General features: G+C 37.8%; 3 protein-coding genes and 1 long non-coding RNA gene across 4 annotated transcripts; 2 read left to right on the top strand and 2 right to left on the bottom strand.

The window, feature by feature from the left end:
- Positions 1-21,348: 21,348 nt before the first annotated feature.
- Positions 21,349-42,927, top strand: LOC121234264 (regulator of nonsense transcripts 1 homolog). The gene is given in 30 exon segments (XM_041130135.1): positions 21,349-21,739; positions 21,742-22,173; positions 27,695-27,946; positions 28,039-28,209; positions 28,312-28,362; positions 28,576-28,668; positions 28,825-28,920; positions 29,037-29,087; positions 29,176-29,294; positions 29,836-29,944; positions 30,513-30,635; positions 30,743-30,814; positions 32,485-32,556; positions 32,643-32,709; positions 35,400-35,542; positions 35,620-35,691; positions 35,946-36,074; positions 37,208-37,363; positions 37,628-37,741; positions 37,825-37,923; positions 38,003-38,080; positions 39,289-39,423; positions 39,766-39,840; positions 40,051-40,165; positions 40,361-40,734; positions 40,835-40,897; positions 40,980-41,051; positions 41,560-41,691; positions 41,807-41,926; positions 42,158-42,927. Coding segments are annotated over 30 exon segments (3,864 nt in total). The 5' UTR covers positions 21,349-21,601; the 3' UTR covers positions 42,299-42,927.
- A 1,625-nt stretch (positions 42,928-44,552) lies between these two features.
- Positions 44,553-45,708, bottom strand: LOC121234002 (protein N-lysine methyltransferase METTL21A-like). The gene has a single exon (XM_041129795.1). It carries the CDS (start codon positions 45,305-45,307, stop codon positions 44,600-44,602), a length of 708 nt encoding a protein of 235 aa, XP_040985729.1. The 5' UTR covers positions 45,308-45,708; the 3' UTR covers positions 44,553-44,599.
- Positions 45,709-53,103: 7,395 nt separating this feature from the next.
- LOC121233941 lies at positions 53,104-107,204 on the top strand. The gene is given in 25 exon segments (XM_041129717.1): positions 53,104-53,254; positions 55,257-56,282; positions 63,097-63,212; positions 65,351-65,559; positions 68,338-68,457; positions 73,377-73,505; positions 73,612-73,737; positions 74,266-74,321; positions 74,418-74,517; positions 86,355-86,472; positions 86,673-86,882; positions 87,095-87,419; positions 89,169-89,262; positions 99,235-99,343; positions 99,434-99,699; positions 99,812-99,936; positions 100,295-100,529; positions 100,950-100,992; positions 100,995-101,137; positions 101,240-101,526; positions 102,624-102,825; positions 102,918-103,038; positions 103,041-103,156; positions 106,135-106,220; positions 106,700-107,204. Coding segments are annotated over 24 exon segments (4,347 nt in total). The 5' UTR covers positions 53,104-53,254; positions 55,257-55,431; the 3' UTR covers positions 106,860-107,204.
- Positions 84,456-110,092, bottom strand: LOC121233942. Its single transcript, XR_005934269.1, has 4 exons — positions 110,082-110,092; positions 96,524-96,531; positions 95,753-95,755; positions 84,456-84,662 (listed from the first exon to the last, which is right to left on the bottom strand). It is a non-coding gene; the product is annotated as an uncharacterized LOC121233942 (long non-coding RNA).
- Positions 110,093-115,788: the final 5,696 nt, after the last annotated feature.

Raw genomic sequence — 115,788 nt, 5'->3', positions numbered from 1 at the left:
TTTCAGTGACATGTTTCGGTCCTCTTTCCCATTACTTAGAAAAAGTAACCCACAGGTTAAGGCACAAGATACTATCATTATCACTTGGACAATTAGACATCCAACTCATAATTGCAATGACTCAATTGCAAGAGCGGAGCTCTACCAATTGAACTATATCCCACGAGCCTAGCAGTAGTGGAGATATGTTGAAGAGAAATGTCCTAACTTTTTTCCCAACAAAGTGATAGTCCACTTCTATGTGTTTAGTCCGAGTATGAAAAACTGGGTTAGAGGCTAATGACAATGCACTGAGGTTATTATACCATAAAGCTGGAGCAGTAGACAATGGAACACGAAGATCATTGAGTACTACTCGAAGCCAATAAAGTTCGGTCGTGGCAAAAGCCATGACCATATACTAGACTATGATGAAGTGAGCCTTTAAGATAACACAACACCATGTTGGCAGTAGATCAATGAGTTGTAGTTGGCTAGTGCATAAACTGACACAATTGACTCATAGGAAAGGAAATATTAGGTCAAGTTAGTATACAATACTGCAAAGCACCCACCACTTGTCTATACTCCGTGGCAACTTGCAAAGGATCTCCTTCAAGCTCAAATAACTTAGCTCCTGTTGGTAAGGGTGTAGCACATGGTTTGGCATCAACCATGTGAGTTTGATGAAGCAAATCCACAATGTACTTGGACTGTGACAAGTGAAGATCAGAAGAAGTGCGAACAACTTTGATGCCCAGAAGATAGTGAAGAGGTCCTAGTTCTTTTAGAGCAAAATCAACCTGTAAAGACGTGATCAAATGCATAATAACAGACAGCTTGGAACTTGTTATGATAATATCATCCACATAAATCAAGTAGAAAATGTGAATATCATGATAATGAAATGTAAAAAGTGAATAATCAACTTGAGAAACCACAAATCCAAGATTAAGCAAAGCTTGGGAGAGTTTATGGAACTATGCACAAGGGGTCTGCTTAAGTCCATAAAGTGCCTTTTGGAGCTTGCAAACTAAGTAAGGTTGAGAAAAATTCCTGAAACCAATAGGTTGTTCCATAAACACCTGATCTTCCAAGTCTCCATGTAAAAAGGAATTGGATACATTCAATTGCCTTAATGGCCAATCAAAATGCATTGCCAAAGCAAGAATAAGTCAGACAGTAGATGCTTTGACAACAGGACTATTTCAGCATAATCTAAACCTTCTTTTTGTTAAAATCCTTTAGCCACATGGCATGCTTTGAACCTCTCAATGGTTCCATCAGCTCAACCTCTCAATGGTTCCATTAGCTCTTTTTTAACCTTAAATACCCACTTATTTTTAATAACATATTTTTGAGCTGGTCGTGGACACAAAACCGAAGTATTATTATTCAATAGAGCCTAAAATTCAACATTCGTAGCTTGTCTCCATTCTACAAGCTTAGATGCTTGAGTGTATGATGAAGGCTCTGTTGGAATGGCTGAGAAATGTAATGCACACAAGGGATATTTTTAGAGTAGAAAGAATAAAAGTCAAGATGAGTTTTAGGCTTGGAATGACCAGTCTTACTCCGGGTCAGCACTAGATGACTTGGGGAGCTGCAGATGTTAGCATAGAACTAGCTACATCGGAACTAGAAGATGGCAAATGAGAAAAAATAGGTGAGGTCAAAGGAGGATTAGCAGGTGAGACTAAAGGAGAAGTAGATGGTATAGAGGCATTAGATGAAGGAGAAGGATCCATATGAACAGCATGAATAAAAGACGAAGGCATATCATGTAAAATGGGAGAATTAGAAATAGGTACCTGAATTGCAGATGGGAAAGGGGAACTTGTAGAAGAAACATCATTGGCAGCAGACTCAAATACACGAGGCTTCAATAGAGTTGAAGTGTAGACCTTAGAGATGAAGTACAGACCTTGGCACGGAACAATGTTCCATTGAAAACCACATGACGACTTAGATACACGCTTTGAGATAGGATCATAACATCTATATCCCTAAGAATTAGAACTATAGCCGAGAAAATGCACTGTTTGGACCTAAACATAAGTTTATGATTGTTATAAGGTCTTAACAGTGGATAACATGCACATCCAAAAGATCTAAGGAATGTATAATCTGGATTCTTTTGTAATAGAACTTGATAAGGTGACTTGAATGCCAAAGTAGATGAAGGCATGCGATTTATAAGAAACACAGTTGTGCAAAATGCATCAACCCAAAAAGGAAATGGCAGATGAAAGTGAGCCAAAAGACTTAAACTAGTCTCCACAATGTGTACATGCCTCCTTGCAGCAATACCATTTTGTTGAGAGGTGTAGGGACATGACACACGATGAAAAATACCATGTTGTTCTAGGAATTCTTCAAACTGATTAGAGAGGAATTCACCACCTCCATCAGTTTTGAGAGCTTTAATTTTAGTAGACGAGGAGAGCTTTAATTTTAGTAGACGAGATTTTCAGCATAGCATTTAAACTTAACAAAAAAAAAAATACTTCAGATTTGCATGTAAGAGGGAAAATCCAAGAAAATTAAGAATCGAGAGTAGTCATCAATAAAACTTACGTACAACAACTCAAAGAAACAATTGGAGAACACCATACATCAGAATGAACTAGTTCCAAGGGACTAGAAGGTTGCCTAACAGAAGTAGGAAAAGGTAGGCACTTGCTTTTTAGCAAGCTAACAAGGTTCACAAACTAAAGACTTAAGAGAAGATCCTCTGACGGAGAGCTGAAACTAAGATTTAAGGAGTTGGAAAATCTTTGGAGCTAGATGGCCAAAACGTGCATGCCAAATGGAGTACTCACCGAACACACCAAGGAAAGTTGTATTTCTTTGCCTTATTTATTGGAAGAAAGAAATTGGATAGGATATAATGCATCCCTACTTGGCCTGTGTAAAAGAGTCTGGCCCGAGTGATTTTCCTTCAGAAGATAAAAATTAAAAGTTAACATAAACTAACAATTATTATCAAAACAAAATTTTTGTATAGATAATAAATTATTAATGGCATGATGACAATGTAAAACATTGGTATTTTAAGATTAGAGTGAGGTGTGGAAAAGGAAGAGTGGTCATTGTGTGTAATGAGCAAACCAGAGCCATTGCCAACAACTACTTCATCACCACCTTGATAAGGAGAGCTGAGTTGAAGTTGACTGAGATCACCAGTGATATGGTGATTAGCACCACTATCAACAATCCAAGTGTTATCAAAGAACTTAGTAGCCATAGCAGGCAATTGGGAGGGAGGGTGACGACCCTGATAAGCAAAGTCCATCCTATGATAACGGTCGAGGGTTGAGTGTTCATTTTTTCCACAAATCTGACATGGGGCATGATGACCAGGTTTGAGAGAAGTGTCTAAAGACTTCTTAGATACAGAAGAAGTAAAGGAAGAAGCATTGGGCTTCTTAGAATTATTATACTTTAGCTTAGCACCATTCTTCTGAGTATAGATAGCAAAGCCACCTGCTATAGAGTCCAATTGTTGAGTATATGCAATCATCATTCGATGGTTGAGTAGTTCTGACTGGAAATCATCAAAGCAGAGAGGAGTGGCATGAGTAGCCATATTATAAGATGTAACAAATGGATGAAAACTAGGATTCAATCCACTCGTGATACAAGAGATTATATCATCCTCATCGACTGGTTTGCCAACGGCAGCCAACTGATCAGACCATATTTTGGCCTAATTCAAGTACTCAAAATAGGATTTAGATCATTGTTGAAGTATTTGCAACTGGTGCTTCAAATGAACAATTCGAGACCTGGATTGAGAAGCAAACCATGAGGACAAATAAGTCCAGAATTGACGTGAAGAGTCCAAGCCATAAACTGCAGAAAGGAGGTCACCAGACAAGGTGGTCATAAACCAACTTAATAAATACTGGTCTTTTCTTTGTCCAAAGGACAAAGGCTAAATTGAGAGTGGTAGTAGGAAGGCCACGATCATCCAAGCAGTAATTCGAAAGGCAAGGTTCGGATCCATCCACAAGTCCAAGAAGATCGTTACTTTTAATAATAGGAAGGAACTGAGACACCCAGTGAACGTAGTTAGTATTGTCAAGCTTGATTGCAAGTAAGTGAGAAAAAATTGGAGCAACAAGCAGAGTTACTAGAAGAGTTGGTATTAGTAGAGTGTGAATGTAGGTCCATAGTAGGATCAAGAAGTGGCAATTAGCCTTGAAGAAATTGATACCATGTAAGATTATTCACAAAATAGTAATTGGCAACCTACTCTGTAGCTGACCATGCACGTATTAATATAGATAAGTTTGTTACAATTTGTTGTTACAGTATGAGATCTATCAAGATCTTTAGAAAAACTGAGGTTGGTGAAGATTTGAATTTTCTAATCGCAGAGCATTATCTTTAAGTATTTGTGATGACGACTTGGAGATTTTCAATTGATCATATAATACCATAACACTATTATTTTGATTGAATAGGGTGCATGTATTTTTTCTCCCCATTTTTGGTTCCACCTCCTATTGGTTATAAGATTTGGTAAGCCAAGCCAAGAGTACCTTGTTTGGATAATGAGTTGATCTCCACTCATCTCATCTCATCTCATCTCATCTCATCTAATCATTACAAATTTTTCAAGCTTTCAAACTAAATATAATAAACAATTCAACTTTTTCAAATTTCAAAACAAAGATAATATTAAAAATGATATTCTAGCAATATTTTATTCAACTTCAACTCTCATCTCATCTGAACTCAACTTATTATCCAAACCTCCACTTAAGATAACTCAAGTTAGCAACTCTGACCTGCCGATTCGCTGATTTAATGTGTAACCTTTGCCAAAGCTCATGGAAGAGATTACCAAAATGGAATGTTTTAGTTAATTAGAGTGCACTTAAATGTGTAACCTTTGCCAAACCTTTGCCAAAGCTTTCAAAAAACCTTGATTTTTCTTCAACAAGTAGAAGTTTGGTTCATCGCTAATTGATCTCTCATACAATGAAAGTTGAGTCAACAAAAAAAATAAGTTGTATCAAAGTAAAATTCTATACACTACACTAACATCTCACTATGTAAAATGTGGCAAATTTGTTATCATTGGATGATCTTTTATTAGATGATTCTTTATCATTCAACAATGATAAATGTCGTACATCTTACATAGTGGGATGAAACTAAGAAGAGAGTGTGGTGTATAATATTACTAAAAAAATAAATTGTATCAAAACATTCAGCTGTGGATGGGCAAAAGTTTTGGCGAAATGTTGACCGCAAATGATTTCAGGGTTTCTAGAGTTCATGTTATAAGTCTACTCGGACCAGAAGTAAACTATTTTGACTTTAAGCAACATTCGCATGGTGGCCCCAAGTCTCCAAGTGGACCGCCTTGGCCACCCATGACCTTGGCTTTTAGAGAATCTCGCTCCTATGTCGTGGAACTTATAGCTCGGTGGTATTCCATTAGATGAGGTTTGTTTATCTTTCCAATTTTGAGTGTTTTCTAGGTAGTTATAGTGGCCCTTAGGCCTAAGATGTACATTGTGGGATCAGGGTAGTGGTCCCTTGAACATAATCCTCCTTTCAGGCACTAGTCCAGGGTCTATATATAGAGGGTCAGTGCAAGGCCAAAGAATGGAACACATTGATTATGTTGGTTCCCATCTTTTGCTTTAGGGCCTATCCTTTGGTGTTGTCAATACTTCATATTGTTGGGCAACGAAACTTACACTTATTTACTGATCATGATGGTTTACTAGGGTCTCTTTTTTCTTTTTTTGCTCATTCATAGGATCTGAACCCCCACAAAAGGGGAAGGAGTTAACTAAACATCTCAACCAATTCTCAATTCTTTCTTCACCCTAGATGATCGTGTTGACTGAATAAGAGTAGCTTTGTCATAGTACGTAGTTATGGGAAGGACATATGCATAAATAAAGTAAAATATATATATATATATATGTTTAATACACAAAATTAAAATTCAGAATAACCCCACAACTTTGATAATAGAGAATTACTTCCTCTAGTACTCATATCAAACCACTTCCTCTAGTAATCATATCAAACCACTTCCTCTAGTACTCATATCAGCTATCAGCACCTTGCCCAATTACTTGAATGACACCAAGTCCTAACCCACATGTGCATATCACCCCTCACACCCACCAACGTTGGACTCGTCTTCATCGCCATCAACACCTGTCCCACTGTCATCACCACTCATTTGGGTTGTTGCCCAGCTCAGATTTGCTCTCGCTTGCATCGCCGCCCAGAACACTTGCCACAGTAGTTTGCTGCCTATCCAAGTGTAAGGCCAACTGATGGTCGTCCCTTGGTTCTCTGGCTACTACCCAACCCATGGTTTCTACAAGTATTCATAAGTGTTATGATTTTCATCAACCGAAATGAAACACATGTTTAGTTAACACTCCATTTTCATTCACCAAACATAATTTGGTCATGAATTGTGTATATATCTTTGATTAATTGGGTTGTAGTTGACATTAGATTCCGTTTAGTCTAGCTTCTCTAACAAAAACTCAACACATTTAGTTTAGTCTTGTTGCTCATTCACAAAGCCACTCTTAAGTTAACCCACGCAAGAAAAAATATTCTATTACTCCAAAATGGGATTTTCATTGCTATAAGCCATTGCTGAATTGTGTAGTTGGTGTAGCTAAATTATGTGTAGTTTATTGCTCTATATATACATCCGATTGCAAGGTCTTTACATAATGAGTATCAACAATGATGAAGAGCTGAAATGGCAAAACAACAATCTCATATAAGTTTGCCCATTAGTGTCCCAATTCAGATAATGCAAGATGTTGATGTTGAAAGTGAAGTTCATGAGAACGTGCTTGGGGATCTGACTAGCTTGCCTGCTTTCCACATTAGTCCTTTAAAGCCATGCCTTGGTATCATATTTGATGAAGTTGAGCATGCATATACATGCTACAAAGCTTATGCTAGGAGAAAGGGTTTTAGTATTCAAATAAATCAAACTCAATTGTCCAAAAATGATATCATTGATTAGGATGAGTATGTTTGTTTAAAGGAATGATTTTGACATCAAAGTTCTGAGGCAATAGAAAGAGTGAACCCCAAGCTTGCAAAAACACAAATTGGATACAAAGTAATGATGAGTATAAGGAAAGATGGAAAAATATGGATTTTCTCTAAGTTTGCCACCAAACATAATCATGAGCTTTTTAACTCCTAGAAGCACAAATTTGTTGCGTGGATATAGAGGAGTACCTAAAGCACCAGGGAACCTCTGAGAAAGATTAGAGGTGAATTCGGTCTGGTCTGGTCTGTCCAAATGTGTCTTTGGGACCAGGCCGAATCCCTTCGGTCAATGGTTTTCCCATCTTGGATCAGATCGAACCGGTACCAGATGGACCAATTAGCCCAATTCTATGATGTTAAGCCCAACTGAAAATTGTAGTCCATTTTCAACCGAAGTGACATTTTAGTCCATTTTCAGCCAAAAAAGAACTTGAAAAAATCCAATAACATCCAAGCTCAAAATAAAAGGAAGATATATAAAATAAAAATAAAGATGATCTATATCCATCCAAACAAGGTTATCAATCATGATTCATACTAATAAAATTAAAAAATAGAGATAAAAAAAATTAAAAAAAAATCCATAATCATCCAAATTCCAAACTCCGAATAAAAGAAAAAAAAAATCAAAAATAGTAAAGGCAGCTAAAAAAAAAAATTATTACAATTTAACAATCCATGCATCTAGGCATAACCCACCTACTTATAAAGTGATATTTCAAATTACAAATATCACAAACGACTTAATGGTATTTAAAAAAAAAAGAAATAAATAAATGATTGACAATGATGCCACAAGTTCACAACACAAACTCCAAGTCTCAACAACTCATAACAATGATTTTACTGCAAAAACATACCAAATAAATAATAAATATCTTGGTTTAAAAATTTTTTTCATACTAACCAAAATAATAAATATGTTAGTCATTCTCACCTCAATCATCTGCATGGGATGTAGATATTGTATTTGACACCTCCATAGAATTTTTAATGTCCCCAACAAATTCTATGCATAAAGGATAAAACAAAATAAATTATAAAGAATCAGTATTTAAAGCATATAAAAGCCCAAACATCAGTGATAAGTTGAGCACATTCTATGCAAGATAATCGAGCAAAGGTAATTAAGGAACCACATACCAATGCAATGAGAAGTCAATCTCTCAAAAGGATCGGTATTTGAAGCATATAAAAGCCCAAAAACTTAATCTTAGACTTGGAGAGGTCAAATGAGATAATAAGTAATAACCAACCTCACCAAACCTATAATAGAAGACATATCCAAATACATAATAACCAATCTCAGTTCTTTTCATTAATTAGTAAACTACTAAATATATCCATAAATAATAGCTCATGAAAGAAAATCCTCCTTCTCGGGTTTTCTACAACAAACCTAAAGAACTAGTCCGAAATATTTTTAATCCAAAGACATTAGTACTAGAGATGCTATGTACTAATCAAGCCGTGAGTATTAGTATCCAAAGAAATCCATGGGAAAAAGACCAACTACACTATAATCAAGTCATGAGTATCACCACATAAATCAAGAAATCATGGGAAAAAAAATTCATACAAATTATATGTAAATAGGGACGAACGAATCTAATAATTTATATGGCAATTTATCACTGATTTAACTAGAATAATTACACTGTAAATATTTAAATAGGGCCAACGAAAAAATTTACTACACTAGGAGAAAAAAAACTTGAAGAGTAAAGACTGTACCTTAGGGAGCAGGGGCTACGATGGTTTCAGAAAAGGGAGAGGATGCGACAGAGGGGCTGGAGAGGGGAGGAATAATATGCGACGGCAGGGGGCTCTGAAAATGATAGGGTTTTGAGTGAGAGGGAGTGTAAGAGAATGGGAGGGATTCAGGGGGGTCTCAGAAGTGTAACCCTTATGTTGAAACTGTGCTATTTGGATTGAAAATAATCATAAACGGTGTCGTTTCAATGGACGGGTTATTTATAAAAAAAAAAAAATTGAGTTGAGTGAAATGACGTCGTTTCACACAACTTAGTTTTAATTTTTCTTGCCACTGGACTTGCGCCATTTAGGTCCAATTTTACACTAAACGGCTCAGTTTTTTTATGCTGAGTGAGAGCCTTTTTTTTAATTCCTCTCTTTTTTGCACATAAATGATTAAAAGTTATTTAAATTAGTAAAATTAAAATTAAGTAAACTATTTTATGTGGATTATGTAATTAACTATTTATCTCAATAAAAAAATAATTATTTATATTTATATTTATAATGTTAATTGCTAATTTGTTGTTAACTTAGAGTATGTAAATGTATTATGATAGTTAATGCATGATGGGTTATATTAAAATTTTTACATTTTGTATAATATTAATAAATAATTGTCAATTTTTCATTGACTATACATGTTTTACACTTACTTGCAACTTAGGTATTTTATAAAAAAATTATCTAATAACTTTAATTAGATCATAGATGTAGATGTTAGTAATTAGTTAATGGTGATAGGTTAGTTAATTGATATAATACATTAGTTATTGATAGCAAATTTGTAATTAAATATTTAACATTTTAAATTATCAATGGTGATATGTTAGATGAAAATTACATAATTAATTATATACTTATTATACTTAAATTAGATCATAGATGTAGATGTTAGTAATTAGTTAATTGATATAATACATTAGTTAATTGATAGCATATTTGTAATTCAATACTTAACGTTCGCTTGCAACTTAGGTATCTTAAAAAAATTACCTAATTACTTTAATTAAATGTAAATAGTAGAGTATGTATGAATGTATAATGTATTTACTATTTACATATATGACATAAATTATCACATGATTTGTGATATATTATTAATTGATAACGTAAATTATTAATGCTTACTTGCAACCTATATATCTTAAAAAACTTGAAAGAATTACTTTAATTAAGTATAAATAATAGATTATGTATGAATGTATGATGTCTTAATTATTTAGATATATGACATAAATTATCACATTATTTATGATATATTATTAATTGATAGCATATATTATTTAATATTTTATATAGTCAATGATAATAGATTAGATGAAAATTACATCATTAACTTATATAATTACTATATAAAAAATAATATATTAAATTATTAAAAATATTCTTAAAATATATATATATATATATAGTTCGGTCTGGTTCAGTCCTAAATTTATAGACCCTGGGACTGGACCGAATTTCTTCGGTCCATAATTTTTGGGATCGAGACTGACTGGTACAATATTCAGTTTGGTCCGATCAATTTTTCCAGTCCGAACCGAATTCTGTACACCCCTAAAGAAGATTATGTCAGTCTTGAGTAAAGAAGCTAGTGGTGTATACATTGTCGGTTGTATTGCAAAGAGATGTTCAAAATTATTTAGATTATAAAAGAAGAGAGGGGGATGCACAAAGAATGTACAAGTAGTCAACATTGGGTTAAAGAAACCCTCAGTAGATTATATGATGAGTTTGTCACATTCAGGGGTGTTAATATTTTGGTCACACCTACCATATCTCCTCCTCTCGAAGTTGGGATGGCAAAAATAGCGAAGGTGAGCTAAGAGGTATGAGCACATTTACAAGCCTCAGAAGATTTCAAACGGTTAAAAGAATTGGATAGGTACTTGCTAGCAGAGATTCACCAATTTACGCTGCAGTTTGATATTTTAATTTGGTAGAAGGTTAATGTCATCAAGTATCACATCCTTGAAGAGATAGCATGTAGTCTTTTGGTCATCTATATTACTATAGTAGTCTTAGAGTGCCTTTAGCACTGGGAGCACATATTGGATCCATTCTAGAGTTTATTGTCTCCTAGCACTATAAAGGTTTTGATTTGCACTCTGAATTGGATCAAAGAGAAACCAGTTCATATTTCGAATGTGGTAGACTTTGAAGAGACTGATGAGGAGGAGGGTAGGGATCAACTTGGATCCGGTAATTGCTGTTAATTCATTATTAACTTTTGCTTATAATATATTGTGTTATATTTATTTGACTGCACTTAATTTCAAATTCAATTGTTGCAGAGACAAGTTTGAGAAATAAGGCTACGTCTCAATCTACATCGGCCGCAATATGACTTTGATCCACCATTGACATTGGTTTGTTAACTCTCTCTCTTAATTATTTGTAGTTTTTTACATATATAATGTTTGTAATTCTATTTTTTTCAAGTTTTATAATCACTTGCCCACCCCTAATCCCAATGATCTCATCTTGATAGAAAAGCCAATAACTACAAGCTTATGATCTCATCTTGTCATTGGTTTGTAAACTCTATCTATTTATTATTTGTAGTTTTTTACATATGTATATAATGTTTGTAATTCTAATTTTTTTTCTATTTTTTCAAGTTTTATAATCTCACTTGCCCACCCCTAATCTCAGTGATCTTATCATGCTACAAGCTTACAACTACAAGCTTATGATCCGATTAAAATGCCTCTTAACAACCATCAAAGCAAGATAGCAAAAATAACCAATACAATGTAACTGAAACCCACTGGGCCACAAAAGATTAAAAACCAGAGAGGGAGAGAGAGAGATAGTACCAATCAGAAATCATCGAAAAGATGAGACATAGGGGATGAAGAGAACTTAGACGGAAACACGGAGGCGTCCAAGGGGCTAGAGGAGGGGGGGATGCGACGGAGGGAGGGCTAGGGTTTTCGCCTTTCGGGGGAGGGGTGAACTGGGGAAGTGAATGTGAACGAGGGGGGCAGAACTGTTAGGGCTGAAAACTAACATTGAAACGGCGCCGTTTGGATTGAAATTGGACCCAAACGGCACCGTTTCAACATACGGTTTATTTTAAAAACAACTGAGTTACGTGAAACGACGCCGTTTCACGCAACTCAGTTTCAAAATTCTCCCCCTCCTAGACTTAAACGGCACCATTTAGGTCCTGTTTTATATTAAACGGCACCGTTTTGGCTTCTTGGCATATGAGGTATAGTGTTATTCTTTTATCATTTTGGGCTTTTGGCACATAATTTAATTAAAAAAATTATTTAAAATACTAAAATTAAAATTAAGCAAACTATTCAATGTGTATTGTTTAATTAAGTGATTAAGAAAATAATTAATTATATTTATATTTATAATGTTAATTGTTAATTTGTTACTAACTTAGAGTATGTCAATGTATTAATACTAGGAATCTATATTAATTGTCAATATATTGAACTTTTTAGTTTTTACATTTTGTATATGATTACATTTAGTTAATTATATATATATATATATATTATAATGATATAGTGATAATAATACTATATGTTATATAATAATTCATTAATAATATAGACTTATAGAGATTAGTTATTATGAATCATGATTAGTATAAGTTATAACTATGTAATAGACTAATAGTATTAGTATTAGGCTATTAATAATATAGTATAGCTATATATTAGTAATATACTAATATTAGTTATAGTGATTTATTATAAGTTATAACTATATTAGTATAAGTATAACTATTAACTATAGTCTTAGTCTATATTAGACTATTAGTATTTTTTTTTTTTTATACCATATTAGAGTCTAGAAGTAGAGTTTAGACTATTAATATAATACTTGTATTAGTATAAATATTAGTATTAGTATAAAATTATAAGTATTAGTATTAGTATAAAATTATAAATATTAGTATTAGTTAATAATTACTTAATGGTGAGTTAGTGATAGGATTAGGTTAATTGGTTAAATGAAAATTATATAATTAATATATAAAAATTATATATATATATTTTCATTCGGTCCGGTCCACGATCCAGGGGTCCAGTCTGAAAAACCCCTGAACCGTGGACCGAGCCAAATGAATTCGGTCCTATGAAATTCGGACCGGATTGGATCGGAACCATTCCCGGTTCAGTCCGGTCCGGATCGAATTGGCCGGTCCGGTCAGTTTTTCCGATCCAGACCACCCGATTCTCACCCTTACACAAGACCTAAAAATACTCACCATATACCCCACCTTAAGGCCCATTCTCACGACCCAGCCCCACCTCCACGTCTAGAACAAAGAAACAACTAGCCCAACATTCCACCGAATTTTCCCAACCGAAGACCTACCTTACCTATTAGGAGAATTTTCCATCCCCAAATGCTAGAGAGAAGAGAAAAAGGACTATGATATTGTGATGAGAAATTTTATTTGGGTCATAGATGCAACCGACCCAAAATGTTTCTTCCAAGGCATGGGAGTTGATGAGGAGCAAGGGGAGTAAGATGGTGCTTTGGGTTTGATACATAAAGAAGATGACACTAAGGAGGAAGAGGAGCTGCTGGGTATTTCACTCCACGCCATAGCAGGTTCACTAGCACCTAAGACTATGTGGTTGAAGATGTCATTCACCATCAATTGGTGGTGGTCCTCATTGACATAAGAAGTACTCACAGTTTTATTGATCCCTACATTGCAAAAAATGCAAGACTGACAATGGGTGGGAGCCATCTATTAGTCAAAGTAGTCAATGGTGACAGACTTCATTGCCTTGGTTTCTGTAGAGCAGTCCCTATTCAACTACAAACTCTTCACTTTAAAGAAAATATCTATTTGTTAACCTTAGAAGGATGGGAGTGGATTGGCTAAGGAGTTTGGGATCTATGTTGTGGAATTTTACTGACCTTACTATGCAATTCTCTTTTAATGGTGCTATAGTGCAATTTCAGGATATGAAGCCATCAATGATGACTCTAAAAGAAAAAGATCATATTAATAAACTCAAGAAGAGCTCGGCTAAGGGTATATGGCTTCAAGTAATAGAAGGGACTAGCATGAGCTCTAAGGCCTCGGTCACACCTGTTGTACAGTAACCCCTATTATCAAAAGGAGGAGATTAAATGCTTGGTAGTAGAAATGTTAAAACAATGGAATAATCCGAAGTAGTCAAAGCTTCTATTCCTCTCCTGCTTTACTAGTATAGAAAGTCGATGGTAGCTGGTGCATGTGTGTTTATTATTGTGTTCTCAACAAAGATAAGTACTTTCTCCCTAATATTGATGAGCTACTTGATGAACTTTATGGGGCTATTTTCTTTTCTAAATTAGATTTACGTTCAAGGTACAACCAAATCAGGATGAATTTTGAAGATATATACAGACTTCTTTTTGGACCCATAAGGGTTACTATGGGTTCTTGGTGATTTCCTTTGGACTCACCAATGCTCCATCAAATTTTCAATAGCTGATGAATGAAGTTTTTAGGCTCTATCTTCAAAAGTTTGTTTTGGTCTTCTTCAATAATATTTTAATTTATAGTAAAACTTTAAAAGATCATTTGCATCACTTATGTATTGTTTTGGAAACTCTAAAGTCTCACCAACTTTTTTAAAAGGCTTCTAAATACACTCTTGGTAGTAAGGAGGTCGAGTATCTATGGCATTTAATCTCTCAAGAGGGAGTTAAAGCTGATTCCCATAAAATTACATTTATACTGAATTGGTCAATTCCAAAGAATTTAAGGCCCTAAGAGGATTTTTGGGATTTACAGGGTAATATCGAAAGTTTGTACAGGGGTGTGGAGCACTTATAGCACCACTCACTGCGATACTAAAAGAGAGTTAATTCCTTTCGAATGAGAAGGCTTAACTTGCTTTCAATCAACTCAAGGTGGCCATGGTGAACCCGCCAGTATTGAGGTTACCAGATTTTTCAAAAGCTTTTAAGGTAGAGTGTGATGCTACACAGGAAGGTTTGAGAGCAGTCCTAATGTAAGAAGGGCAACCTATTGCTTATCTCAGCCAGGGGCTTAAAGGAAAAAGCCTAATGGAATGTATGAGAAGTGAGATGAGATGAGAAATTTTGTAAATTTTGTGAATGGTAATGAGATGGTTTGAGTTAAGATGTTTGAGTTGTTTTTGTAAAAGTGTGGGTCCCATTGTAAGATATGTTTGGATATAAAAGTGAGATGGGATTGTTTTAACTTTTTATGGAGATTTGAAAAAGTGGTGGGTCCCATCAATGATTGAAAAATATTTTTAATAATTGAATAATATTGATAAATATATTTTCTATTATCAATTATTAAATAAAAAATCCCCAAATATATTTAAATTGAGCAGTTTCAAGATTAATTTTTTTCAAATTTTTTTCATTCGAAACTGGTATAAAATAATAAAATATTGCCAAAATAACCTCTAAAATTACTATAAAATAATGAAACTGGTATGTAATTAATTTACAATCTATTTTGTAATTAATTAATGTGAAAATATCATTTTATCAAATATATTAGATTTTTCATTTGAAATTTAAACTTTACACTGTTGTCGTCATTTTGAAATTAAATTATAAAATAAATCATAAAAAAATTATATTTGTATAATTATTCATATAAAATGATTATATAATTTTAGGTATTAGTTTTCAATAAGAAGTTGGGTCTCACTTAGGCTCATTATATAAGTTCTCATAATTTGATGTTGACCACTCCAAACGACACGAATGCACCTGACATCTTTTCATTTTCTGCATTTTTTTCTCCTTTTACGTTCCTTTCAAACAAGGAATTTTCATTTCGTTTGGATGCATGAGTATTTGGTCGTATGAGATGGTTTTAAAATTTTGTGTTTCCTCGAATGCCCCAAGCAACACCTAACTCTAACTACTTATTAGAAGTAACTCCTAACATTGGTGATGGCAAAGAGGAAGTGGCGACATTATTTACTGGGGCAATTCTTCAATGTACGCATTAATTAACAAGCCTTTAAGTATCTATTGGAGCAACGTGTAGGGACTCCTGCCTAACAAAGTGGGTTTCGAAGTTATCAGGCTATGATTTCATGATGGAGTACAAGAGTGGAAAAACCAACAAGGTGGCAGACGCATTATCTCGTATCCCTATTACAGAAGACACACCCCAACTAATCAATCCAATACCAAACCCAAACACCTATACCAACCACACAAACATGCAGCTCCAAGCAGTCAATATGATGCAAGCATAATGGATGGAAAAGCTACACAAAGTTTACCTCCAAGATCTCCAGTTGTAGGAGCTAGTTAGCCACTACCATCAGGGGACCTTGGACCCTTCTCATTACCAAGTCCGCAATGGTTTGCTTTTTTATAAGGGTAGGTCACACCTCAAGACGTTGGTGCCATTCTAGCAACAGATCTTGCATTAGTTCTATAACAATACATTAGGGGGCCATACAGAAGTTCACAAAACGTATGCAAGAATTAAAAGGAAATTTTTCTGGCCTGGTTTACACAGTGATGTTCAAGCTTTTGTTTGAGAATGTGATACATGTCAGCGTAATAAGATTGAAACCCTTCACCCAGCAGGATTGGTTCAACCACTACCCATTCCCTGACGGAATTGGGTGGACATTAGCATGAATTTCATTAAAGGGTTACCCCATCAAGAGGACACACTGTGATTATGGTAGTGGTTGACAAATTGAGCAAATATGCTCATTTCATATCTCTCACGCATCCATGCACAACAACAACAATAGCATGAGTTTTCATGGACCACATCTTCACGCTGCACGGGATGCCCGAAATCATTGTTAGTGGCTGAGACCCAATTTTCACAATTCAGTTTTGGAAGGAGTTATTCAGGATCTTTGATACAGAATTATCGCTTAGTTTCGCGTACTACCCCCAAATAGATGGCCAAACGGAAATCATGAATAAGGGTTAAAGTATTACCTACAATGTTTTTCAAGTGACAGGTGAAGAGATTAGGTGAGAGGATTGTCACTTGCCCAATATGTATACAACACCTTAGTGCATACTTCCACTAAGATCTCTCCCTTTGAGGTTGTTTATGGCCAACCCCCGCCGAGGATGCTCCTGTATGAACTAGGATTTACCCATGTTCAAGCTGTTGAAGAAGAACTCAAGAGCCAGGACTTCATCGCCACTTTGGTTCTAGAAAACCTGCAAGAAGCCCAAGCCAAGATGAGGTTTTCACTGACAAGAAATGAAAGGACATAGAGTTTACTGTGGGAGATTAGGTCTACCTCTGGTTGGCCCCTTACCTCCAAATGTCGATGACCATGCATCAGAACCTCAAGCTCTCTCCATGGTATTATGAACCTTTCCAAGTTCTTTGAAAAATTTGGAAAGTCACCTACAAACTCGATATACCCAAATAATCGTTGATCTACCCTATCTTCCATGTTTCTTGCTTGAAAAAGAAACTTGGGGCTCAAGTACATCCCATCCCCAATCTCCCGATAGTCACCACAGTTGGAACCCTAGCTCCCGAACCCGAAATGGTGTTGCAACGAAGGCTTAAGAAAAAAAGGGAACCAACAGGAGTGGAGGCGTTGATTCAATGGAAAGGAACTACAACTGAAGATGCTACATGGGAGGATCTGTCAAATTTGAAAAGGAGATTTCCAGACCTTAAAGCAAGGTCTTCTGAATGAGAGGAGTGTGTTAGGTGCTCCATAATACTTGAGGGTCATTTAAGTTTGTTAATGTTAGTTTGTTAAGGGTCATTTAAGTTTTTTTTTATGTAATGTTATTTCTAAGCTTATCCTTATAATAGTGACTTAGTCATGGGCTTACATGGGCCATGTTGTGTAATGTCACTTTAATTTAGGAAGCAGTTATTTTATGTTAATTGATTGCAGTTGGTTTGTAGTCTGTATTTAAGCTATTGAATTATCAATAATGCAATATCAATTTCCCTATCAAAATTTGCAATGTTATTGATGGTTATTTGGCTCATCGAATTTTCCAAACCAGTGTTCTTGATTTTATTATTTGAGTTAAGCACAACAATTCACCATCACAGATTTCATCACATCCTTATTATAATACTTGTTATTGAGTAACTTCATGAGAAGACAATGCTTTCATCTAATACACACATCGTGCTTAGTAGAGCTGCAAAGATTTGTACTTCATTATGGTCACACTCTAATAAAGAAAGCAGCCTTCTCCCTTTTTTTAGAAATATCCTCTACCATTGGAAAGACAAGAAGGAAGAAGAAACATATTTTACTTTTGAAATTAAGTAAAAGTCAACAAGCATGTAGTGATACTAACCGTAAAAGGATTTTCCCCCACCCTCCACTAAACCCAGCGGGCCTGTGAACGAAAGTCAAGGGAATTGAAACTAAAGGCTCAACCCAAAACGAACAAAATCTCCAACCCGACCCATGGGTAAGGTCCTCTGGACGCAACCTGCAGGAGGGAGGGTGCTGGAGGAAATGAAACTCATCAACTAAAGGCCCCTCGAGTAGTGTCCAGCTCTCAAGTGCTCTTCAGTTTGGTAGGCGTAATGTGCGGGGGACACTTGATATTCTGACAGGAAATATATCAACGGACCACCAAAGATATTGTCTGGGAGAAGGAAATCGGAAAGCCACGCCGTATTAATGGTACCACTACCCGAGCTAAACGCCACATTAATGACGCCGTCGCAGAGCCACGCTGCATTAAAAGACTCTGGCGCAGGAAACATTACAAAGGACGCAGACTCCATGGGGGCAGATACGATCTTTCCCCCCAAACTTATAGTATAAATAGCAGGTCCCAGGTACGAGGATACTCTTTCTGATCGCTAAACTCTTTCACTTATTTACAAACTTTCAAGAACACTTACTAACTTTGGCATCAGAAACTCCCCGGCCCCAAGGCCGCCCTTTCTTAGTTGCATTCTCTCACATCTTTTGCATGCCTATTTTAGAAGACCTAAGTTGTTGGAGTCTAGCCCAAAGTCGTGCGAAACATGACATTAATAGTGGTGCCAGCTGTGGGATTCTTGTAAATCTTACGTGTCTTTCTCATGCCTACGACAACCTCTTCCGGACAATTCAGGAGAGACTTGGGAGACACCATGGAACAATGTTGAAAAACATGAAGAAATAGGTGACAAAGTTAACTGACAAAGTGCAAATACTTCATAAGGAAAATGAGGAACTCAGAAAACGTCGGTAGGAGCGGGACAATGGAGCAGAGTCCAACGATAGTGAGCATGCAGGGTCTCGGAACACACAAGCTGGACCAAATAAGGGGGGAGGAGCATAAGAACATGCAAGATGAGCTTCGCAACCTTAAAGGAAAATATGAAGAAATAACAATGAAGGTGGGTACATTATCAATGATGGACCAATTGCTCACAAGCACTAGCCTACCCTACATGGAGGAGGTGATGGGGGTGCCCTTACCACCAAAGTTCAGGGTCCCAGCCATGGAAATATATGACGGAGGAAGGGACCCTCTTGAGCACCTGGAAACTTTCAGGCCTCACATGATGTTGCGTGGCTTCCTAAGCGAAGTAGCATGCAGATCGTTTCCACTAACCCTAAAGAGCGTATGGTTCAAGTCTCTAGCACTCGGATCAATGGACAGTGGACAGTTTTGGTGAGCTAGCCAAATTGTTTTTGACTCAGTTCATGTCAAATCAAATGAGGTCCGGCGGTGTGCCTTCTCACCACCAAACAAACAGAGGACGAAAGCCTAAAGTCCTACCTAGCCTGGTTCAACAAGGAGTGCATGACCACCGACGACCAAGACGAAAAGATAACCATGGTGGTGCTTCTGTGAGGAGTATGGCTACAATCTCAATTTATGATCGAGCTGGCAAGAAGGACTCCTACGACATTGCGAGAGTTTATAGACCATGCCGACAACTTCATCAATGTGGAATACACTCTTCGGGTATTGACAGAGCCAAGAAGGAAGAAGTTGGAGCGAGCAGAGAAGAGAAGAGGACAAAGGCTTCGGCTAAAGCTGAGCCCCACGAGAAGCCAGAGAAGAGCTCCCAAGATAAGAGGTCAGAGGAAGTCCCAACAAAGGGGCTGGGACCTCGGTTCGACCGGCCCACGTTCACCATACACGAGGCCGACACCTCTGTCGCGCAGAAGAGATGATGACCAGGGTATAGCTCGCCTCTACTGCACATGCCATAGGTCCACCTCACATAATACCAAGGACTGTTTCTCCCAGCAAGGAAGGAATGAATACGAGGAGCAAGAAAGGCAACACCACCGCTCGGCCCAAAGACTGGAGTAAGAAAGAAGGGGAAGGTCGAGAGAAATGAGTAGGGATCGAGGCAACTGGCCTATGAGGGAAGACAACCCTCGTAGTGACCACCGGCACGGGAACCACAACAAATTTGTTCTCTTTCTCCGCCACAGGGGGCCTCCACTCAGAGAAATCTGAACCATAGCAGGAGGATTTGCTGGTGGCGGTGTTTCCTCCTCGAGCAGAAAAGCACACGCCAGGAGGGGCCCAGTACTACAAGGTGTACTCGGCTGAGTACCATCCCTCCAAGCATCAAAGGGGTGATCCTACCCCTATCATCTTTTTCACCGAGACTGACGAGGAGAGGTCCTGTACCCCCACGACAACGCATTGGTAGTCACTATGCTCGTTGCCAACTTCAACACCTACAGAATCCTCATTGACAACTGGAGTTTCACAGACATCCTGTTTTGGGGGGCCTTCACTAGGATGGGAATATATGTTGCTTGGCTGCAACCGGCCCCCATGCCATTGAAAGGCTTCTTTGGAAGTATGATTCAGCCTATGGGAACCATCAAGTTGTCGGTTATCGTTGATAGCAACCCTTGCACGGCCCCTGTCATGGTCAACTTCTTGGTAGTAAGGACCCCGTCATCATACAACACCATAATTGGAAAGCCCACCCTCAACAGCTTGCGGGCTATCACGTCGACCTACCACCTCAAATATGAAGTTTCCAACTCCCCAATAAGTGGGAGAAGTTCAAAGCGAATAAGTTTTGGCAAAAGAATACTACGTCCAAGAGCCGAAGCAGAAGGAGGGTGAGCTTACCTCGGACGACACTACAGGGAAAGAATAGGCTTTGCACCACTTGAAGAGTCCTAGTAGGCCTTTGTCTGCAACTCACCCTACCAGGCTCGTGGGGGTGTATGGAGTGCATAACCCTAGAAGGAAGAATGAGCGACAACCTCCCCAATCGAAAATTATGTTTCCTTTTATCTTGTAATATCTTTTTCTCAAAAGTGTAATTTTTTTATATTTATTGAAAAACGTGATTTTTCAGGATAGTGCAAAACGTTTACTTCTAACTTTATGATTAACAAAATCGACAAAGCCATTAACTGATTAATGTTTACTTTTCCCACATGGTCATAAGGAATGGTTGGGTAGAAGGCACCTACTCCCCACGTGCCTAGACCGGTATTCCACGACAACAGCCGCACACGACACACCGAATCAAATACGCACGTGAGCTCGAGGAGCAATGGGCATGACGCAAGCATTATCCCCATGTCCGTGCAGATGCCTCACGCGCTGTCGTCCTAATAAAAATTTCAAACCCAATTACCCAGTCCCAAAGAACAAAACACAGTCTCGACCCCATCTATACTCTCTCTCTCTCTCTCTCTCTCCCCGAACATTTCACGTCTCTGTTATTTTCAGTTCTGTTTCCAAACCAAACCCTAATTGTAGACCTAATCCTCTCTCACTTCCAAACCCCAATCTGCCCAACCCCTCGCACCCACATACATAAAACCCTAACCCTAGTTTCGCGCTCGGAATTCTCGTGAACTTACGCTCCTTTTGGGTTCTGATTTCTGATATGGATTCTCAACCGAACAACCTATTCGAGACGGCTTCGCAGCCCGACACCGCCAACGACGCTTACACCTTCCTCGAATTCAATACGCAGGGCGAGGACTTCGACTATCCCGAGTTCCGCGACCCGATTCGCCCCCGGTGGTCTCCTGGCCAACGCCCTCCGATTCTCTGTCCGACCCTATTGACCGCGGCGGAGGCGGAGGCGGAGGCCCTGGTTCGGATCACCACTCCGACACCTCGCCCGTTTCGGCTGCCCCGGGTGGCGCCACAAAGGCCCGGTCAGTTGTCTCAGGCAGCAGCAATAGCGGTGGGCATAACAATAACAGTAATCATAATAATAGCAATAGTCAGGTGGTCGAAGCCCTGGCAGCTGGGATGGGAGGATTGAACTTTGAGGAGACCGGTGATGACGATAGTTACGACTATAGGAAAGGGGATTTTACAGAACACGCGTGCAGGTACTGTGGTGTGTCGAACCCAGCCTGTGTGGTGCGCTGCAACGTCCCGTCCTGTCGCAAGTGGTTCTGTAATTCCAGGGGGAACACGTCCGGCTCGCATATCGTCAATCACCTGGTGAGTGGACTTTCTTTTGGTTGTGTTATGGAAAGCATCTACATTTTTTTTTTTAATCTTTTGGAATGTGAATGCAATGAATATTTTTTTTCTGATCAGTAATGAATAGCATAAAAGTTTTGTTTGTTTTTGGGTCGATGTGGTATTTGTTGGTTTTAATATTTGATGGTTGGCTTGCTGGAAATTAGAGAATATAGCTTGGCAGGCTGTATAGAATTTAGAAATTTTAAGAATCTGAGGATATTGTGTAAATAAAATTCAGTTTTGGTTAGTTTGTAATATGATCTTCTTTTTTAATGAAAGATGTTGAGAATCATTTTTATTTTTATTTTGTAAATGTTGAATTCTGTGTTCAATTAGAAATTGTGGGTTGGTGAGGAAGCAAGCAAACCACTTATAAAAAACTAAGAAAGGAAGCAAACTAGGTAATAAGCGGAGACTAGTGTCATTTGGATGTGAATTCACTAATTTAGTGAGATAGGATGATTTTTTAAACAAGCAAGGCTATTTAGAAGATTACATGAATTCTTCATGTTTTTGGGGGTTCTGTACTTTTGGGAAAAGTATATACGTTGCCTTAATGTGGGCTTGAAGACTCAAAAAGGTTTGCTTGTGCTTAGTGTGGATTGCATATTTCGTGACCAGCATTTAAATGGATCATTAACAATACGATCAGTAATACGTCTTTGATATTTTCTTTCTATGCCTTTTTGAGGATTTTTAGAGCTCATACCATTTGCTTGTTAGGTCTCTTATATATTTCCTATGTACTAGGGTTTTGCCCTTATTTTTTTCTTAATAAAATTTTATCTTGCTTGCCAGAAAAATATATTATTATCTCCTATTTTCAGCACTCTTTCAAAATTATCTTAGGTATCTGTGATACTCCATATGATATAGATAATGATAGGTGGTGTATGGGATCCCATATTGTTTGGGAATGAGAAGTTCTTGCTCTTTATAAGGTTCCAATGGGGCTCCAATTGTATTATTGACTAGACCTTTTGGAGTATAGACCATGTGTTTTGGGCCTACTATTGGGGCGTTACAAATGGTATCAGAGACTATCCCAACCATAAATATGGAACTTGAGCCGTGCAACCTACAATGGACAGGCCCGACGAGGACATCGAGAATTTAAGGGGGGTAGATTGTGATACTCCATATGATATAGATAAGAGTAGGTGGTGTATGGGATCCCACATTACTTGGAAAAGAAAAGTTATTGTTCTTTATAAGGTTCTAATGAGGCTCCAGTTGTATCATTGACTAGTCCTTTTGGAGTATAGATCATGTGGTTTGGGCCTTCCATTTGGACGTTACAGCATCATTTCTAATTTTCCATTTACAACACCCCGATTGGTGCATTAAAAAAGTAAAGATTCATTGAATGCGTTCTCGGATGAACCTTGTGATGTAGCTGTAACCTTCTGTGGTTGTTGCATTGTGTGGTTTTGTGATCTTTGCTTATATGGCTGAACTCAACTATGAAGAATTGGCTCACTTATCAGTGGATGGGTATATGTTGTTATGCCGTGAGAGTGATAAACTCTTCTTTGAAGGGCTAAAATGTGATATTGCTCTATGTTTTGTTAAAATTGGAAGTTTGTAATACGTTGTAGTTAGTCTAGAAAATTATGGTTCATTTGACCTTTGGATTCTTAAGGATTTAATGTCTACTATTTAATTATTTCACTTTCTTGTCCAAAGAAGGGGCCTTTTTTTTTTTTTTTTCTTTCTTGATAGTGATTTTACATAAATATATTCTTCGTGTTGAAAGGAACATTTAGAAACTTATTTTTGTTATGGTGATGTGTTACCACTATATCAAGGCTTTCTTTTGAAATGAGAGTGTTTGTGTGTAACACCCCTTCTTGTAGATCAGGAATGTTATGTATATTCATAACATAACACCTGGTAAAGAGATTCAGTCTCATAAAATACCTCATCTATTGGATCATAAAACTCATATAGTATGACAATCTTTCATAACATAAAAGCTGAGAAATAAAAGAAATGACATAAGCTAGTTCTATGTGATACCAACACTGCTTAAATGTCTAAATCATACATTAAGGCCCTGTTTGGATACAGAAACGGTTTCATTTCATCTCATCTTATCATTACAAATTTTTCAAATTTTCACACAAAATATAATAAACAATTCAATTTTTTCAAATCTCAAAACAATAATAATATTAAAAAATAATATTTTATTTAACTTTTAACTTTCATCTAAAATCATCTCATCAGAATATAACATGATAAATTTGGTCATTGGTGAGGATCATGGAATTAGTGGCTAACCTTTTAACTACCAACAATCACGGTACTAAGCTTATGACAGGAAAAGAGAAAGCAAGGAAGGAATAATCCACAAAACTTACATATATTGTCACACATTCACATAACATATATGTCATTCATTAGTAACATGAGCGGAATCATACATAATCATGGCAATACATATAACATGGATGCATGAATGACTGACTTCATGCATTTCCTAACAATCATACATGACTTGTTCATCTTGTCTTTCACTTATTTAGTGGCCATCATTACATGTGTGCATCGGTCCAATTGTCGTTGACCATATATAACATACCATAACATAGGGTAAATCACGCTTGGGCCCATGGCACCGTATAACTTATCATAAGATGTAGTAAAACACGCTTGGGTCCATGTTATCACTTAACATATGGTGAACAATGCTCGAGTTCGTGACACTGTCTAACATATTATAACATGTAGTGAAACACTCATGGGTCCGTGTTATCACATATCATATGGTGAACCATGCTTGAGTCTGTGACACCGCATAACATAGCCTGTTGTGGAGCACGCTTGGGTCCTCGTCACCTTAAAACATCATATATTTCATGTGGTGGATTAAGCTTAAGTCCGTGGCTTGCACATCCACCCATAAGCTAATCTTAAAGCTTGCTTGTCATTCATGTGTTTTCTTATTAACTTTCATAATGCATGTGAACGTGTTTGACTTCATGAAATTACATGGCATGACATACTCTTGTGCATGGCATAACATTGAACATAGCATATTAACATGAGTCTTGCTCAACATAACATAACTCTGTAAATTTTGTACTCAATGGAGGGGCTGTCAATGAGTATTTGTCGTCGCTTTTTTAGTTTTAGAATGTAATTAGGTGTTTCTTTTGTATACTTCCTGTGTACATGGGCTTCGCCTATTACATTTTGATGAATAAAATTTTTACTTGTTAAAAAAAACATAACCTTTTTTTTAATAGGTAAAATAATAATAATAATAATAATAATAAACCATAACATAGGCATGGCATAACATAATCTAAACATTACATGGCATACATATGATTTTCATAACATCTCATCCATCTAACAACAATCCATATCAGCATAGCATACATAGGCTCATTTACAAGCATATCATCATAATTCATAGAGGCTCGTGAAAAGGGGCTAACCTTGAATTGGCTCGTAGCATAGCGTAGGTAAGCATTGCATTTTTCATGCATAGAGGCTCATCATAATTCGTAGAGGCTGAACAATTATAGCACGCATAAAGGTATGATCATACTACTTACCTCTTAGCGTTGCTTCCACAATCTCACGCCGTAGCTCGTGACCTATACAAGGCACTAATTGTCACTATTGTTTCTAGAAAAACGTGTAATGGCATTCTAATTGCTTAGAATCTTACCATAGAGATTGCTTAATAAATATTCAGCTATATTAAGATTAGTACATAATAATATTATTCAAACTCATAACACGTTAATTTTCTATTCAAGGTATGACATAATGATTAAATCCGACTAAGTGGACAATGGAATATTAACTTCACAAGATAGACTCAATACTGTAGGCTAACCATAATTTATTATCCAATAATATATGTTTTAAATCCCTTAAAACTTACTGCTGTAAAATGGTTTGTAAACTTCACCCTGATTAACATAATGTAGGCCCTCAGAGTAATAACTCTTTAAACACAGCCCACAAATAAGGCAAGTCCAATTTAAAATTACATGTTTAATTGACCTCAAACCCAGCCCACATAGGAAATCAGCCCACGTAATGAACGGGTTTAAAACATGAAATCTTTCGTAGACACTGTAGGGCACAAACATAATTACTCTAAAAAGTTTCTTCAAGAGGATTTACGGGGTTTTAAGGGCATTTGTGTAAAACCTATAATAATGCCTAGGCTTTTTAGGAAGGCTGAAACAAAAGAAATAAAAGAAGAGAAGCACATAGGCTTATGGTAGAGGAGGATTGTGCGATGCTCACCAAGAGAGAGGAGAACCAACTATGATGGTGGGTCTGGGTGGCTAGCGAGGAGTCACGGAATACATAGGGAGAGAGTTTAGAGAGAGAAACTTTCAAACCGAATGTAACAAAGGAAGAGGAGAGTGGCGAACGGTCATGGGCTTACCGGAATAGTGGGGATCCGACTGAACTTGGCTGGCCAGCAGTTTCTGGGTTACCCCGTGGTGGTCTGATGTCCTTGGAATAGTGGGGACCGACGGAACTTTGCTGGCCGACAGTTTCTGGGTTAACCCGTGGTGGTCCGACGTCCTCTGAGGTCGACGGTGGGCGGCGGCAACACACAACTGTTGGTTAATAATGGTGGAGAGAGAAATGGCAAAGAGATGTGGGTCAATGCATGCGGTGGAAGAAGGAGGGCTTATTGTCGGCGTGCTCTGTGGTGGTTTCCGGCGAGGAGAGAACCTCGGTTTGCTGAGAGGAGGGGCTACTGGGCTCTGCTGAGGGCTGGTTTGCTGTAAGGAAGGCGACAGAGCTTTTGTTTTCAACGTGGGGGCTTGCTGTGAGGAAGGATTTGGCTTCAAGGGTGCTACTGGTTTGATGAAGGGAATATTGTGAGGGAAAAGGGAGGATTTATGGGAGGGTTTTTGGAGCCTGAATTGGTTACCAAATGGGAAACTATTCAACTTGGCAAAACAAACAGAGGGATATACGGGTGTAGGTAGACAGTGGAAGAAATCCAATCAGATACAATCACTTTCTCAAAACAAATAATATAAATACTAATAATCATAATAATAATAATTTATAAAAATAATCATTCTAAGCCCTAATTTAGGACCCGTATGTTACATTGTGGTTTGCATTTAGCTTTGTGCTTTCTGACACGCGTACTTAAATTAGGTGCTGCATTTGTTTCATTGAAATAATTCTATACTATCTTTTGTGCACATGAAAATTTTCAGCTATGTTTCCCCTACTCGCACTAGTAATGTACATGCATGATTTCTCTTCTTTATGCATATTGTAAGTAGATATTTAATTTCATTCACTGCTTTTAAATGGATAAATATATCCATTCAAGTTACTTATTAAAAATATATTCAGTCAATTTTGGTGAAAAATAGTTAAATTTGCTAGAATTGATGTTATTTCTTCATTTGTGTCAGGATCAAGTACATACCATTTTGCAACTGGATCAGCATCTATTATATTTTTTATTATATTCATTGTAATGCTGGTTCTGTAGGTTCGAGCAAAACATAAGGAAGTCTGTCTTCATAAAGACAGTCCTTTAGGAGAAACAATCCTTGAATGCTACAATTGTGGATGTCGTAATGTGTTCCTGCTTGGATTTATTTCGGCAAAGACAGAGAGTGTGGTGGTTCTTCTTTGTAGGGAACCTTGCTTAAGTGTTAATGCATTAAAGGACATGAATTGGGACCTGAGTCAGTGGTGTCCCCTGATTGATGATCGGTGCTTTTTGCAGTGGCTTGTCAAGGTTGATGTTTTTTGATGCATTGATTTATGTTTCACTATGAGGTGATTGATTTTCTATTTTATTAACTTTGTTAAACTGTTCCACTTCTGCAGATCCCTTCTGAACAGGAGCAGTTGAGGGCACGTCAGATCAGTGCTCAACAGATAAACAAGGTAGAAGAACTTTGGAAGACAAATCCTGATGCTTCCCTTGAGGATCTTGAAAAGCCTGGTGTGGATGATGAACCTCAGTCTGTAGCCTTGAAGTATGAAGATGCATATCAGGTGCTTGAGTTTGCATGATTGTATTGCAACTTGAGAAGGCTGTGGTGAAAATTGTAGTTACATATGGATGTTTACTAATAAGATGGTTCGTTTCATTTGCAGTATCAAAATGTATTTGCACCTCTAATTAAGCTTGAGGCTGACTACGATAAAGTATGCTTCATATTTCTCTTTATCTTCTACTTGTTCTTTTCTCTCCTTATAGGGTTATATTATTCTATTATCATAGTGCCAAAGAAGATAAAATTGGCTTACTGATGCCATTATTCTCTAATTTTATCCTGATTTTTTTAACAAAACATTTGCTTGGTGCAAGATTTTGTGCAAAGCATTTTGTGTAATCTTATTATCTCAATTATGTTGTAGATGATGAAAGAGTCTCAAAGTAAGGACAACGTCACAATTCGATGGGATATTGGTCTTAACAAGAAGCGTATCGCATATTTTGTTTTTCCAAAGGTGCATCACTCTCAGTTTTGCCACTTCAATTGCAAATGTGTTCACATTACTATCATATTATTGTATGCTTTCTTATCCACAGTTATTTTGTGAGCATGTGTGGCACCTTTATTGCTATTTTCCTTTTTGAAAATTAAACTCCATGTTTTGTTATAGGAAGACAATGAGTTGCGCCTTGTACCTGGAGACGAGTTGCGGCTGCGTTACTCTGGAGATGCAGCTCACCCAGCATGGCAGTCGGTGGGGCATGTGGTAAGGCCCTTTTAAGAGACATCCAAGATAAATGTTTAGTTGTTCCTTTCTTGTATGCAATGGCATGTAGCCCCAATATATGAATGGTATTACAGATTATTTCTTATTTTTTTTAGATCAAGTTAACAGCACAAGAGGAGGTTGCACTTGAACTTCGTGCTAGTCAGGTAGTTAAATTATTAGTTGAATTAGCTTGTTTTAAGTTTTTGTTGAATGTTTCATTACTAGCTTCCCTGCGGTTCATTTTCTATGCAGGGAGTGCCAGTTGATTTGAACCATGGTTTTAGTGTTGATTTTGTGTGGAAAAGTACAAGCTTTGATCGCATGCAGGGAGCAATGAAAACTTTTGCAGTGGATGAGACTAGTGTTAGTGGGTAGGTCTGGTTGTAGCTCTGCTTTGTCTGTATGTAATTAGGTTATTCAAAGAAGTTTTAACCTTGGCTGTTATATCTTTTTTTTGTAAGCTTAATTTTTCCAGAACACCAGTGGGTAGCCCAAGTGGTAAGGGCGAACTTGTGTGCATGAGACCCATGCCACAGGTTCGATTCCCCTTGGGATCAAACTACGATTTAAGTGGGAGGCCATGGTGGTGGGTTGCTGTGCTGGTCTCCCCCGGGGTTTAGGTTCCATGGGTGAGTCCTAAGGACTTTGCCGTGGGGTGGTTCCCCCCATCATCATAAAAAAAATTCCAGAATTTTTTCTGAAAACACTCTGGAAAATTAATATGAACTGGCTTATAAAGGACTGCTGCAGCTTGAAACCTACAGCAGGGCTGAAATTGTATCCTTGGCTTCAGTTGTGACTCAGTCTACTAGTGTTCTTGGTGCATTAAACTAATATCAGATCAGCCTATTGTAGGCAGTCAGTTAGAAAGAGATACATTTACCCTCTTTTTAAATACCACCTTCCTTGCAGGTATATTTACCACCACTTGTTGGGACATGAAGTTGAAGTTCAAATGGTTCGCAATACGCTGCCCAAACGTTTTGGTGCACCCGGTCTTCCTGAGCTCAATGCCTCTCAAGTATGCTGTGCTGATTCTACCTTTTATAGTTTTATTCTTGAATTTGTGTTGCAGATGTATGTAATTCATGTAATTGGTTGAATGTTTTAGGTATGAAAGAAATTTGGGAAGTCTAAAGTTGCAACTTAGAATATATGGGATATTTTTAATTACTTGTGTACAAAACACTATGAGAATTTTTTTTTTTTTTTTTTTTGATGAGTAATAAAACAACCCTATGAGAATATATATCTTGTTTAGATGGAAAAGGGATACAGTACCCTATAGCAGTAGGCCTTCCTTCTCTGACAGTCCTGATGCGCATGTTCTTGCCTATCTTTCCCAACTTTCCAATAATCAAGATATCAACATTTTTTTGTAAAGGCTTAGACCCTTTGATCAATCATGCTTTCACATATGTGCACCCATGCAAGTGAACATAACTGCAATAAAGTGTTTTCAGTACATATTTTTCTATGCGTGGCATGAACATCATGTGACTTAGTCTTGTTTACCTCCATTAGTTTTTTTTAATTAATTTCCTTCTCAAAGTTGCATTGCTCAATGTGCTTCAGTATTCTTTTGATAGGTGTTTGCTGTAAAGAGCGTCCTTCAGAAACCTATTAGTTTGATCCAAGGTCCACCTGGCACAGGGAAAACTGTCACTTCTGCAGCGATTGTATATCATATGGCCAAACAAGGCCAGGGGCAGGTAGGTTTAATTACGTGTTTCCCATCATTGATTTGTTTGGTTATTACACCTACAAAAAAAAAAAAAAAACTGCTTTGGTTATCACACTTAATAAATTTTTTTGTCAGGTTTTGGTTTGTGCTCCTAGTAATGTTGCTGTAGACCAACTAGCTGAAAAGATCAGTGCCACTGGGTTAAAGGTGAGGAAGCAGACCTTTGCTTGCCATTTTGCTGATTTTATAAAAGTTATTTTTGTTGGGTTTTCTGTCTTTTTGTGTAACATCTATTGTTGAAAGGATTTATTGGAAAGAGAAGTAACATGTATATGATCTTTACCAGCCGTGAGAGGTAGTAAATAACTAAGTTTTGGGGATCTATTATCGATTATTTCAAACTGGCAAAGGCAATTGTAAATTACAAAAGTGCTTTTCCACGACATCATTTAGTAACTTCCTTTTCCAACTTTTGCATCATATTTTTCATGTCTATCCTTTTCAGGCAGATGCAATTGCCTTCAATGATAAAACTCTCTTAAGGAACTGGACATTACCTAAGCAAGACTATGAATGATGAACAATTGTAGATGTACTGTTTTTTTTAGATGCTTTCTTTTGTTTAGATGCTTTTTTACCTAAATGGTAAATAATAGTTTTCTTAGATTATGCTAATGCACTTGTTTGTTTAGGGGATATTTGGGGAATGAGATGAGATGAGAATTTTGTGAATAATAATAAGATGGTTTGTGAATAGTAATGAAATAGTTTGAGTTAAGTATTTATTGGGTTTTAGGAAAGGAGAGAAAAAGTTGAATAAAAAATATTATAAAATTAAAATATTGTTATAATATAAATTTTTAATATTATTTTTGTTTTGGGATTTGAAAAAGTTGAATTGTTTTTTATTTTTTATTTGAAAGTTTGGGAAAGTTGTAATGATTAATTTGAAAGTGTTTGTGTTTAAATTATGTTTGGAAAGGAAATGAGATGGGATGAGATGAGAAACTTTTCCAAACATTCCCTAAGTGTCCACTATAGTTTGGATGCTATAAAATGCTTGTATTCCGCTCTCTTATCTCTCAATTTATGGTGCATTGAATAGGGGTCATTTTATATTGTTAGATCTTTCTTATTATTTATTATTGTTATCATTCTATTGTCAATTAATGTTGATTATTTTCATCAATTGTTCAAGAATGGAACTGCCCAAATTAACTTAATGATTTTATGTCTGATTAAGTTTCAAATCCTCTTGGGTGCAAACAATCTCTAGGGGCCATCAGATTAGGGGATTTTCCCCTTGAATTACCGGAGGTGCACTTGCGGAAAACTCCTTGCCGAGGGCCTATGCACCCCTGGGATTAGTCGGGACACTGTTCCCGGACATCCGGTGCCAATAAAAAAAAAGAATTTATGTCTGATTAGATTATCCTGTTTATCTTGGTGGAAAAAACATATCAATATATAATGTGATGTCCCACACAGATCGATATTGAAATAAATAATGTGATATATTCCCATTTTACTAATTATCTTATGCGGGATTGAACTTCTACTTCTGTTGAAGTTACTCAGTAGGTCTGCTCGTTTGAAAAATTGTTCGTCTGAATTATTCTTGAAATTTAATGAGCTGGAAAATCATACGCATCTAGGTGCTTGTAAGGCATTTTATTGTCTGATTTAGAAGTGGGTATACTTGACTCTAATTCCTTGGCACTGCAGATATTTGACCATGATATTTTTATCTTGTGTGTCAAGATCAAGTAATTACAAGGTTATCATTAGTTCATTTCATTTGATTTTTTCTTTTCTGTTTTTTTTTTTTTTTTTTGGGGGGGCGGGGGGGGGGGGGGGGGGTGGTGATGTGATTTCAGGTTGTTAGGCTTTGTGCAAAATCAAGGGAAGCTGTGAGTTCTCCAGTTGAGCATTTGACCCTTCACTATCAGGTCTGTTAATTGCAGAAATTTTGAAATATTTTGTCTGATATTACTCTTTATGTTCTGTGTTTTCATTGTTATTAGTGCTCTTGCAGGTTCGACATCTTGACACATCTGAAAAGAGTGAACTTCACAAGTTACAACTACTAAAAGATGAACAAGGTCAAGCATATTCTCCTTTTTTTCAGACTTTTGTTGTTAGTGGATAGTATCTTTAGAATGGGTCGTTGAGAGTTCTTCAATTCTTCTGGATCGTAAATTAGAGGATGATGTGATGGTTTGCTTGCTTGATTTGACTTCTGATTTCTTGAGCTCAGATGTATTTGTCTCTGGATCTAACTTTTTTGGATCGTTTTTTGAGAAGACAAGTTTTATTAATGATTAAAGGCATTATCTAGGTTCAGAGACGGTATAAATAAGATATACCTAATTAAAGAAAGTAGTAAGATAAGAAAAGTTCTTGAATGCTAAAGCTGCAGAAACACTGGCGTTCAGAAATCTAATGGTAAAGTGAATTAAATTAGAAAGCCTTTCTCTCTCTATGCACTCCATCAACCAATCTCTTAAGCTCTCTTTCTATTTTGAGCAAGATCTAGCCAAGAAAGGTTGTCCTGCCTCGATGGCAATGGGAAGAGCTTTAAATTGCACTTCGAAGCCCTCACAAGAAATCCCTATGCAATCACGGATTTCGTCCACCTTTTGTAACACCCAATCAGAATGAGCACCTGCCCAAGAGTACACTGGAGGCATAGAGCAAATGGGACTAGGCTCATCCCCCACATCTTCCAATCCATTAAGAGAAGCCTCAACCCTAGACCCCCTACATACCAACTGTAAATCAAGCTCTTCAATAGACCCCTCATCTGAAATGCCCAAAACATCATACTCAGCAGTGCACAAAATCCTAGAAGATTCCTCCTCAACATTCAACTGAGGAGACACCATCACAAATCCAACTGAGGGGGGCAACTGGGAAGAATAGGAATGAATAGGAATGCTAGGAATGACTTGAGGACCAGGAAAAACTCAATTTGCACGGCCACAGAAGTATCCACAGCCCCTCTACCACTGTTCTCCTTGTTCGAACAGAGATCGGTGCTAACTTAGGAATTGGAAGAGAGATGCCCTGAACGACTGCTGGCTGAATCTGAGAGATATTCATGCTTGGGCCCGAGGAAGAGGACTTGGTAGTGTTTGACCCTACACATTTTGGAAACGGGCCTCGAGGTCGGTCCTCCAGCTTTTTGGTCAAGCCCAGCCTATTGCCCCATCCATTTGCTAACTTCAGCCCATTGTCTATAGGTGAGAGTGGGTTTAAATGAAGTGGGCCATTCATCCCACTACTCAAGCCCATGACCAAATTCAAGCCTGTGTCTATTTTGGTCATTAAACCTGTAATCTTCTCCATAACTCCCGATAGCTCTGCTCTGGCAGCCCACAACACCCCTTCAACTTCTACCACCGTCAGGATAACCACAGAATGCGAACGGCCCACTCCACATTCCTCCTTGTGATGCCACTTGTCAACATGTGATGAAGACTGTCGACCATTTAGGACATCACCACCAATAACCGTCCCCTTCCTCTGACTATCATCCTCCCCGCTATGTGATATATTTCCTGCCGGAATACATGCCGGTTTCTTCAAGACCGATACATATGAAGCACCCTTTGAGAGGGAAGCACCCTTTGAGAGAGGAGCCCTCCCCGAAGGCAACGAACCATCAGACCCCTCCCTATACCAAATCTGAGCTTGTAAGGCCTGATCATTTTGAGCTCTGTTTTCATCTACCGGAACAGAGACTTTAGAGCCAACCACTATGTGAGCATTGAACACGAAATCTTCCGAGCCTCTAACCTTCAATTCAAGGGTAATCAGAGAACCCCTCTTATTCCCATTCCCATATTCGTCCAAAAGCAGGAAACGACCCCTCGAATTAGCGTGACGCTGGATAATAAGGACACCATGGCCATCCCGCAACTTTCTAACAAAATCATCACCCCCAGGGTGAGCCAAGCAATCCTCCATCATCTGAACCACCCATGACACTATCGACACACTAAGAGACGCAAACTTGACCACCCTTTTGCTCCTCTCAGTAATGCGAATGAAACTACCCCCCTCATTCGAGAAAACAAGAGTCTTTGATTCCACCTTCAAACACTTGGAGCTCGACATCGATCCCACCTCTCAAAAGAAAATAGAAAGGCTAACAAAAAGAAATGAATTCCTGATTAGGCAGAGAAGAGAAATGACAGGATTAATTCCAGCGAGAAGTGCCGTAATTAGTCATAGTTGGCCACCTAGTCGCAAAGAAGAGAGAGACCCATCTCTTATCTTATTCTCTCTCATAAATACCAATTACAAAATCTAAAATGTAAACTTCTTCAGACTAAAAATAACTTACCAGTGTTGTATAATTTGATCTTTCAGATAATTTAATGTTGGTTTATGCATTTTTGGGACTAATTTGTCTTATCATTTTATCTGCTCTTGGCCATTGGGTTCTCGATATAGTTGGGAAACAACTAACTAAATATTGGGAGTTTTAGAGTTTTGAGGGTCAATTTTAAGTTCCTGGACACCCAGTGCCAATCAAAAAAAAAAAAAAAGTTTTTTAACTTCTTCTGTTCGCTTCAATATAATGTGAATGTAACTGAACTCATGTTGCATGGGCATGTAGGCAGCAAGCAAATTTGATGTTCTTAACCTTCAGTTTTATTGTTTGTAAGTTGTACCATTCACTAAGCGTTGCATACGATGAAAGTTTTGTGATCTCTTGAAATAACATCTGCAGCTTTGGATTGAAAGTTAAGTACTTTTTAATTGAGGTTTTCCCATGTGAGTACAGGAGAACTGTCTAGCAGTGATGAGAAAAAATATAAAGCACTGAAACGGGCGACTGAGAGAGAGATCTCTCAGAGTGCTGATGTCATTTGCTGCACCTGTGTTGGTGCTGGAGATCCTCGGCTGGCAAATTTTAGGTTTCGCCAGGTTGAAATGCATCTTACGTGTGGATTTTTGCAAAAGGACTTGCAACCTGAAAGCTCACACTTTCTACCTTTTTTCAGGTACTTATTGATGAGTCTACTCAGGCAACAGAACCTGAATGTCTTATCCCTTTGGTCCTTGGGGCAAAGCAGGTATGAAGTGATCGAGTTTTAGGGAATATTACTATGTACTCCTAGAGCATGAATGTCATGGCATTCCCATTCATTCAAAAATGTTATATAGTTAAAATTGCTTACATAAGAACTAATTTTTAATGACATGGCATCCTATGATAGGATTAGAGTACCCTGTGTCCTTACACTCAGACTACCAAATAATTACTCGTGTCATGTGTCATTATACTCCATTTTCACAATTGGTCATCTGACTGAAAATTATATATCAGGTGGTTCTCGTTGGTGATCATTGCCAGCTTGGTCCAGTCATTATGTGCAAGAAAGCAGCTCGTGCTGGTTTAGCCCAGTCTCTTTTTGAACGGCTTGTTCTACTTGGTGTCAAACCTATTAGATTGCAGGTAATTGATATAGTCCTTGAGTGCATTTTCTCTAACTAAAATGTAGTTCTCAAAGTTCACCTTCTGGAATCATTTATCTTAGTAAAAGCTAGCAGGTGCACAATGATGCATGTGTGCAGCACTTGAATAGTACCATCTGCCCTTTCTGAAGTGATCTTTTTCTACAGTAGAAAAGCTATTCTTACATTCAACAAGGAAAATAATGATAAAATGAATAGTAATCTCCAAAATCAACCAAAACCTCAAATTATTATTATTTTTTATTGGCACCGGGTGTCTGAGAACAAGCCTTGACTAGTCCCGGGGGTGCATAGGCCCTGGGCAAGAAGTTTCTCGCAAATGCACATCGAGTAATTCAAGGAGATTCCCCTAGTCCGATAGCCCCTAGAAATTGTTTGCACCCAAGAGGTTTCGAACCTTAGACTTGGAGGGAGCATACCCTCAAGACCAAGGCTCTTACCACTTGAGCCAACCCCTAGGGGTTTTTTTTAAACTCTGAAACCTAAATATAAGTAATGTGGAATGTAGAGAAAAAACTTGTGTTCCCCTATGATGAGTAGTGAGTGTAGGTGGTGTATGGGATCTTTATTCGAGCCATACTCCAAAAGTGTACTGATATCTGTAACTGTTTTCTTTTAACTTTTTTTTTTTTTTTTTTTTTTTTTTTTTTGGGGGGGGGGGGGGGGGGGGTTGAAAATTTATGTATATTTTGTTTTGCATCCGGTGATGTAATTAGTTTTGTTATTTGTAAAGGACCTTTAAGGTTTGTGATCCCTAGCCGGTCACTAGAGGTAAGTGGTAAGGGCCTTGGTCTTGGGAGGTATGCTCTCCCTAGCTCTTGTGTTCCCTTGGGTGCAAATAATTCTATGGACAACATCCCATTGGTGACAAGCCAGTGATTTACTTGATTTGTATGATTTGGGCCCCTTACACAGGTTTCAGGTTAACCGGAATAAAGACATGTTGCATTTGCACGGTCTCCAGGATTCCTCGACATAAATAAAAAATAAATAAAAAGATTCTTAAAGTTGTTACAAAATATGCAGGTTAACTTTTTTTTTGTAATTATTTGATGTCATTGCTCAATATGCATGCTGCAAGACTGATTCGTTACATTCTGTTTCTGAACCTAGGTTCAATACCGTATGCACCCATCTCTTTCGGAGTTTCCTTCTAACAACTTCTATGAAGGCACTCTACAGAATGGAGTAACTGTAAATGAAAGGCAGTCAACGGGCATTGACTTTCCTTGGCCTGTGCCAAATCGTCCCATGTTCTTTTATGTCCAGGTATCAACAGCCCGTCTAGTTTTTTGTTAGATTTGGTCACTATGAACATAAATAGTATCAACAAGTGATGGTACAGCTAGTTTGTTATCTGATTTGATATCTCAATCTGGTTTCAAATCATGGCTTTCATTTTCAGAAATAAGTTGATTTTGATGCAAAATCTGTATCAATTCTTTTTTGGTTTGTATATTGTCAAAATCGTACTTTTTTATTTTTTCAATTTTCTTGTCGAGATACTGTTTTGATAACACAGTTGTTTTGTAGATGGGACAAGAGGAAATAAGCGCCAGTGGAACATCCTATCTAAATAGGACTGAGGCTGCAAATGTTGAAAAGATTGTAACTACTTTCTTAAGGAGCGGTGTAGTCCCTAGTCAGGTAATTCTATGGATCTCTTCTTCTGAATTTCCATAGGTTCACTTCCTCTTGTTCATTGATAAATTGTGTTACATGTCTCACAGATTGGGGTTATAACACCATATGAGGGACAAAGAGCATATATTGTGAACTATATGTCGAGAAATGGTGCTCTCAGACAGCAACTTTACAAGGAGATAGAGGTCATTTTTAGATTTAACTAACCAGATTAGGGTCCTATTGATTTTTTTTATGGTTTCAAAAAATTCTTGTTTATTACAGGTTGCAAGCGTCGATTCATTTCAGGGAAGGGAAAAAGACTACATCATCCTATCATGTGTGAGGAGTAATGAACATCAGGTTAGTTGATGTAACATCTACACTAATTATTTTTAGTGTGCAACATCTGCGTGCACGAGTTAGTATGTTTGGATGTTAGATGGTTTCATGAATAGTGTAAGTGTCTGTGAATAGTGTAAAAACTTTTTAAGATGATGATTTTATAGTTTAAAAAAGTGGTAGGACCCATTATAAAAGAGAAGTTTTCAGAGATGATTTTATAAATAATATCAAAATTTTTATTTAAATAGAAAAAACTTTGAACTGGCCTAGCCACCCCGTGGTGGCTGCCATGGGGTGGCCAGAAAACTTTGGCCACCAGCCAGAGTGGGCGGCCCTGACCACCTCATGATGGCTGCCACCATGTGGTGACCAGAAGACTCCGGCCAACACGGCGGCCCTGTGGTGACCCTGTAAATTCTTTTTAGTTTTTTTTTTAATTTCTTTGTTAAATTATTTCAAAAGATGACTTTTAAAGTTTTGGGTGTTTGAAAAAATTTTGAGGAGTTTCAACATTGTAGATGTATGTTTGGGAATGAAACCGTGTTTGATTCGAAAAAAGATCTTTGACTTTTAGAAACCCCTTTGTATCCAAACAAGACCTAAGTTTATGTCATAAAGACTTGAGATTGGTCCTGCTTAGCTTTTGATTGATTAGGAAGTTGAGATGGATATGTTTCTACTTATTGTTGTTGTTGTGGTTGTTATCAACATTAACATTGTTGTTAGAGGTGATTTCAATTTTTCAAATGAAGGTTCCCTGCAAACACAAGTTTCAATTTTTTTTGATGTGCTTGTTTACGGTTTAATGATTTTATTTATTTTGATTCTTGTACTGACGTACCTTGATGGCTTAGTTTTTTTATTGTCACATGTTTATTATGTAGTTATAACTAAACTGATAACTGAAGAAGTTCCAATGGATTATTTTCAAATAGCATTCTCCTCTTGTAAGGAGGGTGGATGCGGGTCATGGGTCCAAACCCACTGAATGCATGCATAGCTTACCAATAAAAAAAGAGAAGACAATAACGTAGGAAGTGAATATAAAAATCTCTATTTGCTTCTCAATAATGTTTACCTAATTCAATCTATGTTTTTAGGTGATTGGTAGATTGTGAATATAGGCAAAGCATATGTCAGTTGTTCTGCTTTTATTTTCTCTCAAGATATGTTCTTTAAGTTACTATTTATGAATTGACGCTTGACTGCTGGACTCTCCTTTTCAGGGAATTGGATTCCTCAATGATCCTCGTAGGCTCAATGTTGCTCTAACGCGTGCTCGATATGGTATTGTCATTCTGGGGAATCCTAAAGTCCTGAGCAAACAGCCACTGTGGAATAGCTTATTGACACACTACAAGGTATTCCTCTCTTGTTTTTACATTGTTTAGGTTATCTGAGGCTGGATCCTATCATACTTGCCGTGTGCTTTGAATCAGTGTTGGGATATTGAAGCTAGCCAACTAATATATCTCTCAGGATGCTGTGTGATTGATTACCCTAATATTGTCTAATTATTTTGGAATTACACATTATTCCTTTTGGAATTGTCTCAAATATTTGATGATGTTACAGTGAAGCGATTTAGTGGTTTCTGGGTGGCTCTATAATCATTGCAGATTTGACCTGCTATTACCAATGCCCTATTTATTACTAAACAAATGTCTCTGGTGTTTTTTTCTTTTGGCATAATGTTTCATCAGGAACATGAATGCCTGGTTGAAGGGCCTTTGAATAACTTGAAGCAGAGCATGGTTCAATTTCAGAAGCCCAAAAAGGTATGGTATTGAATGGGAAAAAATGAAAAGTTGATCTTCAGGTCGTTTCATTTCTTTTTTTCCCACATGAAGGGGCGTGGGTGGTTACGGTTTGGAAAGCTTGTTCTTGGATAAGAGCGATTCTATGGTTGTTTTGAGGAGTTGGTTATCGATTATGATACTTCTATTCAGATGAGAGCTGATGTTATGGTTGCTTTTCTTTGGACACAGATCTATAATGATAGGAGACTTTTCTTTAGTGGACCTGGAGTTGTGCCTAACGATACATTTGGTTCTGTTGCATCACCTGGCCAAAATGCTGATAGAAGAAGCGGTCGTGGTAGGGGTATGTTATTGCTATCATATTGTATCTTTAAATTGTTAAGTCACATAATTTTTGGAGTTTTCTCAAGTGCTTAGGATATGAATGTGTTCAAGAGTCCTACACTCACACTTCAAATCTGGAAGAGGATGTGGCTCCATTCTCCTCATTTTCACTGTAAATAGTACATGATTGAGATGCAATTTTATCCAACTGCAGGTACTTTTGTACCTCCTGGACCTCCTAATGGTACCCATAAGCCTGGGGTGCATCCTGCTGGGTATCCAATGCCCCGGGTTCCCCTTCCACAATTTCATGGCGGTCCCCCTTCTCAGCCATATGCTATTCCAACTCGTGGAGCTGCCCATGGGCCAGTTGGAGCTGTTTCTCATGCCCCCCCACCAGGAAGTCGAGGTTTTGGGGCTGGTCGTGGCAATGCTGGTGCTCCTATTGGCAGTCATCTTCCACACCACCAAGGCACCCAGCAAGCTATTGGAAATATTGGCTCTACTTTTAACTTTCCGGCTCTGGAGAATCCAAACAGCCAGCCATCTGTGGGTGGTCCATTATCGCAGCCTGGGTTTGTTAATAATGTCCGTCCTTGTTTTGATTTATGTTTTACGATAAATTCCTGTGATTTTCCCAATATCGGCATCGTTGTCCCTGACAGCAGTATGTTGTCTTATGTGGCAGATGCCAGTTCAAGGGCCAAGCCAAACATTTCGTGATGGATTTTCCATGGCGGGCATGTCTCAGGTGTTTATTGTACTTGTATAGACAACTTTATGTATGTATGTTTGTTTTATTCTTGATTCCTGATTGTCTTTCTAATCATCAGGATTTCCTGGGTGATGACTTCAAAAGCCAGGGATCACACGTTCCATATAATGTTGCTGACTTCTCCACTCAGGTACATATAAAGGAAATTCTAGTTATTGTATTCTTGAAAATATATTCTATGCATCGGTGATGTGTGTGTGTGTGGATGTATTTAATGTTGGAAAACTCCAGATAGGTTTTCTTCTTTGCTATCAGCTTACATCAAGCTATCAAATCTTTTGGATTTTTCCGCGTTGCATTAAACTAGCATCTATAATAGGTTTAGATGTAGTTGCTAAAAGGCAGTGGATGTATAATGTTCTGCTATCTATTACAAGATGTCTTGGTGATTTTAATCTTTACAATATTAATAATTGTTTTGTATTTTCTTTTCGATTCAACGTCAAGTTATACTTGAAAGAAAATACAACATTGAATTTTATTTGTTGGGTGAGTTTGTAATAAATTATGCCACCTTATTAGGATGGGTGACCTCCTGGGAAGTCCTTGTGTTGCACCCCTCGTTTATCGATAAAAAATAAATAAATTATGCCACCTTATTTTTTATTATGTTGACGTGTTGCTGGCATGATCTGCAGGCTTCTCAAAGTGGATATGCTGTTGATTATGTTACCCAAGGAGCCCAGGGTGGGTTTCCTGGGAACTTTCTGAACCAAAATTCTCAAGCTGGATATTCTCGCTTTGGCACAGGGAATGATTTTATGTCCCAGGTTTGCTCTAACTACCATCCTCAGAATTTTTTTCCCCTCTATTTTCCTATTTCCCTTTGCCCTCATGTTTTGTTTTCTTCTCTGAACTTTTGCCTTAATATCTGCTCTGTTGCAGGACTACATGACTCATGGATCGCAGGGTCTATTTACTCAGGTTGGCTTCAACGATCCCTCACAAGATGATGCATCACAGAGCCATTTTGGTGTGGCAAATGCCAACCCACTTCAATCTCAGGTTTCTTCTAATCTTCTAATACCAATGTTGTAATAGGTATATTTCATAGGTGCAATCATCAAAATATTAAGATGTGAGAGGCATTTGGCCACAAGAGACCTTGCCACCTGCTCTGCAAAGAGTTTGATGGTCTCTGCTTTTGGCTGAATATTTTCTGCACCATTCCTTGTCTTGGTGACTGGTTGTTCTCTTATGTTAAAAAAATTCATAAGCTGTCTGACTTATTTGCAGGGCTTGATGAATTCTCTCTACTCTCAGCCCTTTGGCCACTACAGCACACAACCACCGCTGAACTTGCAGGGTCCACAACAGCAGCCCCAGCAGGGTCAGAGTCAGAACTCTCAAACTCAGAAAATCCATTATAATGGTTGAGAGAGTGGGATTTATGGCGGTGATGGGTTATAGTCTTTGCACTCAGCAACTTGGTTTGTGCTCTCTCGTGTGCCCAAGTTTATATGTGCTGCTCTAGGAAGCGGAAGCGGTTTGGCTTTTGGTTCAGTACGATTACCTCCACAACGCATAGTTGATTACTTCAGGGGTTGGGAATAAGATGAGTTGATCAAGATGAACGAGCTTCGAGAAAAAACACCAGACAGCTAATCCGTGGCTGAGAGAGAAAAGGATAACCCCTAATTACCTGCATGGAGTTTTGTATTGTTGTTTGAGAGAAGGTATAAAGTGTTCCAAGGGAGAGCATTACATGACATGGTTTGGTTGAAAGGGTTTGGATATTGAAGAAGCGTATAGAAAGCAAAGCTATTTACCACATATTGGGAAAACAAGCGTTTATACAAAAGCATTAACTGCTGAAGATTCTTATACGGCCGGCCGGGGAAAGTCGAGCCTAACCCTTTCACTCGTCCTGACATGTAATTATACTCACATTGATATTCAAAACTGCGGTGGTATATGATATAGAATGTGTGATCGTGGTTTCCTCGTGTAATTTGGCTTGTCTTGATATATGTTGGTTGATATAATATGGTGAGCAACTTCAAGTATTTGTGCTTTTAGGCATCTGATACCTGCTTCAGAGTTGAGAAAAATAATTAGGACAACCCGTTGAATTGCATATTCGTCACTGTTATTGCTTGATATTTAGTGCTTGTTTGCGATTGAAATAAGAGAGTTCTTCATAGTAGCACTTTTAATTGCAGAGCTTTACTAAAAGGTTTTACTATTAAAGAGTTATTTATTTTTTGGTAAACATACACTTAAAAATGCTTTTAAAGTTCAGTAATAATTTGGTGCTTTTAAAAAAGTGGATTTTCAGGTGCTCAAAGCACTTTTAACATTCTATTTTTTCTTTAAAAAAGTTTTAAGATGTTAAAAGTACTATTTAAGGTCTCGTTTGGTTTGGTTATACAGATAAAATAAAATGAAATGATATGAGAAATATATGAATAGTAATAAGATAGTTTATGAATAGTAGTGAAATAATAATTTTAGTTAAGATGTTTTATAAGATTTTGAAAAGTGAGAAAAATTTTAATAAAAATATTATAAAGTTTAAATATTATTAGAATATAATATTTTAATATTATTTTTGTTTTGATATTTGAAAAAATTGAATTGTTTTGTGTTTTTTTTTTTAATTTTGAAAAAGTTGTAATGATTAAGTAATGATTAGATGAAAAAGTTGAAAGGTTAAAAATTTGAAATTGAAAAGTATTTATATTTGAATGGTGTTTAGATGTTGAGATAAAATGAGATGTGTTAAGACCAAAGAGGGCCCAAGTCTCCAAACTTTTGTTTTTAATTTTTTATTGGAAGGATATGTCTCCAAACTTAAACTAAAACAGACACACTAGTCCTATAAAAGATATTAAAGTGTTAATTTCACACAATGAACTTCTTTACCTTCTAATACTCTCCTTTCTCCTTTTATTTATCTCTACTTGTGTGTGGAGAATTTCTAGAAGGTAAATCAGTGTTTTAAATTTCGTATCGTACCGGTCGGTACGGCCGAAATTTTTCATTTCGGCCGTCCGGCCGGTACAAGTACTATATCTGTTCCGTACCGGTCAAAATACCGGCCATACCAGCCGATATTTCGGCCTGTGTTTTTTTTTTTTTTTTTCGTTTTTCCAAACTACAAGCTTATTTTTTAACCCCTAATTCATATTAGACTATTTATAATTTTTATATATATGTATTTATATATAATTTATTTATATATAGACTATTATTTTAGAATATAATTTTTATATATAATTTATTCATATATCGACTATCCCGAAACGTTATCCAGAAACGCTATCCTGAAACGGTACCGGTACCGAAATATTTTGTTCCAGTGCCTTGACCGGTACGGCGTCCGGTACGGTATTCAAAACATTGAGGTAAATGCCACTCTCATTGAGAGATTGCCTACGGAAGAAAGCTACCGAAATTATTAATTTTTATATTTTATTTTTTAGTTAAGGAAATTTTTTTTAATAATTTGGTGATTTTTTTAAAAATATTTGAAAAAAAATTTCACATTTGGTGAAAATTCTCAATGGGTATAACATTGTCCTTTCTAAGAAGGATAATGATATATACAATTTTATAATGCTATGCTTACTGCATTTTAAAAAAAATGGAAAAACAATTTCTTTTTACGTGTATGATTAATTTGTGCTACCGCAAGAAGTTCAAAAATTACTGTAGGGAAGAGAGAGCAAAATTACTTTAGGGAAAACTACAGAAATGAAGAGGGAACGGCAGCTTCAACGTCGTCTCTTGGTTCGGTGGTATTAGTTGGAAAATGGCGAACATGTCAAAACTCTCTTCTTCCAGCGAGTTGGAGGTGTTGGAGGGATTGAACTGACTCGACAACTCAACGACCCCAAAGCCCTGAGTCGCCAACCCATTCAGGCACTCAGCGGTCCATGGACGAACCTCGCATGCCGCCCAAACCACGGTATCTTTCCTTTCCCCACATACCCTTTTCAGCGTTTTCGCCAGGGCAGCCGTCTCCTCCGTGTCGAAAAACACGTCCGACATCAAGACCAGGTTGAACTCGTCCAAGTCCCCGGACTGAGTCGGTGACTTGTCCGATCCCCAAACGTATTCCTTCACCTCGACTCGGTCCCGCAGCCCGTTGGCTTCCACGTTCCTTATCAGCCCAGGAAGTAGCGGCCCAATGTCGGTGAGCACGACTCGCCCGGCACCGAGAAGAGCCGCCGTTAAGCCGGGGAGTCCAGCCCCGGCGCCAAGCTCGAGGACGGTCTTCTCATGGAAATCAAAGTTCTGAGTCGCTATCCAATCGGACAACACCAGGGCAGAGTCCCAAACCCACGACCCGGTGAGTCCTCGGCCGGTGACTGAGTCGCAGACGTCCTCGAGTTCGTGGATTGTAAGGGCTTTGCCTGCCACTTGGATTTCTCTGACGCCCATTCTCTCCGGAAGAGCTCCTTCCGTATCATGTTAAGCTTCTGTGAACTTCTAGACGATTTTTATAAGCACAGAGTGTTTTGGGTATACTGTAAAAATAAGAACCCAAAAATGCAAGAAAAGCACAAACGAGAGAATATAGGCGATGAAAAGCTGGGGTATTGTCTTGCATGCTGAAATTATTTCCAAGATTCTCTCTGTAGCTTAATGCAGCCTTTCATTTACTTCATTGAAATGGCATATGCATTACCAGGTCACTGCTTGAACATGTGGGATCAAAGTACTCTTGGAATGAGAATAAATACGAGAAGGAAAAGGAGCTCGAACATATTAAAGAGATGCTGGTTGGGGTAATGGAAAGGATTCTTACACCACTGTAAGGATGTAGTAGTGGCCAAAAAAGCTTTCATCTCTGCTCTCTCACCTAACCCCGACCGACCGGACCCCAGCCCCTCTGTAATCTCGAAAGGTCAATCGAGCTTCGGGCGTCCCCTCCCGCCGGTACAAGGGAGGCCAAGCGTCTCCCCTCATTTGAAGTCCCTTGCATTGCTGGCCTTTTGTGTAGGTCTTAATTGGAAGTATTTTCATGGGAGCTGCTCTCTCTCTCTCTCTCTCTCTCTCTCTCTCATTCATCGAGCATGTGGGAGAGGTCTTTCCTCCTATTCCTAGATTTGGCTCCATCTTAAAACCCTTTTGCCGATAGGATTTGCTTCTTATCGATGTTGGTCGTTGGTTTCTTTTTTTTTTTTTTTTTTTTTTTTTTTTAGGTTTTTAAACTTTGAAATTCAATATCATGTCGGGTTGGCAATTTGTACCGTTTGTATGAATATTAGATTATGAAGATCAATTCAAATTCCATCCGTTTAATCAAACGGATTAAATTTTAAAATCTAAACCCGACTTGTTTAATTAACGGGCGACACAACATATCAGCTTAACCAATTTAATAATTAACTTTTATTGTATTAACATGGATACCGTTCATTTATATGTTTCATTTAAATATGTTAAGCTCACCTGCATATTCATTTTCTAATCTAATTAATATAATTTCATATATACTACAATAATAACTATATAAAAAATTTAAAATTACAATTGGATTCATGATAAAATATTTTATTATCAATTAATAATATAAAAAAGACATATAAAACTAAATATTTATAAAATTTAAAATTAAAATTTATTCATATTATATAAAATTGCAAATTTTACAATTCTCTGCAGTGAATTTATTTATTAATCATATTTTATCAAATTATGCTTATATCATATATCGAAAATGATACCCTTATTACTAAGTTATACTAACTACCGGTCTACTAGCCTGTTTATTTTTTTAATTTCTTTCGCCTTTGCACGGTAGACTTTACTTCAGAATTTTGATGTTAGCTTTATCGTTTCTTCTGTCTGCACACTTGTGTAAGATTTTGACATAAATGAAACCACCGGGTTTAAACTCTATTTTTTTTTCTTTTTTTTTTCAGTTTTATTTTTATAATTAATTATTCTCATTTTGCAGCCACAACATCTATATGTTATTTCAACATTTAGATACGATTTGAATAGTGAATCGAAATGAGATGAGTTAAGATAAAGTTGAATAAAATATTATTATAATATTATTTTTTAATATTATTATTCTTTTGAGATTTGAAAAAGTTAAATTATTTATTATATTTTATGTCTGAATTTAAAAAAATTGTAATGATGAAATAACGAAATGAAACGAAACGAAACACTTCTTGTATCAAAAAATGAACTTAATTAAATTGTCAATTTTTATGTTAGCTTTCTTTCTTAACAAAAGGGATAAAACAAAAGAGAGAGTTCGGGATCCTAACTTGCCGTCGACGAGGATGCGAGAAGGACAAAACCATGGAGTGTTTTGAGCGAGAGTGAAAATGAGACCGGTTTAAATATTGACACAGATGAATTGGATAATGTTATGTTACTATCTCCTATCACTTATTTTTTATTTTTTTATTTTTTTTATAATTTTTCTTTAATGATTAAGAAAATGACTATTAGTAAAATTATATATTTTTTTATTTTTTCTTAATAATTAAGGGTGCTAAAAAAATAATTAAAATAAAATAATAAAAAATTAAAGTTTCAAATAAATTATAGAATCGTAAATAGGTAGGAGGAATACCTATCATTATTCCAAATGAAATTTGTTATTTTTTATTTTTTAGAAGCTGACACTTCAAATCTTTGACAGAACGTGACGTGTCATGTGAGCAGAAAGGATAAAATCAACAAGTCCTGACTGCAGTGGTAAACAATTAAAAAAATAAATGAATAATAGACCGCTAGTATGACGTGGTAAGGGTATCTGTACTCTATACAATATATTGTCCCGACAATCTGAATCGGGTCGGCTTCATCATCGCACGCACTCGATCTGTGCCCTGCGGAAGGTACCTGATCAAAGTCCATTTCTGATATGCTTTTCCAGTCAATCAATCATCATCATTTTTTCCAGGCACTTGCGTTTTTGTCGGCTCTCGTGGCTTCAATGCCTGACTGCACCCATCCCTTCATCTACGAATACGCTTTCTGACATCAACGCTCTTTTTTATAGGTTTAATTATTTTAAGCTCTTCAAAATAATCTTGGTAGTTTTCTGCAGAAAATAATGGAACAATTGCAACCAATTTGTACAGGATATTCGCCAAATAAAAGAATAATAATATCTATTCTCATCCCTTTACAAATTGAAATCAGTATTCTCATATATAGTTTAGATCTAAAAATGAGTTGAGATAGATTATAAATAGTAGTGAAATGAGTTATAAATAGTAATTAAATTTATGAGTTAAAATTATTGAATAATAATAAAATTAATTGAGATAAATTGTGAATACAAACGAGGCCTCACTCTCTTAAAAATGATAATACTCTCCTGACAAACTAAACATACTTTATGATTTTAATTGCATATTATACGTGTAGTAAAAGGCACCTATAGTGGTCATCCATAGTTGGCACCTCTTCTCCCTTCTCATGGGATTATGAAGTGGCTATTAATGAGACTTGATGGAATGGCCAGCTAGGGGTTACATTTAGAATGACTATTTACACTCTCCCTTTTGGATGAGTAACTTGTTACAACACAAATAGAAAATCTCTTTCTCATGTATGGTTCTCTCTAATTTTAACTTTTAGGCTATGGAATATGTAGATGTTTCGGATTAATAGCAAAATTCTCACAATCCATGTAGCTTGTATGTTGTGCACGACAAATGGTTGTGCTCAACGCAGTAACTCTGTTTTGTCCACAATGGAGTGCGACACTACGCAACCAACGCAAGAGCAAAGCTACCATCGTGAACAGTACTGTGAGATGACCTATGGGTTGCCGTCTGCATAGTAGCGTGCACCGCGATGGCACGTTGTGCCCACAAGGATGTTATAAGCATTGTAGCTGCTATACGCAATGCTTTGAATGCCGCAAATGATGCTATGTGCACTATAGCTCGTGCCACATGGGTGATGAGCGCAGTGTGTTACGCGCCCAAAGTGATTGCTATGAATCATTGCAAAGGGCTACGCTGCCCAGGTAGCAGCAACAACCATTGCCTAGCACCAGGCCTAGTTGCAATTTCTGCCGTGCAGGATGGCTTATGGTATGACGTGCACCGATGGTTTGCGCAAGCTGGCATGGTAGTCCCAGGCACCAATCGTGTTCTGTAGAGTTGCCATGAAACAGTGTACACCAGAAGTTATGTCTAGCAGAGGTGTTGTCCTTTATAGTGGGAAAAGCAGCGCGCACCATGCTGTGAGCTCAATTGCACACAGAGGAGCATGGCTCTCCAACATGCGAGTGCAGCGTTGACTATCACACAATCTATATAGCGAAACACCTGCAAGTTATATGGTTACCCACAATTCATGTAGCATGTGGTTTAGCTAGATGCGAGATTCTCTTTAGCGCTTCGGATAGCAAGTAAATAGAGGAACTTTGATTAAGCGCTGAAATAACAACTAGACTAGGATCTATATGATGTATTGAGATTATATATAAATTTTTTTTTTTTTTAAAAAAAAAAAGAATTCAACCGTAGCATGTATTTCATACTACATGTTCTTTTACTATCAATAGTAGAGGTGAGTGAATAGGTCTCTGCTTCCTCACCGTGTAAGTCTTATATGTCATAATTGATGATTTTAATTTATCTATGCCTTTATGAGACCTTTAACTATGTCATTAGGTTGATATTTTGGTGTCTGCTACATTGACATGTTATTTATGACAATAAATGATGCGATCTAAAGAGGCATTACTGAGAAAACGACTGGACTGAAACTGAATGACATGAGGGTGACGGGAAGATTATTTGGTAATACATCGATATTAGTGTGTACTCATTACCTACAAGTTGTGTTGCTTCTTGAGAGTTGCAACATAACTATAAGTACATCATATTTTATGGAGATTGAGTAATGTTTTAAGTCATTTAAACTCAAGAGGGATTAGAGATGCTTAATTTGATGTGACCAAATGAGTCGAGGCATAACGAGACACTTTTAGGGATGTTGCTATGATGATATTTTCTTAGAGAGATTTTGTATAGTGCTCCTTTTTTTTTTTTTTTTTACAGGTGTGCTCGACGCTTGTACAACCTGTTTGCTAGTATGAACGAGATTGAGAGTATATTGAGAGATGGAGACCTTAGGTCCTGCCCACTATGTGCGAGCGGGAGATATAGTAAAGAGGTACCCATAGTGGGCATCCCTTCCTCTTGTCATGGGGGGTTATGAAGTGGTTTGATAGCCACTTCATGAGACTCGATGGCGGGCCCTTAATGGCCAACTGGGAGTTACAATTAGAGGGACTATGTAAATGAGAAACTCTTAACAACATAAATAGAAAAATCTCTCTCATGTATGGTTCTCTCTAGTTCCAGCTTTTAGACTGTGGAATATGTGGATGTTACTTTAGTATATAACCATATACCACACTCTATTATCGATGAGGAGGATTTCAAATGAACAGTGATGACGACAAAAATCCGTGGAACAACCACATTGGATCTAAGATTTGTTGACGAGATAAAGTTGCTTCCGCTGTGCATTCTTATCTAGTATTTCTAACGGTATGAGTTCTGATATACATGTAGCATTTTTTATAATTATGTCTTAAATTGAGGATATTTCTATTGAAATAATATTACTTTTATAAATATTCATCAATTATTATTCTTACACCACACACATATGTTAAGGAAAAAAATTCATTTATAAATGAGTTTATAAAAATGACCAACATTTAAAACATAATTATATAAAGGATTATGAAAAAGGATTGTATGTGTATCATTTTCCTTCTCATAATTACAGGTCATGATGTTTCTCGTCAAAATTTAACTACAATAGTTTGATAAATAAGTAGTAAACCAGTTCTTTTTGCCACAAAATAGATAAATTTTTTTGATATGGTTTTTTTTTTTTTTTTTTTTGTACTTTTACATTTTTTAATTTCTATTATTTTTATTTTATCTTAATATAATTTTATGTTTATTTCATGTTTTTATATTGTTCTAACAATTATATCTATTTTGTTTCAAATATTACATGTCAATAAAAAAAAAAGAAGAAGCAGTAAAACCATTCTTTTTGCGACAAATGTGAAATGTACACATATTGAATCATGGATTCATTAACTATGAAAGCGATCTACAAGAAATGTTAACTTCAAGGAGCAGTTTTAGATCATCATAAATTTCTTCTATGTGAGGTCTTTATTTAATCACTCTTTTTTTAAAAAATTTACGCTATACTTACTCACGGTTGTAAATAAATATCATTTATTTATATAATATTCCAAAATAATTAATACAGGTGTCCCATGAATGATAACATAATCCGAGCGACCGTGGCCCACCAATGTAATAAAAAAAAAAAACGGTCGTGATGATGTTGAGTGCTCAAAGACCCAAAGACCCATATGTCCCTATCTTCCTCTAAATATCTTTTTTTACCTCATACCCTTTTGAAAGCGGGAAAGAGATCTTATCGCATTTTTCCAAAGTTGTTCGTTTCTTAATTTTGAAATGTGATATTTATAATTGTAAAGTGTATAAATATAATATAATTTTATTAAAATGTAAATAAATATTGAATTTATATAAAAAATTAATTTTTTAATAATAAATTATACTCTTCTTAAAAATAATAATATAGTACTTGTATATTTTACAACTGTATGTGACATTATTTTTATAAATTATATGTCATTTTGTATATCACGTCCAAACCATTAATTTGAACCATATTATTGTTCATCTATTGAAAGCTCATAAAATGTACTTTTTTTCTTAGAATCAAACTATCATGCGTTAGGTAATCTATTTTTATATGCAAGTGAGACGGATGAACACTTTTTAAATGGATTAGAAGAAGTTTCCAATCCTCCAACCCAATATGTGATAATTTTTTTTTTTAAAGTAATGTTAAAAATATGTTTATCACGTGCCCAATAGATATGTGACAAATTTAAAGAGTTTCCCCTAACCTAGTTTTGAGAAAAACTTTGTCTAAGATTTAATACATTACAAGTGGGACAAAGTTTTTCACTAAGATGAGTCGGAGGAAGTTTCCTCCTCCGACTCGTTTATAAATATACAAGTTTTCGTTAAGCATGTGATTAGTACATGTTTTTTTAGTTTTTATTTAAAAAATTATTATGTGCCCATTCATTTTAAAAAAATAAAAATCTCTATTTACCTAACATGATTTGATTTGAAAGAAAAATTATAAAATTTGAATATTATAAATTAAATTTTATCATTTAAGTGATATAAATATGAAAAAGATATTTGCAACCGTGAATTGTGTAACTGTTGCGTAATCGCTTTAAAAAAGATAAATAAAATATGAAATTCATATAAAAAAAACTATTTTTTTAATAGTGTATCTAATTCTTTTTCAAAGTAATTACACGATGTTTACGTATTTTACAATTATATATAGAATTACTCAATAAATATTGTGTTCTACCCACGGCTTGCAAATAGAAGAATTCACATGTATCATTTTTTTTGAAATGAATTGGAGGAAACTCTATCCTTAAATACGCTAGTTTAGATATAACATTTGCAGTATAAGATTGTAAATAATATTTAAAAAGTGTAAAATGTATTTTATTTTAAAAATTAGTTTTGCACTTGAAGGTAGTACTAACTACTAATTTATAGGAGTTAAATTACTAAAACAGTAACGAATTTTACACTTTTATTGGTTTTGCTCCATTAATTTTTAATTTCTCCGTTTTAAACCTCAGATTTTAGCGTATCCGGCGTGGTCAGTTAGATTTTTTTAGTAAAAATATGATAAAAATACATAATTAACAAAAATTCGAAGCCCAATAAATAAAGAAAAATTTTACACAACTTCCACACATCACACTTTTTTTAATTTTTATTATTATTTTCTTTTATAAAATATTTAATATATGAATAATGAATAAAAGAATTGAATTAATTTAAAAAGAATAATTTATTATTTTTTTAAAAATATTAAAAAATTAAAAAATTTTAAAAAAATATAATATGTGAAGATTAAAGAGGTTGTGTAGTATTTCTAGTAAAAAAACCATAAAATCAAAAATAACAAAAAAGAACAGAATGAACGTATGCAAATTATTAATTTACCAATGAGGGGTTTCACTCAAACCCAAGAAGAATGGTAATCCCGAAATATCTGGCAAAAAGGAAGGGTTAATGATATGAAGAGTTCTGCTTCCGAAAAAACACGCGCGTCAATCTCTATCGGTGTCCAGCTATTATGCGATATGCGAACGTAACTTGGACTTGTACAGAGTCCAGACTCCCTCTCTCTTCCACACACTTCAGTGGCTTTTCTCCGCTCAATCAATGGTGTTTTTATATGTATATGACAACGAAAAGCTAAGAGACAAAGCGCAGACCATTTCTGGCCCAGGTAGAGTCTTAAAGTTTCACGCAGATCGAAGTTTCCCATACATTCTGCTGGAAATTTCCACTTTTTTTCCCCCCCCTTCTCTCTCGCTTTCTCGCCAGCCAAACGGTAAAGTTCTCTAACTCCCTGTCCGAGTATTTCATTTGAGCTTTTGCGCTGGAAGCTGTGTCATTTGTAAATTGCTCGAGATTTTGGTGTTTTTTCATCCTAATTCCGTGGCTGAAATGTGATTTTCTCTCTAGCTCTAATTTTGTTGTTGAACTTCGATGTCAACTTTCGGTGAGGAGTTTTTTAACTGAGGGCATATGAGCGCGCGCACGCACGCAAATGTGTGCTTTTGAAAAGATCGGCAGTGGCATTTGCATGACTGATTGACAAATGTTTTGATATCGTTACACATAATTTTTTTCTCCTCTGGTGAATGTTCTTTCTCTGTCTCTTCAAATGAGTAATGTGTGGACCATGAAACGGAAACTTGTATCAATAAATGATCATTTCAAATATCGTTTTGCATATTGAATTGTGGTTGATTCTTGTGATGACTGAACAGTAAAGGAAATGCTTTCAATTTACTTCGTTTAGTTGTGCTTGGAAATTTCATCGTGAAGTTTTCCTTAATTAAAATCACTCGGCAAAACGCTTTATAATATGGAGTAAAAATTAGTCCGCTGTGGATGTTTGATGTAAGCTTGATTAGCGTACTGTGGGTTAAGACAGGTGTAATGTAAACTCTATGGGCCTTTTAGTTGATCCAGGATTTTTCAATGCAGCTTTGCAATCATTGCATCTAGTACTAGTACTTCTCAGGTCCTTTGTGTACTAGATTTGTTGAAACATGCCTGTAAAGGCTGAGATACCACACCGGTAACCTATAGCATTGGGGTGAAAGTCTTGAGACAGGGCTAAAATGACAAGTGCACTTTAGTTTCACTCATGTCCATAGACTAGTTTGGATAGTGCTTGCAGTATGAGGCATTGTCTAAGTTAGTCCAAATCATTCGTATAACTGCTAGGCACGCAAAAATAAAATTGCTAGTGCCTCTAAACTTCCCTACAATGTTAATTATTTCCATTTCGTTTTTACCTAACTAGTGACTGAACTGAGTCTTGAAGTACTAGCTGTTACATACATCATGGTACTGAAAAGTTACTTGTTCTCACCTTTTCCTCTTTACTTTCTATATTCACATATACTTCTACAAAGAAGCCTCCTTTGTTTTGTCTAAGGAATGGATGGTGTTCCTAATATTCCAAAAAAGTTCTGGATTTGGTTTGCTTGGGTCATGGCCAGTTAGAGTTGTGGATCAATTTTATGCATGGAGAGGATTAGGGGGCAACCTGCAAATCGTGGATGTGTTGAAGATGGTTCCTACTTGCCTCATTGGGTGCATTTGAAATGAAAGGAATGATAGAATCTTTGAGAACCGTCAAAGAACGGTGGAGGGGCTCAATTTTTTTTTATTGATACTCTTCTATCTTGGACTCCTTCATAGATTTTAATGGCTCAATTCTACGTTATTTTCTTGTATCTTTAGCCTCTATCTAGCATTTCTTTTGAATTCTTCCCATGTACTTGAGTTGTGCCTTAGCTCTTATTAATAAAGAATTATTAATTATAAAAAATATCCAAAAAAAGGAAGTTGCCTCTTTACTGCAGTGCTACCATGTTCTTAGGAGATCTTCCATTTTTTTTTTCCACATATAGCTCCATTGTTGTTTAGTTGTTCCTTGATTTGCGTATCATTTTGTTCAACATGTTACATGTTAGCTTCACATTTGTCACAGATGCTGTTCAGAAAACTTCTTTATTCTTATAATCTTCTCAAAAGTTCATTTCCCATTGATTGCCAACTTTGGACCTTAAAACTTGATTCACAAGCTCATTTTTATTTTGGTTGCAAGTTACATTCTCCAGATTCCCACATTGTGAGATTTTTTATGTTTAAGTTCCTGCTTGTTCATATTCTCATTTGCCAAGTTATTTCTTGTTGATGGTATTATTCAGGATTCGGAACATCTGGCTATAGGATTTCATGAATGCTGAAGATGGTTTAAAGCAACTTGATATTTTTCTGATAAGTGTACGACATACTACCTGTTGATATTGAGTTGGAACCCATAATTTATGTGAAGTTTTATGAGAGTCTGACAGAAAATCTTATTATTACTTGTCTTGAGGGATGATGCATCTTATGCTAATGCACGGTTACCTTTGTTGGGGCATTCTGTTGGGGCATCCTTTTGTATCTGGGCTTAGTCTTGGCTCAGGGCAGCATAGAGGCGGAGGATCTGGGGCAGAAGGCTGGTCAAGTGATTTTGGTTCAGCTTTACGTAATGGTTCTGAAACCAGCATCTATAAACATGTCAAAAGATCAAGCTTTTCATCCCAGCCTAATAATAATTCAGTATCTTGTGAGGATCTGGAAGGTGTTGGCTCATTTAATACCACCTGCTTGCTAAACTCAAATTTTCGGTTGAATTCTGATCTTTACATCTATGGTACTGGAAACCTAGAGATTCTCCCGCACGTTTCAATTGAGTGTCCTATTCAAGGTTGCGTTATTGTTTTTAACATGTCCGGAAATGTTAATGTTGGTCAACATGCAACTATTAGTGCTGGTTCTATAATATTTTCTGCTGCAAATCTGACCCTTGAAAGCAATTCTTCGATTAACTCTACGTCCTTGGGTGGACCACCACCTTCTCAAACTAGTGGTACACCAGTTGGCTATGATGGTGCTGGTGGAGGGCATGGTGGCCGAGGTGCTTCCTGCTTGAAAAATAATGTGACAAAATTCTGGGGTGGTGATGTTTATGCTTGGTCATCTTTGTCTGAACCCTGGAGTTATGGGAGTAAGGGTGGTGGCACATCTGCTGAAAAGCCATTTGGTGGGAATGGCGGAGGACGTGTTAAGCTTCTTGTCAAGGATATTCTATATTTAAATGGATCTATAACTGCAGAAGGTGGGGATGGAGGACAAAAAGGGGGAGGTGGATCTGGTGGAAGTATCTTTGTACATGCTGTAAAGCTGTGAGTACAAAATTGGTGCTCTTGAAAAGCATCACATAATTTATAAAATTGTATTATTGGTTCTCACACACTTACCACACATGCACACACTCCACAGATAAGATTCATTTGTCAAAGGTAGAGATCAAATATTTGGATAGAACCTTAGCTTATGTTGTTACTAATAACTACTAGTTATAAAGGGCACTCTTTTATTTTTATTTTTATTTTTGACAAGTAATAGGTAAAGTTTATTGATACGAATGAAATATGCATAACCCGTGTACACAAGGAGTATACAAAAGAACACCTAAATACATTCTAGGAATGATAGATTGAGGACAAGAAGTCATGAGCATTGTTCCCATTAAGTACAATAGCTGAAAACCAAAGCAATAGTGTGTACAAAAAAATTCTGAAGCTCCGCCATTGTGCGCTCCCTATCTTCAAAGCACCGCTCATTCCTTTCTGCACAAATATATCACATAATGCACAGCGGAATCATCTTCCACACTGCCGCCACTTGAGGACAACCTTGAATCTCCTTCCAACAAGTCAGTAAATCAACCACCCTCAATCGCATTACCCAAGCGACGTCAACTCTTCTAAAGATCTCATCCCACATCACACTTGTCACCTCACAATGCAAAAATAAGTGATCCACTGATTCTCCTTGCTTTTTACACAATTAGCACCAATATGTCACAATGAGTCCTCTTTTCCTCAAGTTGTCTGTAGTCAAAATCTTCCCAAGAACAGCAGTCCATATGAAGAAAGCTACTTTAGAAGGCACACGAGACCTCCAAATATTCTTCCACGGGAATGGAGCATTACCTTGTGATGCCAATATTTTGTAATACTCCCTGACTGTAAACTTCCTACTACCTTTGGACCTCCACTACATCCTATCCCCTTGTGCCGTAGTGTTTCCCGTGGAGTATATCAATCTGAAAAATTCTGAAAGTGTGCAATTCCCAATCATGAATATCCCTACTAAATAGGACATTCCACTGGTGAGAACCATAAGAAAATACCTGCAGATCAGAAGCATCCCTATTGGCTGCAATATGATAGATATCTAGAAAGCCCTATCAAGAGCGCAATCTCTACACCAAACATTATGTCAAAACTTGATTTTGGTGCCCTCTCCAGCCACAAAACGGATATGGTTTTCGAAACTCTGCCATCCCCTCCTAATAAATTTCCATAAGACCACGCCATACCCCCTTCACTTTGTTGGAGCACCAACCCCCCCAAGCACTACCGTGTCTAGAGTCTATAACTTCCTTCCACAGTGAATCCCCCTCCAAGTGGTATCTCCATAACCATTTCCCCAATAAAGCTTTATTGAAAGTCCTCAAGTTGCACGCTCCCAAGCCACCATTCGAAATTGGAGAACAAATTTTCTTCCACTTAAAAAGATGGATTTTTGGTTCCTCCCCCATTCCCCCCACAAAAAGGTCCGAAATAATTTCTCAATCCTATTCGCCATCCCTGCAGGCAAAGGAAATAGAGATAAGAAGCAAGTGGGGAGGTTGGTTAACGTGCTCTTAATTAGAGTGAGTGGACTCCCTTTCGATAAATATAACCGTTTCCAACAAGCCAACCTTTTCTCTACTTTCTCCACAACCCCATCCCAAATAGCTCTAGTCTTAAAGGTCACCCCCAATGGTAGGCCTAAATATTTCATAGGCAAGGATGACACTTTACAATCCAGAAGGCTTGTCAGGCTATTGATACTAGGCACCACATGCACTTCAATCATCTCGGACTTACCAAGGTTCACTTTAAGCCCTGACACGGCTTCAAAACATAACAAAAGTGCTCATAAATTTGGAATCTGGCCATGATCTGCTTCACAAAAAAGGAGAGTATCATCTACAAATAAGAGATGCGAGATTATGATAGAGCCATTAGTTCCATTACCCACTGAAAATCCAGATAAAAAACCACCACCCACAGTAGCCTTCACCATTCGGCCAAGTGTCTCCATAACGATAACAAAAAGTAGAGGAGATAATGGGTTCCCTTGCCTCAATCCACGAGAACAGTTAAAAAAATAGCAGGGGTGCCATTAACTAATACCGAGAAGCGAGCGGTAGAGACACAATGTCGAATCCATAAAATCCACCTATTGCCAAAGCCACACCTCCCGAGCAAGTATAAAAGAAATTCTCAATTCACATGATCATAAGCCTTTTCCATGTTATGCTTGCATAGAATACCTATAACTCCCTCCCGCAACCTATGATCCAAGCACTTATTGGCAATAAGAACTGAATCGAGGATTTGTCTTCCCCGAATAAATGCATTTTGAGGCTTAGAAATAATTTGTTCCAATACCGGGCTAAGCCGATTTGCAAGAACCTTCAAAATGATCTTGTACACTCCACTCACAAGGCTTATGGGGTGGAAATCCTCAACTGCCATAGCCCTATGTTTCTTCGGTATGAGGGCAATGAACGTCACATTGAGGCATTTCTCAAATTTTTTGAAATAGTGGAATTCAAGGAAAACCTGCATAACATCACATTTCACAATATCCCAACAAACTTGAAAGAACCCCATCGAAAAGACATTTGGACCCGGCGCTTTATCTTTTGCCATACCGCAAATGACCTTATGAATCTCGTCTTCGTCAAAACGTCTTTCCAACCAACTCGCACTTTGCAGATCAATAGACTCAAATAAAAATCATCAAGCTTCCGCCTCCAGCACAATATGGTTTTCTAATTTAGAGGGGGAAGAGAGCACTTGAGTACTTTAGTGAAGTGTCTCAATAACATTGTTGCGCCTATGTGAATTAGCCACTTTATGGAAGAATTTCGTACATTTATCACCTTCCTTTAGTCCGAGTGCCCTGGATTTTTGGCGCCACGAAGTCTCCTCTATCAACAACACCCTCTCCAGTTCTGTCACAACCGAACTCTTCCTCAATAATACCTCCTCCGAGGTGTCTCCCAACAATTCCCTCCCCTCTAACTCCTGTAACTCCTCCTTAAGGGTAGTCTTCTGGTCATCAATGTTGTCAAAAACTTCGAAGTTCCACTTCTTTAGATCTTGCTTCAAAGTCTTAAGCTTATTTGCAAGAATGAAACTAGGAGTGCCAGTGAACTGATAAGAAGACCACCATGAATGCACCTTCTTTGTAAAACCATTAGCTGCTAGTCACATATTTTCAAACTTGAAATACTGGCGTCTTCCATGAACACCTCCACAGTCTAACAAAATAGGAAAATGGTCTGAGCAAACTTGGGTTAATCTTTTTTGACACATCTTCGGAAAGTGGGCCTCCCACGATGGGGAGACGAGGAACCGATCCAATCTGGACCAACCCCGGCTATTTGACCATGTGAACTCGCCCCCGACAAGGGGAAGGTCCATGAGGTCCAAATCAAATATGAACTTAGAGAACTCCTCCATGGCCAAGGAGTTGCGATGGCTCCCTGATCGCTCACTGGGAAAGTGGGTAATATTGAAATCCCCACCCATATACCATGACACATCCCATAAATAATATAGACCCCTCCCAACTCCTCCCAAAGTCTTCTCCTATGTCCATCCATGTTTGGCCCATAGGTGCCTACAAAAGCCCGCTCCCACCCATCTTCAACATTTTTAAATAAACTAGCGACCGAGAAATTCCCAATACACTTCTCAACCGCCTCCACTACTCTTTTATCCCACATTAAAAGAATACCGCCTGAAGCTCCCCTAGAAGCCAAATAAGATCAGCCAAAGGACACCCCCACAAACTATGAATGATTCTTCTATCAATAACTTGCAATTTTGTTTCTTGGAAACACAAAACATCAACCTTCCACGCCCGCAATAAAGATTTTATGCAAAGGCGCTTGTTGCAATCATTAAGCCCTCGCACGTTCGAAAAAAGGATCTTAGGTTTCATTCACAAAAAGAGCACCCCTCCCTTTCAATCCATCCCTTCCGCCACTCCCCTCCTTTGCTACATAATTAATGGTACATTTGAGCCTTTTGAGTTCTCTATTTCTCTTTGTGGTTGATTTCAGATGACCCTCTTCAATAGCTACAAGGAGGGCCCTAAACTACTCTTCGAAGCCTACACAAGAAATCCCAATACAAGTTTGTATCTCCTCAACCTTCTTAAAAACCCACTCTGATATAAACTTCTCTGAGTTTGGGCTGGGTGGTATCGTGCATAGTGGGGTTGGTTCAGTAGTTACCCCATCAATGCACTCTCCATCACAGGGAATCAATTGCAGGTTCGATTCATCTGACACCATCCAGAAAACTGCTCCATTCTCGGGTCCTTGGCAGAAGAGTTGGGACCATGACTGGATGCCATGGTCAAGCCAACACTGTTATGAAGCTGTGTATTATTTATAGGCACTGGTCTGGAAAAAGTGCTTGTATTTAGCAAAAGTAGTAGGTTTATGAAAGTTTAGCTTATACTTGATACATGATACAATCAATTATTTTTACCAATTTGGATTAAAATATGTGGTTTAAATTTTTACCTAAATTAGAAATCGCATTGGCCATATTTGATTTTTTATTTCTTATTATGCTTTTCTTTTCCTATTTTTACCATGGGAACAAGAGTCTCTACACTTTCAAGCTGCATATGCATAACTGGAGTATATACTATTGTCTATGTTAGCAAGAATTCATTTTTACTCCATTGGCCTTCCTCTGTCGTCTTATTTTAGAATTGCCCCTCTAATTTTAGAATTGTCTTTATTTTTTCTGTTTTGGTGTCACAAAGCTTGGCCAGTTCCCAGTAAAGAGAGGCCCTAATCTGTCAAGGGAACATCCATCCTAGTGAATTCAATTCTTTAGATAATGGTAATCCTTAGGGGTTGGCTCAAGTGGTAAAGGCTTTGGGCTTGAGGGTATGCTCCCCCTAGGTAGGTCTAAGGTTCAAATTACCTTGGGTGCAAACAATCGTGGCCATCAGACTGGAGGATTTTTCCTTTGAATTACTTGATGTGCACTTGTGAGAAACTCCTTGCCGAGGGCTTGTGCACCCCTGGGGTTAGTCGGGACGCTGTTATTGGACACCAGGTGCCAATAAAAAAAAAATTTAGATAATGGTAAAAAGACTGCATTAAAAGTGATCTCATCTATACTTACATGCAAATTTAATGAACCAATAGGTTTTCCTTGGTTGAGGTTTGGGAGTGCCAGCACTTACTTTGTTTTTAAGAATGACAATGTTACTTGTTACAACTACAAAACAACTAATGAACTACCAACTACCAGAGGTAATGTGTTTGTGTCTAAACACACAACCGCAAGCCTCCTAAGAACTTGAAACTCGCTAGTTATTGAAGTTTCCCAGGTCTTCACTTTTGTTAAAAAGTTTCTATGAGATCTCTATGCATGCACACAAAAATTCCAAATCTAGATAAAAGAAATATATATATATATATATATATATGAATGTAGGTATCCCATATATATTCACATGAAGCTTTCAACAAACCTCTAGTTTGGTGGCACAAAATGTTCCAATTATGGTACATATATGACTTTTGGAGAGCTAAGGTATCTTTTCCTTTCAGCTCGATGACACTCTTCAGTTTTTGGCCTAGTTCATCTAAGTTGTCTCACAAAGATGCGAGCAGTCTAATAGACTGGAATATGCACGAATAGCAGACCCTACGGAACTGTGAATTATTTGCTTATGGCAGTGCTTATGCTGTGTGTGTGAGTCATCATTGACTAATCCTTACCGACTAAGTGACGCCGGATCAGAACAGAAGATTATTCTGACGGCTAGTTAAACAACGGAAGCTAGAGATTGAGATTGAGAAAAATCGCAAACAACGAGAAACTCTGAGATTAAGGTTTTACTATAAAATAAATCAATCATCCCCTTTGAAACCCACAAGCCAGGTTTAAATAGCTAATGAAAAATGACAAAATTGTAATTAAGGCCAAACAATAGAATTCAGAATAAGATAACTATTACTAAAATCTAGCCTAAGAATCTGGAATAAAATCGTAACTAAATATAAATATTACCATAAAAGAAAATTAACCAAACTAAAATTGATGCTTCGGAGGTAAAAAGGGCTGATTTTGGGGTTGACAAAGGGGCCCACCAGGTGAAGGATGGTGATCACAACGTGCGCGATTGGGGTCATATGCGCGAAAAGAGCTTTCTAGATTGGGGTCATATGCGCGATTCTGATATCTGTAGCTAAAGTTATAGTTGAAATACGGATTTCGCCACTTCTCCTCGCCCAACCGAGGGATAAGTCTCCTCGCCCATCCAAGGGATAAGTCTCCTTGCCCAAATCTGCCGCTCCTCGCCCAAATCTTTATCTCTTCCCGCCTCCTTTGCATTGGTCTACCTTCTCTAAGTAGTCCAATGCTTTTAATGTCGTATATGTCAGTTGAGCCTCATCAGCCCTGGATTCGGACTCGGATCCCCCTGCATCGCTAACTAATTTGGGTCACAGGAATTTTCTTCTTGCTTCCACTAAATGATAATTTTTGATAGGCAGTGAAATTCTCTTGAAAACTAGAGGAACAAGTACATCAGGAGGCTTACAAAGTATCTCAAAGCTTGTAAGCTTCTAAAACTACAAAATATTCTTAGTGTGAACAGACTAAGATACATTGTTAACCCAGATCTTTGGAATATGTTTCTTTTTTCATATTTTCAAAACTATTTTATATATATATTCTTTAATAAAGTTGTCATAGGTGAATGGTGTACTAGTTGTATTGTGCTCATTTCATTACAATGGACCTATGTTTTAGTCATAGATAAAGTATAGAAGTAACTAGTTCTGTCAATACTTACACAATTTGTTCTTGACTGTTTGTGTCATGTCTAATCGGATAGGAAGGGATATGGAAGAATAAGTGCAGCAGGTGGGAGGGGATGGGGAGGAGGTGGTGGTGGAAGAATCTCTCTGGATTGTTACAGCATACAAGAAGATGTCAAAGTTACTGTGCATGGTTTGTACTGCTCACAAATCTGTATCTGGTAGTAGAATGCAATGATTAGTCAACTGCTAAATATAGATTTTTTACATGAGTCTCGACTTCCTTATAGATCTGAATTGTTACACAAAAAATTATTATAATGAGCCATTGAAGTTTTTTTTAAACCAATATGTTTTGGCTGCATAATCATCCATAATTATATTTGATAATTAAAGTTAGTGGGGTTAACACTAACTTTGCCACAATATGGAAGGGTGACCCTTATAGGGCAGCATGGAGTTGTTGCAATTGTGTTAGGCTGTTGTGGTGTCTTCAAGATTTGGATCTTAATGATTGAGATCCATCACTATCCATCACTGTTAGTTGATTTTTCAATGTTGGTGTTCTATACTTGAAACAAAGAGCTAATGTTAAGCTTTTTCTGCATATTGGTTTTTGAAACCTTTAATGCTAACCATTGATAAATATATTACTCGTCATAATTCTTCAAGGCTTATTCTTGTCCGAATTGTCACATTTCTGGAAAAAAGTATGCAACTTTAGAACTATTATTTGCTTGAATACTTGTTGTGCTAAACTAATAAGATGACTCTTTTTTCCCCTTTTCTGCAACCTTCCTTTACCCTATTATGTCATAACTTGGACTATATCATTTGTTGCGGTGGTATATTCTGTAGTTAGTTTAAGCATATTCGTGGATTCACATACATGCATGGATGCGTATTGACATACTGGCTACATGCACACACATACAGACAGATACAATAAAAAAACTTCATTGCACAGAGTGACAAACAACTGAAGGCCGTATAATTCTTGCAAGAATGACCAACAAATAAAAAAAGGAAGTTGAGATGCTATATCTACAATTTGCTGGTGTAGATGCCAAGTTCTCCACGACCATCCTGACCAGTCTGCCCAAAAGTGAACAATTAGGTGGACTACCCAGACCCAATTTCTCTACACTGCTACAACCCATCAAAAGTATCAAAGTTTTGCATATCACCTGTACCTATGGTGAGCTACCCTAAGCTTTAGTCCACAGGTCAGATGTCTCATTTGACCAGCCTATGACTTTGATGCGGTGAAGATCTTCCATTCTGCCTACTTCATCTTGTGGTTTTCATAAAGCACGACATTTAAATTAGGATGGGGGGAGTAGATTTTAATACATTCAGTTACAGACAATTTAAAAACAGCTAGCCAGTCAAAGCCTCTTTGTTGCGAGATAATTCATTTTTATGCTGTACCATTGGCATCTTATATATAATCTTGCCAATCTAATGAATCTTTAGGATTTTTTTATCGTGGGGACCTTGACTGCTGGAAAACATGCCTAAAAGCAAACCATTACATGATATTAGACATTAAAAATGAAGTACTATGATCTTAGCATCCGAGGTTTAGATAGAGAAATATAAGTTATGGAAGAACTATGCGACCAATGTCCGGTGGCTTGGGTTGGTACTTGTCAAATCAGATAAATGATTGTTCATAGCTTGATATTACTGGTTTGAAGTTCTCTTATTACTTACAAAAAAAAAAAAAAAAAAAAAAAAATTACAGGACGAAGTATTTGATATAGGTGCAAAGATTGAGCATAAGCTTGCACAAGAAGCTGGAACATGACCAGCAATTTTGTTTTTGGATCGGTAAACAAGATTATATCGATAATAAGAATAGGCAAAAGCCCAAGTACACAAAACATATTCAAGAGCATCACATATGCATGACAATCTAGTGATCTAAGAAATTATGAAGTTCATGCTGTTAAAATCAATTATAATTGACCAATGAAAATAAAGTACCAAGAAAAGAAAATTCTAAACTCATCCATTGACCGCTCATGATATTCAAAACCTCTTTCATTCCTCTCCCTCCAGAGCCACCACCATAGGCATATCGGAACCATCTTCCAGATTCTTGCAATTTGTGACTTGCCTTGAAGACCTCTTCAAGATGCTAGGTTCTGACCAATGGTATATCCATTTTCCACGCCTCAAGTATATATTTATTGATTCCTAAACAGCTTGTGTATGTTTACAGTCAAAACATAATTGCAATTTATTTTTGGTCGGGAATTGCAATTTGTAAATATTAGATTTTGAAACATGGGACTTCTAGAGTATATATATATTGTTTGGTTTCAGGTGGTATGAGTATTTGCTGTCCAAGGAATTCTGGCGCAGCTGGCACGTACTTCAATGCAGATCTACTGAGTTTAAGGGTTGGCAATGACAATGTCACAACAGAAACTGAAACCCCTTTGCTTGATTTTCCGACCACCCCGCTATGGTCACATGTTTTCGTAGAGAACAACGCAAAAGTTTTAGTCCCTTTGCTTTGGACCAGAATTCAGGTTTCCATTTCTCCTTCAAATAATTACATATTTGTGACTTTTTTTTATATGTACATATTTGTGACTTTTTAAATGTCTTTGTTCTCTTTACATTCCATTAAAAATTGGTAGTGAAAGGTGTGGTTGGATGTTCATATTACATTTGTATTTTTATGCCAATTTTTTGTCATTTCTGCAGCAAATGAGTGCTTTCTTATACAGTTAAAAAATGCATATGGGAGAAAATTGTGCTATTAGTCCTATGTGGGATACCTCTGTGTGCTTGGAGACATTATGATTGGATTTTTGCCTTTATTTTCTTCTTCCATCGTTAACCAAAACACTAAAGCATCTGAACTTAATATTTTTGGTTGAGCTTAGCTCAGTCAGTTAAGATGTAACAACACAGGGAAAGACCAAGCCACATATGGACTTGTACTCCACAAGGACTAGTCAATGTGACAATTAGAGCTCCTTGAAATCATTACAAAAGGCAAGAACTTCTCATTCCCAAATAATGTGGGATCCCATTCACCACTCTCATGCTAAACCTATGGAATTACAATCTTCTCTGCTTAAATCTCTGACATTCTCATCATAGGTGGCATGGTTCAAGTCCTATACTTCACGTTGGGATTGGCTTTGGTACTATTTTTAACAACACAAGAAGACCTGAGTCAAATCTGAGCCTATACTCCAAAAGGACTAATCAATGTTACGATTGAAACTTCTTGAAATCATTATAAAGGATAAGAACTTCTCCGTACCAGGCAATGTGGATCCCATTCATCACCCTGCCATACTAAACCCGGGCCATTTCATAAGGTTTCTATCACAACATGGGGACAACCACGACAGATTGCCTCAGCTCTATGGATAATTGAGGAGCTTGCTAAATGCTCACTAGCTCAACTGGTTTCTGGTTGAGCCTTGCTTGGGCACTTAAGGTTCCCATCACTGACATGGTGGTACTTTCTCCAATGAAGCATCAACCCTTTTGTTGGGCTAAGTCTTGGAAACCAAGCATTAATGGAAAATTATGACAATTTGGGAACATTTAATCAAGTGGAAATTCCTCTAATATGAGAGCTTGAAAACACTAAAGTTTTTATTATGATAAAAGGTGAGGTCGATAAACTGCTTGTAGCCAAATTGATGCCTAGAATCCCATATTTGAAACTTATATTAATTAAAAGACATCTATCACCCGAGTAATTTTTTTCCGAGTAATATATAGAGCTTCTACATATAACTTATGAGACAAGTTGGCGACAAGCTTGATCAGCTGAGCTGAAGTGAGTATGGGCTTCATTGTTGTGATGAGCAACGGCTTGTTATTTCTATATAATGCAGGGCAGTATCGAGCTTGTCTCATTTGCAACCATAGTTGTTTCTATATACAAGGAACATACAGTGAGAATGGACATAATTTTGCTCTCACATCACTATCTTGTGGGATTTGAATATGAAATTTATTCAATGTATTCGTAACAACAATATTGCAAGTGTGTGCATGACGACCTTGATTTTCCTAAAATCCATTGTCTGCTATGTCAGTGTTCTGGCATGAGAATGAATAATGGGACCTTGTGTTTTTAACAATCAATTTAGATTATTTGGAGAAGATAGAAGTTATTAGTGCTATTGGGTATACTAACTTCAACCTTGGTTATCAGAACTGAATTATTAGGATTTTCAGAGAGGCATATTGACCTTTGGACCATTTCTTGATGTGGTCCAGTGAGTGCATTCCCTGAATCTGTCTCTTGAGGGATTTTATGGCTTGGTTTCTTTTTGGCTCTGTTAGATTTTTGCGAGAGTTGATAATATATATATTTTTTTAATTCGGTAAGAATAATAATTTGATTGATGATAGAAAGTGGGCATAGCCCAAGTAGACGGGCCTGGGGATACAAGGAAGTTATGAATACTCATGCTGTTGAAATCTATTACGATCAACCAATGGAATAAAGTATTAAAGACATTCTAAGCTCGTCCATTAACCACTTGTGATCTCCAGAGCTTCTTTCATTCCTCTCCCTCCAAAGGCACCACCAAAGAAAAGTCGGGATCACCAAATTGCTATGATTTGTGAGTTAACATGAAGGCCTCTCCAATGTGCTAGAAACTCAACCACCCTTCTCGGCATCACCCAAGCTATTCTGACTCTAGCGAAGATCTCGTTCCATAGGGTCATGGCAACTTCACAATAAAGTAATAAATAATTAATGGACTCCCCATTCTTTTTGCAGGAGAGTTGATAATTCAACATCTCTTGATGGGTAAATAGTGTGATGTTGAAGGTTATTTTGTTTGGAGCTCATGTCAGCCTAGTACTTAATGATATTTATTCAAACCACATTGGAGAGAAGATTTGGAAGGAGACTTTTAGCGTATAAATTAATGAAAAATAATGTAGTGTTATTTTGGGTACTTGAAATAGTTTCACATTTGACTAGAGATTCATACATTGTTTTCTCTACTAGGCAACAATAACATTGCAGAACTTGGAACTAAATTTCTTCCTTATAGGGGTGTTATCCTTTATCCTTTTGAATACAGTGGCATTCTCCTTTCCTATCATTGGCCTGGGCTTGACTTATTGTTGAATTCTTATCATTTTGTCTTTTAAGTTGTAAGAATCATAGTTCAATAGTCTCTTTGGTCAGATATATTCATGTAGTTGTTTCTAAAGTTTATACTTTATATTCTGCATGAATCTCGTTGATTTTGTCTTTTTGGTTCAGTTGCTCCTCCAAACTAAATTCGTGATATCATTTTATTTCTTTGGTTGTGAAGGTGAGGGGCCAAATTAGTCTCTATTGTGGGGGGACAATTGTCTTTGGACTGTCTCAGTATCCAGTGTCTGAATTTGAGCTTGTCGCCGAGGAACTTTTGATGAGTGATTCCGTCATTAAGGTATGTTACTTTGGCAGATTTTTGTGCCTTTGTTTTGATTAGTAAATAATAATTTTACTAAAATAGGCATAGCCAAGTACACGGGACATATACCCGAGCAGCACCTATGCACGATGGTCTAAAGATACAAGGAAATCATGTCTGTTCATGCCATTAAAGTCTATTACAATCAACCAATGAAATAAAGTGCTAGAAAGAATTTTCTAATCTTGTCCATTGTCCGTTCACAATCTTCAAAACTCTGATCATTCCTCCATCCATATGCACCACATAAATAGATCGGAATCATCTTCCACAAAGCTGCTATTTGAGAGTTTATTTATTTATTTATTTATTTTTTAAAGTAAGATAGAATTTTCATTCAACGAATGTAATAGGCGGGTCCATGTACACAGGAAATATACAAAAGCAAACACATAATTACATTCTATAAAGAGGAAAATGAAAAAAAGAAAATCATCAGCTGAAGCTCCATTAAGCACTATTGCAGAAAACCTTTGAAATAAAGAAAATACAAAGAATTTCCAAATTTCCTCCATAGTGCTCTTCTTAATATTAAAGCATCGCTCGTTCCTTTCCCACCAAATACACCACATGAGACACAAATGAACCATCTTCCACACAGCAGCCACTTGAGAACTTTGAAGCCCCATCCAGCAAGCAAGTAAATCTACTACTTTCATAGGCATCACCCAAACCAGCCCAACTCTACTGAAAACACTCCCACAATGCCTTTGCCACCTCGCAGTGTAGAAGTAAATGATCCATAGATTCGCCATGTTTCTTACACATGAAACACCACTCCATAACAACAAAACCACACCTTCTCAAATTATTGATCGTCAAAATGTTTCCAAGTGATGCTGTCCATATGAAAAAATTTGAGAGTTACCTTGGATGCCTTGCCAGCTGGCCAGAAAATCAACAACCCTTTGTGGCATCACCCAATGGAGCCCCACTCTAGCAACGATATCATCCCACAACCTCATGGCTACATCACAATGCAATAATAGGTGATCCACAGACTCCCCACTTTTCTTACACATATAACACCAATCCAACACAATGATTCGCTGTTTCCATAGATTATCTAAAGTGAAAATCTTCCCCAATGAAGCCGTCCATACAAAAAAGAAGCTTTTATGGGGGCCTTAGTCTTCCATATGTTCTTCCATGGGAATGGACTTGTGGAGTGTGTCATAAGGGACTTATAGTGCGACTGTACTGTAAATCTCCACTTCTTGGACTGTGACCACAAAATCTTATCAGCTCCTCCATTCACTCTACAATTATACACAAGATTGAAGAAAACTGTAAATGTATCAATTTTCCAATCTTGGGCATCTCTATGGAAAATGAGATTCCATTGAGAAAGGCCACTAGATAGATTTATGAGCTCTGCTTATGTACTATCCTAGTCATACCTTTTTCCCCTGAACTATAACCCTCAAATTTATATAGAATATAACTGAAAAATAATTTAATTGGAGATGAACCATATAATTAAGATGTTTTACTTCTTTACATTTTGTTTGGTTAGCCACCCTTGCTTTTATGTTTTTTTTGGGGGTGTAAACTGTCTTGGTTTATATCTATCTGGTTTTGAGTGCTTGCATTCCAAAGAATCCTTTAGAATAACAATAGGTTACTGCTGATCTAGTGGTCATAAAATTTTCAATATATTTTATAACTGCAACTTAAATTAGTAACAAACCGAAAGAGGGCTTGTTTAGTACATGGTTGGTATGCTAGAGAACTCTAAAATGATCTGATATTATTGTCTGACTGACCATTCTGTGCCACTAGGGAGATAAATTATTTGGGGTCCTATTTTGAGAGTTTCAGATAATGGAAATATGTTCTATTTATGGTTGTGAAACATATGACACATAGTAAATTATCTGTACACACATTTGAGGCCTCGTTTGTTTTCAGAAAACATCTCATCTCATCTAATTATTACAACTTTCCCAACTTCCAATACAAAATAAAATAAACAATTTAACTTTTTCATATCCCAAAACAAAAATAATATTAAAAAATATATTCTACCAATATTTTATTCAACTTTTTAACTTTAATCTCAACTCATCTCATCTCATCTCTGAAAACAAATGGGCCCTGAGTGTTTTTGGCGGTCTTTGAGAAGTATTTGTTTTAAATTTGTACATCAGATATTGTCCTATCTGCCTTTGAAGCTTGTTTTCAGATTGAAAGGAAACATACCATCTCTTTATTTCATTTGCCAAAAAAGTAAAATAATTCTGCATATGGTGCTCAAATTTTAATGCAACTTTTCTGTGTGCTTGGATCCAATAGCTCCTTTTTTTGATAAATAATAATCTCCATTAAATCCAAGTACACATGACGTATACAAGAGAGCACTTATCTAGAATTAAAAAAAGAAAAAAGAAATCATGAAAAGTAAGCTTATCAAAGTCTATAGAGGCTGTCGGCTTATAAAAAGAAAGGTCTATAGAGGCTGTCCAGAGGAGTAGGATATTAAAAAGTGAAGTTTTGAGTTCCTCCAACATTTGTACATGATCCTAAAAATTCTTGCCATTACTTTCCCTCAAAATACACCCATATTGGCAAGTAGGACCATCTTCCACACACTGCTGAAATTTGTGGGCTTCCTCCTAATTCTCTCCAAGAGTGAAAAAGGTCCACTACTTTTTTATGCATGACCCTAGCACTAGCTATCTCGCAATGAAGTAAAAGGTGTTCAATGGACCCCGAACTCCTTTTGCATATGCAGCACCGATCTATCACCACAATGTGTCTGTCTTAGATTATCCATGGTGACAATCTTTCTTGGAGAGGCTGTCCATGCGAAGAAGGCTGCTCTCGAAGTGGCCTTAGTGCACCAATTACTTTTCCAAGGGAAGAATCTATCACCATAGTTGTTACAGTGCTTAATTTTTATAGCGTTTATTTGTCAACGTGGAGCACAATTGTTATTTATTTTTTTCTCGATGGCATTTTTTTTTGGAATTGGGGAATTCATACTTGAAAACTAGAAGGTGTCCTAATAGACATATATGATATGCCTTTTGAAAAGGCATGTTTCAAAAGGTATATCATTTTTTTTTTCCGATCGAAAAATGATATGCCTTTTGAAAACTAGAAGGTTAAGACACATATGGATATGCCTTTGCCAGAGTATGTTCATTTACTTCTGTTGGATTTGTCTCTGTTTGTAAGATGGGTTCCCAATTTGATAAGCTTTATGGTTTGGAAAGCCATGTGAGGTATTGACAACCCATGAAGCTTTAATAAAGGAATGCTGTATCTAGTTGACATGAAGGAAGGCGACATAGTCACATAATGAGTTCAAATTAGTTCTGTTTTGCCACTTTGCCTTGGAATCTCATAGGTTGTGTCAGAATGTAGTTGGAGAGATTCAGGGAATGATTTGATAAAAAAGAATTTTGACAGGGCTTCCCCTGGTGGATAAAAGTATGATAGTATCGGTGTGCTTTCTTATCCTCTAGGATAAGAGTGGTCACTTGGCAACTATGGCAGTGAAGGCAGCTCAATTTAATTGGGCAAAGCAAGTTGAATCTCATGCAGTTAGTGAGGGAATAAATATTTTGATATTGGCTATGCAGATTTGGTTTGAAAGAGTTGCTTGGGACATTATAAGAAGCTTGCATGAATTAAATGATGGCTTCATTGCCATGGGTTCTAGGGTAACCCTTTGCTAAGCAAGGCTTTTCACAAGGTTGCAAGTTATGCTCTTGGTTGAATCCTCGTGGCATGGAGGCAACCCTCTATGCCTGACATCTTATCTGTGTATGTCAAACACCATATAATAGTCTTTTCTTTCTTCATCAATAAAACTCTTTATCTTCGATATAGTGCGAAGATTGCCACTTCGAATAAATACATCTCTCTCTCTCTCTCTCTCTCTCTCTCTCACACACACACACACACACACACACACACACTCCCTGTGAGTGTGTGTCTGCTCTAAAGTCTAACATCCTGGTCTAATCTTTATTAACTTGACATTCAGCTGCTCTTCCCATTATTCTCCTACGCATCCATTTTCCTCTTGCCCCCCGGGTGGGGGAAACAAGTTGCTAGAGTTTGCGAGGGTTTTTCCGAAAACTATTTGTCCCAAACCTTGGCTGTGATGAATGAAAAAAATCGCATGCTAGTTCTTTTCTATTTTTGAGTAATTCCAGCGCAACCATTTTATTAAAAAAATTGCTTTTTAATTCTGCCATCATTATTTTCTGTTAGTACTTTTTTCGTCATTATAAGGCAAAGCAAAGCGAGCTGTGAAAATCACTGAGGAAAAATAAGATTGTAACTTCAAATCAGTGTATGGGACGAATAGGTTGGATGGGGAGATATTATATATCCAGGCTTTTGGAAGCTCTTGAATTTGTCTGAAGGGGAAGAATTATAAAAAGAAAAAAGGACAACTTTGTTTGGCTATTCATATGGAATCATCTATAGTGAAAAGGAGTGGTATTATGTGGAGCTAATGCTAACCTCCACAAAGAATGGTGAAGGTTTGACTACTCCTTGTATTACCATCTACTTCTTGTCTGTGGTGATAGGTATAGGATGTTATAGGGATCTCATTGCCTTGTAATTTAAATGTCCAAGCATTGTTTGTCACTATTCTTCATTTGATAGTAGAGATGTGATTACCTTGATGACAGACTATATGATATTAGGCCTAGATATGATACGTGCTTTTTTCTTGACAAGAAATTCTTTCTTTCTTTCTTTCTCCTTCTGTGCTTTTAAGAAAACCCGAAGGCTGCCTTATTTATTTCCTTTTTTGTTTTGCAAAGAAACTCCTAAGTATATCATATATAGTTTTTAGAAGTAAATTATTGCTTTTAGAAAGTATGTGTCGCAGTTAGTGTTGAAGTCTGAAGTACTTCGATTTGTAACTGAAGGTTTTTGGCGCATTTAGAGTTGCCATCAAAATGCTGCTCATGTGGAACTCCAAGATTGAAATCGACGGTGGTGGAAATACTGTTGTTACTGCTTCTGTCCTTGAAGTCAGGAATCTGGTTGTTCTGAGGGTAAAATGTTTAGACTTCAGACAAAATAGTGCTGCCTGTAAACTGATATTCTTATTTGTGGGTGAATTAAAATAGAGGGCCAACGATCATCCATTGTTTTTTGCAGGAATACTCTGTTATTAGTTCAAATGCAAACTTGGGTGTATATGGTCAGGGATTGCTGAAGTTGTCTGGTCGTGGTGATGCAATCCAAGGCCAGCGGCTTTCCTTGTCCCTTTTTTATAACATAACTGTAAGCCGCCAACAAAAAATCTTACTCGGTATATTTATTTAGAGGTTGATTATGTATATATTTTTATTTTTATAAAAGACTTTTCATAATTGGAAATTGTTCTGGTTTGTGATAGAGACACCAGCACCAAACATACATTTCAAATAAAATGATTTCTCCAACCCACCCCACAAGAAAAAAGAAGAAAGAAAAAAAAGCCCCAGATCTCCTTCTTGTTATATGTTTAACGATGAAATTCCTGGACCTTCTTATCTTTACAAACTCCTTTCCAATTTTGTACATGGGTTCACTAGTACTTGAGTCAACCAATGTGGGAAATTGTGGCAATCAACTAATGTTTCGAGATAATATGTGGAAAAAAAAGTAGTTTTTTTCCATAGAATGTTATTGTTCTTCATTTCAATCTAATATTCACTATCATTTAAAAACTTGTGATCTTTTGCATGCCTTTACTTGAACTTCTTGCATGCGAGATGTTTATGTTTGTTGTATGTGAGAAGCCATTTTGAATCTTTGTGCTCATGACAGGTTGGCCAGGGTTCTTTACTTCAAGCTCCACTTGATGATGATGGAAGTAGAAGCCTGTGAGAATAAATTGTGATTATTAGGACTTTTAAGGTTGTTTCATGGATTCAGTGTTGGAATATCTTAAGTTTATAAATCTGAATGCTTTTTTGTAGGGTAACAAACTCCCTTTGTGAGAGTCAGACATGCCCAGTGGATCTGATAACTCCACCTGATGACTGCCATGTCAATTATACACTCTCCTTTTCCCTTCAAGTAAGGGTCATATTTTAATTTCGGTTAATGATACCCTTACCTCTTCTGTCATCAGTTGTGATTTGTTGTATGGCTCGTGCACTTGGGTGGTATCCCCTTTCTTCAGTGAAATTTCTTACAAAACATAGGCACTTTGGTTTGAAGTGTTAGTGATACTTACAAAAAAGTGGTCATCATAATACCTATCAAAAAATGGTAGTCATAATGTTGATACCACACATTGAATAAGGGTGATGAGTGGGATCCCACATTACTTTGGAGGGAGAAGCTCATGCTCTTTATAATGGTTTCTAAGAACTTTAATTGTACCATTGACTAGTCCTTTTGGAATATGTGGAATATGGCTTACATGTGGCTTGGGCCTTACTGGGATAATTACAAATTGTAGGTATCAAAGCCAATCCTAACCAGATTTGTGGGACCTGAGCCGTGCCGCATATGATGCCTGACACATCGAGAATTTATGGGGTGGGAGATTGTGATACTCCATATTGAGTATAGGTGGTGAATGGGGTCCCACATTGCCATTGACTACTACTTTTGGAGTACGACTTAGATGTGGCGTAAGCCTTCCTTGGGTTGTTACATAGGGTCTCTCATAGTAAATATTTCTATCCAACTTGTATATGTCCCATGTACTTGGTCTCTTGCCTATTATTTTTTCAATAAACTGATGTAAAACAATTATTTCTTATGCAACTTGTTTGTGAGGGATTTATCATTGGTGTTCACTAAGAGTGTTTCATTTTCAGCCTGGTGTCTTCTGACCCTTGGGAACTTACTGAGTATTCTTTGAGAAGTAACTAAATTCTATTAGGGAAAATGATGTAATTTAGTAGAAATGATGTAATTTAGTAGAATGGGAATGTACAAGAGAAGTGCTGGAAACACAGAATTAAACAATATCTAAAAATAAGTAGATATAGTCAGGGGAGTATTGAAAAGCATGGCAGGTGACAAAGCTCCAGGCCTGAATGGATTCTCTATGGCTTTTTTCCAAACATGTTGGGAAGTGCTCAAAGAAGACGTAATGGGGATCTTTCATGAATTTCATGAAAGTGGGAGGTTTGAAAAAAGCCTTAATGCAACTTTTGTTGTGCTCATTCCAAAAAAATTGGGAGTTGTGGAGGTTAGTGATCATCGTCCCATTTGCTTGGTGGGCAGGGTGTACAAGATTCTTTCCAAAGTTTTGGCAAATAGATTGAGTAAGGTGATGGGTAAGTTAATATCACAGCCTCAAAATGCTTTTGTCAAAGGTAGGCAAATTTTTGACTCGGTGCTTATTGCTAACGAATATCTGGATAGTAGACTCAAGTCGGGAGAGTTGGGGCTATTGTGCAAGGAAAAAGCTTATGATCATGTTAGTTGGAGATTCTTGCTTTACATGCTCGAGAGATGTGGTTTGGTGTGAAATGGTGTACTTGGATCTATAATTGTATTTCTACAGCCTGATTCTCAGCCTTAGTGAATGGCTCACCGAAAGGCTTTTTTAAAAGCTCACAAGGCTTGAGACAAGGTGACCCTCTATCTCCGTTACTTTTTGTTTTTCTAATGGAAACATTTAACAAGATGATATTAGGCATTGTGGAGGGGGTTTTATATCTGGATTCTCAATGGGGGAAGCCACTATTGGCACTCTCATTTTGTCCCATCTATTATTTGCCGATGACACTCTAATTTTTTGTAAAGCTCGACATGATGAAATTCGAGCCTTGAGGGCTTTTCTTTTATGCTTTGAAGCTGTATCAGGGTTGAAAGTGAACTTGGCCAAATCAGAAGTAGTGTCGGTGGGGGATGTTTCTAATGTGGAGTGTATGGCTTCAATATTGGGATGCAAGATATCTTAGCTGCCAATGAAATACCTTGGCCTTCCGTTGGGTGCTCCGTTCAAATCATCTATTTGAGATAATGTTCTAGAAAAAATAGAGAGGAAATTGGCTAGTTGGAAAATGATGTATTTATTCAAAGGTGGGAGGATCACCCTAACCAAAAGCACTCTTTCCAACTTGCCAACTTATTTCCTATCACTATTCCCGCTCCCCATCAAAGTGGCTCATCGCATGGAGAAACTTTAACGTGACTTCTTATGGGGGGAATCAATGATGAGTTTAAATTTCACTTGGTAAAATGGGCCAAAATCTGCTCTCCTATTCAAGAAGGAGGTTTGGGTATTTGGAACTTAACAATTTTTCAGCAAAGCTTTGCTTGGTAAGTGGCTATGGAGATATCACAATCAGAGGGGGGCTTTGTGGTGAAGCGTCATTGAAGTGAAGCGTCATTGAAGTGAAGCATGGGAACCATGGGGAGGATGGTGTACCAAGGAGGTGAGTGGATCTCATGGGGTGGGGCTATGGAAGCACATAAGAAGAGGTTGGGACACATATTCCAGATATACCTGCTTTGAAGTGGGTGATGGATCAAAAATTAAATTTTGGCACAATGTATGGTGTGGCGATATGGCAATCAAGGAAACTTTTCCACAAGTTTATGGCTTAGCAAGCATGAAAGAAGCCTCGATTGCTGACCTCTTCATACTCTCTAACGGCACTCCACAATGGAATGTCACATTTCTTAGAGATGCATAAGATTGGGAAATTAAGGCTTTTTTGGCGTTTTATAACCTAGTTTACTACACCCGGTTGTTGGCGGGAGCTGAATATGATCTTTTGGTGCCCTTCTAAGATAGGGAAGTTCTCAGTCCGCTTCTTCTACAAAGCTATGGCAATACATGGTGCAAATTCATTCCTATGGAAGAGTATTTGGAAGACAAAGGTGCCCCTAAAGGCAAAGTTGTTTGTATGGACAGCTTCCTTGGGGAAAATCCTCACTCTAGACAATCTAAGGAAACGTCGAATCATAGTTTTGGATTGGTGTTGTATGTGTAAAACGAGTGGAGAGTCAGTTGACCATCTACTACTTCATTGTGAGATTGTTAGGACATTGTGGAATGAAGTTTTTGCTTTGGTGGGATTAGCTTGGGTGATGTCAAGACGGGTAGTGGACCTCTTTGCTTCTTGGAAAGTCATCCAGGGTAACTCTCAGATTGCCTCTATTTGGAAGATGGTTCCAATATGCTTATGGTGGTGTATTTGGAGGGAGAGGAACGAAAGAAGTTTTGAAAATCAAGCGCGGTCAACGGAGGAGCTTAGAAGTCTATTTTTCAATACTTTACTCCATTTGTTGATTGTAATTGATTTTCATGGCTTGTCATTTCATGATTTCCTTGTATCTCTATATTAAGCACGCATAGGCATTGCTCTTGTATGTGTCCCGTATACTTAGGCTTTTACCGATTCTTTTGATCAATAAAATCTTGTTTATTGATAAGAAAAAAGTAATTCCAGAAAGTGTAAAAAGAGCTTTCTCGTCTCTCTCTCTCTCTCTCTCTCTCTCTCATGAGTCTTCGTTTTCCTTTTTCCGGTACTCCTTGCCGAAATTAGCCATTTCTTTTCTTCCTTTTAGCCTTTTAACCATTCTATACTCTTTTTCTCTTTTCTTCCTTATCTCGTGATGGGTTTTAGTAGGAAGGTTCTCATTGACTCTAAGATTGTGATACCCGATATGATGAGTAAGGATAAGTGGTGTATGGGATCCCACATGGCTTGGGAATGAAAAGTTCTTGCTTTTTATAATGTTCCATTGGGCACCAATCGTATCATTGACTAGTCCTTTTGGAGTATAGGTCATGTAGTTTAGGCCTTCCATTGGGGCATTACAAATGGTATCAGAGCCTATCTCAACAAAAAATGTGGGACTTGAGCCGTACCACCTATGAAGGAAAGGCCCAATGAGGATGTCGGGATTTTAAGGAGAGAGATTATGATAGGGTAGGTGATGTATGAGATCCCACATTACTTGAGAAAGAAAAGTTCTTGCTCTTTATAATGTTTCCCAATGGGGCTCTAAATGTATTATTAACTAGTCCTTTTAGAGTATAAGTTATGTGGTTTGGGCCTTCCATTGGGGTGTTACAAAGATTTTTTATTTTCATCAGAACGGCAAGTGGTGGCGGATTACAGAGAAAAGTCGCAAGGTTACTGAGTTCATTACTATGGATGTTTATGTCGTGGTTGGTTGGCCACTATGGTGAATGCTTGTGGTGCGCCGGTTGGTCTTCATATTTTTGTAAGTCTAGACGTAATGGGAATCAGGTGTTGCTTACTCAGTGTCGCCATAACAAATATGGTTGCTTCTTGACGTTGTCTAAATTTGGGAAGGAGGTGAGGCGTGGTTTTATCGCCGTCCCAGAAGGATCGAAGTGTGAGGGTTGGAGGCGATTTGCTGCAATGTTGAAAGAGGTAGTTTCCATGTCCTCGGTTTCTGGTTTGAAAAACAAAGCAACTTCTTATCGGGTTTCTCCGGAGTTTGAAGGGGTCTTTTGAGGAGGTACTGAAGAAGCCGCCTTCATCTTTGGAGGCACATGGTTGCTTGAGGGGCAAGCAGGATGTTCTTGGGGTGGATGGCGGGGAGGTGGTCCAGCCGGAATTCAATTTTCCCAAGTATGATGCTTGGTTTTCCAAGGGTGTCAAGGGCTAAAGAGGGCATGTCTTTGATGTCCATGCAGAGCACCTTATTTGATATGAGGGAGAAAATTGATTTCATGTTACAATGGGTTGTAACGAGCTTGGGCTCGTTGAAGCATGGAGTGGGTTGTGAGTTTGGAGAAGTGGGCAAGCAGGTGTTTGATGATGCAGTTGGGCTGGTCTTTATGGGCCCAAATTCGGGTGAGGATAAGAAGGAAAAACAAAAGTTGGTCTAGGCTTGGCTAAAGGCCCACTTCGCGTTTGGAGAGAAAAGCCCCCTATTGGGCTTGTTTCGGGGTTATTGGGTTCGGAACTTTCACCCTCCCCCGCAATGCCACTTGATGGTTCGCCATTGTCTAGGTCGGCACAAACTTTGCTGCCAAAGCCCATAGATCTCTCGGGTAGTGCGTCGGTGTCGGAAATGACTCTGGAAAGAGAAGATGGGGAATTTCTGTCGAGTCTTGAGTCACGGACAGTGGTGGATGAGCAAGTAGCTGTCCCGTCGATGCCTTTGGTTCCGTATGTAATGGGTTCACATTCAATGGACTTTGTTCCATTGGTTGTTCAACCTTTGTTTCCAGTGGAGGCTTTACTGCAATCGGGGATGGACAATGGACAATTAGGGAAGGTGCAGCAGGATGTTGTTGGGGAGGTTCCTGATGTTTTGAACTTGTAGTTGGTTTTGGTTGAGGGGGATTGTCCTGTTGGGAAAGAAGATGATCCGATTCCTGTATGTGCACTTCTTCCTTGTCACACTCCTTCATGTGTTGTGTCAGATTGGGAGGATACAAGCTTGTGTTGAAATCTCTTGTGATTGTTTCGAAAAATATAAGGCTCTTCTCATAGCCATTGAATCTGGATGCTCCTCGACTAGATTTAAGAAGATTAGAATGCTATATTAATTATGATATTAAGGAGGGGAGTGGAGGAAGGGTTAGATTGAAATGGAGGGGGTCTCATCTTTTTTTTGAAGCGTAAGATTCTTTCTTGGAATGTTAAGGGGCTTAATGACCCTAATAAACGCATCTGTATCAAGTCTTTGTTTTGTAATTGGAAGGTTGACATTGTTTGTTTACAAGAAACGAAGTTATGCTTTGCTGATAGATGTTTACTTCATAACTTGTGGGGTTGTTCCTTTGTGAGTTGGGCTTATTTAGTGTCTATGGGAGCTTCGGGAGGTGCTCTTTTGATGTGGATCACAAGGGTGGTGGAGTCTATGGGGGAATGTATAGGGAATTTCTCTGTAGCGTGCTCCTTTAAAAATGTAGAGCATGGGTGGGAGTGGGCCTTCGCGGGTGTTTATGGTCCAAATTCAGATAGGGAAATGAGTCTTTTGTGGGAGGAATTGATGCGTTTGTACTCTCTTTGGGACATTCCGTGGTTTATGAGTGGGACTTCAACATTACTTAGTTCCCAAGTAAACGTTCAGGAAATTCTATTTCTTCCCCAGCAATGGAGGATGAATTCATTTTTGAATTGGACCTCTTGGACCTTTATCTTGTGGAGGGTGTATCTACCTGGTCTAACAGTCGTGGTTGGTCGAGATTGGATCATTTTCTTGTTTCTTCTTCTTGGGAGGCACATTACCCTATGTGTCAAAAGAGATTGCATTGAGTGTGTTCGGACCATTTCCTTATCTTGCTGGACAGCAGTGGCATTCATGAGGGTCATCGATATATTAAGTTTGAAAACATGTGGTTGGGAGCTGATGGCTTTGTTGACAAGGTTAGGAGCTGGTGGTCATCTTATCAGTTCATAGGTACTCCCAGTTTCATTCTTGCTAATAAGCTCAAAGCTTTGAAGCTTGATTTAAAGGAGTGGAATGCAGAAGTTTTTGGGAATATCAACGACCAGAAAAATTCACTTGTGGAGGAGTTGCAAGTTTTGGAGTTTGGGGAGAAGGATGGGGTCCTTTTTGAGGAGGCATTTTTTAGGAAAAAAATTGTGGTGGCCAACCTTGAGAGGGTGTTATTGATGGAGAAAATCTCTTGGTGGCAAACATCAAGGTCCCTGTGGTTGAAAGAGGGGGGGGGGGGGGGGGGTGTAAATGTACTAAATTTTTTCATAGAATGGCTAACTTGCACCGTAGGAACAATGCAATCGTGGTTGTGTGATCTCATCTACTCTTGAGATTCACGATCTTATAGTGCATTATTATGAAGAACTTCTCTCCGAGTCTGCTTCTTGGAGGCCTAGAATTTGATGGGTTGGTTTTTGATGATCCCCTTAGTGCAAGTTGGTTGGAGAGACAATTTGATGAAGATGAGGTATTTTAGGTGGTTAGTGGGATGGTCAAAGACAAAGCTCCTAGACCGGATGGTTTTTCAATGGCCTTCTTTCAAGTTTGTTGGGAGATTGTGAAAGTAGATTTCATGCCGGTTTTTCAGGAGTTTTTTCTCCTTTAAGAAGTTTGAAAAATCTCTCAATGCCACTTTCATTGCCCTAATCTCCAAGAAACCTGGGGCTTCTGAGCTGAAGGATTTTCTACATATTAGTCTTGTGATTAGTCTTGTGAGTGGGGTTTACAAGATATATCGAAGGTCCTTGCTAATCGCATGAGCAAGGTGATGGAGCAAATTATCTCTAAACCCCAAAATGCATTCGTTTGGGGTAGATAAATCCTTGATTCGGTGCTTATTGCTAATGAATGCTTAGACAGTTGTTTGAGGGAGGGTGCTCCTGGTGTTTTTTGTAAACTTGATATGGAAAAGGCTTTTGGTCATATGAATTAGGACTTCCTTTTCTATATGCTTGGGAGATGCGGTTTTGGGGTAAGGTGGTGTTCATGGATTAGGCACTGTGTTTCTACTCCCCGATTCTCGGTATTGGTTAATGGTAACCCTGTTGGTTTTTTCCATAACTCGTGTGGCTTGAGACAGGGGACCCCGTATCTCCCTTCCCTTTTGTCATTATTATGGAGGCGTTGGGTCGGATGGTGGAGACCGTTGTTGGGGGGGTTCCTTTCGAGCTTTTCGGCTGGTAATCCCATCAAGGGGTCTATTACTCTTTCGCATCTTCGTTTTGCATATGATTCCCTCATTTTTTGGGATGCAGATCATGGTCATATTCAAGCCGTAAGGGCTGTATTATTATATTTTGAAGTTGTTTCGGGCCTAAAGGTGAATCTTGGTAAGTCCGAGTTGGTTTCGGTGGGTGAGTTGTTAACATCAATAGTTTGGCAAGCTCGTTGGGCTATAAAATTCTCTCTTGAAATATTTGGGTCTTCGATTGGGGATACCTTTCAAGGCTCTTGCTATTTGGGATGGGGTTGTTGAGAAAGTTGAGAGAAGGCTGGCTGGTTGGAAGCGACTATATTTATCTAAAGGGGGTAGACTTACTCTTGTTATGAGTACTCTTTCTAATCTTCCTACTTATTTTCTATCGATGTTTCCACTGCCTGTAGGGGTGACCAACCGGATTGAAAAGTTGTTTCGTGCTTTTCTATGGGGTGGTATGGTCAAGGAAACTAAGTTTCACCTTGTTAGTTGGAATAAAGTTTGTTCTCTATTTTGGTTGGAGGGCTGGGAGTTTGTAATTTGAGGATTTTCAATAAGGCGTTATTGGGAAACTAGCTATGGAGATATCAATTGGAGGGGAGTCGCTTTGGAGGGACGTCATTGATCGGAAATATGGTAGTGCTTGGGGGGTTGGTGCTCTAACGTAGTTCGGGGGGCTTTTGGTATGGGGCTTTGGAAGTTCATTAGAAAGGGCTGGGAGAGCTTTGTTAGTTATGTGAGCTTTGCTATTAGTGAGAGATCTGGGATCCGTTTCTAGTTTGACATTTGGTGTGGTGATCGGGCTCTCACTAGTGTGTTTCTGGCTATTTTTCTATTGGCTTCAGCTCAATTTGCTGCCATTTCAGATTTGCTTTGTCGTTCTAATGGTGCGATTTAGTGGGATATTTGTTTAACTCGAGTTGTTCAGGATTGTGAGATTGATGAAGTTTCAACTTTCTTTAGCTTTTTGTATTCCTTGAGGCTTGGTGGTAATGTTGTGGATAAGATGTTGTGGCAGTCGAAGGGGTGTAAAAAGCTCACTGTCCATTCGTACTATAAGCTATTGTCTTTTCAAGATAGTCCTTTTCCTTGGAAGTGTATTTGGAGGTCCCATATACCTTCCGAAGTGGCTTTTTCATTTGGACTGCATCCCTCGGGAAAATCTTGACGCTAGATAATTTAAGGAAGTGAGGGATTATAGTTATGGAATGGTGCTTCATGTGCAAAAAGAATGGGGAAACAAGGGCTTTGTGGAATGGCATCTTTCGTAGAATCGGATTGGCTTGGGTGATGCCGTTGAGAGTGGTTGTGTTAGGGACCTCGGTCAAATCCCTAAACACTATGATCTCCACGCCAAGGCTCTCCTTGTGATGACTGAATCTCCGTTCCTCTCTTGCTTGATTCTCGAACAATGGTGGCCAAGATGATCGCTTTGGTAAGGTGAGGTTATGTGTTTAGGCTAGGATTGGTGTATGGAATGGTGGAAAAAGGGTGGAGTGTATGGGCTACAATGGTGTAAGGGGCGCACGGCACTAGTGAGGAACTAGGGTTGGCGCCACTTGAGAATTAGGTTTAGGGTTTGGATGTTGATGATGGATGGCTAGGGTTTGGAATTAGGGTAAGAGTGTTGGGCGGCTAGGGTTGGGCGACCACAAGTGGATGAGGCTTGATTGGTTAATTGAGAGATTTTAGGAATATTTCCTAAAATCTTGGAACTCAATATGGAAAAGTATATGGCCGGCTATGGGAAATGATATGGTCAACTAGGGTTCCTAAAATATAGGAACACCAATATGGAAAGAGTGGGTGGCGGCTAGGTTTAATTCAAATTAGGCAAGTGGTAGCTGAATTTGAATTGGGACCAATAAGGAAAGTGTGTTTCGGCTAGGGAAATTTGGATGGAGCAAACAATTTATGGAAAGTTGACAAACACAAGTGTTGGTTGACTTTTAGGGTTGGATGGATTGGAAGAGCAAAAAATGTGATGAACACCAAGAACACAATGAAGAACACTCAAGAACAAAAACAAAAAATACTTAAGAACTTGAATGAACAAAATGACAATAATTCAACAATTGATTCACGAATTGCACAAGTGTTGAATAAACCTCATATATTGATCAAAAGATAAAAACAATGATAACCACAGTTTGGATTCACGAATTGCACCAAGTTGCAAGAACAAGATAATTGAATTACACCTATTCAATAAATTGCAAGGTGTAATCCTCTCTTTGGGATTCACGAATTTCACCCAAAAAGCCCAAGTGCAAAGGCACCGTTTATGATCTCTCAAACAATAATCCTCCCTCTAGGGTATTTGCCAAAAGATTCTAAAGCAGGTGAATGATGTCCTATTTATAAGCAATACAAGTTGGAAACCCCTAATAGGTCCATTGAAAATAAATAATTAAAATAAATAAATAAAATAAAAAGATAGCGGCATTGACCAAGCTTGGCCGTGGCATGCATGGGCCCATGGTGGGCTAGGATGGTGCATGGTGGTCTTCGGGCTGGTCCATGGCTAGGTGGTGCGGCATGGCTTGTTGATGGTGAGCCATGTGTGTGCACTGCATGGCCCAGGCTGGTGGCCTGGGCGTTGGCTTTGCATGGCCCAAGCTGGTGGCTTGGGTGTTGAGGCTGCAAGGCATGGGCTGGAGCCGTGCACTGGATGGCATGCCTGGTGGGCATGCCACTGGCCTGGCCTGCAAGGCATGGACTGGAGTCGTGCGTTGGATGGCATGCCACTAACTTCGCTGGTGTGCGGCAGGTGGGCTAGGGCATGCTGTTGAGTGGCATGGCCCAGGCTGGAGGCCTGGGCCCTGACAGTGCTGCGCTGTGCTGCGCATGGGAGTTGTGCGGCGCATGGGCATGCGCATAGCCTTGCGGCACCTAAGCGCGCGCAGGGCCACGAGGTGCATAGGAATGCGCAGGGGCCTGAGCAATGCGGCGCAGTGCTGAGTGAAATGCAGTGCTATGTGCATTGCCACCAGCATGGGCGCATGGCGCATGTCTGCACGCATGGCCAGGCGCTCACTAACCTCGCTGGCCTGCATGCTGGGCGCCCCGTGTGTGCCATTGCGCTGGCCAAGGCATGCATGCATGCTGGGCGCCCTGTGCATGTCACTACACGAGCCAAGGCATGCTTGTGGGCTAGCCAATGGGCATGTCCCCATCATGACTAGGGCATGTGCGGCATCTCTAGAGGCAACTCGACGTGGGGGTCTAATAGGTTGACCTTCTGACATGTTGGAACGGGCTTCATGGTTGTTCTCAAGTGGGTGTGGCTTGGAAGATACTCCTTTGTGCCTTATGTGGTGCATTTGGATCGAAAGGAATGAACGGTGTTTTAATGATAAAGAGCGCTCTCTTGAACAAATCTGGAATTTTTTTGTACATTCCTTGCTTTTTTGTTTTCAGCTTTAGCGAATCACAGATCCTCCATTCATGCTTTTCTGATGTCGCTTTCCCCATTCTAGAATGTATTTAGGTGTTTTCTTTTGTATGCTTCCTGTGTACATGGGCTTTGCCTATACATTCGTTTCTAATAAAATCTCTTATTACTTATAAAAAAAAAAAAAAATCTTGAAATGACAGCAATGATAAACTAGTAAAAAAAGGTCCTCACAACATGACCATCAATCTAATGAGTGAGATTTCAATGCCCTAATGTCTTCGCATTTTGTTCTACCCAATTGTAGTCATATGGCATTAAGAACTACATTATGAAGTCTATGAAAAAAACCTTTCCAGCAAGCAAGTCAACAGATTATTATTGGAAACTCTAAACAGATTTATGGTTTTCGTAATCCAATTTCCAATTTTTTTAGTTCGGTGCATAATCTTGAAATCCTTTATTCATTTGTCTCAAGCCATCTGGCTTGGGCCCTTGATTCATTAACACACCAAAGTTAATTATGTACAAGGCTACCTTATCTTCTGCATCTTCTATTCGAACTCAAATTCTACTCCCTGCAGTATTTCCATGATAACTTGTTCACATTTTGGCTCGGCAACATATTCTGCTGTGTCTACCAAACTAGGGGCATTTTGTTTGTGTCTAATCTAGAGACTGGTGATATTTTCATTCAAGTGTGGATATCTTTAAACAAGTTATGGTCCATGGTTTTGGGCCTACATCTATCATTTGGGTCCTGGTCTTTGTTCTGTTCTCTATTAGGCTTTGTTTTTTTGCTTGTTGAGTCTTTGACAGCTTGCATGGAAACTATTTTTTATGACAGCTTACCATGAGAAGATCAATTTTTAGTCTTACCTGTAGTATTATATAAAAGAAATGGCTTCTGCTGACCCTTGGCAGATATGTCGTGTTGAGGATCTTCTCGTGAATGGACTTATCAGAGGCAGTATAATTCACATCCACAGGGCAAGGACTGTCATTATTGATACTGGTGGTGTGATTACTGCTTCAGAATTAGGTAAAAGAGTTTGATTATTACTGTCTTTAGATTGCTGTCTTGTTTCCATTTTGTTTCCCTTGTTGCAAGATTGGAATGCTAACAACTTGTCATTTTCTCTTGATGAAATTTATTAACTATAAAAAAACAATTTGTCTATTTCTTGGAAAACGAATCACCTTATGTTTAAGGCTTCTAATAGTCAGAGATCCCTTTTTCAGGTTGCAGTGAAGGTATTGGAAGGGGAAACTATTCCAATGGAGCAGGTAGTGGTGCTGGACATGGGGGTAGAGGGGGCTCTGGGAATTTCAACGGGAGGGTGAGCAATGGGGGTGACAAATATGGTAATGCTGATCTCCCCTGTGAATTGGGTAGTGGAACTGTAGGCCCTAATCAATCATATGGGCATGTGGTTGGAGGCGGGATGATAGGTAATGTTTGTACAATGAAACCGGTGTTTATCAACCAAAACGTTCTCCTTTGGTTTTGATTATTTACATATGAATGCTCTCTGATGTTTAACTTAATGAGCAACCAACTTTTTGCCCTTTTCTTGTGCTTTATGGGTTTACATCAATCAACCTGTAACTCTGTAAGATTATACCTAGATAATGTTTACAAATTCATGTATCATTTTTACTAGTAATGGGATCAATCCAGTGGCCACTCGTAAAGCTTGATGTTTATGGATCTTTGAGGGCTGATGGTCAAAGCTTTGGTAGAGCAGTGAGATATGGCAACGGTTCTTTGATTAGTGGACTTGGTGGAGGTTCTGGTGGGACAGTCCTCCTTTTCCTTCAAGAGCTTAGGCTTTCAAAGATGTCGTCTTTATCTATTGTTGGGGGCAATGGTGGCCCTCTAGGTGGTGGTGGCGGTGGCGGTGGGAGAGTTCATTTTCACTGGTCTAAGATAGATGTTGGTGATGAATATGCTCCAGTTGCAAGTATAAATGGCTCCCTAAACAATAGGTATCCCTATTATTCTGAGTAATAGCTTTCAATTTCAGTAGATATATTTTCAGTACGTGTACTTGTTGTTCTAGCAAATCTGAGATTTCCTTTTTCCCATATTAGCTGAAATTGTAATATGCATGGGTGGATACCCTGTTTCAATATATTATTCATCATATCCTGATACTAACCCAAAATAGGATGCATGTATATGAGATTTTATAGGTTCTCCATAAAGTGAGCATTCTCATTTAACAAGTGATAGAGAGAGTACTTTTATTTAGAGAGCCTTAACTAGAAGTCTAGAATGCCAGTTTTTACTTCTAAAAAATTTGTCTACCATTTTTTAGTGGAGCATTATTTGATATAACCTATATTTTTATAGTAGTTTCCTAGCACATATGGCTCTGATACCAAAAGGCACATATATACTAGGGTGAAAAGAGTTGGACTAGAGGGAAAGAGAGTTAGTATACTAAGAGAAGGCAAGCGAATGGTTGAAAAGGAGAGAAATGGATTGTAGAATAACACATTAAGAGACTGCCACTCTCTTTCCATCGCTTCCTACACTGGGGTAAGGCCCCTATTTATAGATTGATGGGGTTTAGGCTTAACATACTTTGAAGTCCGCATCGACAGTGCGCATATTGAATTATTGCCTTGACAACACCTTTTTTATTGAACGTGAAGATCCCAGCTGCTGTGGGGGCATAGAGGACTTGCCTATGTCAGAACATGACACGGAACAACAATATACCCTGTTCCGAACTTTAGTTTATCCAGTAGTAACATTATTTTGAGCCAAACTGATCTATTAAAGTATTTTTTTTTTTGGTAATTAAATAATGCATGGCAGAATATATACTCAACCTCAAAACCACCACATATCTGTGGGGTTTGGAAGTGCTGTTAGCCACAAAGGCAATTGGGCAAAAAAAAAAAAAAAAAAAAAGGAAAATATATCACACACACATGTAAGAAAGGTTGATTTTCATAAGAAAAGAAAATAGTAGTTAAGTGAATACTTCATGATTTTTTTAAGGGGAAAATAATGTTAGTAATTACTTTTATGATATTGTCAACTATTTGTCATCCAAATAATATCATAATAGAATGTAAGATCATGGGATGATTTTTGAAGTGAACTTTTCACGTGGACCAAAATTGACATATTACTTATTGAGTTGCTTCAGTATGAGTTCATTTAAGAACTTCATATTTGATACTTCTGCAAGAAGTCTATATAAGTTACTAAATCAATTGGGTTAAGGCTTGCTTGAATTTAGTCGAGTGTGCGACACATGCCCAGCCAATATTGGGCTTTACTGTCTTGCAACTTCGCAAGTACCAAAGCTAGAAACCTTAGAATGATCACAAATATCTGTGACATATAGAATAGTAAAGAAAAATGGATCCACTTTTGAGAAAGTGAAGGATTACTCAATGAATAAGATGAATGGGAAAAACAGATATGGTTTTCAGCATAGCTTTTGAAGAAATTAGCTGCTTTCAAGATGCTTGAATTTCTTTTATTTATTTATGCATTTTTTCTTGAAAATTAAAAAATGCTCATCATGTCTCTGTGTTAATCCTTTCTTTTAGGTCTGAATGTGTCATCTTAGGACTCTTTAGTACAATAAACAAACTTAAATTTTTGTTTTATTTTAAATAGCTCTTAAGAAGATGGACTTAGGACCTGTTCACGTAATTACTGCACGATACTTGTGCCTATAAAATAAATAACCGCATGATACTTGTGTCTAACAGCGGAGGTGCTGGGCACAATGGTGGTCTTCGTGGAGAGGAAGGCACAGTTACTGGAAAAAAATGCCCTAAGGGTCTCTATGGTACTTTCTGCAAGGTATGCCCCCATTCAATTTTATAGTCTTACATTGACACCTTAATACTTGACATATGCATCTACCTTGCCCTACTAAAAGGATCAGTGTTGCCTGTATAGCATCATGTCTTAGAAAGTTGGGTGTTTTTCCATTACATTCTATGAATAGCTGTAAGTTTGAGATTATTCCAAATTTGTGGAGGGTCATCAATTTGAAACCTGTCTACCATCACAATACAGATCTCTTACATCGAAAGCTACACTTCCTTGTTCTCTTTTTTCAATTTCAAATTATAAATTTTTAGAGAAACTTGGTTATATTTCCGATGGATTAGAATCCTTAGAGTTCCTACCCAAACTCTAGACCCTAGAGTAAGAGATCGAAAGAGAGACACATGAAGTGGTCCTGAAACATTTATTGTTACATTTTTTGGTAGGACCTACATCATGTCTCTCTCTCTTTTATACTCTAAACCTTAGGTAAGAACTTTTGGGAATCTTGATCTATTTTATGTGTACATGACTTCCCTCCTTTTTGGGTAAAGATTAAAAGACAAAAAATGGGGTAACCCCTAGGGTTGGCTCAAGTGGTAAGAGCCTTGGTCTTGGTGGTATTCTCCCTACAGGTGGTGTAAACAATTTTTAGAGACCATCGGATTGGGAGAATGTCTCATTGCATTACCCGAAGTAAACTTGCGAGGAACTCCTTGCGGAGGGCCTGTGAACCCTAGGATTATTCAAGAATTTGTTCTAGACACCCAGTGCCAATGAAAAAAAAAAAGGCAAAAATTGGGTGAGATTAGTAGCAATTTCCATGTTGTATTCAAGGAGGTTTTAATGTTACCTAATTCCCTAGTGAAAAACGAGTGAGGCTCATTTGCTTCCACCAGTGGCAGAGTTTTCAGGCTCGTTTGCTTCCTTCTGTGGCAGAGTTTTCAGACTTCAGTTTTGAGGAACCTTCTTGATATTCCACCAGTGGGAGGAGGCTTTTACATGGTTGAATAATGGGTACGTTCCTGCGTACTCTAGATTGAATTGCTTTCTCATTTTCTCAAAGTGGGAAGTTCACATTTCTGGTGTGTCTTAGAAGCAGATGGTTAGAGCTTGCTCTGATCATTTCCCCATTCTTCTTTATTGTGAGCAGTTTTAGGGTGGCAAATGATATTTGAAGTTAAAAAATATGTGACTAGAACTAGAAGGTTTCATGGAATAAGTTAAGCAGTGATGGGATTCTTGCAGTCTTCAAGGCTTTCCAAGTTATACTTGGCACATAAACTAAAAGATCTTAAAGTGGATTTACGAGTTTGGAATGCTGAGGTGTTTTGTGTAGGGCTGAGCACCGACAATGTTGGAGTCAGAGTGCCCTACGTCCGACTCCAACTTTGTCAGAGGTCGAATCTGACCTCCGATTCCGATTCTGATTCCGATTTGCATAGCCTCCGATCCGACTTTGACTTGTCAGAGCAGAGTAGGATTTAAGCTTTTTTATTGGGCTTTTTTTCTTTGTCCATTTGAAATTTCAATTTGACAATCTTAGGCTCTCACTAATCGGATTTAGGCTTCCAGATTTCAGTTTTTTTTAAAAAAAATATTTTTTCAATTTCAATTTTATTAAAACATAACCAAAATTGAAAAAATAAATCATTGTACAAATTAATGTTATTATACATTAGTATTAGATGTTATTATATGTTAATGTTTATATATTAGTATTACATGTTATTATACATTGATTATTATACATTACTAGTACATGTTATTATACTTTAGTTATTATATATTAGTATTACATGTTATTATAAATTTATATATTTGTGTTTATACATAATACATTAGTATTAAATGTTATTATACATTAGTTATTATATAATTAGTATTACATGTTATTATACATTAGTGTTTATGCATTAGTTGTTATTATACATTAGTGTTACACGGTAGTAATAGTTAATAGTATGGTGTTTACATATACTAAACTATTATCAGTGAATTTAGTCTATTTATGTTATAGTATAAGCATATTACTTTATAATAATTTGATCATACTAGTATATTATTGAATTTTATTAACTATATAAGTTATAGTTATATAAAATATATATGATTAATATATAAAAAATACATATATTTTTATAAAATATGTATAATATCGGAGTCGGAGTCGGTACATCGCCACCTCTGACTCTGACTCCGACTTATTGGAGTCGGAGCGGAGTCGGTGCAGAGTTAGAGGTGGAGTCGGATTTTTGGATTTTTGCTCAGCTCTAGTTCTATGATGTTACTAAAAGAAAGAAGCTTCTCTTTGAAGAGTTATAGGTCTTTGAAGTGATTGCAGGGAAGTTGAGGAAGGAAATGCATATTGGTCATTTGGAAAGGACATTAGGGGTGGTATTATAGAGAAGAGGGAACATCACTTGGCTGGTTGGAAATGGTTGTACTTGTCAAAGTTGGTAGAAGGACATTGTTCAAGAGTATGGAAACCAACTTGCCTACCTATTACATGTCGTCATACCCACCTCCGTTTGGAGTTCCAAACCAACTTGAGAAGCTACAATGTGATTTTGTTTGGCGGGAAGGGATGGGGGCAGAACATAAGCTACATCTTGTCAAATGGAGAAAAAGAGTATTTGCCAACGCCCCACCCTAGGTGGAGGGGGGGGGGGGGGTGGTTAGGCATGCAACCCGACCCGCCCATACTGGTTTTGGACCTGACCCAGTTATATGTCTGCGCCAAACCAACCCGATCCATCCAGGTTGGGTCAAACCTGAGTATTTTTCTTTTTTTTTTTTTTTTTTTTTTTTTGGGCATTTACTGAATTGGCTGCTGATTTCCAGACAGCCTAGCAACAAAGAATTAATTTACCAAGCTTATATCAACTCTTTATTACTAATGATTACACTCATTATCTTACAAACCTAACCTTTTTCCATATAAGATATGCAGAAGATAAGAAGATTGTTTGCAAAAGTGATTTTCTGAATTATGACTTAAAAATAAAGTTTCCATGTACTTAGCCAGCTCTGATAATTCCTTGCATATTAGTATCTCCTTTTCAGAATTTAGCATAACCATGCAAAGACAGACACATGGATAGGGGCACAAAGACACAAAAGCAGGCGTACACATGATACAAACAGATTACTATCAACTTTACAATCTTTAAAAGTATTTGCAGCATCATTGATTTCCCAATACAACTACATAGCCAGATCCTTTACCTAAGTGAAAAGTTTCCACCATTTGTACTGTATCAATGTGTCACACTCTTCCACATCGCAAGTCATAAGGTTATGGCCTTGCAGGTCATGCTCTTCATGTAAGAATGATCCAGCACATAGAATATGATCAATTCTTGTGCATAATTAAACACTTCAGCACCTGTATTTTACGGCCAGCATGTGTATGCTTCTCTTCTGTGCGAAAACTCAAGGTGGACAAACAAAGGGCAAATCAAGAAAGGTCAAAAGTCAGATTCTAACAACAATGATGAAAGTGCCCACTCACCACAAAATATGTGATAGCTGTCTGAAGAGAGAATAAATTGTGAAAAGGATGAAAAAAACCAATGAAAATGAGATACAAACTACACACTACAAGAACTCAAATATAATGTACTTCTACATTTTTCTGACAAAACAAAACTTAACAGTGAGATCAAGATTCTGTTTTTTGTTAGGAAACTAGTAGTCATTGATCAACTACCAATGCGGAGTTCTTACCTGTCAGAATGTTTTGTTCCAAAAACATCAGAGAAAGTGCCTCCACATTCCACTAGTATGCAAGGCTGAACACTCTTCGAATTAAGTAGAAAACGATTTTGGTGGTGAAAGTCAGCCATTCATTATGAGCCATTCAAGTGTCAGGGCTTATGATATAGATAAAATGGAAAAAAAAAAAAAAAAAAAAAACTTATGAGATACCTGGTTAGAGGCTACGAACAGCATTCACGAACAACATAACAATGAAGTCTTAGTAACTCCTAAAAATGCATTAAGTGCAATCTATACGTTAGTCTTAATTTGATTCTTCATTTTTTTTTTTTTTTTGATAAGTAAATAAATTATATTAATCAAAGAATAGGCAAAGCCTGATACATGTATAGTTTGCCCTAACTAAGTAGGAGCAATAGAGATAAGGAAATCATGAAAATCGAGGCCATTAAAGTCAACAACAATGGCCCAAGTACAAAGAGTTCTAATAAAGAAAGCTTTCAATTCCTCCATCGATCTCTCTTTGTTCTCAAACGTCCGTTTATTGCGCTCCTGCCACAAACACCACATGATGCATATAGGGATCATCTTCCACACAGCTTTAATCTGTCGAATACCTCTCAAGTTTGTCCAGTTGGCCAAAACCGCCACAACTGTCTCAGGCATAACCCAAACCAAATCTACTCTACCAAGAACCTCATTCCATAACCCTCTAGCTAACTCACAATGTAGTTGGAGATGGTCTACAGATTCACCCCCCTTCCGACACATACAACACCAATCTGCGATGATCACCCCACATTTTCTCAAATTATCGGTTGTCAGGATCTTATCCAAGGAAGCAGTCCACACAAAAAACGCTGCTTTGGGTGGCGCCTTATGTCTCCAAAGCTTTCTCCATGAGAACTGAGTATGAGGCTCTTGAGTGATAGATTTATAAAAGGAGTGAACTGAGAAGGAACCTTTAGCTGCAGGTATCCACTACAACCTATCATGTGCATTGGCCGGGTTTATGGAATACAAAAGGCTGTAAAAGGTTTCAAAACTGCTCATTTCCCAATCTTGTGCAGCCCTACTAAAATTGATGTTCCACTGAATTTGCTCCCCCGATCTCCCCATGACTTCTGCAACTGAAGCATCTTTATCACTTGCAACCTGGAATAATGAGGGAAATGTATCTTTTAGAGTACCGTTGCCACACAAAGTATCATACCAAAATTTAATTTTAGTTCCTTCTTCTAGGCGAAATCTAGTGTGACGAGAAAAGACCTCCCACCCTCTTCTTATATGTTTCCACAACCCCACTCCATACGCTCCTCTCACTTCTTTTGTGCACCAACCCCCCCGCAAACCCCCATATTTGCTCTCAATCACCATCTTCCAAAGAGCTTCGGATTCCTTATGGTATCTCCACAACCATTTTCCAAGTAACGCCTGATTGAAAGATCTCATATTTCTAATGCCCAAACTACCATTCGAGAGAGGGCTACATACCTTCTCCCACTTGACGAGGTGAAATTTGAATTCCTCCCCATTCCACCCCACAAGAAGGCACTTTGAAATTGCTCAAGACGAAGCACCACACTTGCTAGAATAGGGAACAGGGACAAAAAATAGGTCGGTAGATTAGATAAAGTACTCTTGATCAGGGTAATACTACCACCTTTTGATAGGTACAATCTCTTCCATCCTACTAGTCGGCGCTTTACTTTCTCAATCACCGTGTCCCATAATGTAACCGCTCTTGAGGCGGCTCCCAACGGAAGTCCAAGATAAGTCATATGTAGTGAGGTAATTTGACACCCCATAAATTGTCTGATACGCTGTACCCCTCCAATAGGCACCATCTCTGATTTGTCCAAGTTAACTTTCAACCCGGATGCTGCTTCAAAACAAAGGAGAAGGGCCTTCATAGCTCGAACCTAGTTATGATCTGCCTCATAGAAGAAAAATGTGTCATCTGCAAATAACAAATGTGAAATGTTAATAAGTCCCTTATTCGGAGATCCAATCGAGAAACCCGCCACAAAACCATTCGCAACCAAAGCCGAGGTCATTCTGCTCAACGCCTCCATTATGATAACAAAGAGTAATGGGGATAGCGGGTCTCCTTGTCTTAAACCTGTGTGCTCTTAAAGAAACCAGTTGGGCTTCCATTTATCAGTACTGAAAATTTCACCGTTATGCACCACCGAATCCATGAATGCCATTTCTCCCCAAAACCACATCTTCCCAGAAGATCAAGAAGAAAGTCCCAATTAACGTGGTCATACGCATTTTCCATGTCTAGTTTGCAAATAATCCCTGCAACGCCGGCTTTTTGTCTACTATCTATGTATTCATTTGCAATAAAAACCGCATCTAGAATCTATCTTTCCTTTACAAATGCATTTTGAGGTTTTGAAATTATCTTCCCCACAATCTCACTTAGGCGGTTTGCTAGCACCTTAGAGATAATCTTGTATACCCCATTGACTAAGCTAATGGGCTAAAACTCCTTAATCACCGAAGCCCCCACCTTCTTCGGTATCAAAGCAAGAAAAGTGGCATTAAGGCTTTTCTCAAACTTGCCAGCCGAGTAAAATTCCTGAAACACCTTCATAAGATCATCTTTTAATACACCCCAACATGTTTGAAAGAAGCCCATAGTAAAACCATCAGGACCCGGTGTCTTGTCTTTAACCATTTTCATCACAACCTCATAAATCTCCATCTCCTCGAAAGGCCTCTCTAACTGATGGACATCATTAAGCCCAATGGAGTCAAAATCAAGCCCTTCCAGTTTAGGTCTCCAACCCACCTGCTCGGAAAGTAATTGCTCGAAGAAGTCAACTATATGATTGTTTATCGCTTGCTCTTCTCGACAGTCAACACCTTCAATTTGCAGCATCTCAATGTTGTTGGATCTCCTGTGTGAATTAGCTACCCTGTGAAAGAACTTAGTGCTTCGGTCTCCTTCCTTCAACCATAGCGCTCTTGACTTTTGATCCCAAGAAGTCTCTTCTAATAAAATAATCCTTTCTAGATCTGCTTCCAACACTAACTTTTGGGCTAATTCTTCCCGAGTTAAAGTCCTCGCCTCTTGTATCCTTTCTACCTCTTGGATCTCCATAACCATCCTTTTCTTGCGTTCTCCTATGTCTCCAAAAGACTGCCTATTCCAAAGCTTTAAACCTTTTTTAAAGCTTTCAATTTACCCGCAAAGTTGAAGCTAGGGTTCCTTGTATTTGATATGATGACCACCACTGCCTGACCCTGTCCTCAAAGTCTTCCGATCTCAACCACATGTTTTCAAATTTGAAGTACCGTTGCCTCCTTTGGAGCCCACCACAATCCAACATGATAGGCCAATGATCCGAATACAAACGAGGCAACCTCTTTTGCCACACATCCGAAAAATGACTTTCGAACTCCGGAGAAATTAAGAATCTATCTAATCTTGACCACGTTTGATTATTAGACTACGTACAAGAACCCCCTGCAAGTGGTAAATCCACTAGATTCAAATCAAAGATGCACTCTGAAAATTCTGTCATAGCTGGCCGTACACTTCTATTTCCAAAGCCTTCACTTGGGAATCTTATCACATTAAAATCTCCGCCAATGCACCATGGAAGGTCCCACCAACTATGTACTCCAGTTAGTTCATCCTTCAATAATCTTCTATCATTGTCTACATTAGGTCCATATATTCCTGCAAAAGCCCACATAAAATCATCTGAAATGCTTCTAAAAGAGCATGCTGCCATGTATACCCCAATAAAATCCTCTCTTTTCTCCACCACCCATCTATCCCACATCACCTAGACACCGCTTGATGCCCATTTAAGCAAAGAAGCAAAAAACAACATAGTTAGCTATCCCACATCAAAAAAGCCTTAATAACATAGTTAGCTTTTTTGTTCTTATATCCCACATCACCAAGACACTGCTTTTTTGCTCAAATATAAGAACAAAAAATATGCAAAAAAGGCATACTGCAGTACAGAAGTTATTAAGATACATGTTTCATGAACAAAACAACATCCCTCATGCTTATGAATTATATGAAACTACTCATATAAGGCAGATTAGTAGTGATTTTTCTCATGATTCTTAACAAATGTATAGAGACATAGCAAATCAGAGACCGGCAATCAAACTTTCCAATACTCAAGTTAAGATTAAATTTTTAAACAAAAGATATCTAACAATAACACCATACTCAAGCCATTATATAATTAGCAAAAAAATGCCCAATGGTTTTATATATGATAAAGATATACAGCTTCTTACTGAAGCTAGGAAAACTTTGGTTGCGGCCATAAAATCCTCTGTCCTCCCTCCCATACAAGATCTGATGTACACTTGGTCAATTTTCACGTCTATGCATTCTCTTTGCCCGATCTGGAGAATGTGGCTGTAGAAAAATATTGACATCATTACTCATAAAAAGAGTCAAAGCAAGCAATCCTAGAACTATAATAGAATACCCATTTTTAGTAGATCGATCATGTGATCCACCACCTTCATTGTTTCCTAGTTTTAAAATTGCTAAAAAAGATAGAAAGAAAGATATACCCATCTGTCACCACCATCCATACACCACTTGGGAGTACGATTTCTTGATCCACCTAAAGCTTTTTCTCAGAGACCCTTTCATCTTGCCCTCCACATAATAGACCTTGTATCTAGCAATCCTCTTCTTCCTCTGCAATTCTGGGTCATCGAAGCTCCATCTTTTAGAAATAGACCCAAGTTAGCTTTTCTCTTTCTTAATCTCCACTTCCTTTCCTATCTCATTCAGCTATGCAGATGAACCAGCACAATTAACACAAAAAGTCAGAACCTATGAGCGCCTCCACTAGCCCCATTGGTGTCGGCTAGAGCTGCTCTGAGAACATTGGGATGTGCAAACTCGCCTAGAGATCCAATGGCAATCTGAGAAGGAATAAGGCGGTGACAAACAGAGGGGAAGGAATAAGAGATGATGAACGGAGGGGAACAGAGGCGACAGGAAACGAAGGTGACGATGAACGGAGGTGATGAAGATGACAAATGGAGGTGGTGATGATGACGAAGAGAAGTGGGGAGGGCTAGCCGGCTAGGGTTTGATCTGCAAGCTTAAGGTTAAAACGCATCACTGTCAGGTTGCTCGAGTTGAAACCAACATTTAGTGGGTTCTACCCAGAAGTTAGTTCAAACTAATTTTAACGGGTGAATCGGGTCTGGTCTCTTGGACGGACTGGGTCTACGGTTTTTCTGCACAGGCCTTAGGGGGGGGGGGTGTAGGCGGTTAGGAACTTGATACTTTTTAACTGAGCTCTTTTGGGGAAATGGCCATGACAGTATGCTTATGAAGGAGTGCCTTTGGAGGGTGCTTGTGGACACAAAGTATGGTAGCTTGGGTGGCGGTTGGTGTGCTCTTGAAATAAATGGGTCTTTCAGGGTTGAGCTTTAGAAGTTAGAAGGAGCTGGGGGAGTTTTTTTTCATCTTACTAAATTTGTGGTGGGTGATGGGTCCAAGATCTACTTTTGGCATGATGTGTTGTGTGGGGGTCAATCATTGAAAGACTCATGTCGGAGTTGTCTTGGATCACAAGTTTTAAGGATGGTTTTGTGGTGAATCACTATCACCATAGCCTACTTTACCTTGACCTTGTGTTTCTGCAGCATTTTGATTCTTACTCTTCCATGTCACATGATAACACGCAATGATGGTATATCTTGATTTATACCCCTAACTCTTGTCGCCACAAATGTAATCTGCACTACAGTGTTTACTACTACATAATGTGTCTTAGCAGTCCAAAATGCTGTGCACCATTTTGGAGAATTCCTCGTGTTCAAAAAAATCCATTGAGTTGACCCCACTGCAAACTCAAACTTAGTTGCAGCCTTATTGACAGAATCATGCACCTAGGGTTCATTTTTTTCTGTAAAAATACCATTGTTTACATCCGATGCCTGTTTCTTAGTTTTGTTGTAGGTTCTTAAAAGATTCCTAGAATGCGGGCTGCTACTTATGTTTAATACCAAATGGCAGTTACTATGTAATGAACTTGTCTGTTTCAAATACTTGAAAACACTTGGATTTTTTTGGATACAGATGTGCATGTAAGACATCCATTCCCATTTGTTAGTGTCATTGGGTAATTATAAATGTTCACTTCTTACTCCTTATATGATGTTTCAATATGGCCTTTGAGTGTGCATCATGTTTATTATTGTTATTATGCATTTGAACATTGTGAGCTAGTCTTGGTATGTTAAACGAATTTTGGATAATGCAATGTCATATAGGAATGCCCTATTGGAACTTACAAAGATGTTGAGGGCTCTGATGAACATCTTTGCACGCCGTGTTCTATTGAACTTCTTCCCAATCGTGCTAATTTCATATACGTGCGAGGTAATATTTATATGTATGATTTGACTCTAAACTCTCTGTCTCTTATTTTTCTTTGAGCTTATATCTCACTTGTGGGTTCACTTTCTTCAGGAGGAGTTAGTCAGCCATCTTGTCCCTATAAATGCCTTTCCGACAAATATAGGATGCCAAGTTGCTACACGCCTTTTGAGGAGCTCATATATACTTTTGGGGGGCTTTGGCCTTTTGCACTTGCGTTGTCATGCATATTGGTCCTTCTAGCTTTTCTCTTAAATACTTTGAGAATAAAAGTGGTTGGATCAAGAACTTATCATCGGGAAAATACAATTGAACACCAGAGTCATAGCCATTTTCCGTACCTTCTTTCTTTATCAGAGGTACATTGGTGATTATAACAAGCATTCCTTCATTTTTATCGGAGAGGAAAAAGCTTTCCTTTGTTTCAGCTTATGTATTTTATGACCCTGATCATATACCACTTAAACCTAGGTGCGGGGAACCAGAGCCGAGGAAACTCAAAGCCATGTTCACAGAATGTATTTCATGGGTCCCAATACTTTTAGAGAACCATGGCATCTTCCTTACTCTCCTCCCAATGCAATTATAGAAATTGTGTAAGACAACCTCTCAACTTCTAAGGGATTATGATGGCCTAATCTACTTTTAATTTCATATTGTGATTTTTTCAGAATCTTTATTCCTGATAATCTCCAACTTCTTGGTACTTACTATATGAGTCGAACTGTTATTCTGGTGATATTGACTGACCAAAAGAAACTATTTTCTTTATGCATTACCGTATTGGACTAGTTTTCATCCTGATATACACTTCTTAGTGACAGCATTTTAGTGAACATCCATACGAAATATAACGCCCATAAGATTACATTTGCACTTGTAAATCTGCACCAACTTTTTACATCTCATGTCGCACAAATTTATGTATCATGTGCAACTCTTCTTGGCCTGCAGGTATGAAGATGCTTTTAACAGATTTATTGATGAGATTAACTCTGTTGCTGCATTTGATTGGTGGGAAGGGTCAGTTCACATCATACTTTCAATTCTTGCATATCCTTGCGCCTGGTCTTGGAAGCAGTGGCGAAGGAGAAATAAAATTCATCGCCTTCAGGAATACGTCAAGTCTGAATATGACCACTCGTGTCTGCGCTCATGCAGATCCCGAGCTCTGTACAAGGGGATGAAGGTTTGACTTTTCATGTAGAGCCATTTTTTTGCATAATATGCTTCACTCGGATATTCCAAAATCATATCAGGAGATCTGATTTGAACTAAGAACTACAACAATACTACTGGTATGTTAGTGTTCACAACCCCGGCTCATAACCTCATTTCTGTCTGTAAGCTCTGCTGGTACACGTAGTGTATTGAGTTTTGGCGTTGAAATGCTGGGAGTTTCTTCCTTGAATGATTTTTAGCAAGTTATCTCCATCCCTCTGACCTGGACTGTCAGAAATGAGATGCGGGCATTTCTACTACTACTCGCTGCTTTATTAAGAAAATAGCATTTAGAAATCCCTTAAAAGCATTCATTTCCTTTCAGATTTGAATGTTCTACCAGTTCATTTACTTTATCATGTCTTTTTAAGCATGGACATTGATACAGGTTGGGGCAACACCAGACTTGATGGTGGCATATATTGATTTTTTCTTGGTGGCGATGAGAAGCGTTTGGACATGGTATCAATTATACAGAAGAGATTCCCTATGTGTATAATTTTTGGTGGTGGTGGAAGCTATATGTCACCTTACAATCTTCACAGTGATACATTGTTGACAAATCTTCTTGGCCAGGTCTCTTGGTTGTTTATGATCTTTTAATGTAGCTTCAAAACACTTCTTTTGTAATTATGTTGGTAGCTCTAAATACAAAGACAAATGTACTTTTTTAAACAGCATGTCCCAGCAACTGTTTGGACTCGTTTGGTGGCTGGTTTGAATGCTCAGTTAAGGACAGTGAGGCATGGATCCATCCGCTCTGCACTTATTCCGGTTATTAACTGGATAAATAGTCATGCAAACTCACAACTGGACTTCCATGGGGTTAAAATTGAGCTGGGATGGTTCCAAGCAACAGCTTCGGGTTACTATCAGCTGGGTGTTTTGGTAGCTGTCGGTGATTATTCTATCCACAATTTGCACCCACCGGATTTGTTGGGCAGAAGTGCTGATGAATCTCCAAGGTGAATTTAAATAGTTGTGCCTGCAAAATTGCTGAGCCACAGTGTTTTCTATTTCTTACAAATCCTGCAGTGCCAATTCTATTCATTTCATGACTAATATGACATAAGCAGTTAATCTTCTATTTAAATTTTATAGTGCCATATGTTAGATGGATGTAGATTTAAATTTTATAGTGCCATATGGCATAAGCCGTCAATCTTCTTTCCCGGATGAAGTGTACTTCAACCTTCTGTACCATGCCATGCATGTAGCCGGATAAGGATCGCTTATACATATGGTATTCTACCACGTAGGACTCTTACATCCCAACCATTGCTCTCAAATCAAAGGACAGATTTTAACACATTAGCATCCATTACTTATGTCAACCTAACATTTATCATCTTAGTACTTACCATATTTAACATATTTGAAAATGATAAATATTGATTTTGTAAATCCCAAAAATTTAGTTTGAAAGGAAAATATTAGGATTTCCTCTTAATCCATTTGGTAAAATACCCAAAAAAATTCTAGAGGATCTTAATAATTGTGTACCGTACCTTTGAAACAATTTAATTTTTTTTTTTCCTGAGGATGGAAAAGCTGATAAATATGATCTGTCATTCTGATGGACAAATGAGGAAAAAAGAGAAAGAAAAGAAGACATGAAATGAGCTGCACTCTGCAAAGCAAAATTATTAACAAGTGTTGTCTGGATAATGCTATAAATTAGTCTAATTGTCATGATTTGGATACTAGTTTCATCACTAGTTACCTGCGTAGCACAAGATTTTGCAGAATGGTTCAGGATCTAGTTGGTCCACCCTTGCATGTCGGAATAGGGCACTTCCATTGGTGTACAGCAATAGTATCCTTAGACATAGGCCTTTAACTGGAACATGTGGCTTGGGTAAATGATAATCAGACTTTTAACGTAATTATTATCTTATGCAGTTAGGATATGTATAAATTTAGCTCTCCTTCTAGACCCTAGAGAATGTGATGGCGATTATCATAGGACTTAGTTGCTGATTATTTAGTCTTGTTCATATCGTTGTTAGTCAAAACGAATCTATAGTTGACTTGTTTGGTCATTTATTGGTTAATATTTCAGGCAAAAGGTTGCATGCCCAAGAAAAAGTCTTAAGCAGCAAACTTGGGCATGTACAAGCCATGCATTATCTCTCAAAACAGTCACTGGGGGAATTAATGGAGGACTTGTAAATGATACTACATTGAAATTTCTCGATTATAAAAGGGACTTTGCCTTTCCCCTTCATCTCTTACTGCACAATTCAAGACCTGTTGGTCGTGAGGTACTCTAATGATGATACATATATCGCCTTAACTGTTTGGTGAGTAATTATTTTATTGTTCATTATCTAATACTTTAATTTCTGCATTCCAGGACAGCCTGCAGCTGCTGATCACTATCATGATTTTGGCAGATCTTTCTGTCACTCTACTTATGTTGCTTCAATTCTATTGGATTTCTCTTGGGGCTTTCCTTGCCGTGCTGCTCATTCTTCCCTATCCCTACTTTCTCCCTTTCCAGCTGGCTTGAATGCCTTGTTCAGCAAAGAACCTAGAAGAGTTTCGCTTGCTCGTATCTATGCATTGTGGAATGCTACATCTCTATCGAATATTGTAAGTTATACCAAGTTTGCAGTACAATTCACAAGAAACTTACCAGTTACCTTTTCCTTTTCTTCTTTTGTAAGTGCTGGTTAGAAGCACTTAAGAAAGTTGGACAAATATGGACCTCAAGCCACAAGCCATATTAGATGCCATTATGATGATATTCATAGGATTATTGCATCCTTAAGGAAACTACCTGTATGAAAATTATTTCATCTTTTCCTACAATATTATTTTATGGAAGTAACTAACGTTTAAGATTGCCTAAATCTACATATTTACAACTTAAAATGCATCCCATGCCATTTAGTTTGTGATATGACCTACTCATGCTTCTTACTGTAATTGCATAATGGTAGATGGTAAGTAATATAACAATCTATTCACAGACCAATACTCTCAGATTAAACAGTGTACCATATGGAGAGAGTTCAAGAGTTCAAAATGGATGCGTAAATAAAGCTTCAAGATCCTTAAAAAATTTTACTGTTAGTTCTTTTTAAGAATTTCCTCCAAACTGGGTTAGAGGAATACTGTATTAAATTTCCACGTGTTCTTTGAGCATATGAAAGGTACATGTCTTTCTAATAGGATTAATGGCGTTAGATTAATATAGAGAAATGTTTTTTTTTATGTTAAATGAGAATATGTTCACGGTGGACAAACAATATCAATTCCATTAAAAAATGAAAAATTTTATTCTCAGACCCCTTGTAACTGGACACACCACACCCATGATATGGACGGCCACGTTAGAGATTTAAAAAAAATCTGGCTTGCTTCCTCCCCCTCAAGCCCATGTTCTCTCCCCCCCCCGGGGAAACTCACACTCGCTTCTGAAGCTCAGGGATTCACACTCAAACTCTCTTTTGAAGCTCTGCGATTCAAATCTCATATTAACTAGGAAGATCAAAGGAGCCCTAGATTCTTAATGTATGAGTGTTTGGGCCAAATACTCTCCTTGAATCTCTTTGGGCTTGTTCTTGTACATTGTCCTAACCTAAATTAGTACTCTCCATTCAGTTAAAACAACCCTTGAGTTGGAGTACCTGATAAAAATGGAGCAGCAAAGTTGATTTGGCAAGTTGACAGAAGGATGCAGGTTGGACTTTGAGGTGGAGTTGAGTTTAGGTTTGGGAGATTTGGGGAGGTTGGGATTGGATTTTGGAATGTGGCAGAGATTAGGTTAAGGAGATTGTGGGTGTCAGGATTTAGGGCTCATTAATGGGATAGGAATTGGTTTTCCAAATAGATCCAGCATTTTTCAAATTAAAAACAAAATTCTGACTTGATGATGCCATGTAGGCGGTGTGTGGCTTGAAACGGGGCCTTAGTATAGAAGAACACTAAAAATATATGCCTCTCATATGCTTAGAAAAAGATAATTCTACCTCACCCATGACTTATCTTGGTCTTCCATTAGGAGCTCCCTTCAAAGCAAAGCTGTTTGGGATGTTATATATGTCTACAGGCGGTAGCAACTCTTTGATCCAGAGCACATCATCCACCTCACCCACTTATTACATGTACCTTCCCACTACTGGTGGGAGTAGCCAATCCATTGGAGAAGCTGCAACGCAATTTCCTATGTTGGGCTGGGGGTTACGAGGGTGGAACATCATCCCCATCTTGTGAAGTGGACCAAGGTATATTTGCCGATTGAAGGTGGGTTAGGGATGAGATATAATTCTCTTTGATCGAGCTCTTTTTGGTAGGGGGACTTTTCGGGCTTTATTAGATTTGTTGTGGGTAACGAGTCCAAAATTCTATTTTGCCATGATGGTGACCAATCATTGAAAAACACTTTTACTGGGTTATTCAGAACCTTCCACTCAACAGATGTTTATGTGCCAGATCATTATAATCTCTTGCCTGATTCTAGCCATTGGTGTGTCAATTTTGTTAGGGAGCCTAATGACTAGGAGGTGGATCTCTTCACATCGTTTTTTGACCTGTTGTATTCATGTCAAGGGGGACATAATGGCGAAGATAAAATGGTCTGGAGTCCATCTAGGAAAGGAGCATTCAAAGTATAGTCTTTTGCAATGCTGTGTGTCTAGGATAGAAATCCTTTCCTTGGAAACTTATTTGGAGTAATGACCCTCCTAGAGTGATTTGCTTCACTTAAACAGCTGCCTTGGGGAAGATTCTTACACTAGATAACGTGAGGAATCAGCAAACTTATGGTGACATATCAGTTCTATATGTGCAAGAAGCATGGGGAAACAATGGATCGCTTTTTCTTGTATTTTGAAGTTGGCAGCACTTTATGAAATGTGGATCTATTAACATGTTGGAAACGGTAGTTTTGTCTCCACCCATGCACGCTACTGTGTAAGATGATTGTGGTTTGTCTGGAGAGACAGAAATGAGCACAACTTTGAAGATTGTGAAAAGTTGTTGGGAGTTCAAGACATCCTTTCAAAATACCCTCTTTCATTGGACAGTGGTCCAAAATCTGTGTAGATTTCCTTTCATAACACCCTCTGTTTCTACTTCTCTAGATTTCCTAGCACTGTTTCCTTTCTATGGTTTGGTGGATTTCTTGTATTCTTCCTACGTATGACGGAAAAAATCTTTTTTAATATCTATGAAATCATTATCTTATTAAAAAGTAAAGTTCGGTGGAAATTTGTTGTACTAAACCTACAAGCTGATTTATAGAACAAAAACTATGCTGTGTAGAAAACTCGATTTTCCGTAACTTCTACTTGTTACTCTCGGACTTTTTAACAGTTTATAGTATTTCCATTCTGGAAGGACTGGGCTGCAGCAAAAATGAGAACTTGTGCTCAAAGCATCTGATGCATGTAAAAGAATTCGGCACTCAACCTATAGGCAACTACGTAGGGTTCTAGACATGTTTCAAAAGGCTCATGTTTGATGATCGATATTCATCTGGTCGTATCAAGTATCTTTGCTACTAGGGTAATGTGCCTATAAAAAAATCTTTTGCTAGTCTAATGTGATTAGTTCTTTTTCTGCAGGTTGTGGCTTTTATCTGTGGCATATTCCATTATGGATTTTCCTCTTTCCAGCCGCCTGACAAGACAAGTGCTAGGAACACTAGAAGGTGAGCCATTCAACTTTAAAAAAAAAAAAAAAAAAAAAAAAATCCATTCATATAACAACTTTTTTAGCAGATAGCTTAAATTTCTTGCTAAAAATCACAATCAGTATTTAGGATAGTGCCCCAGGCAGAAATAGCTTTCCAGCGACTTATATTATCAACAGAATCTCAACCTGTTTTCTTTCCAAGTATGAGGAGTAAAAACTTAATAAAACTCCTTTTACTAAGAATGAACTGTTCGCCCCCATAGCATTGGTCTTACGCTCCAAGGAAATCTTTAACTTGCCAGCTTGTATCTCACGTGGATCAAGCAGCCTCAATGTAAGCTCTGGCTTACATTGAATGGTCTTAAATGAATGGCCTATGTGCTTAGGCAGTTTAGCTTCCTTTCTTGGGTTTGTTTTATCCTAGTACCTTTTTCCCTCTTTGGTCAAATGTCTTAAATGCTCGTTTTGTCAACTGGCTTCTGTATTTGCTTATAGGGACGATGATAAATGGTGGCTTTTGCCAACCATCCTTGTGCTGTTCAAGTCAATACAAGCTCGTTTTGTCAACTGGCACATTGCAAATCTAGAAATCGAAGATTTGTCACTGTTTTGTCCAGATCCGGATGCTTTTTGGGCTTACGAGCCGAGTTCATGACTAATGAAAAAGAGTTATTGCATTGTGAGTATCAATCTCAGCCCCTCTCTCAAATGCTGAAGGTCAGGGATCCTCTGCTTCGGGGAAGTTACATCTACTTTGCTTTGTGAATATATTGATAGTCGTATGTAGGAAGGCATCAGAGTATAGTTTTCAGTTTTGTCCATTGTAATTAATAGTATTCATAGCGGCATTGGGTGCAGAATTTTTTTATTTTTTTATTTTTGAGTGATCATTAAGAGGTGCTTGTGTAAAGAAGGAGATAGAGAATAGATTTCATTGTTCAGTTTTCACTGATTGCTCCATTTTCATATAATACTTTGTATTAAAATTATATCTGTCAAACACTTGTGGCCTCTCTCTCTCTCTCTCTCTCTCTAGTTTTTTGGTACATCACTAACCGACCAGAGTTCATCTCCAACTCCATCCAAACAAATATAAAAACCACTTCCTGCAAACATTGAACGAGGTGCTTTTGGATATATAAGTTTTACAGGGCCTCATGAAAGGGGATCCGGAGAAGAAGAAATAAACATGGGATTTTGGGTTATGGGAAGATGAAGATAGAGGAGGGAAAGAAAGAAGCAAATACGGGATTCAGGAGCGTTGGGAAACCTTATTAGTAGTCAAAACGGTGCAGCTTAGTTAAGCCTTGAATGGCGCAGCTTTACTTTTATGATTAAACGATGTAGTTTTCATTTGTGTTAAACATTGCATTTTGACATTGAGTACAGTAAGTGTAAGGGGTTATTTTAGTATTTTCATCTTGAATCAATTAGAGAGATAATCACACGGGTACTAAACCCAGGGCAGGCAAAGGGGGAATCATTCTGAAATATGTTATGAACTTGTAAGACAAAATGGAGGAATTGGGTTGCCTCGAATCACCCATACATATATAAATTACAATATTATTTCTATCTGTTCTTTAATCCCCAGTTTCCTCCATACTTCTTCACTGCCATTACTTTGATTGGAGAGTAGCATAGAAAGAGTTCAATGAGAGCTTTAACAAGTGGTAACCAAGAGCCAATGATCCAGATGGCTGAAGGCACTAGACCCAAACATTGGTAAGAAAACATGCACCGACAACTGGGGGCATAGCAAGGGACTATTCAGGATCTCAAAGACCACATGGAGCAACTGGCAGACACGATGCGCACCTTGTTTGAAAATCAAATGCAAATGAGCTACCAGGGAAGCTTTTCCAGAATGACATCTTGAGGTATAGACCCTAGAAGAATAGTCACAATGGAGGCTAAGTTAGATTTTCCTTATTTTGTAGGAGATACCCGCTAGCAATCCAGTACTTTGAATTTCATTAGACTCAACCAACACATCGTTTATTAATAACATCCTACCATATGCGAGGAGAAGCACTTATCTGACATCAGGATGCATGGGACAGTAGCGATTTTGACAAGTGGGAGACCTTCACCCGAGCTTTGCAAGTTACATTTGGCCTACTGCTTACAACGATCCCATGGAAACTCTTAACAAGGTTGAAGCAAACTACCACAATAGAGGTTTATAAGGCACAATTTGACTCTCTCAAACAAATTGAAGGGACTTTCTTATGTGCACAAACTCAATTGTTTCCTCAGCAAGTTGAAAGATGAAATATGCTTGCCAATGCGAATGTTAAACCTAGTGAGTTTGAATGCAGACTTCAGATTAGCCAAAATTCAGGAAGAATACCTAGTCAGCACCAAGAAAAGCTTCAAGGCAGGGGGAGACAAGGGGAATTTACTTGCGGTTGGCAACTCGATACCACCGGGGGGGGAGGGGGGTCTTTCCAATGAAGGGAGAAATAAGTGGAATAAGCCATTTGTACCTGCAAGAAAAATATCTTTAAACCAAATGGATGAAAAATAAAGAAGACAATGCCTCTGCTACCATTGTGATGAGAAGTGGAACCCAACACACATGCAAATCCCCCAAGATTTACTTACTGCAGGGATGTGAATCAAGGGATGAGAATGTTTGAAATTAATGATGAAATCCAATATAATGAGGAAGGAGTAGTGGTGGGATCTGGTGAAGTGGAACCCGAAATTTCTCTCAATGTTATAGCTAGAACTTCTAGCCTTAATACGAAGAGGTTGGTGGAACAGATTGGTGGAGAGTAGGTGGTCATTTTGGTGGACTTGGGTAGCGCACATAGCTTCCTAGATCCATCTGTGGCACAAAGAACCAGCTCTCCCATTCTCTCTATATTCTTAAGCTGGGAGGATGTGATTTAGTATTGGGGGTTAATTGGTTGGAAACCTTGGGCCCCATTATTTGGGACTTTTCCAAACTGTTAATGGAGTTTAGTAGGGGAAAACATAAATTAGATATTAAAGGACTCAGACTTAGAGCTGGTTTGGATTGAGAGATCTCAACTCATCTCACTACTATTCACTACTATTAATAAATTTCAACTCACAAATCTCACTACTATTTACAAATCATTTCAACTCAACTCATCTCATCTCTCAATCCAAACAGGGCCTTAAGCCTCTAACTTTGAAGACAGTAGCAAGGCTATGTTGGCCTTGATAGCAAAAGGGAAAGGGTTATTCTTACAGATAATTCCAGGAGAAATGGACAAACAGGGTGTTGTTAACAATGCAGACATTGAGAAGTTATTGAACATCTTCAAGGGTGTTTCTGAAGAACCTAAGGGGCTACTTCTGCAAAGGAGCTATGATCACACGATAGTATTAAAAGAGGGTACCCAGCCCATTTCCACTAGACCTTATGGGTATCCCTACTAACAAATATATGGGATCGAAAAAATAGTGGCAGACATACTCAAAACTGGGGTAGTGAGGCCCGGTTCTAGCCCTTTTTCATCCCTTGTGCTGTTAGTGCATAAGGTAGAGGGAGTTGGAGATTATGTGTTGATTATTGAGCACTTAATCAAGAAATGGTGAAAGACAAATTTCTGATTCCAGTGATAGATAAGTTATTGGATTAGCTATGTGGGGCAGTGGTGTTTTCTAAATTGGATCTTAGATCCAGATGCCATCAGATTAGGGTGGTATCGGAGGACATATCTAAGACTACTTTTAGAACTCAAGAGGGACACTATGAGTTCTTAGTGATACATTTTGGGCTCAATAATGCCCCTTCCACTTTTCAAGGGCTAATGAATGTTGTGTTTAGGCCACTATTGAAAATATTTGTTTTGATTTTATTTATGATATACTAGTTTACAATAGGAGCTGGGTTGAACACTTAGACCACCTTCGATAGGTGTTGAAGTTATTGTAGCATCACAAACTTTATGCAAAGCTGTCTAAGTGTAAGTTCGGGGTGAAGGAAGTAGACTACCTCGAACATATCATTTCTGATCAAGGGGTGAAGCCAGATCCTACTAAGATCAATTCCTTGCTAGAATGGCCAACTCCCAAGAACCCAAAAGCCTTGAGAGGGTTCTTAGGATTGATAGACTATTACAGGAAATTTATTAAAAATTATGGAATGTTGACAGCACCCTTAACCTATCTCCTTAGGAAAAATGCATTCTTTTGGACCGTAGAAACTAATCAAGCCTTTATCAAACTAAAGGAGGCTGTTACTCAGCCCAATGTACTTAAACTTCTAGGTTGTTTTATACCCATTTACTATAGAGTGTGATGCTAGTAGGAAAGGGATTGGATCTGTCATAATGCTATCAGGGCAACGCATAACATTTTTTAGCAAGATGTTGAAGAGGAAAGCCCTACTCCTCTCCACCTATGAGAGGGAATTGCTGGTCTTGATAATAGCTATACAGAAATGGTACCCTTACCTCTTGGGACAGTTGTTTGTAATTAAAACAGATCAGCAAGTTTTAAAGTTTTTACTAGAACAAAGGATGGGAAATGAAGCACAACAAAAATGTCTTACAAAATTGATGGTGTATGAGTTTAAAATAGAGTACAAGAGGGGCAAGGAAAATAAGGTGGTCAATGCTCTATCTAGAAAGGAAGATGATGAGGAAAATACACAAGGGGTGCAGGATCATATCACTTTTCCTACCCTAGATTGGATTGAGGAACTGAAGCAAAGTTACTAACTTTCTATTGAGTTCACAGATCTACTTGTAATGCTCAGGGACAAGCAGGAGGTTCCTAAGGGAGTCAATTTACAACAAGGTTTTATTTTGAAGAAAGGGAGACTCATGGTGGTGCCTGTCGCCTCCTTTAAGAAAAAAATCCTTCAATACATACATACAGATCCCATAGTTGGTCACTCAGGCTACCTTAAAACTTATCAAAGGGCAAAGAGGGATTTTTATTGGATAGGCATGAAGAAGGACATCAAGAAGTGGGTAAAGGAATGTGACGTATGTCAAGCCATTAAGTATGAAACCCTCCCTCCAGTTAGGCTATTACAGCCACTCACTATACCTCAGCAAGCCTGGACTGATATTTCTATGGGCTTTATAGAGTGACTGCCAAACTCTAAGGGGTCCACTATCATCTATGTGGTTGTGGAATGATTTAGAAAAAATGGTCATTTTATGGCACTATCTCATTCCTAAACAGCCCAAGATGTGGCCCAGTTGTTTATGGTCTTTATGTTCAAACTACACAGATTCCCTAAATCTAGGGTCAGATAGGGATCCAGTGTTATTGAGCACATTCTGGAAGAGTTTGTTTACCCTATAAGGAAGTACCCTTAACTTCAGCTCTGTCTATCATCCACAAAGTGATGGACAAATAGAGGCCTTTAATAAAAGTCTAGAGGGATACCTAAGGTGCTATGCAAGTAATAAACCTAAGGCATGGAGTCAATGGTTACCACTAGTGGAGTGATGGTACAATAACACCTACCACAGTTCTATAAAGTTGACACCTTTCGAGGCACAATACGGGTATCCACCCCCAAAATTACCAACCTATGTTCCTAGAACCTCAGCCAATGAAATTGTGAATTAACTATTGATCTTCTAAAGAACAATCTCGAACCAGCACAGAACAGAATGAAGATTTATGTAGACAAGAAAAGAACTGAGTGAGAATTTAAGGAAAAAGACTGTGTTTACCTTCGTCTCTAGTCGTACTGCCAGAAGATAGTGGTCATGCGCCATAACTTGAAGCTCGCTCTGCTCTTTTATAAACCTTTCAAAGTGACCCAAAGATTCGAATATGTGGCCTACCGCCTCGATCTCCCTTCCACTTCCAAGATCCACCCGGTATTTCATGTGCCGTGCTTAAAGAAGAAGCTGAGGGATCAGATCCATCCACTCCCCACCATACGACCCACTAATAACTTGAAAGAGGCTCTACCAGAACCAGAAGTAGTGTTGGAGTGCTGCCTTAGACAGCAAGGCCACCAACCAGTGACAGAATTTTTAATCAAATGGGTAGAAGCTTGTCCAGAAGATAATAGTTGAGAAATTTTGTGGAAGCTTAGGACTTTATACCCACACCTTGTGGGCAAGGACTTCTTAGAGGGGGAGATTTTCATGGGGCCTCATGAAAGGGGATCATGAGAAGAAGAAATAAAGATGGGATTTTGGGTTCAGGGGAAGACGAAGAGAAAGAAGGGAAAGAAAGAAGCAAATATGGGATTCGGGAGTGTTGGGAAACCTTATCAGTAGTCAAACGGTGCAGCTTAGTTAAGCCTTGAACGACGTCACATTTGTAAGCCTTAAATGGCATAGCTTTACTTTTATGATTAAATGATTTAGTTTTCATTTGTGTTAAACACTGTGTTTTGACAGTGAGGTATAGTAAGTGTAAGGTAGGACTGTGCATGTGACTCGATCACCCGTCAGATCCGATGAGACTCACACGACCCAACTCGACTTTTATCGGGTTATAATTCGAGCGGGTCTCCAACCCGGAAAATGGCGAGTTCTTATTTTGGGTGTCAACCTGTCCGAGCTTTTCAAGTATAAAAGTATACTTTGTTCTCATACCCTAGCCAGAGCCGACCCTGAGCAATGTGCTCAGTAAAGTTGTTCTCCCACAACTGCAACACCTCCAGCTCTGGCATGATGGAACATCGGGGATTGAAATGTTTAAGCAGAAGAATCGGGGAGGCAACAGGTTGAGGAAGAGAGAGCGCTCTTGGCACTGGAAATGGCAATGGAGTGCATATGAGGTGATGCAACATGCTTATGTGTCGACCCATCTGTCCGATATGAAGATTGAAGAAGATGGAAATAAAGCAAAGAGAACCACTAAGAAGCTGGAAGAAAGTATTAGTGAAAAAAAAATTTGGGTTTGCTATGCAGAGAAGAAATTCACAAAAAATGCTTTTTTGAGTTTGCTATTTTTTTTTTAATTGAAAAGGTAAAAAAAAACTTCAACACATTAAAATCTGAAAACCATTTCAAGTTTTCAACAATATCTAAACAAGAGAATCTCAACCCTCATTGATTTACTCTTCCTCGGTTGCAGAACCAATTCGTATTGTTGTGCTTTGTTGCGTACCTCTGATTTCTCAAAAACTTCGGATCCATCCCTTTCGTGGAAGTGTGCATGTGCTTTTTGGATTTCCTGATGCCATTCTTGTGGGCCATGTGGTTCTTTGATTTCACCATTTCTCTCTCCCTCTGTCGGTAGCTAGCTCTTTGATTATTATAATTAATTTTTTTTTCTTTGGTTCTTGGATGGTTATGGGCCGTGTGCTTTCTGGGTTTTTTGAGTTTGCTATGTAGGGAAGAGAAAAGAAGCAAAAAAGGATGAGCTTTTTTCTGTGAACAAGTTGTTTCTAAAAGGAAGAGTAAACGACGTTTTTAAAGGCCAGGTCATATGGGTTCGACCCGATTTAATTTTCTTCGGGTCGGATTGGGTCGGGTCGGCGCTTTAAACAAGTCTAGTCAGGTCGAGTGCGGACCCGACTGTAACAGATCGGGTTGCAGGCCTAGTGTAAGGGTTATTTTAGTATTTTCAACTTGAATCAATTAGAGTGGGGGTCACACAGGTTCTAAACCTTGGACAGGGAAAGGGGGAATCATTCTGAAACTTGTTGTGAACTTGTAAGAAGAATGGGAAGAAATGAGTTGCCTCGAACCACTCATACGTATATGATTACAATTATATTTCTATCTATTCTTTAATATGTTATTCCCTCTATACTTCTTCACTTCCATTACTCCTATCGTAGAAAACCATAGAAGGTGTTCAACGAGAGCTTTAAAATAAGGAGCCCAATGATGTAATTTACAAATACTAGGTATCATCAAACCTATTTATGTTTAGAATCCAAGGATTTTCATACCCATATCAGATTAAGAGGAATCAGTACCTTTGCCACATTTATGATTGTTTGAATGAGAAACTGTTATGCAGGATTTGTCATACGTTGTCTTGCTAAAATATTACGTGGTTGGTTCCTTCTCTTTTTTGGTATGCTTTTATTTCTTTGCCATATGGGTTCTTAGAATGTTTCTTGTTTTTTGAGACTTTTTTGCTCAGTTATTTTGTACATTTACATGGGTGGAATAGGACAGTAAAAATTTCTGAGCTTGCCCGTGGCAATTGCCCAACAATATTAGCGTGGCGTACTGCATACATATTCATCTTGATTCATTCTTACTCGCTTTAGATTGCCGTTTTAGATTATTACATGCTTTTGACTTCTTTTAATTAGTATATTTAATTATTTTTTTCTACTTTATATTGATGAGTACAATGATCTATATACTCAGTCTTTGTAGAGCACGATCTATTGCAAATAGTGATGAACAATCCGAGCAAATAAGCACTTGTAGCATACCTATCTCAATGGATTCTCGTAATATTTCTTGTACTTTTATATTTTTAGGTTGATGGTTTTTTTCCAAAATCAGACCTTCTTGTTCTACGTTCTGGATTAACCATCCCTTGAAATATTAGTCAATTTTAAATGAAATGGACGTAGCATTGGCTCAAGATTTACAAAATCTTTTTACTTGATCTAAGATTTGTGATTTATAGGTTTTTTTTTAAATAATCTTACGACATGTTTGGATAGATAGATTTAGAGGGGAGAATATGGATTTGAGCTTTTAAAATCCAATTATACTGCCAACCAAGATTTCAATCACTTCAAATATTTAGAAATTTCAACTTATTCTAGCATATAGTTGGAATAAATTTCAATCCATTTAATTTCTAAAATCCATTCAAATAAGAAATATTAAAATCAATAGATCTAGAATCAATACATATCAAGTCTCTTGATTAATTAAAAATCCATTTTGTTTCTAATCTCCAGTGGGTTCTCTCCTAGTCATACGTACATGATACTATTAGGACTTGAGATTAGTATTGTCACAATTAGGAGATGACGATGACGATGGTGAGTAAAATAAACTTGGTATTTTCCATGAATGTCAAGGGTAAATTCATAAACTTGCTAATTAGTTGATGAAGTTCATGCATAAGTGAAGAAATTCATGTATGAAGTACTTATGTGCTAGATGTACCTATTCTTAGCCTATAGCTGATTATGAATTTTGATGATAACAAGAAAGTTCAAGCATAAAAGAGTCTCGAGTTGATCACATCATGAAGAGCTAAAGATGAGAAAATCAACAAATCAAGCATGCATAAGAAATAAACAAGTTTGCCAATAAAACTCTAAGAATGTGATCTTTTTGTACACATTTTACTAATTTGAAAAACTTGTTAAGGCTCAAAAATATCTTTTAAGAACTCAAGAAAAATAATTTGCATTTCCTTTTCACATGTGCATGAAATGTCTGAAATTTCAAAATCTTAAAAAATGAATGATATCCCTTTTTCACATGTACATGATATTTTTGAAAGTTTAACAATTTGAAAAACGATTGATGTTCTTTTATACTGGTGCATGATATATTTGAAATTTTGAAAAATGAATTTTCCTTTTCACATAGGCATGATATGTTTGAAAACATTTGAAAATTTTTAAAAGTTTGAAAAATGATTGATGTCCTTTTTCACATGTACAAAATATGGAAAATGATATCCGTAAGTGACTT

This window comes from Juglans microcarpa x Juglans regia, chromosome 6D (genome assembly GCF_004785595.1).
Source record: "Juglans microcarpa x Juglans regia isolate MS1-56 chromosome 6D, Jm3101_v1.0, whole genome shotgun sequence".
Taxonomy (NCBI): domain Eukaryota; kingdom Viridiplantae; phylum Streptophyta; class Magnoliopsida; order Fagales; family Juglandaceae; genus Juglans; species Juglans microcarpa x Juglans regia.
The sequence above is the reverse complement of the archived record's forward strand: the minus strand, read 5'-3'. Positions and strand labels throughout refer to the sequence as shown.

Coding starts and splice junctions, on each gene's coding strand:
- LOC121234002 (XM_041129795.1), bottom strand. CDS start 45,307: ATGGGCGTCAGAGAAATCCAAGTGGCAGGCAAAGCCCTTACAATCCAC.